At 37.2% G+C, this 144179-nt stretch overlaps 1 pseudogene; it reads right to left on the bottom strand.

Annotated features, from left to right (window-relative positions):
* Nucleotides 1-47137: 47137 nt before the first annotated feature.
* On the bottom strand, nt 47138-103820 carry LOC149220274 (purple acid phosphatase 22-like; annotated as a pseudogene).
* Nucleotides 103821-144179: the final 40359 nt, after the last annotated feature.

Genomic DNA, 144179 nt, shown 5'->3' with positions numbered 1-144179 from the left:
CGAATGACAACTGAAAGGAAACACAAACACTAGCAAATCCTAGTTTTTACCCACTAACCCTACTTTTGCAAGAAAAGAGATGGAAACTACCGAAATGGATGCCATTGACTACTAAAAAGGTAAAATACATGTATTCAAACTACTTCTGAAGGAAAATGAGAAGAAATCCTCTTTTTATACTTTTGAGCATTTTCTTGTAGAATTATTATGCTTGTGTTTTAACTAGTTGTGATTGTGCAGAGGTTTGGTGGCAAAGGGAGATGGAGTTGGCGTTTGTAGGAGGTGAGGAAGGTGCGGAGAGGTCCTAAGAAGTCCCTAGTACCCTTCTGGAGACTTCCATTGCAATCAGACTTCGAAAAATCACTCGCATGAACTTCTAGAAGAGGCTGTAGGGGATCTATAGGATGTTCGACAAGAGGATCTATAGGAGGAGGCCAAAAGTGGTTTTTGGAGGGTTGAAGGTGGAAAACACGATGGGAGAAGAGAAATGAAGGTTGGATGGAGGTGTTAAGGGGTCTACAACTTTGTCAATGAAGATCAGAATGAAGGAGATGGTTGGATTTGTTCAAAGGTCAAGAAAGCAATTTTGCACAAAATGCAGAAATTAGGGCAGTTTGGAGAAGTATGGAAAATGAGTGGGGGAAATCTTGAGAGTTGAACTACAGCAGGATGTTTTATGGAAAAATGAGAAGCTGGAGTGTTCAATAAGTGAGTTGCACACTTACTTCTCAAAACTAACCCAAGCAAGAATTGAAAAACAGAGTTTTGTCTACTTTGACCTAGAATCTGACCTAAAACCAAAGAAACGTTGAACAGAACTTTATGGAAAGAAAAAAATGTGAGAAATCCATGGTAAATGTATAAGAAAGGATCTAAGAATGTGAATCCAAGTGATATCAACATCTCCAACTCGAAATCTCACACTAGCAATTGCATTGGAAAGCAAAAATAGTGTTTTTGGTGGCAGCAATAGTGCCTTGGTCTCATCTCATGGTCCCATGGAGGCAGAAAGGAGATCAATGCCTACTTGGTAGCCTTTTTGGATCTTTCTCTGTTACTATAGCAAAACTATCTAATCAACCTGAAGCAAGAACAATTATTTTCCATCAAAAGCAACTTAATTAACAAACCAAGATTTAACCTAAACAACAAAAATTATCTCATGAATGCAAGAAAAAGCATATAAATACACAAAGGAGGTGTTGGGTACTTGGGTTGGGCCCAAACCCAACAGCTGCAACCCTCTATGAAAAATCAGTGCTAGTTCAAAGCTAGACTTATCTGCATTGATCAAAAAAATAATAGTTACATCACCAAACTGTCTACAAAAAGAGCTCGAAAATGAGCCGAGTACAAGATTGCACTAAAGTGCGAAAATAGACTATCAAATGACTAACCTACTGAGGCTTGAAGCCTTCTTATTTTATACAAGTGAGGACTCCCAACAGTCCTCCTAAAATTTAAGAACTTGGCTACCTAAAAATGAAGATAATAACAACTTCACTAGACTTGCCTGACTACCCCTATCATTGTGGGCCTTTGTACTTTGATCCATTGATGGATAACTTGAGGAAGGGGTCATTAATGAAGGAGACACCCTTGCTATAAGTCCTCACCCATGTTTCCTCGAGTTTGACTGCCAATCTTCTCATAAATGCCTGGTCTTTGTCCAAAAATGTCTAAAAATCTGCAATAAACACTCATTAGAGTATGTCGCAAAGTGACTATCCCCATTCACTTTATTGACATAAATATATTCAAAAACATGCACAAAACTATGGAGAATGGTGGATTAAATGAAAATAATAGGCAGAATGAGCCCATATAGTTACCCACTTCTGGGGCTCATCATCACCCCCTGCTGAATGGGTTGCTCATCCTCTAAGAAACTAATCTCGTTCTTCATCTTTAATGGCTTTAACAACTTCCCTGACATCCCAAGCCTCTGAGGTGATGTCCTCTTCTCTGTCATGAAAACCTACTTTTCTGTCCACTTCCTCCCATTGTTTCTGTTCTTCCTCCTCCTTAACCCCTTCCAACAGTCCTAGCAGTAGTGGAGGATTGTATTTAAGACCAATCCAGTTGGCCTTCAAGTTTTGCATTGATTTTTTATATAAGGGCACCATCCTCATAGCTTCCCTCATTCTAGTTGGGGAGTGATACTCCCTGATCTTTAGGCTATAGGACAATGTATTCCATCTTCTTGTGCAAGCATGAAGGCAGTTATCACCAAATAATCTCTCCATATCTTCAAAGTGAGCAATAGCTTGTGCTTGCCTTTCAACATAGTCAGGGGCAACTTGAGGATTGGTTGCAAGGTGCTGGTGGGCATATATGAGAGCTAATGGATCTGCTGGTTCTGCCCTTACCATGAGGGGTTCACTTAACTCCTTTGTCATGATCTTCTGAATTTCCACTGCTCTCTTTTCTTCATGGCTCAACCAAGAAGCCATAGCCATGAGCTGTAGATCTCCCAATGCAACATTTGGATCCCATAAATTCATATCAGGGAGTGCCATATTGTGTAGGTAAAATTCTGCTAATTTGGCTTTATCCTCTACTGAACTACTATCACATAAATGCATAAACTGATTATAATTTTGGAATGGGATTGTGCCCCTTTGGGCCAATGTTTTAATCTGGAATTGGAGCCATTGGTCTTTGAGATATAGTGCATAAGATCTAGCTATTTGTCTGCATTGCAAGGCCTCCATTGCCTAGCTGGCCATGCAGGCCATTTGCACTTCCTTTTCCTGCAACTGTTGTTTCAAAATCTACACTTCAGTTGTTGCTTGAGACTCTTTTTCTTGCATTTGTTTTGTTAGCATTTCAACATCAGTCTATGGCTCTTCCTCTTGCTGCTCCATTATTTGCTAGGGGACCTTCTTACTGTTGATTTCCTTCCAATATTGGCAACTTGTCTCCCTTTTGAGTTTCTTATTCATGTAACTGCTTTTTCAGTAGTTCATTTTCTTCCTGTAGTTGGGCTCTCCTAATGCTCTTTCAACTTGTCTTCCATGTGCCCTATATCTTCAACTCCTTTAGATTTATCAAAATGCATCCAGGTGTAGGTTCTGACCCTTTCTTTTTCTAATTTAAAGAAAAGAGGCATGGTGAATTTTTGTGGGATGATCTTCCCACCCTCTAGCAGATTGTAATAGGAGCCTAAATTAGGCTGAGGGCTTGGTTCAGGTATTTTTTTGGCCTTGCCTTCCCCTTGTGATTGTTCTATTGGCTTATCTTCTAATTTTTTAGTTTCTTTCAGCTTGACCAGTGTCTCCTGTAGAGAGGATTGTGCCTCCTGTAGAACTGCTTTGGAGTCCATCAATTTAATTCTTTCCTTCCAGGTGGAGGTTTTGGGACTTCCTCTCTCATAGGTGATAGAGATCTTGGAGGGAGATTCTACCTTCTTTTCAGTAGGTGCATCCTCAATGATAATTGGTTCCTTTGATGGTGGCTGGGGCTTGCCCACCTTAATCCTGGTGCTCCTTCTGGCTTTGAAATACATAGAGGTTTGCCTTTTTCTCTTTCCCTTTTGTTTTGCTGGGGTGCTTAATGCAGCAAGCATAGCTACTACTTCCCTTGCCAATGTTTCAGGGGATGTTTCTTCCTGCTATTCTTTTCCTTCATCTCCTACAGTATTTCTTATGTCTGTTCTTTTTGCTTGTGTCTCTACTATCTCTGGTGGTAACTTCTCGTTTTCTTGCTGAGTCCCTGCCTTTCCTGTGGCAGTGTCTTTCTGGGCCTTCTTGGGATTTTTATTCTCAACCTTTGTCCTTTTCCTCTTCTCTGTTTTTGAGGCTATCTTCCTTTCTGCTTTAGGCTCAACAATGGTTTTGTCAAATTTCTCCTCTTCTTTTTGTTTCTCCTCTGTTTTTCCTTCTGTTTGAATGTCTTGTGCTTCCTCATTACTGTTCTTCTCAAGTTCCTCAGTCTGCTCCTCCTCTTCATTTCTAGATGGGCTAATGTCCTCAGTCAAAGTTTTGATGTCATCTTCTCTAGACATATTCCTGAAAATTTCCCAAGCTATGGGGATGGTATATGTGTGTAGGGCATCTTCTACCAATAGTTTGATGAGCCCATGGTGGGCCAGCTGGTTTGGGATCCCTGCATTTAGCTTGGTGCCACATTCTATCAAAGACTGGAGGAGGAAATATGGGAGACTGAGTTTTCTAGCTGGAGGTAGGTCCATCCCATATCTCAATTCATGTAATAACCTAAAGTGATAACCATAAATTATGTTGAACCTCCCTTCACAGGTGATATATTTCATTATCTGGTAGCTGACTTCACTCCATGGAGGAGGTAAGCTTGTCCTTCTGACCCCATTTTTATCCTCTACAGGATGCTCCTGAGGCTGGGAAAATGTCTTCTTAGCATCCCGTCCCAATGTTTTTTCCTCCTTGCTCCAAGGGAGCCCAAGTGGAAGACCTGTGATTCTGTTGATAAAATCATGTGTAAGCTTTAGGGTTAGACCCCTAAAATTGACTGTAGCATGTGTTTTCGAATCAGGTCTTAAGGACATCAAAAATTCTTCAGTCACCTCCTCATCATATCCATGAATTCTCTCAAAGAAGGGCATCCAGTTTGCCTTGGTGAAGAGGGCCACCACCTCGGGGTGCTCATGCAATTTGTTGGAGTTCAAAGGTTCTTTTCTCATGAAACCTCCTGGCATGGTGTTTAGTGGTTTCTAAAAATACTCAGGTGAGGAAGAAGGAAAAACCGAAAACAGAGGGATAGCTGAATTTTGTCTTTCTCTAAAACCAGAGAGGGAATTTTCCCGTATGCTTTCTCTTCACAACATCAATTTGCAATTTTTCCTCTCTTCAAACTGTTTCCAACCTGAATTTGCTTCTCGATTTTTGAAAAGAAATCAATTTTTTGACAGAACAAAGAATAAATAACATGGGTTTCTTTCTTTCAGAGAGTGGACAGTCTTGCAAATTCGTTTTTTTCACACAGGCTTAGTTTCTATGGTTGCATCTCTTTTTTTATAGCAGAATGTGAGGAAGAAAAAGACAGATTTTGGATGCAGAGAAGGAAACGGAGAGACTATGTAGAACTCAGAAAAAAATATACAGGCAGACTTTTAAGCTTCACTTTCCTTTCTTTCAACCCAATACTGTGTTTTTAATCCACCACCTTATACAAATAGGTCATATGCAGAGAGGTTTCCCGAGCCTACCTCGTTTCAAGCTTGAATTTTGACAAAAATCTTGGATTTTCCTTCTGCAGAGCTGCTCTCTGCCCTTCCTGTAGAAATCTTCCTGTAGATAGTGTTCCTGCTCCTGTAGAATGCAGTAGTGCTCCTGTAGAGCCCGATAGGTGGGAGGGTTTTGAAAAACTGGCAAAAAACTAGTGGAAAACGACTCGTTTGCTATTCTGAAGGTGGTAGGTGAGTACTGCAATCGAGAACTTCATGAATGAAGAATGAAACAAAGGGTGGCAGAGGCTTAGACCGCGTTGTACTTAACTAATGGCGTAATCTACGGTGAGGAGATGAGGTGGCTGGATGGGTACGTTATCCCCATCCAAACCGTTGGTCCTACACCAGTGTCATTACTATCCTACATTTCACCTGACCATCATCACCTCCCTTACTCCTGTTATACGCCACCACCACTACTGGTTCCAGATGTTTTCTTCCCGAGTTGACATGCCACACGTGGTAACTGCGTATCTGTTTGGTAGTTTGAATTTGACAAGGATCATTTGAATTCCACAAGGGTGTGTGAACTGAATGAGGGTGGCCAGTTAGCTGGCCACTGATTCCATTTAATTATGACCATTCCCACAGTTCATGCAGTTTTGAAATAATATTCATGCAATCGAGGAATAGGTTTAGGCACTTACCTGCTTAGTCGTTGTTGTGTTATGCATGCTTTGGACTTTGGCACTTCATTTCCTCGTTGCTGTTGCTGCTGGTGCTCTGCATGCTCAGCCTTTGGCTTATGCTAATGATTTCTCGTTCAAGCTCTGCTCCTTGCATGCTTCATACATCCTGCTGCACTGACCCTGTCTCTGGAGTGCGTTTTTTAAGGGGATCAGCTGCTACAGGACCCTTGTAGGATTTCCTGTAGCTATTTCTCCTTCTGAATTGCATGCTAATGCTTCAGCAGGGGCTAGAAGATACTAAAGAAGGTCTCAAATGAAAAGAAATAGCAGCTGGAAGGTGTCAGGTAGGAATAAGTAAGAACACTGATGCTTTATTTGTCATCACTTTTTGGGTTTATAGAATGAAAGAAACAGAATTTTTGTGTTTGTTTATGCAGGGGAAGAAAAAATCGAGTGGAAATGTGGGTGCACGGGGATGAAATGAGAGTTATGCAGATGGATGGTAGCAGGGAGTCTCACAGGCCTTCGAGACAAATTTCCGACCCTTGGATGCTTCTCTAAAATTGATTTTGGCCTTTCTGTAGTTTCTGCAAGATCCTCCTATAGAATACATAGAGTTTCTTGTAGGATGTGAAATTTTCAGAAGAAATGAGACCAAGGCCTAGGAAATGATAACGATGATGGAGGGATGAACTGTGAAGGGTGTATGCGGCTTGGCCATTTTTTCTTCCTGTGTGACCCTCCTACAACCTGCAATTTATTCAAAAGAAGTTAGGTTTTTTCTTTTTCTTTCTTTTTTCTCTCTTTTTCCTTTTTTTTTTTGGAGACAGCAGGGGTGCCTCCAGGAGGTTTTCACCCTCATTGCTTGCCCTGGGTGCCTCCAAGAGGTTTTCACCCAGGGATATTTTATTCCATCTTCTGTTTTTATGTTTTTATGTTTTTCTTTGTTCCTCCGTTTTTTCTCTTTTTTTTTTTTTTTACTTAGGGTGTGGGTGGAGTGGAGACAGGGACCTACTCCACTACCAACACTGATTTACCTAGATTCTCAATGAACTCCTGCTTGGAAAGGGGCTTCCTATAGATATTCAATCTATGCCCATTGACGAGCATGGGGATGGCTTCTTCATCAATGGTCTAGATAAGGACTGAACCATTGTCATTGCATTTTTCTACTGCATATGGTCCTAGCCATCTTGTCCTCAGCTTGCCCTTGAAATATTTGTATCTCGAATCATACAGCAGTGCCCAATCTCCTTGCTGGAATTGTTTTTCTTTGAGGTGTCTGTCATGCCATATTTTTCTTTGAAGTTGGACTACCTCTGAGTGGAGAAGGGCCTGCATTCTCTATTCATCCAATCCATTTAGCTGAAGCAATCTTTCTTTTTGTGCACGGTTGATATCTAGGTCCAGCTGAGCTGCTATCCTTAACATGTTATATTCAGATTCTATGGACAGTAAAGCCTTCTTCCCATAGACTAGCTCATAAGGTGTGAAACTTATGGTGGTTTTCCAAGTAGTGTTATAGGCCCAAGTGGCCTCAACCAAATAGTCTGCAAAGTGTTTTCTGCTGCTGCTCACTACCTTAGTCAAAATCCCTTCCAAAGCTCTGTTAGTGACTTCCACCTGTCCACTTGCTTATGGATGATAAGGGGTGGATGTTCTATGCTTAATCTTGTGATGTGTGAGCAGGTCCTCAATCAGATTGGAGGTGAATTGACTTCCTTGATCTGTGACTAATTCTCTTGGATAGCCAAACTTGTAGAAGATATTTTCCCTCGGAAACTCAACTACTTTTTCTTCTATTGCTACTTTGATTGCCTTTGTTTCTGCCCATTTTGTCAGGTAACCTGTGCACGCAATGATGTAAGACTTATGTTTTGAAAGAGGGTTGATAGGACCCACAAAGTCCATGCCCCACTTCTCAAATGGCTTGAAAGTCACTTGAGGCTACAGGGGCATCTCATCCTTTGGAGTAGGTTTCCCCATCCTTTGAAATCAGTCACATTGGGTGATGTATCTCCTGACATCTTGATGAAGAGTGGGCCAATAGTAACCTGCCTGCAGAATTTTGAAGGCAGTTCTCTTTGCTGCAAAGTGGCCCCCACAGGGCCCATCATGACAAGCTAGGAGGATGTCAAAAACTTCCTCCTCCCCGACACATCGCCTCAAAATCTGATCTGGGCCATGTTTAAAAAGATTTCCCCCAATCCAAGTGAATGGGGCACTTTTCCTCACGACATTGCTCTTCTCTTTTGAGGACAAGTGTGGCAGAAACTGTGCTAAAACCAAATAATTTGCTATATCAGAAAACCATGGGGAGAGTACTGAAATAGCAAATAGATTTTCATCTAGAATTTGTTCATCCACCATTCCTTCTTCACCTGCAGGCAAATCTAGTCTAGATAGAAAATCAGCAACAACATTTTCCTTACCTAGCTTATCAACAATGGTCAAATAAAATTTCTACAATAAAAGTAACCATCTAATGATACGAGCATTTACATCAAGTTTATTCATCAAATACCTAATTGTAGCATGATTAGTGTGTATGAATGTTTGATAGCCATGATGTAGTGTCTGAACTTGTTTAGGGAATGGACTACAACCAGGAGCTCCTTTTTGGTTATAGTGTAGTTTAATTCTACCTTGGACAAGTTTTTACTGACAAAATATATGGCATATGGTATCTTCTCTTCAAATTTCCCTAAGGCTGCTCCTATAACTTTGTTCGAGGCACCTGTGTGAATGTGGAAAGGTAGGGCCCAGTTTGGACCTCTCAAGATTGGGGTAGTTATCAGCTTACCTTTCAAGGCATCCAGAGCATATTGACAGTTGTCAGTCCATATGAACTCAACATCTTTCCCCAAAAGACCAAACAATAAAGAAGCTAGCTTACTGAAATCCTTAAATAATCTTTTATAATACCCTTTTAAGCCTAGAAAACTCTGAACATCTCTTACCTTTTGAGGAGGTGGAACCCTTTGGATGATAGCAACCTTGTTGGGATCCACCTGTAATCCTTGCTGAGAAATTATATGACCTAGCATGGTCCCTTCAGTCATCAGGAATTCACATTTATCAGGACTAAGGGACAGGTTTATTTCAATACACTTGGCTAAAACTTTGCTTAGGTTATTCAAAGCTTCCTGGAAGTTAGAACCATAAGGGGTAAAGTCATCCATATATATTTCCACTGAATCATGAACCAGTTCAGCAAATATACTCAGTACTGCTCTCTGGAAAGTGGCAGGAGCATTGCACAACCCAAAGGGAAGGAACCGATAGGCAAAGGTACCCCATGGACAAGTGAAAGTGGTCTTATCTTGGTCTTTCGGGTTGATTTGGATCTGGTTGTACCCGCTAAACCCATATAGGAAGGAAAAGAACTTCCTCCCTGCCAGGCCATCTCACACTTCATCTATGAAAGGCAAAGGGAAATGGTCCTTCTTGATGGCCTTGTTGAGTTCTCAATAATCTACACAGATTCTCCACTTCCTGTTTTTCTTTGGCACTAGCACCAAAGGAGAAACCCATTCGCTGTCAAAGATGGGGTAGATGAATCCTGCATCCAACAACTTTTGCAGTTCTTCTTTGACAATGTCATTAAGGGCTGGATTCATCCTCCTTTGAGGCTGCCTGACTGGTTTACAATCTTCTTTAATGTAAATGTGATGAGTACAGACTAAAGGGTGGACTCCCTTCATCTCCTTATAGCTCCAAGCAAAAGCATCCAAATGGTTGTTCAATAAGCTACACAGTTCCTTCTCCTGAGAGGTGGATAAGAATGAGTTGATCTTCAAGGTTTTTTCTGGACCAAATTCCACATTCTTAACTTGGAGAGAGGTCAGATCAGCCACACAGAGTTCAACTAAAGCATTGGCTTGGGTTTCTTCCACCAACTCTTCTAATGGCAACACACTGGGGGGTGGATTTTTAATCAAGTTCTCGATAAGATCATCCTCAGTTTGGGGACCCCCCTTAGTAGCTTCCACTGTGCACAATGGTGTGGAGTAGACTTCATCCTCATATTCCTCCTCCAACCAGAGAGGTAATTCATGTTCTAGCAAAGCTTGGGTAGGAGGATATAGGACTAGCTGTTTGGACATATGCCCATTCTTAATGGTCATGCTCCCAGCTCGACAACTGTTGTAAGCATCTGCAGTAGCTAACTAAGGTCTTCCCAGGATGAGAGGATACGCAGTGAGCTTTGCCTTTGGCTGAAGAACCAAGAAGTCAGCAAGGTACTCCTAGGAATCAATGGAGACCATGACATCTTCCACAATCCCCTCAGGGGTCATGGTGGAGCGGTTTGCCAACTGCAGTACTGTTGAGGTCTTTCTTAGGGAACCCTGAAGGTTGATTTTGAGCATAGTGTCCCTAGTCATTATGTTAATGGCAGCTCCTAGATCAATCAAGGTGTGGGGGATTATGGTGCCATTGATGTTGACATTGACTACGTGACTCCCAGTGTCCAAATATTTTAGACAGATTACCTGCCCCAACATCAGGTCGGATAGTTGTCCCATGACATTGATAGTTGGGGCATCTCTCTTGCGCCTGCTTGGGTGCTTGAAGCACTTTTCTTTGATCAACTTGTTGTAGATTTGTACATCTTTTATGGGTTGGAGAACTGGTACTTTTACACATAACTGTTTTATCTCTCCCAGAAGTTCAGCTTCTTCTAGGGTCGGTTATGTGGTTCTAGTTAGTGTCTCAGGAATGGGTGGAATGGTTTTTGGTTCACTTTCCTGTTTTTCTTCCTCACCCTCCTTAGGAGGAGGTTGGCTATCTAGGAGAACCTTCCCATATCATAGGTTGATCTCTTGAATCTCCACAGCATAGGTAGGGAATGTTGTTTCTCCAGTATATACCTGTTGGGCCTATCCGTTATTAGGGTTCGGGTTTGATTGAGCAGGTATTTGGAGCTGTCTTAGAGGAGAAAGAGGTAATGGTTGTGATTGAGCAGGTGGTAGGGGAAAAAGAGTGGGAGGAGAGTTGTATTGGGGCCTCCACCCCTGATGAGGTGCATTCCACTGAGGTTGTGGCTGAGCATAAGAGTGAAACGAATAAGCTGCTGGTTGAGTATGATATTAAGATGGATACAACCAAGGAGGGGGTGTGGACCAGGAAGGATGAGTAGGGGGACCCCAAGAAGGCATCAAAGTGGCTTGATTGGGGTTGTAATGAGTCTGGGATGTCCCTTACGTTCCCTGTCGGTAAGGTTTGGGTCCATGTTCCCTCTTTTGATTCATGAAATAGAGTGGTTTAGTGGCTCCTTCACCCCCTTGGTACATAGATTTGAATCCGGGCAAGGACATTGATTCATAGGATGGTCTTCTTCATAGACAAAACACACTTCTATAGAGTACAATGGACATTCATTCCTAGGATTCATTATAGTGCACCTTGGACAAAAGATGACCAAGGCCCTCTTGGCTTCCTCCTGCTTCCTTTGGATTCGCAAGGTATCCATTTGCATAGCAATAGTTTTCCTCATCTCACTTTTGAAATCTTCCATCTAATTTTCAAGTTCATTTTTAAGGGATGAACTGGATAAGGGGGTACTAGCTAAAGGTTGACTTCCCCTACCTCTCTTTCTGGCTGCCCTAGAATGGTTTCTAAACACAGTCTTTATGTCATCATAAGGTAGTTGGTAGATGTCTCCCGCAACCAGCAAATGGAGGGTATCTAGAAGGTCTTCAGGGACTCCTCTCAGTAGAACCAACTTCAGATATTTGAGGTCAAGTGTGCATATGGCCCTTTTATAACTGAGTTGAAACCTCTCTTCATAGTCTTCTAAAGATTCATCACTTCCCATGGTCATTCGGAAGATTTATTCCTTTGTATCCTTTGACCTACAATAGTCCTGATATTTGTTGTTAAAGGCTTGCTACGTCTGAGCACAAGTTGTGATACTGTTTCTAAGTAACCCCATGAACCAGCGTAATGTTGCATCCTTGAGGGTAGAGGGAAAGAGTTTCAACTTCTACTCATCTTTTGCATAGTCATAGGTTCGACAAAGAACAACAAACTCAAACAAGAAGGTATCAGGGTTTTCAGTAGTCAATCCATGGAAGTGAGGTAAGGCTAAGGGACTTATGTTTTTCATCTTTGTGTCCCGATTGGTCTCTTGGATAGGAAAGACACCTTCTATTCTTTCCCCATTTCCTCTAACATTTCTATTTTTAGCCATGGTATCAGGAGGAATGGTTTCTTGCTCTTCTTTTGTTATAGGATCTTCGTATATCTCTAGAGGTTCACCTATAGGTTCTTTTGGATCACTGCCATCAAAGAAGAGAGAAGGGTGACTTAATGATGTGGTGGGGGTGTTGGGTAGGAATTTTCCTGAATTGTCTCTATTCCTACGAGGCATGAAAGGAAATCTCTTTTTGGGTGATTTTTGTGTTTCTTTTTTTGCTTGTACCTGCAAAAACTAAAATGGATTGAATAGAAAATTGAAACTAACTAAAATAAACCTTGTTGAAATTAAAATTGTAGAATTGAAATAAAAACAGCAAATGACTAATCTAATTTGTTGGAATGGAAATTGCAGAATTGAAATGTAAGCAGGAAACGCCTAATCTACGCTTGCTGAAATGAAATTGCAGCACTAAAATGAAAACAAGAAATGTCTAATCTACTTTTGTAGAATTGAAATTGTAGAGTTGAAATGAAAGAAGGAAATGTCTAATCTACTTTTGCAGAATTGAAATTGTAGAATTGAAATGAAACACTACTCTACTCTTGTTGAAATAAATTATTTAGCAGAATGTTTGCAGTAGAAAATAGAAGAAAAGAAGTAATCACAAAATACTCTGATGCTTCCCTGGTAACAATGCCAAAGAGATGTTAAACTACAGTATTGCAGCAATGATGCTGCAACTCCTGGGCTCCCTACTTTACTTTTATCAACCCGGTAGTTCGTAACAAACTTGGAAGCGACGGTGCTATCTGTACAAGTACTAGCTCTTACTGTAGGCTATCACTTGATCAGCTGGCACAAGTTCGCTAGGAGCTTAAGCCAACTTCTATGAGTTCTCAGAAGAAGCTTTTAACTGTGATGGAAGAAAGCTAACTTTAAAGAGGCTATTCTACTTGCAGAAAGAAAATGAAAACTGAAAGGAAACACAAACCGTATCAAACCCTAGTTTTTACCCACTAACCCTACTTTTGCAAGAAAAGAGATGGAAACTACCTGTTGTCCGGATAAATCGATCTTGTGGACAAGACTGATCTCCCTAGTATGAAAAGATAATCTAGCAACAAACAGACAAACAAACCTATCTTTCTCTAGACATATTCAATTTATAAGTAAATACTACAAAGGTGTTAAGTTCCTAGCTTAGATCGAGTGCTTGTTTGTAATAGTCATCCTCCAGTCGTTTGGAAGAGTTACCTTTGAAGACCTGCAATCACAAACAAGCAAACATTAAATAGCACATGCATAGAAAATATTATGAATCATGTCTATTATGGTGATCACAGAGTCCATAAAATAAACAATGAATTAACAACTTTTTGAGAAAAATAAATATATTTGTATTAACTTTGAATAGTAGAAGAACTTTACAACCTTTTCAGCCTTGATGTTGAACAAGTTCTTCCTGGGGTCCAAAACAGGAATTTCCTTTACTTTGACAAGTTTTTCACTCTTCCAAATGAGATACATAGAGGTATGTAATCTCTCCTCATAAAAACTCAACTAAAGAAGACTAAGTTCTAGCAGCATTTTACCTCAAAAAATACTAAGCTTCTAACTCTCCATTAACCAACTCAATGCTTCTTTTTATAGTGTAGAGGAGGTTACTAGTCCACCTATGAGGGGATAGAATCCTCCTTCAAAGGAAAAAGCTCCTCACATCAAGGGATTAGCTCCTTAAGGTATGGGTTACATGAACCTTAAAAGAGCGAACTTGCCACCTCAAGATTCCTTCCAGAAGCTTCTAGATATAACTAAAAGTGAGTTTTTTCAAAGTATACTTTCGCCTTTTTAACTTTTATAGGGGTCCACACCTTTAACAGAGAGATAGTGTAGTTAGGTGTGCCGAAGACATGACCATTAGGTGCGATACCGCAGGTACGACAAAGAGAAAGTGCAGAACCAGAGTTCTAAAAACTTTTGAGAGCTTTTCTCTTATTTTCCAGACTTGATATGAGGAACTGATGTTTTAGACTTGCAGACGAGGAAAGTAGGAGTGGTAATGAACTCACACAGATAGCAGAATGTCAAGGTGACAATTTTTAGTGCAACGGATTGCCCACTAAAGTGCGAAGTCTGTAGTAGATGAAGATAGAGTCTATCATGTATGAAGAGTGAAGTACTTTATCATTTCAAGGATCATCTTGTGGAAACCCCAGTCAGAACCTGTAAAAACATTCAATGCAATATATATATATATATATATATATATATATATGCAGACATATCATCACTGAGGTAGGCATTCCCATACTCAGATCAAAACGAACAAAAATGTTCTGATACAGGAATGATTTTGTAATACATCAAGAGTATAGACATGTGTAGACACAGTATGGACGCAGCCATCTGTTTATGAATATTCCACTGTATAATGAGTAACAAAATTCCTTGCAACCTCGATGGTAGACACTAGATCCAGGGTCTTGATTTCCACTTCCTGCACTAGTACGATTCTATCCATGTGAATGAATGTGTCAAAGTCGAACATGGTAGAAACCACTTGATTACCAGTCAATGATATTCACTGTTAACAAGTGTGAGAGAAACCACCAGTAATCTCAATGGCTCTCAAAGTACTCAGTACAATCCATGAAATGTGAATAAATGAGCTGAAGTCGAACATGTCATAGAATCATTCGATCGAAGGTCAATGATGCAACTTATCGTCGAAGACGAGAAACTTGCCAATATGGCATGCAGTTTTCAAGGTACTGACGATTTCTAGATCAACTTCCTAGATAATGAGCTGAAGTCGATAGAAAGTAATCTGTCGTAGGCAAGCCCACAACATGAAATCATAAATCAAGTTTTGAAGAAAAATATTGGCAAGGATTGACTCAGGGATGGTCGAAATGGATGACAGATATCTCGCAGATGAATGGTTTGTTTGAACTGTTTTCTTGAACACATAATGACACTGCAGATGGCTTGGTGACAATTGACACAAAGCTAATACCCAGAAACTGGCTGAAGACTTTCAATGTAATTTGATTAACTGTTAGCCAAAGGATTTTCCCAACCCAGGTGAACAAAAAGTGTCGTGTTCAAGACTAGTTAATGGCCTTTTTTCAAAAACAAAGTGTAACAAACATGTTCATTTTTCTCTCTTTTCCCCCACCATTTCTGGCAAGTACCTCTTTATTTTTGACAAGTTTGAGGAGGATAACATTTGCTTGTTTATAAGCTCATCCTTCAGATGAGTCCAACTTAGTTTAAAATTTGAACCCTAAGAAGGAGTGGTTTGTTCCTGTTTAAAATTGAATAGGTCCTTTACTGTTAAATTTTAACGAGTCCAGTATAGGAAAAACTCAGTGTTTTTCAATTTTAGGGAGTCAGAAGAAAAACTTAAGAAAACTCCATGGGGGTACTTTTTCGTAAATTTAGTCCCTCGAGCCCGAAAAAGGATAAAATAATGCAAGAGAGAACTCTATTGACCGTAATTAGTCAACGTATACCTTTTTCATAAATAGTCCATTTCAGTCCATAAAAGGGGTAAACTTATATTGAAGGGACGATTATTCATTTATTTTAATGAGTTCGAACAATCAAGTGCTCGACAATCTTTTCAATTTTCGAGAGTCTGAAAAGGGCTTAAAGAGGAGTCCAACGTTTTGCTTTTTTTGTAAATTTTTGGAAGAGTCCGAAAAAGTGATAAAAGTATTCTCTTTGTTGAAAAATGATCAATTTTCCTGAAAAATCAAATATTCTGCACAAAAAATCGAAACATTACACATACCTGTTTAAGATAAATAAAAATGTTTTTTAAAAATTTACCTTTTTAATGTGAAAAATAAATAAATTAAAAATTCATTTATTCGAAAAAACTTATAAAAAGGGCTTTTCTAACTTCATTTTTACCATTTGAGTTCAAAGTGAGAAGTGAGAGCTTTTGGTTAAAAAAGTTCCTGTGAAGATTCTGGAAAATCCGTCCGTCGAAATCGAAAACCGTTAGCTCCAGGTATTCCACGTCCTCCTTAACTCGCATTTCATCCATTTACATTTTATTTTTAGGATTTAAATTTGGTTTTCAAAGGAAAATAGGTTTAAAAGATCGCTCGCGGGGGTTCGCAGGTGCAAAACGCGGGCACTGCGGACCTTGTCTCTTTTCTATAAAGAAAAAAGTCGTGGGTCCGCACCTATTGCTCATAACCTGTGTGGACGTACACACTATTTGTAAGCAGCGGGTGCAGACCCTGCGCAATGAATCTTAAAACTTAAATTTCTCCATTTTTTCCCAAAATTTTTTGAACAAGCTTTTTCTGATATGTCTTTTTATGCATTGTAGGACATTCAAAATGCTTATTTGGCGAGAACACGAGCACGAGGATGTAGATTATGCCACAATAAATCATATGCCCACATTTCAGGCGTTGAGAGCATGCAGATTGTATAAGTTCTGGGCCGTACAGGGCATGAGGGCCTAAGTAGGCCTCTTGACATGGCTGGTAGACAGATGGAACACACAGGACCAGTGCTTTGTGATTGGTGGCCACCGGCTTGAAATTGAGCTGGAGGACATATACTTTTTGACTGGTTTGTCCAAGAGGGGCGAACAATTATCTCTTTTCAGGACTAGGCCAGGTGGCCAGTCTGTCGCTAGTCTTCGATTGGAGTTTTGCAATGATCAAGCAGACCCCAAGGATAAATGGATTGATATTAAAACTATCATCTGTCCTGAGCTTAAAGTTATTGCATTCACTGTTACCAAACTATGTGGGAGTGCAGCATTGCATGTGGCTACTAGATCCCAGATGCAGATGGTTGTAGACTGTTTTCGAGGCACCATATACAACTAGTGCGAGGCTATGTTGGCAAATGTGAAAGGCCAACTAACCAGAGCAAAGAATGGAAAGCTGAACAACTTTGGATATGGATTTATCGTAGTCACCTTTGCTCTAGAGAGGATCGCTATGCTAGCCCCACAACATATTCCTGTTGATGTTGGTCTTCCTCGAGAGCCTAGAATGGTTCATTGGGTTGCTTTGATGGCTCGTCACGCTGAGGGCATAGAGGTTGTTTGATTTCTGCCTGCATATTTTCATTGGTTGAACAACCAAATTTTTATGATTCAGGACTTTCCACATGCCGGGATGGATTACCACGGTGACTGAGACATGATTCTTCCACTAGGAGAGCAATGGGATGATTTAGGTAAAAGCCATTTTCTAAGTTTTAATTTTTTTATATTTTAAATCGTCCAAAACTGACAATCAAAATTTTAAATGCAGATGAGGGTCCACAACAACCAGCTGCTCTCCAGCCTTATGGGAGGAGACACACAGCTGCAGCAGCACCAGCCCCACAGTGCCAATTAATAGAGATCCTGACCGACTTGGAGCATCATCTAGAGCGCTTGACACTAGATATTCCAGAGACTGATATAGATGATATTCCACTTAGGTTGGCATCTTGGGACCTTTTAGGAGGTTCCTATGTAGGGTGGCCCAAGCAATAGATTCTTATCGTGATCATCACTAGGGATAGGATGATTGATTTTGTAGACTCACAACATTTTTGTCTTTTTGTATTATCATTTTTGCCGATCATAAGGTGTTTTTCAACCTATGATCGAAGACGATGTATGTTTTGAAACACACTTATATGCTATGATATATCATTATTATCGGCTATCTTATGTAACATGTTATTGAATGTTATTAAATTTACTGTTTTGATTATTTCAAATGTCTATTTATCATACTAGAAGCAACTACATCTGCTAATGTACTTAAATGTCTTGGAATATGTTGATATTAAATGTAATCAAATTCACGTTCCAAGAGACGAACTCTCAAAAATAACCTTAATAACACTAGATTTCTAATGGCATAAACCATGTTAAGCTGTAATACAATGAGTTTAGAATCCAACCTAACAATCAAACTCTGAATCCCAAATGAGATGGATTTAGATAATAACTCAATTACTGCACTATACTTTGCAATGTTATTCATTGTTTGACCGAGGCTTACCCCATGCATAGACACTAACTCATCAGAGGGTGAATAGATAACCCAAGCTGCGGAAGAAATGTTCTGTGTACTACAACAAGCACCATCAGCAAAACCAATGTATGTTTTAAGAAACATCGACATTTGCAATATCAAGAGTAAAATCAAGATAAGCAGGAATAGTGATAAGAGCACTCTCTAAACTAGGCACACTTTTCTAATCTAAAACACACCAGCTGTAAAGAAACTAATCTAAAAAAAATCTCCACACAGAATTTAAGCATAATATCTCTTCAGATAAAGTCCATTTCTGGGTTTATCCAAAGAGACATCGTCAAAATCTATCAATTCATAAGCCCCTTTGTCAGCTTTCGCTTAACAATGTAAGGACCATGCCACATAGGTACAAATTTTCCAGCCCCTAGCTTATCGTTCGCTTGATCATATTCTAAAACTAGGTCTCCTTCTGACAAATTACGAGGTGTAACACTTCTGTCGTACTGAGCTTTCATTCGTTTCACACGAGTCTCGTTTTCTATTGTAGCAATGCATCGATTCTCATCTAGCTGAGCTAAGTACAAAAAACGTTTCTCTTCTTCAAAAGTAGCTAGGAGTAATTCTATGGCTAATTGTAATGACATAATTTCACATTCAATAGGTAACACTGCTTCCAAACCATAGACCAGTTGAAAAGGAGTGAAATGAGTTGATGTTTTCACTGAGGTCTGATATGCCCAAAGTGTTTAAAATAGCATGGTATGCCAATTTGACTTATGAATATCAATGATTCTTTTGATCATAGTGACTAAAACTTTATTGATAGATTCAACCAGACCATTAGCCTGCGGGTAATACAGAGTAGAACTATCATGGTGCGGGCCAAGTTTATCTGTCAGTTCAGTCATCATGATATTTCGAAAGTGACTTCCATGATCAGTAATAATAGCTTGAGGAACACCGAATCTAGAAATTATATGATTGAATACGAAATTTGCAGCAGTCTTGCTGTCTACCAAAAATGTAGGCATTGCCTTGGCCCACTTGGTAAAATAATCTACTGCTAAGATAATACACGCATGCCCCCCGGCCGAGTGAGGGTTACATGTAATAAAGTCAATATCCCACTTTTCGAAAGGACCAACAACAATTATAGGGTGAAGAGGAGCGGGTGGAGCACACATTTTACGATTAAAGATCTGACAATTGTGGCCTAACATGATAAGCAATTCGTTTTTCTTTCAATGAAATTCTAGATAAAAAAAGAGTTCGAGAATGCAATTCTTTAAGAAACAATTCTTTCTTTCAACATGGAAATGGAAAGAAAATATTTCTATTTTTTTTAGTAAGAATTCAAAACGAGACAAATAATTAATGCTCACAATAAATCCCTTTCCCTTTTCGAAACTCGAAACTACAAAAAATAAAATAAAATAAAATTAGAAAAAAATAAATAAATAAATAAAAGAAATTGCTTCAAAAGAGATCTACAAGTTCTAGAAAAACACTCAAAACAACAAAAACTAATTTTGAGATCTAAAAACTTTATAAGTCTAATTGAATAAAAGCTTTAATTCTTTTTTGAGGACGTTTTCCTTAGTTGTTCAGTAAACTAAGGATTCATTTTCACAGAATAACAAACCAATCAAAAACATCCAGATATGTTTTCTTTTGTAAAAATGAAATTCAAAACTTATAACAAAGTTTTTTCAAAGATTTGGAATGAGAAAACTAAATCTATTTCTGACAAAGGATAGATTTCACAACCATGTCAGTCTCATCAAGAAGATGAAAAGACACTAGGGTGATCTAAGGTTTCTCAAGCTTCTAGTCTTTGAGTCACTACAGAGACAAAGTGAAAACCACTTCAAGCATGCAAAAGTTCTAGAAAATCATTCAAAACAAAAATACTATCGGAACTCACTCACAAGAGATTTTTGACAGGAAAAATACAGATCTGGGTAGACACTAAAAATCCTAAATCAAACCTAAAATTGACTGGAAGAAGATATCTTAAGTTTTTCAAAAAAAAATTATAGGGTTTGTAGGCTCCAGAAGCAACAGGTGCGGTCCCGCACTGTTTACTGAAGGAAAATACGGAGATGTCTTCACTGTCTTCAAAGACAAAGTGCGTCCCTAAAACTTAAGAGGAAACAAAAATACTTCGAGATTTTGAAAGCTACCCAAGATAGTATAAATCAATAAAAAGCTAGAGAAAAAAAAAAAACAATTTTCTCAAGTCAAAACAAAGGAAAACCAAAAATCAAATACCATCCCTAATGGAGTTGCCAATTTGTTGGCCAGATAAATCGATCTTGCAGACAAGACTGATCTCCCTAGTATTAAAAGATAGTCTAGCAATAAACAGACAAACAAACCTATCTTTCTCTAGACATATGCGATTTATAAGTAAATAATACAAAGGTGTTAAGACCCTACCTTAGATCCAATGCTTGTTCGTAGTAATCATCCTGCAGTCATTCGAAAAAGTTACCTTTGAAGACCTGGAATCACAAACAAGCAAACATTAAATAGCACTTGCATAGAAAATATTATAAATCATGTCTATTATGGTGATCAAGGAATCCATAAAATAAACAATGAATTAACAGCTTATTGAGAAAAACAAATATATTTGTATTAACTTTGAATAGTAGAAGAACTTTACAACCCTTTCAGCCTTGATGTTGAACAAGTTCTTCCTAGGGTCCAAAACAGGAATTTCCTTTACTTTGACAAGTCTTGCACTCTTCCAAATGACATACATAGAGGTATGTAATCTCTCATCATAAAAACTCAACTAAAGAAGACTAAGTTCCAGTAGCATTTTACCTCAGAAAATACTAAGCTTCTAATTCCCCGTTAACCAACTCAATGCTTCTTTTTATAGTGCAGAGGAGGAGGTTACTGGTCCACCTATGAAGGGATAGAATCCTCCTTCAAAGGAATAAGCTCCTCACATCAAGGGATTAGCTCCTTAAGGTATGGGTTACATGAACCTTAAAAGAGTGAACTTGCCACCTCAAGATTCCTTCCAGAAGCTTCTAGAAATAACTAAAAGTGAGTTTTTTCAGAGTATACTTGCGCCTTTTTAACTTTTACAGGGGCCGCACCTTTAACACAAAGATAGTGTGGTCAGGTGCGCCGGAGACATAACCATTAGGTGCGGGAGCGGAGGTAAGACAAAGAGAAAGTGTGGAACCAGAGTTTTAAAAACTTTTGCGAGCTTTTCTCTTATTTTCTAGACTTGATATGAGGAACTAATGCTTTAAACTTGCAGAGGAGGAAAGTATGAGTGGTAATGAACTCACACAGATAGAAAAATGTCAAGGTGATAATTTTTAGTGCAACACTACCGAAATGGATGCCATTGACTACTAAAAAGGTAAAATGCATGTATTCAAGCTACGTATAAAGGAAAATGAGAAGAAACCCTCTTTTTATACTTTTCAGCATTTTCTTGTAGAATTATTATGCTTGTGTTTTAACTAGTTGTGATTGTGCAGAGGTTTGGTGGCAAAGGGAGATAGAGTTAGCATTTGCAGGAGGTGAGAAAGGTGTGGAGAGGTCCTAAGAAGTCCCTATTACCATTTTGGATACTTCCATTGTGATTAGACTTCGATAATTCACTCACATGAACTTCTACAGGAGGCTACAGGGGATCTACACGATGTTCTATAGGAGGAGGCCAAAAGTGGTTTTTGGAATGTTGAAGGTGGAAAAAATGATGGGAGAAGGGAAATGAAGGCTGGATGGAGATGTTAAGGGGTCTAGGACTTTGTCAATGAAGATCAGTAATGAAGGAGATGGTTGGATTTTTTCAAAGGTCAAGAAAGAAATTCTGCACAAAAACACATAAATTAGGGCAGTTTGGAGAAGTATGGCGAACGAGTGGGGGAAATCTTGAGAGATGAACTTGAGAAAGCTGTGTTATGGAAAAGTGATAAGCTGGAGTTTTCTACAAGTGAGCTACACACTTACTTCTCAAAAGTGACCCAAGCAAGAATCGAAAAATAGAGTTTTGTCTACTTTGACCTAAAATCTGACCTAAAACCAAAGAAATGCTGAACAGAACTTTATGGACAGAAAACTATGTGAGAAAGCCATGGTAAATGAACAAGAAAGGATCTAAGCATGTGAATCCAACTGATATCAACTTCTCCAACTCAAAATCTCACACTAGCAATTGCATTGGAAAGCAAAAACAGTGTTTTTGGTGGCAGCAATAGTGCCTTGATCTCAAATCATGGTCCCAAGGAGGGAGAAAGGAGATCAAGGCCTGCTTGGTAGCCTTTTTGGATCTTTTTTTGTTACTGCAGCAAACTATCTAATCAACCTAAAGCAAGAACAATTATTTCCATCAAAACCAACCTAATTAACAAAGAAAGATTTAACCTAAACAACAAAAATGATCTCATGAATGCAAGAAAAGCATATAAATACACAAAGGAGGTGTTGGGCACTTTGGTTAGGCCCAAACCCAAGAGTTGCAGCCCTCTAGGAAAGATCAGTGCTGGTTCAAAGCTAGATTCATCTTCATTGATCAAAAAAATAATAGTTACATCACCAAACTGTCTGCAAAAAGAGCTCGAAAATGAGCTGAGTACAAGACTGCACTAAAGTGCGAAAATAGACTATCAAATGGCTAACCTAATGAGGCTTGAAGCCTTCTTATTTATACAAGTGAGGACTCCCAACATTCCTCCTAAACTTTAGGAACTCGACTGCCTAAAACCAGAGAGAATTTTAGGGGCGAATGTTCGCCCTTTGGCGAAATTAAGGGGTTTTAAATTTTTAGTGGGCGAATATTTTGTATCATAGTACATTTTTACAAATCACCTCAAATAGCCCACCTTATTTTAAGGGAGAGGGTAAAAAAGGTAAATTTAGCCCTTGAAATTAGGAGCTACAACCTTCCATTCGCCCATTTTCAAGAATAGGTTTTATTTAAGTGAATCCATTCGCCCATTTTCAAGAATAGGTTTTATTTAAGTGAATCATATGGGCCAAATACCATATTTATAAAAGAGGTATGGTAAATTAATAAAAATATAAATAAATGAGAAGTATGGTAAATAAATAAAACATTTTTTATATTTACTCCATAAGTCACCTTATATACATGCAAGGGTGTAAACAAATAAAAATATAAGTAAAGTGGAGGTATGGTAAATAAATAAAACGTCTTTTTATACTTACTCAAAAGGTATGGTAAATAAATAAAAATATAAATAAACTAGACGTATGGTAAATAAATAAAACCTCTTTTTATATTTAGTCTATAACCCTCGTTCTATTTATGAAGGCTCAAGAAACAGGTTTTATTTAAGTGAATCCTATGGGCCAAATACCATATTTGTAAAATAGGTATGGTAAATTAATAAAAATTATAAATAAACGAGAGGTATGGTAAACAAATAAAACTTTTTTTAATATTTACACCATAAGTCACCTTATATTTACGAACACTCAAAAAATGAAACTGGACAAATACCATGGTCTAGATTGTTATTAATACCATGCAAAAAAACATTATTAACCCTAATATTAGTATTAATAAAAATAAAAATGGCACATGGTATTGACCCATGGTATTCACCAAAATGGCACATGGTATTGGTCCATGGTATTCACCAAAATGGCACATGGTATTGACCCATGGTATTCACTTGGAATGTAGCCTATTTAAATGGGGGAATTAAACCAGCATAGATCCATCTTTACTCTGGATCTACTAACCCCCGAGAGGTATCAAATATTGTGATATGCAAACTAGCATAGAGTGAAAAAATATTTGATCCCTCTCGGGGGATCAAGAGTAAAAATGGATGTTGTAATTTAATGTATGTTAAACATTTTAGCTTGGTTAAAATAAAAAATAAAATAAAAATCAACTATTAATTTTATTAATTTTTATAAATTACTAATAGTAATTTTTAAGCTCCAGGTTTATGATAACCCATGGTAATACCAAGATCTTACAAGATTTTATAATTGAGTAAAATATTCGCCATGCCTGGTGAGAGATTCGCCAAAAAATTATATATACATATTATATTATTGATAAAATCGCCTTCCATTTTTCCTATATACCCTGGAGATTCGCCCATTTATTATACTTATAAATTTAGGGGGGGTTCTTAAAATTTTCCCTGCCTAAAACTGAAGATAACAACAACTTCACTAGACTTGCTCGACGACCCCTTGGAATCATCATTGTGGGCCTTTGTACTCCGAGCTATTGATGGAGAACTTGAGGAAGGGGTCATTAATGAAGGAGACACCCCTCTTATAAGTCCTCAACCATGTTTTCTCAAGTTTGACTGCCAATCTTCTTATAAATACTTGGTCTTTGTCCAAAAATGTCCAAAAATCTGCAATAAACACTCATTAGACTATGTGGCAAAGTGACTATCCCCATTCACTCTATTGACATAAATATATTCAAAAGCATGCACAAAACTATGGAGAATGGTGGATTGAATGAGAATAATAAGCAGAATAAGCACATATAGTTACCCATTTCTAGGGCTCGTCAAGGACATTGAAGGAATGGCATAAAAACTCAAGTGAAGAGAAGAGCGAAGAAATGAATTATCGACGCATAGGAGTCGTTGGATCTATATGATCAACGGATGCGATTTTCTTGTGATAAGTGACCAGGAATAAGTCGCACATAATGGAATCAAGAAATGAACGGTGGAGATTCAATCCAAGTACTTGCAGAAGGTGAAAGGCGAGAATCGATCTGGACCGTCACATCGACAGATATGATAGATCGACAATGATTAGTAACCGTAGTGGGGTAAGAGAGTGTACGGGTGCCTTAATTGTGGTTGAATGCCTGTAATTGTTATTAATCATCGATCGTAATTCCAAGTTCTTATGTCATAGTCCACTACAGCATTAAACCTGTAATTAACTCGCATGCTAGTTGGAGGACCGTAGACCGTAGGATTTGGGCTTCCATCATCCAATGGATATCGACCATAAAGATGATAGAACGATAATCTTTGAATGGACCCGAAGTTTTATAGAACGAGGACTTATAATTCGTATCGGCTCCGTGAGGCGGTTAAACATCATGCAAGTTTTCGATGCGATATCATTACATATCGTCGAATTAAATGGGTTTTGATCTATGGCACAGAATCACTGATCAACTCTGTTGACCAGAAAGGACATCAACTGTCGGATTAAATTCAAGATCGACAGTGGAGATTGAGTGATAAGACTTTTGCAGAGTGGACCCGAGAAGGTTATAGGTGCGGTTTTATTCCATTTGAAGTCTGATTGTGTTATCGCATATCACATGTGAGAGGCGATGAAGTTACAAGTTGGTACGATGTGAGATTGAGACAACCGTTGATCTGGTGGACGAAATCAATGGTGGAAAGCGTGATCACATCTCGTAGATTGGGAGTTTTGAATGCATATGCTGAAGAGTCTTTGAAACCCATGATTGCAATAAAGGAAGCATCGATTAATGTGTAGAGACCGAGGAAAAGGTGAAGAAATGCGAAAAGGTAAGTTATGTATGCTTTGTGAAAGATCTATATTATACGAAGAATTATAATAGCAATAAAGCACCGATAGAAGGATTATCGGTAAGTCCGTATATAACCAAAGTAAAGAGTGGGAATTGGTTATATGTGCGGCATTAAGGACTAATGAAGATTTATGAGGTTGAACAAAGTCCTAATGAAATGATTGATTAAGGGTAATTTGGGTTAGTTAACAAATCCTTCTACAGAGGTTTGATAAAGGGGGCCTTACTCCTTAAGTAATGAATATTTAACTTGGCAGGGAACTGAAATTCCTGGGGAAAATGAGATATATGCATTTTATATGCATGCGAACTTCTTGAGCATAGTTCCTTGTCTTGTGTCAATCTCGTTAAAAAATGAAACAAGGAGTCTTGAGCATAGTTCCTTGTCTTCTGTCAAGCTCTTTAAAAAATGAAACAAGGGTAGGTTATATAGGTAGATTGTAGAGAGTAGTTATGAGCATAGTTCCTTATCTTGTGTCAAGCTTGTTTAAAAAATGAAACAAGGGTTTTGAGGAAAGTTCCTTTTACTGTGTCAACCTCGTTAAAAAATGAATCAGTGTGAGTGAGGATAGTTCCTTTTACTGTGTCAACCTCGTTAAAAAATGAATTAGTGTGTACGAGGATAGTTTTTTCCTGTATCAACCTCGTTAAAAAATGAAACAGGCTAGTATGAGGATAGTTGTTTTACTGAGTCAACCTCATTAAAAAATGAATCAGGTAGATTTTAGGTTATGTCGGTAGATTGTAGAAAGTAGGGTTTTGAGGATAGTTCCTATTACTGAGTCAACCTCGTTAAAAAATGAATTAGGTATGAGGATAGTTCCTGTTACTGATTCAACCTCGTTAAAAAATGAATCAGGTATGAGGATAGTTCTTTTCTTGTGTCAACCTCCTTAAAAATGAAACAACTCCCTTTTCAAGATAAATATTGAAAGTAAACCTTCATTCCATCCATCTGGTTGAATGCAATGAAGCCTGGGGGGCATGTACCTCGCTTTGCATCATTATACTGGGGGCATGCGAACTTTTGGAGCATAGTTTTTTGTCTTGTGTCAAGCTCGTTAAAAAATGAAACAAGGAGTCTTGAGCATAGTTCCTTGTCTTGTGTCAAGCTCTTTAAAAAATGAAACAAGGGTAGGTTAAGTAGGTAGATTGTAGAGAGTAGTCATGAGCATAGTTCCTTGTCTTGTGTCAAGCTCATTAAAAAATGAATCAAGGATTTTAGAGCATAGTTCCTTTTCTTGTGTCAAGCTCGTTGAAAAATGAATCAAGGTTTTTAGAGTAGAGTTTTTTGTTAGGTAGATTGTAGAGAGTAGTTACGAGCATAGTTCCTTATCTTGTGTCAAGCTCATTTAAAAAATGAAACAAGGATTTTGAGGATAGTTCTTTTCCTGTGTCAACCTCACTAAAAAATGAAACAACTCCCACAAGTCTTTCCAAGATCTTGAAAGTAAAGCTTCATTCCATCCACCTCATTGAATGCAATGAAGCTTGGGGGGCATGTACCTCGTTTTGTGTCATTATGTTGGGGGCATGTGAATTTATAACAAGCATAGTTTTTCGTTTCAAGCTTACGTAAACATGAAACCGAGTTCGAGCATAGTTCTTTTCCTGTGTCAAGCTCGTTAAAAAATGAAACAAATCCTCCTCTACTTGAGTCGAGAGTTTGACTAGATCTCATAAATGTTAAGTTTAGGTTAGTTATTTCAGTGTTTTGCATAATTTTCTTACAGTTTTAGGTTGAGTCTTTCAAATGATCTCGTACATGAACCTTCATTCCATCCAGCTTGTACTTAGTTGAATGAAATGAAGCTGGGGGGAATGCGCTCTAACAGTTATGCTTAGGGGGCATCAAGCACAGTTTTCTCTCTGTTTCAAGCTTGTGTAAAAATGAAACTACTTTGAAGCATAGTTTTTCTCTGCTTCAAGCTTTTGTAAAAATGAAACCTATCTCGAGTCAATTTCAGTTATTTTCAAGACTCGTTAAACTCATGAAAATCCCGAGATTATTTTGCTATCTTTCATTCTCGTAAAAAAAATGAAAATGCCGAGTTCTTTCCGTCTTTTCCTGCTCGTAAATTAAAATGAAAGTCGGCCATATGAGTGCATTTTTATCATTTTTTCGAACTCATTAAAACTTACGAAAAAATGAAAACCATGAGTACATTTTTATCACTTTTTCGAACTCGTTAAAACTTACGAAAAAGTGAAACCTCAGAGTCATCTTTAAGCCCTTTTCTGACTCCTAAAACATGAAAAGATTGCCCAGCGTTTCTTTTACACTCGTTAAAACGAAATTAAAAGGCGGTCCCCTTATAGCCCTTTTCTGACCGTAAAAACAGGAAAAGATTGCCAGATTTTTGTCGTTTCAAATTCGATACTGGAAATAAAACGACGTGTCCTTGATCGCTTTTTACTTTTCAGGTCAAAGACACTAATCATGAAAGTACTCCTTGGTTGCAAGACCAAGCGGTTCTCTCAAGTATTATTTTATACTTTTTCGGGCTTGGGAGACACAAATTTACGAAAAATTTCAACTTGGAGTCTTCTTAAGTTTTTTCAGACTCTCTAAAATTGAAAAACGCCGAGTTTCTCCTATACTGGACTTGTTAAAATTTCACAGTAAAGGACCTGTTCAATTACAAACAGGAACGGACCACTCCTTGTTAGGGTTCGAATCAAAACTAAGTTGGACTCATCCGAAGGATGAGCTTATAATCAAGCATATGTTATCCTCCTCAAGCTTGTAAAAAATAAAGAGGTACTTGCCAGAAATGGTGGGGGAAAAGAGAGAAAAATGAGCCTATTTGTTATCCTTTGTCTCAGAAGAAGCCTTATCACCACTCTTGAACACGACACTTTTCATTCACCTGGGTTGGGAAATCCTTTGCCTCACAGTTGATCAAAGCACATTGAAAGTCTTCAGCCGGGTATTAACTTTGGGTCAAATGTCACCAAGCCATCTGTTGTGTCGTTATGTGTTCAAGAGGTCACTGCAAATAAACCATTCATCTGCAAAATACCCGTCATCCATCTCGACCATCCCTGAGTCAGTCCTTACAGCTACATTTCTTCAGCTTGATCTATGATTTCGTGTTGTGGGCTTGCCTACAACGGGTCGCTTTCTATCGACATCAGCACATTATCTAGAGAGATGACCTAGAAATCGTCAGTACCTTGAAATCTTCATGCATCAATGGCAGGTTTCTCGCCTTTGATGACAGTTTACATCGTTGACTTTCGATCGAAGGATTCCGTGAAATGTTTGACATCAACTCATTCATTCACATCTCATGGATTGTACTGGGTACTTTGAGAACCATTGACATCACTGGTGGTCTCTCTCACACCTGTTAACAGTTTACATCATTGACTGGTAATCAAGTGGTTTCTACCATGTTCGACATCAACTCATTTATTCGCATGGATAGAATTGTACTATCTCGGGAAGTAGAAATGAAGACCCTGGATCTAGTTTCCACCATCCAGGTTGCGAGGAATTTTGTATTCATTATACAGTAGACTAATCATAAACAGATGGCTGCATCCATACTGTGTCTACAAGAGTCTATGATTATGATGTACTGCGAAATCATTCCTGTATCAGAGCAGTAGTTAGTTTGTTAGTTAAAATTTTCAATCTGAGTATGGGAATGCCTACCTCAGTGATGATATGATCTTATATATGTATTCTGTGTTGAATATTTGCAGGTTCTGACTGGGCTCTCCACAAGATAATCCTTGAAATGATAAAGTACTTCACCCTTCCTAGATGATATGAAAAACCTAATCTACTACAGGCTTCGCACTTTAGGGGGAAATCTGTTACACTAAAATTTGTCACCATGACTATTTACAGTTAGTATGGCTCCATCAACTGTCATACTATCGTCCTTGGCAAGTCTTATACCTCTGCTCCTCATGTCAAACTCCAAGAAAGAGAGAAAGTCCTTAAAAAGTCAATTAACTCTGGGTACGCAGTTTCTCTTAGCCTTACCTGCGTGTACGCACCTCAAGTTCACATTCCCTGCGTACTTGTACGCTATGTCTGTAAAGGGGTGTGTGCGTACCCCTGTAAAGGTCAAAAGGCGCAAGTTTTACTTCAAAAAAGTTACTTGTGGTCAATTCTAGAGCATTCTAGAAGTTTGTTTGACGTGTATTGAGCGCCTCCAGATGGTTCATGTATCCCTATGAAAGAGGAACTTATCCCATCAAGAGGGGAGCTATCCCATTCAAAGAGGGGCTTATCCCATTGATGGTGGACCTGATTAACTTCCTCTAAGGCACTATAAATACAGGCATTGGGCTAAAGGGAGGGGAGGTTGAAAGCTGAACATTCCTAAGGGTAGATGCTACTGGAATTAGGACTCCCTTATAGAGCTTGAGAGGAGAGATTCTTATCCTTTCCTAGCCTTATTTGGAAGTGGGTGAGCTGATCAAAGTAAAGGAAAACTCTTGCTGGACCCTAGGAGGGATCTGCACAACACCAAGGCTCAGGTTGTAATGGTTTCTTTTGTTTCCACTTAATGCAAATAAACTCATTTTTCTCAACAGATTGTTATTCATGATTTGTTTCATATACTCCTTGGTCTGTATGATCAATATGTGTTATTTTATAAGTTTATCAGGTGCTATTTAATCTTTTGGCTTGTTAGTGAATGCAGGTTTCGAAGAGAAGGAGGAGCTCATCCGGATCGGCAAGGCTGGACTACTACAAAGCGTTGGACTAAAGGTATGTTATAATCACCTGATTACTTGTATTCTAAATGCATATTTAGAGAAAGGTAGTGTTTATTTGTCTTGTTTGTCACTAGAAAGCCTTAGCTTCTAGGGAGGTCGGTTTTGTCCGCAAAATTGACTCTTTCCGCATGACAAGAAAAAAGTATCCTCGTACACACTGATTCATTTTTTAACGAGGTTGACATAGTAAAAGGAACTTTCCTCACTCACACTGATTCATTTTTTAACGAGGTTGACACAGTAAAAGGAACTTTCCTCAAAACCCTTATTTCATTTTTTAAACGAGCTTGACACAAGATAAGGAACTATGCTCATAACTACTCTCTACAATCTACCTATATAACCTACCCTTGTTTCATTTTTTAAAGAGCTTGACACAAGACAAGGAACTATGCTCAAGACTCCTTGTATAATGATGCAAAGCGAGGTACATGCCCCCCAGGCTTCATTCCATTCAACCAGATGGATGGAATGAAGGTTTACTTTCAATATTTATCTTGAAAAGGGAGTTGTTTCATTTTTAAGGAGGTTGACACAAGAAAAGAACTATCCTCATACCTGATTCATTTTTTAACGAGGTTGACTCAGTAATAGGAACTATCCTCATACTTGATTCATTTTTTAACGAGGTTGACTCAGTAACAGGAACTATCCTCAAAACCCTACTTTCTACAATCTACCGACATAACCTAAAATCTACTTGATTCATTTTTTAATGAGGTTGACTCAGTAAAAGAACTATTCTCATACTAGCCTGTTTCATTTTTTAACGAGGTTGATACAGGAAAAAGATATCCTCGTACACACTGATTCATTTTTTAACGAGGTTGACACAGTAAAAGGAATTTTCCTCAGTCACTCTGATTCATTTTTTAACGAGGTTGACACAGTAAAAGGAACTTTCCTCATAACCCTTGTTTCATTTTTTAAACGAGCTTGACACAAGATAAGGAACTATGCTCATAACTACTCTCTACAATCTACCTATATAACCTACCCTTGTTTCATTTTTTAAAGAGCTTGACACAAGACAAGGAACTATGCTCAAGACTCCTTGTTTCATTTTTTAACGAGCTTGACACAAGACAAGGAACTATGCTCAAGAGGTTCGCATGCATATAAAATGCATATATCTCATTTTCCCTAGGAATTTCAGCTCCCTGCCAAGTTAAATCTTCATTACTTAAGGAGTAAGGCCCCCTTTATCAAACCTCTGTACAATGATTTGTTAACTAACCCAAATTACCCTTAATCAATCCTTTCATTAGGACTTTGTTCAACCTCATAAAGCTTCATTAGTCCTTAATGCCGCACATATAACCAATTCCCACTCTTTACTTTGGTTATATACGGACTTACCGATAATCCTTCTATCGGTGCTTTATTGCTATTATAATTCTTCGTATAATATAGAGCTTTAATGAGGTTGATACAGGAAAAAACTATCCTCGTACACACTGATTCATTTTTTAACGAGGTTGACACAGTAAAAGGAACTTTCCTCAAAGCCCTTGTTTCATTTTTTAAACGAGCTTGACACAAGATAAGGAACTATGCTCATAAGTACTCTCTACAATCTACCTATATAACCTACCCTTGTTTCATTTTTTAAAGAGCTTGACACAAGACAAGGAACTATGCTCAAGACTCCTTGTTTCATTTTTTAACGAGCGTGACACAAGACAAGGAACTATGATCAAGAAGTTCGCATGCCCCCAGCATAACGATGCAAAGCGAGGTACATGCCCCCCAAGCTTCATTGCATTCAACCAGGTGGATGGAATGAAGGTTTACTTTCAAGATTTAACTTGAAAAGGGAGTTGTTTCATTTTTTAAGGAGGTTGACATAAGAAAAGAACTGTCCTCAAACCTGATTCATTTTTTAACGAGGTTGACTCAGTAACAGGAACTATCCTCTGACCAACTGATTCATTTTTTTGCGAGGTTGACACAGGAAAAGAACTGTCCTCATGACAACCTGTTTCATTCTTTAACGAGGTTGATACAGGAACAAAACTATCCTCGTACAGCCTGTTTCATTTTTTAACGAGGTTGATACAGGAAAAAACTATCCTCGCAACATTGATCATGGCTTTCAACTGGAAGAAATACATGTCAATGGACACACCTTGATCATGGCTTCCAAGAGGTCTTCATCAGAAGGAAGAATAGTTCTCTGGAAGGAACACATGTCAAGGGACTCAAAAGGGATAAGAACATCGTGTTCAAGTAATCCCATAGAGTTTTCCATGTCAATTACCGGATCTAAATCAAAGGAAGATGAGCAAACAGTGAGAGGCTCACTTACATCGGTAACTGAAAACATGGGACCAGTTGCCACATAATTAACCCGTGGCAGGGTAGATACCACTTTAGAATCAAGAACATTTAGGGGTGTCATATTATTGGTAGTTGAAACAGGACTAGGGAACGAAAGCTGGTCTACAGTCACAATACTGCCATTGTGAGGGAAAGACATCACACGAAAGAGTGTCGATACGACAACTTTCATTGCATAAACATAGTCTCGTCCAAGGAGTAAATTGAAATCCAAGGGACCTCGAACTACCATAAGATCAATACAGACAGTTTTACCTTCCAAGGTAATAGAAAACTTAGGAAGGATCCCTGAAGGTTCACTAATGGTTCTGTTAAAAGCTTTTAGATTCTGCGTAATAGGCGCAAGCTAAGGGGAACCCAAAGCTTTCCAAACAGTTGAGGATAAAATACTAACGGAAGCACCTTCATCTACCTGAGTACGATGTATGTCCCTACCACCAGCCTTGACAATGATTTGGAAAGGGATGGAGGAAGGAAGACGAGGTTCTGTCAGTCTATTCCAATCAAAGGAAAAGACCTCAGTACTTGGAGGGGGTTCTGTAGAAACAGGCGAAATGCCCCCCGGCATAGAAGAATCTGATGTAACAAGAAGAACCTGAGCGGTATGAAGTTCACTCTCTAAAGGGAAAGTGGGATCGACCGAATGTGAAATTGAATCGACCACTTGATCAACTAATGGATCATCAACCTGAGTGACATGAGTTTCACTCTCCAATGGAAGAGTGTGATCGACTATACTTGAATTTAGATCAATCACTCCGTCAGTTGACGGTAGGTTGGGAGAAAGTTTACGGTAACCAGTTGGAAATTCTTGCTGTGGAACAGTAAGGTTTTCCAACAATTTTTAGGCTTCATCCATGTGAGGGCAAATGTGAGTTTGATGACTCCCTTTGCATAACTTACAAGGAAACCTAACTTTACCCTTTTTCCCAGGAACCTGACGATCACTGGTTGATGGATCAATGGAAAGTTGATGAGATTTTTCTGACCATACTTCCAAGACCTTTGGAATACCAGGACAATTGACAAGGAAGTGGTCACCCTTAGAAAGCCTGCAAGGGTATTTGGGTTTACGATGCATGTCAGAGTTTTCCTCAACACAACTAACACTTACAGTCGTGGTTGGTTGGTTGACTTCTTTCTTATCTTGCTTCTTCTTCTTCTTAGACACCTGGTTACTAGCGTCAAGGCTTTTACCAGGCGAAGAGGAAGAAATGGAGGAAGAAAAATTAGGCGAAGAAGGTAAAGGGTCAACAGAAGGTTGGTGATGTTGAGATGGTGAATTCTGTTGAGGTGAAGCATTCGGTTGAGGTGGAAAAATTGGAGTATTTTGGGCCAACGAAGTTGAAAATAACCATATCGGTAAACCTATTGTAAATCCAGGTAATGACAAAGTAGCCATATAAGGAGGACCAACATTTCCAAAGTAAGGAAAAGTACTAGGATTCTCGTTAGGAGGGATTCCTAAGTTGGTAAATTCCAGAACATTTGCCATTATATTCAACTTCAGTGAATTTTATTAACAATTTAAAACTAAAATTAACAATTCACAATTCACACCTAACAATTAAAATTCACAATGCACACCTATGGTCTCTAAAAGTAAAAACAAACAAATTAACACGCGCTATCAAATCTAGGAGTCAAACCACACACAAACAGTAGCCTTCTGGACCGAAAACACTAGTTGGTGATGAAATCCAACATCGCAGAATTCAGTACAGAAGTGGCGGGTGGAACAGTTACCCCGACAACCTGCTTAATGAATAGACTGGACCAAGTTCCTTCACTTTAACCATCTTGAGTGAAGTGAACCCCCCAGAAAATCCAAGTGAGTCTAGCCGACGTCTGCTTCAGGTATAGTGGGATCTTCCCTCCTCCGTCACCTTGGGTAGAACCCTAAAGATAATGGTCGCTAAGGTCACCAACAGCAACAAATATACCTGGGGGAACAGTCTACGATCTGATAACACGCAAGGACAGAGTAACAATCTCAATCCCCTCGCTGGCTCCTTGACAATAATCAAAGGTTTACCGACAAGTGACCCCAAGCTCCTCAACAATGGTTAATCCGAGGTTTACTGTTTGTAGTACGTGCGTATCTGGCATCGTTCCCAATGAAGGAGGATTGATCCCCTCACTGGTTCGGACACGATCTCGTGCTTCTCCTTTAAGAGGAGCTTTCCCAGAGTATAAATGTAACAGTTGGATTTATCCTACCGCAAGATGAGCTACTTGTTTGGTTTTGTTGCCTTGGAGAGTTAATTACTCTCCTACTCCAAGACACTAGCCTAAGCTATGTTGGTGTATCAGAACCCTAGAAATGTAAAAATTACTAGATGAATTTTAATTAAGCACTGTGTTATTTAGGTTGTTATTACTCAAAGGGGTAAATGGATATGAAACCAATGGTGTTATGACCCGACTCAACTGAATGCAATGATAATGCAATCTTTTCAATTCGATGAATCCTAACTAAAGTAAGGAGAGAGTTTCCATTCACTTCCAACAATGCAAAAAATTGATCACTAAGAGAAAATATAACAAATTCTCTAATGCACTAATTTTATCAAGAAAAACTAATGCAAATCAATTCCAAGCCATTTTTTTATTTCTATTTTTGTGTAAATTCAAATCAAAGAAAACTGATCTAAATCTACGATTGATTTTTCAGAATGTAAACTATGCAATTGGAATCTATGCACAATTCACTTGAAAAGTATGCAAATGTAATCTATTCACATTTTTCATTGATATTCTGAAAATGAGAATTCTAATTATGCAAATGTGATCTATGCAAGAGAATTCTCAAACACAAGATGATTCTAATGTAATCTAAGAACCAATCAAGTGCAGGTCGAGAAAATTGGGCGAGAGTTCCAAAGATCAAAAAATAAAAACACTCAAAGGAATTTTTTTTTGCAAAAACAAAAGCAAAAAGATGCAAAATTGTGAAAAGACTGAGAGAAACCTCCAAGTAATGACCAAAGGAAAACAAATCAAGAATTTCTCAAGAAAGAGACTCAAAACACCCAATTGATGAAAGCTTAAAGTAGGAATGCCGATGAAATTAGCCAAGATGAAAGCTTCTGAAAGGTGAACAGTGGATCTGGGCAGCAAAAACAAGCTATAAACAAAATCTAAGAGCAAAAAAGGAGAAAATTGAAATTTTCTCAATTTTGACAGGGTACGCAGGCAACCTATTTGCACAGGTGCGTGTACGCTCTGTGCACAAAGCTGCAGTGCGTACAGGTACGCACTGTACTTAACACAGAGGCTGCGTACTTCTAGCAAAACCAAGAAAAACTAAAATCTAATTTAACCTTAAGATATCCCACCCAAATGCACAGTCAAACAGCTAAAAACTAGAAAACAAACGACTTTTCTCAGATCAAAGTTTCACACAAAGGAAAAATCATTCACATCAATGGATTCCCCAGCGGAGTCGCCATTTTGTCATGCGGAAAGAGTCAATTTTGCGGACAAAACCGACCTCCCTAGAAGCTAAGGCTTTCTAGTGACAAACAAGACAAATAAACACTACCTTTCTCTAAATATGCATTTAGAATACAAGTAATCAGGTGATTATAACATACCTTTAGTCCAACGCTTTGTAGTAGTCCAGCCTTGCCGATCCGGATGAGCTCCTCCTTCTCTTCGAAACCTGCATTCACTAACAAGCCAAAAGATTAAATAGCACCTGATAAACTTATAAAATAACACATATTGATCATACAGACCAAGGAGTATATGAAACAAATCATGAATAACAATCTGTTGAGAAAAATGAGTTTATTTGCATTAAGTGGAAACAAAAGAAACCATTACAACCTGAGCCTTGGTGTTGTGCAGATCCGTCCTAGGGTCCAGCAAGAGTTTTCCTTTACTTTGATCAGCTCACCCACTTCAAAATAAGGCTAGGAAAGGATAGGAATCTCTCCTCTCAAGCTCTATAAGGGAGTCCTAATTCGAGCAGCATCTACCCTTAGGAATGTTCAGCTTTCAACCTCCCCTCCCTCTGGCACAATGCCTGTATTTATAGTGCTCTAGAGGAACTTAATCAGGTCCACCATCAATGGGATAAGCCCCTCTTTGAATGGGATAGCTCCCCTCTTGATGGGATAAGTTCCTCTTTCATATGGATACATGAACCATCTGGAGGCGCTCAATACACGTCAAACAAACTTCTAGAATGCTCTATAATCGACCACAAGTAACTTTTTTGAAGTAAAACTTGCGCCTTTTGACCTTTACAGGGGTACGCAACCACCCCTTTACAGACAGAGCATACAAGTACGCAGGGAATGTGAACTTGAGGTGCGTACACGCAGGTAAGGCTAAGAGAAACTGCGTACCCAGAGTTAATTGACTTTTTAAGGATTTTCTCTCTTTCTTGGAGTTTGACATGAGGAGCAGAGGTATAAGACTTGCCAAGGAGGATAGTATGACAGTTGATGGAGCCATACTAACTGTAAATAGTCATGGTGACAAATTTTAGTGTAACAAGGATTATCGGTAAGTCCGTATATAACCAAAGTAAAGAGTGGGAATTGGTTATATGTGCGGCATTAAGGACTAATGAAGCTTTATGAGGTTGAACAAAGTCATAATGAAAGGATTGATTAAGGGTAATTTGGGTTAGTTAACAAATCATTCTACAGAGGTTTGATAAAGGGGGCCTTACTCCTTAAGTAATGAAGATTTAACTTGGCAGGGAGCTGAAATTCCTGGGGAAAATGAGATATATGCATTTTATATGCATACTGTGGGATTTTCATGTTTACCCTACATCAAAGTGGTATCAGAGCTAGTTAAAGCTCTTTTAATTAAAGTAGAATTGTGCAGAGTACAAGTGTGATTGCAAAAGAAAGAGGAGATCAGGTTATTTGAATCTGACAAGTAGAAGACATGACATAAGATAAGAGTAAGTGATATTATTAAGAGGAGATTGTAGAAGCATAAGGAAAGAACAGTGATGTTTGTTTTCTTGAGGAAAGTGGAGGTTCACTCAAATTTGAAGAATGGATGGAGACTTCTTGTGAAGCCATGCAAGTATTATTTTATTTAACTCTAGTTTGAGTTTTGCAGGTTTAAGATAGAGTAAAGATTTATAGAAGCAGATAGACAAGGAAAGTTGTATGTGTTCTAAAGAACAAAGTGAATGGAAAGTGGCAGTGAGCCTAAAGTATCCAACAAAAGGATGGACAGAGAAGATAAGAGTGTTCTCAGAAGGAAGCTAAGAAGCAAGATTTTGAAAGCTTGGGAATGATCTTTGATTTGAATAACATTGATATGTGGGTAACAATAGTTAGTGAAGCATCTCAACAAGAATATCACAACCTAAAGAGCAGTGATGAAGGAAGCTAGTAAAGGTTTCTGAGAGAGAGTGGAAGAACCTAGTATTTCATTTGTGTTTGAAATACAAATGGATAGTTGTGTTCTCAAAAGTGCAAGCGAGTTGAAGTCTAGAGCATGGAGTGCTCAGATGGTTCCAGAGGAGAGAACTAGAGAGATGCCAAAAGACTGAGCTCAGGGGGAGGAGCTTAGTGAGGTATCATGCATCAGGGAGGACTTGCTATTGTAGAGACTTGTGCGGCTCATAGTGACTGAAGAACTCATAGAGATGGAAAAGAAGATGACTATTGATTGTCATTGTAGAGGTTCAAGGAAAAGCCACAAAGTGAAGAAAGAGGATGCCAAGACAAATGACAAGAGAATGAGTCAAGAGGAGCTTGATAAGGAAATTGCAGAGATGAAAGAACAACTCAATGTGTTAATGATGATACTTGAGGAAAGCGAGAGATTAGGTTGGGTATTAAAGAAAAAGCCAGTAAATTGGAATAAGCTACAGAGAAGGATACAATAGAGGCAAGTAAAGTGGCTACTGGGAAAACTTAGAGAAGTTGAGTTGGAAATGGAATTTTCCATTTGTAAACCAGAATAGGTTGAAATTCTAGTTGAAGATGAAGAATGGAGATCAGTCAGCTATTGGGATAGTTCAAAGCAGCATATTGAACTGTTGCCAAAGGAAGAAGAGATACTAAGGTCTTATGTTTTTAATTATAATGATTGTTTTGTAAGTACAGTTTTTGCATAGGATTGGTAGCCTTATGAAACTGTCATGAAACTTTATAAAAATTACTAGAGTTTAGAGGAGAACTTGGACCAGCATATTGATGTACTACCAGAGGATGAAGAGTACCTTTCAGAGGATAAGTATTCTAGAGCAGAGTATGATGAAGAATGCCTCTTGAATGAGGAAAATATTGAATTGTTGCAGTAGAAAGAAATTATTGATGAATTGATATTTGGTACTGTTACGAAACAAGGACAATTCCTTGTGGAAAAAAGAGATGAAGATCAGTGTGAAAAGTTGATATGTGAAACGTTAGTTGAGGGTGTTGAGCCGTACATTTTTCAAACTGACAATTTTTGTGTGAATACAGGGATTATAAGTGATGAACAAGAACTTATTTCTAGGGAGATGAATGAGATAGAATTGTCTATAGAAGGTAGTCTGATTGAATCATTGGGAAATAGCGACCACGTAAAGGATGAAGCTGGAAATGAAGAGCATTGTGATAAGACAGTTGCTAAGTGTAAGGAGGAAATTGAATTGTTGGAGAATTTGCTAGGAGAAAATGGAAATAGAAAAGAGGTGGTTACAACAGTACTTAACAGTATTAGAGGGTCTTTAAAGACATGGAGATAGAAGAGTGTTTTGGTTCACAAAACAATAGTTTGTTAGTAGGAACAAGGCATAGAATGAATGAGTGTGATGTTGTGATTGAAGAAATTGAACAGAGGTTATTTGGTGATGAAATGGAAGTTCAGAAGCAACAAGAGGGTAAGGATGTAAGGGTGGCAGTAAGGAACCAGTAACTACAAAGTGAAGGCAACCAGCAGAAAATTAAAGGCAATTTTAAATAAGGGACTATGGTAGCTGAAAACATAGTAAAGGATCATCATTCCATCATGATGATAGGCATAGTGGAGAGAACCAGGGAAGTTGTTTAGGCAGTCAATAAAGAAGAAGGAATAAACTCTCATCAAAGGATCAGTGAATGGGAGACAAAATTGGAGCTACTGGAGAAATGGCTGAAAGCACCAATAGGGAAGAAATAACATGATGAAGATTGCAAAAGATATGTAAGAGAGGAAGAGGAAAGAGTCTAGCAAAGAAGTGAGTTGGACATAGAAATTAAACTGATGATAGATTTGATGAGAAGAGAGTCTCAAAGGGAGAAGACAATAGAAAGAAAGAAAAGCAGCAATAGGAAAAAGGCAGCATCACACTGTGAGAGCATAGCTAGTGGGGCAATGTAGCATAAAGTATGGAGACCTAGAGAACAAAAACAAACAACAGCAACAACCAAGGACAAACTACAGAACAAAATATGGGATCTAGGAGGAGATCGATCAGAAGCACATGATCAGGAGATCATTATTAATTTCAACCTTGAGAGTTTGATGCAGGAGCATTGAATCGAAACTATCATTATATTTTAGCAGACATAGGGGGTCTCCTGTTTCCAAGGAAGTTGGATTCCTATGTATGTAATTATTAATGTTTTGAGTGGTTAAAGTAGGAATTAATTAGATAAGTGTGGGGATATTTGTAAATGGTCTCAAGTGTAGGAGAACATGACTGATTAATGATGATGAGAGAGTTGGAAATCAATTGTAACTCTTATAGGTCTCATGATTCGAGGAACAAGAGAGGATTATTAGGGATAAGTAGGACTTAAAAGTGGATTTAGAATATTTTTAGGAGTTAGTTCAACAAATTAAGGATTTGAACTAGAGTTAGTTCAACAGAACCTTTTTGTATAAAGGTATGCCTACGGGAGTCAGTCAATAGTTAAAAAGTTAGGAAACAGGGTTTGTCTGTAAGTCTATGGGCAGGTAGGAAAAGAAGAGGCAACTGATAAGAAAATCAGGCTAGAGAGAGAGACTCTTGTGTAAATACTTGTTTATTGATACAAACAACTTGATTTGGATTTCATGTGTGTGTATTGGGTAATTAAGATATATATCATGTATGATTTTGAGTTATTCTACATAACTTAGGTTGCAAGTGCAGAATTAGAGGCAGAATACAGAGAGGAGTGACTGAGAGGTGTTATGGCTTTACACCCACCGATAGTACAGGAGGAAGCATATAGGTGCAAGTGGAGCTAAGTTAAGGAAGAAGTTGTGATGCAGAAGAGCTAAAGACCAGAACCCTGTAGTAATTTGAAACCACAAAAGAACATTGAAGGAATGGAATAAAAACCCAAGTGAAGAGAAGAGCGAAGAAGTGAACCATCGACACACATGAGTCGTTATATCTATATGATCAACGGACGAGATTTGTTCGTGATAAGCGGCCAAGATTAAGTCGTAGAGAATGACAAAGATTCAATCTAAGTACTTGCAAAAGGTGAAAGGCAGGAATCAATCTGGACTATCAGATTGATAGATCTGATAGATCAATGGTGATTAGTAACTGCAGCGGGAGTAGAGAGTGTATGGGTGCCTTAATTGTGGTTGAAGGCCCGTAATTGTTATTAACCATTAATCATAAATCCAATTGCTTACTTCATAGTCCACTACGGAATTAAACCTGTAATTAACCTATGTGCTAGTTGGAGGACCGCAAACCATAGGATTTGTTGGCTTTCATTATCCAATGGATATCGGCCATAAAGATGATCGGACGATAATCTCTGAACGGATCTAAATGTTTATAGATCGAGGACTTATAATTTGTATCGGTTCTATGAGGTAGTTAAATGTCATGCAAGTTTATGATGCGATATCATTACAGACTATTGGATCAAATGGGTTTTCATCTATGGTGCAGAATCACTGAGCAACTCTGTTGACTGGAAAAGACATGAACTGTCGAATTAAAGGCAAGATCGACAGTAGAGATTGAGCGATAAGACTTTTGGAGAGTGGACTCGAGAAGGTTATAGGTGCGGTTTTATTCCATTTGAAGTCTTGTTGTGTTATCGCATATTGCATGCGAGAGGCGATGAAGTTACAAGTTGGTACGATGCGAGGTTGCGACAACAGTTGATTTGGTGGATGAAATCAACGGTGGAAAGCATGATCTCATCTCGCAGATTGAGAGTTTTGAATGCATATGCTAAAGAGTCTTTGAAACCTGTGATTGCGATAGTGGAAGCATTGGGTAATGTGTAGAGACCAAGGAAAAGGAAAAGAAACACTAAAAGGTAAGTTATGTACGCTTTGTGAAATATCTCTATTATACAAAGAATTATAATAGAAATAAAGCGTTGATAGAAGGTTTATGGGTAAGTCTGTATATAACCAAAGTAAAGAGTGGGGATTGGTTATATGTGTGGCATTAAGGACTAATGAAGGTTTATGAGGTTGAACAATGTCCCAATGAAAGGATTGATTAAGGGTAATCTAGGTTAGTTAACAAATCATTCCGTAGAGATTGAATAAAGGGGGCCTTAATCCTTAAGTAATGAAGATTTGACTTGGCAAAGAGCTGAAATTCCTGGGGAAAATGAGATATATGCATTTTATATGCATACTGTGGGATTTGTAGGTTTACCCTATGTCACTATTATCCAACAAGATGGGATAAACGAAACAAGGGATGAATGGAAGAATGACGAAAAATTTTGGGCACTCATTTAAATTTGCAACAAGATCCTAGTACATCTGATACATTTAGCTAGAAAAATGATTCGTTATGGTATGAAGATCGGTTATACTTATGTAAGAATTCCCAACTCAAACAAAATATTCTTAGGGAATTACACACCTCTCCCTTAGCAGGGCACTCAGGATTTCTAAAAACTTACCACAGGGTTAATAAGTAATTTTTTTGGGATGGCCTTAAACTGGATATTCAAAAGTTTGTGGTGGAATAATTTGTTTGCCAACAAAATAAAGTTGAAACAATTAAGACCGCGGGTCTATTACAACCTTTATCCATTCCAAGCCAACGTTGGGAGGAGGTTTCAATGGATTTTATCACAGGTTTACCCAAGTTCGAAGGAAAGAGTGTTATCATGGTGGTAGTGCATTATCTCATCCATTTAAAGTGAGTACAATTTCTATTTCATTTATGGAAACAATTCAAAATCTACATGGAAATCCAAAGATTATTGTAAGGGATAGAGATCCCATTTTCACTGGAAAAATTTGGACATAATTATTTTCTTGTCTAAGTAATCAGTTAGCTCATAGAACATCTTATCAACCTCAATCTGATGGGCAAACTGAGATAGTAAACAAATGTTTGGAAGGATATCTTCATTGCTTTGTATCTGATAAAGAGACACAATAGGTCAAATGGTTTCCTTTGGCTGAATGGTGGTATAACACTTCCTTCCATACTGCAACAAAAATGACCCATTTATGGCACTTTATGGATATCATCCGCCATCCATCACATCATATCTAAGAGAAAATTATAAGGTTCAAGCAGTGGAAGATCACATCAAGCATCAACAACAAGTTCTTCAACTCTTAAAGGATAACCTCACCTTGGCACAAAATAGAATGAAATAGTAGGCAGATGAACATCGCAGAGAAAGAAGTTTTAATGTAGGTGATTGGGTATTCCTACGGCTACAACCATATAAACAAATGTCGCTCAAGCAAGCTAAGAAGGATAATAAATTATCACCAAAGTATTATGGTTCGTACAAGGTGTTGCAAAAGATAGGTACTGTGGCATATAAATTGTAGCTTCCTACAGCTTCTCGAGTGCACCCAGTTTTCCATATTTCATGCTTAAAGAAGGTTATAGGTGACAAGCTCCCAATTCAAACAATATTGCCAGAACTTGATGAGGAAGGAAAAGTCATATTGTAACCTGAAGCAGTCAAAGAATAAATAACTCGATAGCTACAAAATCGATCAATATCAGAGTATCTCATCAAGTGGAAGAACTTAACCGCTGAAGATTCCACATGGGAGGATGAGAATTTTATACAGAAGCATTCAGAATTACTCAAGCATTGAGGAAAACACTTTTTTGAAGGGGAGGGGCATGTTAAGTTCCTATAATACTAGTGATTCCCCCATTACTATTGTCATTGTATCCCTTATTGTTATTTTTGTGCCCCTATTATCCCCATATTATTATTATTGTTCCCCATAAAAACCAACTATTGTTATTTTTGTGCCCTCATATTATTATTGTTAGGTCAGCTTGGGTTATATTGTGACCCCTTAGTCTCCTATATATAGAAAGGAGGTTTTTTCATTTGTATCATCCAAAAAATTGTTCATTTTTGTAATGTAAAGGAGGTTTCCCCCTTGAAGAGGCTGATTGATAAGGCGTTGATCTTTTTCTTCTATCTTTTTGTGAGTTGGTTCCATAACAAAGAGTGTTGACTCTCAAACATAGTCAGCCACATTAATAAGCGAGTGTGTTTTAAACCATATTAGTATTAATATTATTAAACATTTTAATTAACATTGACTGTGGGTGAGCATGGTTCAACCATGCATGAATGTGGCTTGTTTAACCATTGGTGAACATGACTATGTTTAATAATTGTTTGAATATGGTTGAGCACTTTGAATATAGTTTTCCATGTTCACTATGTTTAAACATCGATTACTATGAATGACTATGATTAACGATTGTATCGCTATGGTTAACCATTGTTTGACTATGGTTGATCACGATTGACTATGGTTGAACATGGTTTGACTATGATTGGCCAACGTTTGATCATGGTTTGACTGTGTTCAACCACAGTTGAATATGATTGACTATAATTGACCATGATTTCAATACGGTTTGACCATGGTTGACCATATTTTGACGATGGTTTGTATATTGTTGATCATGATTTGATTATAATTCCCATTGCAATGGTGGTTGTTGATAGTGATCGTTAACCCTAGCTATCCACTTTAGGCCTCCGTGGTTAACAGTTGGCAATAGATTTTGAAACTAAAAAGTGTTGTAGGTTCACACAAACTGGAAACCATTAAAAGCTATAGTGGAAACATATTATTATTAAAATTTTTTCAACATTAATGTGAATGTTGTTGTTTTTTTATTACTATAATTAATTTTATAACATAAAAAAATAAAGTTTCTATTAAAACCTTATTCCCGAATGCAACCAATGCACGGGAAATATGGTACAATATTTCTTCTTGCAGAGGATTCTCCTAGGAGAGACTAACAAGAGAAACAAGAAGACTAAACTAAAAAGTAATTGCTACAAAAGGCTGGCATACATAGACATTACAAAATTCGCCAAGTAGAAAAACACATTTACAATAAGAGATCATCATAGATAAGGAGAGAGAATTCTACCGGAGTCTTGTAGAGATCAAACTACCATTTAGCAATGTGGCAGCTAGATGTTGTACTTGTGGAATTCTAGTTTTCATTTGTCTTAATCAACAACTTCAAGTCGTCCAGGTACCTATGCAGTGGATCAAATTCATTGTCTTGGTGAGATAGTTTTTCTTTAAGGGATTGGATCTCCTCCACCAGAGAGATGGAGATTGTCATGGTGAATTTTCCATTTTATATCCAGATTCTCTAGTTGTAAATCTCCAATTTGTTGGGAGCACCTTATACAGACATTAATGCCCCCTCAAACTTCAAAATTTCCATTCCTAATTGACATGGTTTAGTTAAAAAAAGAAGATTAAAGATGTCGAAAAGGACAAGGCTGAGGAAAGAAAAAAGTCTGATAAAAAAGTTATCTAAGTGAATTTTATAAAACTTAAAATTATAGAAACCTAGAATTATAAAATCTTAATATTATAAAACTTAAAATTATTATATATAATATTTTAAAACCTTAAACAAAAATAGAAAACCTGAAATTATAAGAATATAATATTAAGGTGACCATCTCAGGGTAATGGAGGGTAATGCTATGCAGCAAGTTACTAGCGTGAAACTAAACGAAGTGATCCACATGTTAGTGTGACTGAATAAAACATTTCTTTAACTATAGACAGTTGCACGGAGGAATGTGAATGAAAGAGCACAAAGATATTATGTAATGGAATACCCGTGAATCACTCCAAGGCATGCCATGTTTCAATGCAGCGGAATCTAGTTTTTATTAATTTTTATATGTGGTTAATTGCAAGTGGTAGAACAAATTTTTAATCATATTATTTAAATTTTTAATTTAAATATAGTTTAAATATAAAATTTAGATATTAAAAAAATTAAAACTTTATTTAAATTTAAGAAAAAATGTGAAAATATATTAACATCTGAAATCTTTGATTTAAAAAAAAAGAAAATCATTTTCAATCCTGCAATTGGAATCATACTAACATTAGCGATCACCCAACTATGTTTGTCCCAAAAATAATCATTTTCAATCATACGGTTGGAATCATACTATCTTAGCCATAACCTAACTGTGATGGTCCAAAAATTCTGAGTGGAACTCCCTTAGTTCGTTCCATACTATGCCCATGGCATGACTCTCCATTATAGCCTTCCTTCATGGAGCCCAATAGAACAAACTTAAGAAGACCTAATTGACAACACCTAATCCCAAAATTTCATTCCAAATTTTCGTATTCACCAGTTCAACCATACACCAAATCCATGGAATTTCTTTGGTTCCTCCGCGCCCTTGGATTCACATGACTCGCTAAACTTGTGTGCTCTGGCTTGGACCAAATTATGTCGTGTCTCAATATAGATTATGCACACCTTCCATGCCTTGCACTTTCATAAAATATGAAATGTTGAGATATGACTTGTTGCCATAAATACGTGTGCAGAGGGTCATGCCATTACATGTTTGGAATGAATTGACTTTTCCACTTATATGTGTGCATTTCTATTTCCAATTATCCATGTAGAAAAGTTGGAATTTCAAAACATATTCATTTAGACTCACTTATCATACTTTTCATATTTCTCTTACCAGTTTCAAATTTCTTATTTTTTTAATTATATATATTTACCGGTTTCAAATTTCTTTTTTTTTAATTATATATTTTACAGACAAATCACCATATAATGAGCGATTTTCTCGTCAAATTCCATCCTAATCATGCCAACCTTCCTTAATCGTACATACAACCATTTGCCAATGCAATCTTCATTCCGCATGACCTATCAACTGGTACAATGGGTGTATGCACCTGTAAGCATTTTACCGACCTCATTTGACCCCTCATACATGTGTGTTGTGCCCATGCACTTTGCGAAAAAAAGCAGCATCCAAAAGCATCCCATAACTAAACTACTCTGGTTACATTTAAGAGAAAGACACACATTTATTACCTATTTTATTACATATTTTCACATGAGGATAGCAAGAACAGGGTTAAAACACCCTTGGAGCTGGCCCCAAAAAGGAAAACAGATAAGAGATTCCTTATTATAAGTCTTCGATAAAACGATCTATTCATACATAGATATAAATAGATTCCTTCACAAAATTTCCAAAACGTTTATCTCGTCTCAAATGCTGTATTTTCGAGATCAACTTTCCTCTCATTTTCTATTGCATTCCTTTAAGAAGATGAACACCAAATATCTGCTTCTCAACAATGGTTAGAAACACTAGCAAGGCTATTAATCCAAACCTCATTGGCAACAACTGGCTGGTCATCCTGGTTACTGTGCCATGCCCAATGTGCATGCATTGCGTTGTCTATCACAAATTCACCGTGTCCAAAATTTACTTCACGAAATAATGACAAAGGAGATTCCGGATCCAAGTAACTGTTCTCATTTCACAAGAATAATTAATTAGTTTCTTCCCTCAGCGATTATTCTTTTCCTATTCAATTGAAAAGCTAGGCCGATAATTAATTATTGATTTTGCCAAGCTCTATATACTTCCAATTCAATGTTAATCTAAATTAAAAAGCGAATACTCTGGAGCAAGGCCTTCCCGATTCCCTCTGTCTCCTATAGTGATATGCACAAATCCACATGGGTTGGCTTGGTTACCAAATACCCGCGTCTGAAACATCCAACTCATTGTTAGCATATGATCAGACAATTAGGGTATCATAAAACTAAATACTTGTGGAGGAAATTGGAAGGAATTTGTGATGGTGGCATACAAAGCGTTCATAAGCATCAACAGGCCAGCGAAAACAATGCGGACTTTTGCGTCATGAAGTAGTTGTTCAAGTGCATCCTTCATGTCACCACCCTCGCCTTGATGATCGGTATTTTGTTATACCAGGGTGCATGGATCAGAGCGAAAGTGTTCACTCACCATATGTCATTCTAATTTAAGAAGAAGAAAAAAAAAAATTCACCCAAAAAAATTGTGGTTAGACCAGTTTTCAACTGATACAAAATATTATTCAAAATTGGACCATAAAACTTATCAAAACTAAACTCCCACCTCTAACTAATAAACAACATTCTATAGACATGTTACTTTAGAATGAATCTAAAAACGAGATCCACACCAGCAGGAGGGTGTGGTCTGCTATATTTATTAGCATTCAATGCGAAAAATTGCCGGCTAGTTATATAATTGAGTGTTTATATGGTAATTAGGCTGATAGACGTCCCTCCTATTGGAATTGAATTGGGCACTTTAATCATTTTTTTAATTTTTTATATAATTGAGTGTTTATATGGTAATTAGGCCGATAGGTGTCGGGGCACTTTAATAATTTTTTTAATTAAAAAAATGATCAAACTGTTTAAATTTAAAAATGCCAGTATATTCTTGTCGTTGCCATAATATCAATGGATTGAATTCATAGATGCGAGTATATTCCTGTCGTTGCCACAATATCAATGGACTGAATTCACACCACTAACTTCCTTGCATATCTAAATCGCATAATTAAACCTTGTTTAAATTAAGTTCTTACAAAGCTTCATTAAAAATTTACCATGCCATTTGTTAATTGACACCTATTAGGATTAACCATAATGGGAATACTACAAAATGTAACACACACCTTACACATACACTTGGCATAGTAGTGGAAAGGTGTATTTCCAAATAAAATAATCATCCATTTGAAACCATTGGTAACATGTGTCCAATTCTAAATAACAGGTGTCTATAAGTTAATAATGAATTTAGGAAGGTAAACTACCTTTTCGCTTAACAAGATGTTTAATGATTCTTTAAATTGCCTTGTAAAATAACCTATTATACATCTAGTTAGAAAGGAGAAATTTTCCTTAATCTCTTTCATATTAAGCTAGAAAACATATGTTATCATTTAATCTTTAATTTTATCCCTAGCAATAAACTTTGTGAATGTAACTATATTCACATTCTTTTAGGATGAAAAGTTACAATGCCAATTAATTTGTATTTTTTTTTAAGAAAGATTATTTCCAATATGATTAATTTTTTTGGCATTCACACAGTTTATGAATCTCCTCATTTCAATTGACATTTAATAATTTCTTTTGTGTTGATTTATATTTTTGATTGTACCAACTATTACAAGCTATCTTATTGTATATTTTTGTACCTATCTTGAAAGCATTCTTTCTTTATCCATATCAAAAGATTTCATAAAATTGCATATATTTACACATAGGTAAATTTCACTATTTTTCCATAATTTACTTTATATATAATGTTTTTAGTAACTATTTTTTGTTTCATCTATGTTTAAAAGGAAAAATTTAACATTTAAAGAAATTTGAAAAGCTTATCCCTAATTATTAAATTCACCATTTAATTAAATATTCTCTTATATTATTTTCCAATAAATATAATCATTTTATACTATATACAAATAGTCTAGAATCCCTCATTACTAAATTCACCATTTAATTAAATATTATCTTATATTATTTTCCAATAAATATAATCACTTTATACTATATACAAATAGTCGAGAAAGCTTTAGATAAACAATAATTAGATACACTATTAAAACACTCCAAATATTAATTTATAGCAATTACTCTTTCTCTCTCCATGGGAATCTGCATAGTTCATTAGACTTATTCTGAATCGTTCTTGTGAAAATAATCTGTAGATTTGGAGCATATAAATTATGTAATTATAAAATTACTTCAAATATAATATAAAATATAATTAGATATTGAGATAAACTAATGATGAAATATTGTGAATATGTAGATATTGGAATAAAATAATGAAGAAATGTGTTGAATATGCAAATGTAGATATTGATATATAATGAGATGTCAATATATCATAATTTAATAATTATGAAGTTTTTAAGTTGTTAGAAATTTAACTTAAAGGAAGGACAAATTAAACTTTTAAATTAATTTTTGAGTTTATGGATGAACTAATATATTAATAAAAAATGATAAGGGATTTTTATTTAGGGTAAGACTAAAATAAAGAAAACGTTAAAGTTAATAGTGTGTATATTTGTAATTATTTAAAAAATTTCACTGATAAGAGCGATACTGTGTATATTATTATTTATTTAAAAATTTTGAGTGATAAGAGGGATAGTGATAGTGATGAAAGATTTTTCTACCAATTTAAAATTTAGATATGAAAGTATTGTATATGTTTTTTATTGGATTTAGCTATCACTGAATAAGATGATCATCTGTTTCAAACCATTGGTGATTTTTATCCAATTCGAAAAAATAGTTTTTAGGAGTTTCATTAAATTGTACATCAATTTTGCCATTTCTCGCTATTAATAATAACTCCAAAGAACAGGTGTATGTAGTTTCATTAACTTGTCCATCAATTTATGTTAGGTCCCTATACTACTAGTGTAACCCCTTATTTTTATATGTCAAACCCCCTTATTATATTGTTGTGCCCATGTAGTGTCCATATTGTTATTATTGTGACCCATAGAAGCCCACTAATGTTAATTTTGTGCCCTTACATTATTATTGTTATGTCGGCTCTGATTACATTATGACCCTTTAGACTCCTATATATAGAAAGGAGGTCGTGTCATTTGTATCATCCAAGAATTGTTCATTTGTGTAATGTAAATGAGGTTTCCCCCTCGAAAAGGATGAATTTTAAGGTGTTTATATTTCTTTACTATCTTTTTGTGAACTGGTTTCCTAACATTTGGTATCAAAGCTTCGGATTCCAGGGTTTTGCTACTCCAAACAGGTCATCGTGGAATTTTATCTATATCTCTTTTTCTGCAATATTTCGAAAGGTAAAAAAAAAAACTCGTTTGAGCCGAAATCGTTCTGAACCTCAGGTATGAATTTTAGATCTTGTCTCGCTATATTTTCAGAGATATGATTTGAGGAAGTTAGGGTTTTTGCAAACTCTAGAATTCCATCTCAAATAGGTCATCATGGAATTTTTGCTATAATTTGTTTTCTACAAAAGTTAAGATTCTGAAATTAAAACCCATTTGAGCCGAAATAGTGTCGAAGCTTGGGCCCGAATTTCAGATCTTGTTTCGCTATATTGTCGGAGATACAATCCAAGACATTTAGGGTTTCTGCAGGATCCCAAATTACATCCCAAATTGGTGACCTGGGGAAAATAATGATAACTTTTTCTCTAAGCATCAGATTTAAATTTAGTAAGAAGCTACAAAAAGAGGATAGATGGTAATTTTCTGTTTATTGTTTTCAAGTTCGAAGGTCAAAACAGTGAGATGTGGCACTTCGTACAAGTTCGCTCTACTAAAAAAGTATATAAGAAGGTCATCTTTGGAGATTTGGCATAACCCTTTTTTGGAGAATCCAATTTTGATGAGACTGGTGGCATTGGAAAGAGGACGCAGGGGGCTACTGTATCTCATAATTTCAGAGCTTACAGATCTGAAATTACATAGTTACAGTCGTTTCAAAATCGATCTCCTAAAATCAAGAAGAGGCAATATGAGGAAGTTCGATGACAAGGATCCGATAAATTGGATACTACAGATGGAACATTATTTTGATCTAAATAATGTACAGCTATTACAAAAGGTACATATTGCATCTTTATATTTAGAATCGAATCAATTTTTATGGTATAAATAGCTTTGTTCTCGTAAACCACTTGTGACTTGGTTAATTTTCACAGAGGAAATGATAGCACATTATGAGGATACAAAGAGAAACACCTTATTTAGCCAATTGATAAATCTCAAACAAAAGAGTTCAATGGCAGAGCACTTTGAGGACTTCCAAAAATTGAATATAAGGGTAAATGATATTCCAGAGAAGAAATGGATTGATGTCTTCATAGGGACTTTAAAGGATACCATTCAACATGAGGTTCATCTTTGGGAACCGGATTCATTGGAGAAGGCACTCACATTGGCAACAAAAATTAAAAGTAGAATTATGGAAACAAGTAATCCTACCACTCACAGCTATAAATATGGAAGTGTTTTTTCTCTTAGCCTTCCACAGCCTACAAGGTTTACACCACAACAATTGGAAGAAAAAAGAGAAAAAGGGCTTTGTTACATTTGTGATAGCAAATATACTAAAGGTCATACGTGTGCTGAGAAGAAATTATTTTACATAGATTGTGAAGAGGAGGAAGAAAGGATCAAAAAACATCAAAAGAATAGGATATACACTAGGAAAAAAGCCCAGAGAAAGAAAAAATGAATCCCATCATATCTTGTAAAGAATTCGCAAGAATTACCACTCCTCAAACTCTCAAGATAGAAGGACATATCGAGAAGAAAAAGGTTCAAGAAATGAAAGATCACATCGAGCATTAAGAAATGAGTCTGACCATATATTGTAATGCATTGGAAGGAATTACCACTCCTCAAACTATTAAGATAGAGGGACATATCAAGAAGAAAAAGGAAATAGTGTTGATTGATTCAAGAAGTACCCATAATTTTATTCATTGTAAGATAGCAAAGCAATTGAATTACTTCCTATATCCAGCATGAGAGTTTCAAGTCATGGTTGCAAATGGAAGAACCATAATTTGCTTTTGAAAGTGCCATAATATCAAGCTATCCATGGGAGAATATGTTTTGAATAGTCCAATGCTTTCCATTCCAATGGGTAGTTCTGATGTTGTATGAGGAGTCCAATGGCTACGATCTTTTGGTACGCTAACTTTTAATTTTCAAGAGCTCTTCTTGAAAATAAAATTATAAGGAAAAGAAGTTTAATTAAGGGGTATCACAGAGAAACCGGGAAACGTAATCATATCTAACGGCATGAAAATCTTCTAAAGGAAGAAAAACATGGCGTAAGTGCACAATTATGTTCACTAGATGTTCCCACGTCGAAATCATCTATTTCACCAAATCTTCAAAAATCTTGGACAATCATTCCAAGGTATTTGAGACTCCTAAAGGCCTCCCAGCTATTTGTGATCATGATCATGCTATTCATTTTCTAGGAAATGTTCCTCCAAACATCAGGCCTTACAGATATCCCTTTGCACAAAAGAGTGAAATTGAACGTATGGTTGCAGAAATGCTAGAGACTGGTATAATTCAACCAAGTCAAGTTATTTCTCTGCTCCAGTAGTATAGGTGCACAAGAAGGATGGATCAGGGTGCATGTGTTTGGATTAGAGAGAGCTAAACAAGCTCACAATTAAAGATAAATTTCTCGTTCCTCTCATTGACAAATTATTGGATGAATTACATGGAGAAATTTACTTCAACAAGTTGGACCTTCATGTAGGATATCATCAAATCAGAATGAAGACTGAAGACATTCTAAAAACAACAATTAGAAATCATGAGGGTCATTATGAATTTTTGGTCATGCCTTTTGGCCTTACAAATGCACCTTCTACATTCCAAGATTTGATGAATTACATTTTTAAACCATTCCTTAGAAAATTTGTGTTAGTATTTTTTGATGATATACTAAACTACAACAAGCCTTGGAAGGATCATGCTCAACATGTTGATAGAGTGCTCAGAATATTGGACGAGAAACAATTATATGCAAAAGCCTCCAAATATTTCTTTGGAGTACAAGAGGTGGAATACTTGGGTCATATTGTATCTCATGAAGGTGTTAAGATACACACTCAACAACAAAATGTTATCCAACTCTTAAAGGATACCTCACTTTGGCATGGAATCGAATGAAACAACAAGAATCAACATTGCAGTGAAAGAAGTTTTGGTATAGGTGACTACGTATTTTTACAAATACAACCATACAAACAAATGTCCCTCAAGCAAGCTAAGAAGGATAATAAATTATCAGCAAAGTACTATTGTCCTTACAAGGCACTACAAAAGATTAGTACTATGGAATACAAATTGGAGCTTCTTGCATCTTCCCAAGTTCCCCCATTTTTCCATGTTTCGTGCTTAAAGAAGTTTATAAGTGACAAGCTCCTAGTTCGAACAATATTGTTTGAACTTTATGAGGAAGGAAAAATCATATTGGAACCTAAAGCAGTCATGGAAACAAGAACCTGACAGCTATGAAATCGATCAATTTCAGAGTATCTCATCAAGTGGAAGAACTTACCCGCTGAAGATTCCACATGGGAGGACGAGAATTTTATAAAGAAGCATATATAACTACTCAAGCATTGAGGACAACACTTTTTGAAGGAGAGGGGCATGTTAGGTTCCTATACTACTAGTGTAACCCCTTATTTTTATTAGTGCAACCCCCTTATTATATTTTTGTTCCCATGTAGTGCCCATATTGTTATTATTTTGCCCCATAGAAGCCCACTATTGTTATTGTTGTTCCCATACATTATTATTGTTATGTCGGCTTTGATTACATTATGACCCCTTAGACTCATATATATAGAAAGGAGGTCTTGTCATTTGTATCAGCCAAGAATTGTTCATTTTTGTAATGTAAAGGAGGTTTCCCCCTTGAAGAGGTTGAACTATAAGGCATTTATATTTCTTTTATATCTTTTTTTGAGATTGTTTCATAAAAATTTCACCATCCATTCTCTTAATAAATAGAATAACGCTGCCACTCCATCTCGGATTGTAACCTTGAGGAATAATAGAATAACTCCGCCACTCCATCTGGGATTACAACGTGGAGGAATAATAGAAACTTGAGTGTTTCAAATTGTCATTAAATATTTATTGTACCTATTATTCATTACCATTCCATCTATTATAAGCAAAGGCTTCGTGGATGCATGCATTTCTTAGCACTTGGGTTGTTGGAATTGTTGAAGGATTACTATTGCTAGAAGGATTACTGGAATGATTTGAAGGGGCTTCTCTCGGCTTCTATCTGCTAAGAAAGGTGCACAATATTTCATAACCTTCCTTTTCTCTAACTAGTTTTTTTCAGGGTTTCCTTCAAGATGCATTGGAGGAACCCTTTTGGTTGAAAATGGTAATGGTAGTAGCAAGAATTAAAATTCATTTATCATGAGCTGCACAAGTAGATGGTGATAGGGGGATGTGGGGAAGAACCATAGTTTTCTTTTAGAATAAGTTTATTGTATTTTCTTTTTGTTAAAAAAAAATTAAACAAACAGAGTTGGCGGTGCCTCAAATCACCCCCTTTACATTTTGAAATTTATAATTGAGCACGTCTATGGAGCCTAAGAGGCGTACACAGTCGAGCCACCATTTTTTTCTCTACGGCCTCCATAAACCCTAGCGCCTCCTACATTCTAAGTGTGGCTCCATGGCCAAATGGATCCAGGTTCAAACTCGGCACAACCTAGTGGCTGTACAGTTGAGCCTTTCCCCTTACCTTCTCTGCAGCACCCTCATCTTCCATCGGCTACCTCCTCGACCAGATTTCAACCCTGTTTGAATCATTGTGATCGTCATCCACATTCTCACACAGCTGGCACACAGTCCTTCTAGGCCTCCTCCTATATATTCCAAAGCTACGTGGCATATTCTTAAAACATCTGCTGAGTCACTTTGCAAGAAGATATTGACCTTCAAACCCTTTGCCTCTCTTTCTAGCTGTAGCCATTTTGTTTGTGCTGCCTGATATTCTTTGCACCTATTGAGTTACTCTTTCCTTGGAAACAAAGGGAAATTGGCTACATACATGCCCCAGGATTTCATTTTATTTATTTATTTTTCCTTTTAAATAAGGTGGGTTTGATATCACTATGTTGAATTTGCATAAATTTGGAGCATTCTGTAAAAACAAAATTGAGATCACTAGTGAACTAAAATCAATTACAGATTTTAGTTTGAATCATGTTTTAAAAATTATTAGTTTAAACTTTAAATCCATATCAAAGGATTTCATAAAATTGCATATATTTACACATAGGTAAATAACACTATTTTTCCATAATTTACTTTATATATAATGTTTTTAGTAACTATTTTTGTTTCATCTATTTTTAAAAGGAAAAATTTAACATTTAAAGAAATTTGAAAAGCTTATCCCTAATTATTAAATTCACTGTTTAATTAAATATTCTCTTATATGATTTTCCAATAAATATAATCACTTTATACTATATACAAATAGTCCAGAATCCCTCATTACTAAATTCACCATTTAATTAAATATTTTCTTATATTATTTTCCAATAAATATAATCACTTTATACTATATACAAATAGTCCAAAAAGCTTTAGCTAAACAATAATTAAACACACTACTAAAACACTCCAAATATTAATTTATAGCAATTACTCTTTCTCTCTCCATGGGAATGTGCATAGTTCATTAGACTTATTTTGGTTCTTGTGAAAATAGTTTGTAGATTTGGAACATATAAATTATAATATAAAATATAATTAGATATTAAGATAAACTAATGATGAAATATTGTGAATATGTAGATATTGGAATAAAATAATGAAGAAATGTGTTGAATATGCATATGTAGATATTGATATATAATATCATAATTTAATGATTATGAAGTTTTTAAGTTGTTAGAAAATTTAATTTACAGGAAGGACAAATTAATTTTTTAAAATTAATTTTTGAGTTTATGGCTGAGCTAATATATTAATAAAAAATGATAAGGGATTTTTATTTAGGGTAACATTAAAAGAAAACAAAGGTTTAAGGTAATAGTGTGTATATTTTTAATTATTTAAAAAATTTCAGTGATAAGAGGGATAATGTGTATATTATTAATTATTTAAAAATTTTGAGTGATAAGAGGGATAGTGATAATGATAGTGATAGTGATGAAAGATTTTTTTACCAATTTAAAATTTAGATATGAAAGTATAGTATATGTTTTTTTTGGATTTAATTATCATGAATTTAATTTTTCTATTATTAACAGTCATATTCATCTTGGAGAAAAAAAATTGGAGGATTATTAGTTACTTGGAAATGTATTAATAGCTCTTTTCCAAAAGAATAATAGCATTGGGGCCAACACAACCTACATCTTCCAGACATTCTTCTAGCTTATCAATGTATATGCCAAAAAAAAAGGTATAAGGGACACCCTTACTTGACTCCTATATAGCATTTAATTTCTTCCAACCAACCCTTAGTAGTTCTAAGTTTAACATCAACTCTCAATTCAGAAAAAAACATTATCTCTTTGAGCTTCTTGGATAGCTTTATCTTAAAACCTATGCAAAAAAATCAAAATCAGGTATATAAAAGATAATTAAACAATAGTTCACCTATCTAATTATAAATAATGTATTTGAAATTTTAAATAACATTATTGCAAAATTATAAACTTTGAAAAAAGAATGTCATCAATTTATTTGTAAATTATAATTATTATGATTAAATATATACCATTTAAACCTAAAATTTTCCCACCAAAAGAATTATGTTTGAGATTTCTTATGCAACCATGGCATCACTCTACATGGACCAATGAAGAAAAGGGATGGATTTCGTATTTTAAAAGGTCAAAGTTCTTTAAAGGGAGCATTGTATGAAATTGAGAACTACACTAAATATCATAATTATTTTAACAATCATTGTAATGTTATAATTGTTCATATTTTCTTAGGAATCTAATAATTGTTCATATTTTGAATAATTGTGTATTTGAAACCATTCAAAGACAATATTAAAACAATCACAAAATGTGTTCAATAAATATTTTAAAGCTAATTTTAAAATTTATTCCATAGAATTAAGGAGTGTTAGTGTTGGCTTGAGGGGACAAGACCCGGGTTCAGCGTCAATTAGCCAAACAAATCCCTACACTAATGGCCCTTTCGGCATCAGCCCGTAGAGTGCGGACCAAAGTCTCACCCGAAGCAGTATGGGAGGATGCTAGAACCAAGTTTCTACACCCTGAGATGGTTGTGATGTCGTTTGATTCCCTCTATCCTTGCCTTCATGGAGGTTGCTTCGCTCTAGGGATTGCATGGAGAGCCCTTTGTTTTGTCCTTAAATACCTCTGCAAAATGGTATGATCGACCTTCACGTAGTCCTAGCCTACTGCTCAGGTACTTTCGTGTTGCTATGGCAGCATGCCGTGTAGATTTCCCAATTACTCTAAGTGACTAGCTTATCTTATCAAATAATTATAGTTAGCACTCCGTAAATAGATAATCGTAATTGCATTCAATTATTCAACGTAGTTGCATTCATTCGCGCATCACATAAGCATAATAAAGGAAATTCATACATAACATATCAAGATGCAATAATAAAACAAAGACACAGAAATTGAAAAATATCTTTCTTTATTAATATCTTCCAAGTGTTTACAAAATTTGTCCACTCTGCAAACATAGCTGCAAGGGTTCACGCACTCTACTGCAAACTTCTACCCTAGGGCCCTACGCACTCAGCTGCAGACCCTTTACCTATGCTACAATCCAAGACTTAGACTTCTTACTTCAGAGATATGACTCTCTTATATTATTCATCATTCCATGTCTCTAAAACTACTTAGAGCTTATCTCTTTTTATACAATCCCATGGTCCGCGGATCATGGGTGGAACTCTTACAGTCGAATTTTCCTTACAAAACTAAGAGTGGACTACTTTTTATGACACATAACACCTTCACACTCTGTGACCACCAAATGCGGATACTTTAGCATTTTATTACAAAATTTAACTCAAACATGGGCTTTTAGCCCCAAAACTACCCTTGGGGGGCCCACTCCCAACAGGCCCCCAACACAAACATCGTGACTCGCCCTCAAGTCACTCGGTAGGCGCAGAGATCTTTATACGAAGCTCTTCCAGCTTGACCTATATGACCACTACCTTGACCATGCACTGAGCTGCCGCCTGCTTCGCATCTTCCACTGTCTTCTCGGTCACTGCTCCTACACTATCAGCCTGAAGCGTTTGTTGTGTAACTTGTAGAGTTTCAAATTTTCCTTCAATATTTCCTGTGACTATGCAAGCCTCCTCCAGCCAGGGCATTAGTCACACCTTCAACACTGCTTCCTTGTGCAGCGCTGCATCCACCTATTCCTTCAGCTGCTTGGACTCCCCTATGTCAGCACGACAATTCACACTGTGCCCTTAACTTCATCGTAGCGCTATTGTAGCTCGCACACTTCCATCTTTAGCCTCTATATATTTGGGTCCTCCTACAAGCTTGTCAGGACCTCAAATGATTGCCTGAACAACTGCGTGTAGTCTGCTACTGCACTTTCCACCACCACGATTACGTCTATGACAACGGTCACTCGTTGTTCCTCTACTTCTAGCAGTGTGGAGGGTTGGGCCCTCAATTGTAGCTTAGAAATTTGCAAGTTCAACTCCAACTGAACCAGTGCCATATCAGTTTGAGTGTCGCGAACCACTGTGGCCAATTTGCGGATGCAGAACTCGATTGGCTCTTCCTCCATAATGGCCAACTCTGGGACCATTCTACATGCCTCCTCAATGACGTGCATAATCTTCTTTCTCTGATTGGTTGCCTTGGTCTAAGAATTGATGGAAAAATTTCCCTATAGGGCCGATTGTTCGTTGTTGATCCGCTGTTCGCTGATCACCTGGAGGGCATAGTGCTCTCAGGCCTTCATTTCTGTAATTATTCCATCCTGCAAGAGGTGGAGTGCTTCGCACAAAAGAGTTGCAAAGTTCAACCCAACTCCCTTCAAGGCACTGACAGTGGGCCTGTTAACCTCATTTTCCACGATCAATGTGCCATTTGGTAGCATTATCGCACTGGAAGCTTTCGTGCGTAGCATATCAACTGCCTCTGAAGTGTCGATGGCCAAGCTGGTAGACAGTGTACCAGCTTGCATTGCATGGGTCTATAACTCCTACAAGTCGGTCTGGATACCCCCTAGTATGATCTGCTATTGCCATTCAAATTGCTGCAAGGCCTCCGTGGTGACATCTCTGACTATGTCACCGATATCATGTAAGTCACCCTTCGTCAATGTGATAGGGTCCAGCGAGGTCTTGGTCACCTTGGATTTCTTTCTAGACCCTCCCTTCTCCAGCTCTCTTGGGCACTTAATATGAGTGGACGTCTCTTGAGGGTTCGTGTCATGCTATTCTACGTCTTCCTCTTCTGTCTTAAGTGAAGGCGACCTCGCGACTTTATCAGAGCCCTACTCTGTGTCACCTGTATGTTTACCTGCCTGCTTTTCTACCTATTCCGCTTGGGCCTTCTTAGTGGCCTCCTTTTTCCTCTTCTCGACTAGCTGTGTTATCTTCAGCTTGGCCTCCTCCTTCTTCTTTTGCATGACGAACTTGCTTCTACCCACCACCAAGTCCGTGGTAGTGTGCCACTCCATCAGCCATGATCAAGCACCACATCGATGGCATCATCAATGGCCAGATACGGTAAGTTGTACCACTTTTGCATAGGGTCATTCGATGCCCTGATGGAGGCTCAATGGAAATTGTCTTTGAACTCGGCATAGATCTGTAGGTTATCATACACCGTGGGTGACAATCGTGGCTTATGATTGATGGCCATCTTGATATTCATCTCCATCAAAATCCAGAAGATCTTTTTGTCCTGAAGTCGTTGAGCATCCTTGGTGGCTCACAGAGAAGCATACTTCGTTGTTGCAAGGAGGCCTAGTGCGACTGAAGGGAACTAGCTATCCTTTGGTAGCTCCTAGGCTACCAACACAATCGACAGCAAGAGCCATGCATAGTGGAATGTCTTGCTTTGCTCTTGTGCTTCACGACAGTTCAGCAGGAACTCTCTGCGAAGGTAGTCTGACCAGTTAAACTAGACTCCTTCCGCACACTGTTGTGCGAGCGCGATGATAGGCACCAGCACCTCGTCAATGTGACACTTCCGCATCACCTTCCTTGCAAGGATCTACATTGCTACCTTCATAGCAAGGTCATAGATGCTAGAGATTGTGCACCCGCGTGACTTCTTCACCAACTTGAATTGTTCTTCATTGACTCTGCTAGAGCCTACTCACCACCCTTGCCGTCGAAGATTAGCCCTGGATTCTCACATAAGCATAATAAAGGAAATTCATACATAACATATCAAGATGCAATAATAGAACAAAGACACAAAAATTGCAGAATAAATTTCCTTATTAATATCTTCCAAGGATTTATAAACTCTGCCCACCCTGCGCACATAGCTGCAGGGGTCTGTGCACTCTATTATGGACTTCTACCCTAGGCCTCTGCACACTCAGCTGCAGAGCCTCTACCTACACTACAACACAAGATTTAGACTTCTTACTTCAGAGCTATGACTCTCTTACATTATTCATAATTCCATGTCTCTAAAACTACTTAGAGCTTAGCTCTTTTTATACAATCCCATGGTCTGTGGACCACAGGTATAACTCTTACAACCGACTTTTCTTTACAAAAATAAGGGCAGACTACCCTTTATGACATATAACACATTCGTGCTCCGTGACCACATAATGTGGAGACTTGACCATTTTATTACAAAATTTAACTCAAACATGGGATTTTAACCCCAAAATTGCCCTTGGGGGATCTTGCTCCCAACAGTTACACTGAAAAGGAATTGCAAGAAAAGCACTTCAAGCAAAGCATTGCATTGGGATGATATATTAATGAAGGGATAGTATATTAAAGCAGTGTGTTCTAGTGAATATATAAGATAACAATATCTTGAAGAGAATATTTGGTGATTACATCATAATAAAGTGGGTTGAAAACCATAGAAAGGTAGCATTAAGAAGTCATTTGAAGGGAAACATTAAAACCAATACAAAGGCTAACATCTAATTAAAGTGTGCTTATAGATTATATCCAAATACATTTTGTTGTTGCATTTAATTGTAGTGGATTGGAGGAATATATCAAATTTGGTGGATGGATATTAAAGTGTGCTTATAGATTATATCCAAACACATTTTGTTGTTGCATTTAATTGTAATGGATTGGAGGAATATATCAAATTTGGTGGATGGATATGAAAGGAGTGCATGGACAAATATATTAAATGTGTTGTGAATTGGGAAATTTAACATAAGTAGCATTAAATTTCCTAATATTTATTCATTTAACCTCCATATACCACATAATCATATTCATGTAGATATTAATGTAGTCCATTACAATGATTAAGTTGTGGTATTAATGCATTACATTACAAGGATTATCTTATGATATAACAATCTATTGTTTTATTAATAAATAAGTAAAATGATTTTAGATTAATTTTAAATATGAAAAAAATTAATATAAGAATGTGTTGTTTTAGAAATTTAATAATATAATTTTAATTTGATATTTATGGATTCATTATGATTGACTCAACAAAAAATTGTAAAGTTCCAACTAAAACTTCCAATTCATCTAGGTTTCAGACAACCCATTAAAAATATTTATAAATATATAAAATAAAGATAATAATACAGTTTTAAGATTAAGATCAACCTATATATCATTATTTTTTTAAGACAATAAAGACACATAGAATTAATTGTTTGGGAAACACATTTTCTTAATGGTTAATAACATTTAAATTACAATTATTATGATTATTGTATGATTAAAAATTACATTATTAAATAGGAAACACTATCTTAATAAAAATTAAGAAATTCAAATAAATAAATAAAATTATAAATATATAAAATTATGTTGAAAAATCTCACAAACTTAAAATAGGCTACATTTTTTATTATTCAAATTTCCCAATATTTATTAATTTAACCTCCATATACCCCATAATCATAATCCTGTGCATAACGAAATCCAAGTTTCGTGCTAATTGATAAAGTCAAATCTTATGTGTGTGTGTGGTTGCTCGAGTGAGGAGATTTTGTTGGATTGAATAAAAGGGTGTGAGGTATAACTATGAATATTTACATGTGTATTGTTGAATAAAAATTTCATTGACTAATAAACAAATATAGATTTTAAATGTAATTGGTTGTTATTAATATTATATGTATTTGGATAATGTATATGCGTAATATGGGTTTTAAATGCAATTGGTTGTTATTAATATGATAGGAATTTGGATAATGTATATGTGTTTAGCTTGAATGTATTAATTTAAATAATTTAATATATTTAATATGTTATTGAGAATTGTTTAAACATTTTTTTTTTAACTTTTTTGAAAAAAATAGAATTATATAATTATATAAGAGAATAATGAAAAAACTCTTCTCATTATACTACGTAAATATTATAATATGTTAGCAAAATAAGATATGGATCTTATAAAATTACATTATAAAAAGTTATATTAAATCTCTTGGTGTAACTTTTTTTTTTAATTGTTGCATAAATTATAATTACAAAAAAAACATTGTATAATAAAAATATGTATAAGAATAGATTAAATAAATAAATAAATAAATAAATTCAATTTTTTTTAATAAAGTTTAAATACCTTACTTAATATATGTTTAAATTCATGTGTTGTTAGATTTTTCTATTATGTATAATGTGGCAAAGACTTTTTGGAATTACAAGTAAATTTGAGTTGTAAACTCTTCACAATCAAAGTATATGCACTCAAAGACCCATTTTAAACAATAAAAATTAAGATTGAGTCGACAAAAAATTGTCAAATTCCAACCAAAAATTCCTAAACCTCTAGGTTTTAGACAACCCATTAAAAATATTTATAAATAAATAAAATAAAAATAATAATTCAGTTTTAAGATTAAGATCAACATATATCATTATTTTTTAAAAACATTGGAGACATATATAATTAATTGTTTTAGAAACACATTTTTTTAATGGTTAAGAACATTTAAATTATAATTATTATGATTACTGTATGATTAAAAATTACATTACTAAATAAGAAATACTAACTTAATAAATATTAAGAAGTTCAAATAATTAAAAAAAAGTTATAAATATATAAAATTATGTTGAAAAATCTCACAAACTTAAAACATACTACATTTTCATATTTGAATTTCTTAATATTTATTAATTTAACCTCCATATACCACATAATCATAATCATGTAGATATTAATATAGTACACTAGAATGATTAAGTTGTGATATTAATGCAGTCCATTAGAAGGACTATCGTATGATATTAACAATCTATTGTTTTATTAATAAATAAGTAAAATGATTTTAGATTAATTCTAAATATGAAAAAAATTAATATGTAATAATATGTTGTCTTAGAAATTTAGTAATATAATTTTAATTTTATATTTTTGGATTCATTATGATTGAGTCAACAAAAAATTGTCAAATTTCAGCCAAAAATTATTTAGGTGGCTATTACACCTTAAAGACTACTCCTTATTTAGGTGGTTATTACACCTAATCACAATTGACAATAGTTCATTATGATTCACATTACATACATAATTAAAACATATAACTAAAATAAATTCACTATTATACAAAACAAGTAGCCATGTGATCTTGAATCTAGAAAAAAACCAAGTTGTTCCCCAACTATTTTTTATTAGTTAATATTTCACTCTTACATGACCATTAACATCTTTTATCCTTAACACAATGGAAAATTGTGTAGTCCAGAAAAAAGATAACGTGGTGTTTTCTAGACAATTTTTTATTGGCATTATGAATTAGGTGTTGTCCTTCATGGCAACCTACCTAATGAGTTGTTCTTATTTGATATTATAAATATATTTGTAGAAACATTATAGCATCAATATTAAACATAGACCTTAATATAAACATAATTATAGGTTTACTAACATTAATAATTTTGGATTATAGATATTAGGTTTAAAAAATTGTCGAATTGTGTTCGATGTCATAATAATGTTATGGTCGCTCATTTGACTTTATACAATGTGTATATGTGAAGTTTTTTGGTATGTGTAAATGGTAAATTAGGTATTTATGTTAATTTTAATTTTGTTCAACATTAAATTGTTTTTTTATATCAAATGTGTTTTCTTTTTACTGTTAAGTGATTTCATTGTTTGATCATGGATCCAGCTATTTGGAGTTGTCTTCCATTCGAAGTTCTTGAATTTTTTTTTCCTGTGGCTCCCTTTATAGGTTGTGATAAAGTTTCACACTATTTGTAAGAAATGGAAGAATGTTTTGCAAAACCCTTCTTTCTTGTTACGTTGCAAGAATGTCTATATGAACAAATTTGTATTTCTCATTCCTTTCCTCAATAAAGACAATTGTTTTGCTTCTCAATACCTTAATCAAAATGGGCACGTATCTGAGTTTCATTTGTGATTCATAGATTCAAGATACAGAGTAGAGTTTATTGTTGGACTCAATGGTGGTTTTATCCTTACCAACATAATTCTCCCATATACAAAACTATCTTGTAACGAGTCCATTTATAAAGGAATTTAAAAACATAGGGCCAATACGAATTGGAGACTGCGGATTCTTTTCATTATTGGAAAATGTAAGTAGTAGAAAATATTACTAGGTTGTTCTAAAACATATGTATGATAGGATGTAGTCTTAGTTTTTTGTTTGCAGTAGTCTTAATAGGGTATGAAAAAGGGCTATTGTTCCATTTGGTGGCACTTCACCCCCTAATAATGTAGTGTTTTATAAAACAAAATTGTTTTGGTTGTATCTGGACAAGGAGTATGAAGATTATCCTCAGTACAGGTATACAATCTACTGGTTTGATGTAATAAAAAATGAATGGGTTTTTTCATTTGTTCCAATCAGTGACATACGGTGTATGTCATTAGAAATATACATGAATCAGTTGATATGCCTTGTCAATGATGGCTCCACTTTTGTATGGTCAATTGAAGAATTAGATCATTTCTAATTTTGCCAACCATGTGTTGAACGAAGAATTGACTACCTTGAAGATGATTGGGGTTTTAGATGGAAGTTTTTGGTAGAAAGTTCTGCAGATATAAATAGCAAATGTCTTGTTTATCTTCCATTTCGAATAGTCCATGGTTTGGTTCTTATGTGCAACTGCAGTAAAGTTTCTTTCCTATTATATGACATGATGACTCTCATATTTTTTCCGATGGATATTGATAATTCAACTAATGAAAAGATGTCTGGGTTTTGGTATCCAACGTTGCAGGATTGCAATGATTTGATTGAGTATGGAATTTTTTTTTTCAATTGCTCCCCGTATGGATTCCGTTGATGAGGTTCCACCATTGGATATGGATATGGATTTGTAGGACATTAGTATTCTTTGGAGTTCCTATAAATATTTCCATTTTATATACTCTCTATGGTTGTGGAAAATATTTCCATTTTTGTCTCTATATTTCTTTTAGAAAAAAGAAATGAAGTAAGATGAGTCTAAGAGATTGAGTCGAAGTGTAAAGTGTGTCTTTGGGTCTAGAGTAGGAGAAGGGTCTACAGTTGAGTGCGTAGAGGCCTAGTAGTCCACAGCTAGGTGCACAGAAGGACGAGTATGTAACCATTGGAAGAATCAATAAAGAGAAGTTTACCATATTCCTATGTATATGTTCCTGTTTAATGTATTATTGGGTATAAATTTCAAGTGGACTGTTTATTTGATGCACGAACTTATATGTGTGTGCTATATAAATAAATATAACACAAGGCTTCTATTTATGTGAAGATAACTATCTGGTGTAGGAAGATAGGTAATATCTCAGGTGTGACTTAGGGAAATAGTGCAGAGTGCTGCTCTAGCAGCACGAAAGCCACACAACCCCTAGGGTTGGCTGAAGGCAAGTATATCAAGGTGTGAAGGCCACATATGTACGTGAAGAAACATGCACGCAGGGACAAGCAGTTGGACTGAATCAAACCCTCAGACATCTCAAGGGTGCGGAAACCTGGTTCCAGCACACCCCCATACTACTTCAGGTGAGACCTCAATCTGTGCTCCACGGACTATTGCCGAAAGGGCTAGTAGTACAGGGATTTGTTTAGCTAATTAACTATGAACCTGGGTAAGGCCCCAACAAGCCAAAAAATGGTTCCATTGCCGGCACTAGGATCTGCATAGAGATGTCTGATGTCATATCACTGGAATTCGACAAAGGAAGGAATTGAATATTGGTTGGATAGGAAGATTCACGATTTAGCGTGCGCAGGAGAATAGGAAATTAAGACTATCAAAGGAAGAGTAGTTAGAATGTACTTATACATAGAGATCCACGAAATTTTCTTCGCATCTTTCCCTACTGAGCTATACGAGTGGATCACAAAGCTATAAGATAGCCAATGAAGGTGTAAGCTCGACATACCTATTGTGTGGACTCTAGAATTGATGCGCAGATTGGAAGCATCGGAGGATAATATCACACATACTGTTGATCACTGGCTTGATCGAATTATAAGAGGATTCATCACGGAGTTCGCAGTAGATACTTCAATCAGCTATAGCGAGGTAGAATGATGCTTCCTCAAAGGGTCGCGAGGTAAGCACGTTAAATATTTGAACACTTGGATTAAAATGCTACTATGTGAAAAACAGGTTATGCAAATAAATTGATGTTTGGGGCTACGCAATGTGGGAGAATCTACAGACACGAAGGTAGTACACAACTAGAAAATAACCCCCTGATTTCACCTCCGCGAGGGGGCGAGGAAGAGCTCGTGAAGGTCTCACTAAGAAGTGCGATCAATTTGATAATGCAGAGAATTCCGCACATACCACCCCCACCCACACCGTCGCTAGTTTCACCACCTTCACCCCCATCTTTGCCCATACCACCTCCGCCACCATCACGAATCAGTATGGCAAGCGCGATAAAGGGCCAATGTTCAAGGGAGTAGGGAATGAAGATCTGGACCAGTTTTGGTCCGTAATAAAAGTTGTATGGGAAGCCCAAGGAGTCATGGATGACAATATAAAGAAAGCAACATTGGTAAGTGCTCTAGAGGATCGTGCACTGACCTGGTACATTAAGCATTCCAATGACAATCCAAATGCAGCGATCATAGATATTCAAACTGCGCTAAACAAAAAATTTAGCAGGCCGAAGTTAGAGGCGTAGTTGATCATTGGGTTCAAGGAAATCACAATGCTACCAGGCGAGACCCCTTGGGAGTTTGATCAGAGATTGAATTGCATAATTCTCAAAGATAACATGAAGTTGACGGATGGACAATTCCGTCAATGGTTTGTAGCATCGTTAACTCCGCATCTAAGGAACGCGTGGTCACAACAAAGGATAACAACTCAGGAGAGGCCTTGGAGGTCGTAATGAGATTGCACAAGACTCCGATACAGGATCCCAACCTAGGATTTCAGTAGATTCACACGCAATTGAAAAACTTGTGCCTTGAGATGCAGAGTTTGAAACAAGACAAGATAGCTCGCCCAAAAGTGTGTGATGAGGTATGGTGCGTAAAGTGCAAGGGTCAGGGACATGACAAGAACCACTGCCCAGTGTTCATGAATTACCTCGCAGGAGGAGGACCAATGCCATTGAGACAGGAGGCACAATCAGGATCGAGTGTGATGCCTACATTATGGTGCATGATTTGTCAGATAGGAGGAAAGCATGCTACAAATAACTACCATTTATTACAAATGTACACGTAGAATTCACAGCAGTTGTTCTGTAAATTCTATAGAACAGTGGGACATGATGAGCACACTTGTAGAAGTTATGAGATAATGATGGACCAGACTCCTACCTACAGAGTTCAGGCCAAAATGCGGGCCCCTTCCTAGAACGCAGGGATGGTGTGAACCAGATTTCAGGGAAGCGGATGAGGCCAAGGTGGAGGATGACTTGGAAAAGGTCGCAAACAACTGATATGTTACAATTGAAGAGGGCTAGGACATTATGCATGCGATTCTATGAATCCAACATGACTATCATGCTTGTATTGTAGATTATTCGATCATGAGATGAAGTGTTGTCCCACACTAATAGCGAGGTTGTGCGATAAAGGAGCACTCCAACCTCCACCAACTCAGAACCTGCAAATGATGAGGTCTGAGCTGCGCGAGGAGGACCCTAATGTAAATATTGTCCTCCGAAGTGGAATTACGACACGAGATGACAAAGGCAAGTAGCCCAAATAAAGTACTTGGGTTCGCAAGGCTCCAACGAAGGAACTAGATTTTGATTTGGAGCACGCTAAGGAGACCTTCATGGAAGCCAAGAAGAGCTTTGTTCATGCCTCCACTTCAAGAAGTAAAGATAGACCGGAGCCGGAAATGGACCCATCGATGCTAACAACATTCCTAGAAACATGCATGAAGCTACTACGTGACAGCGAGGCTATAAAGGGGCAACAAGAACTCATAAATAGATGCACTGGGACTGTGCCAAGAGAACCCTGTGTAGTCTATAAGCTCGGAAAGCACATGACGTGAATGGGAAGGAAGATGAGATTGACCGTACAAATTGGGGAATATGAGATGGATCAAGTGATTTTGGATCTAGGATCGCACGCAAACATCTTTCCAAAGCAGACATGGGAGTGCAGGGGAAGGCCTACGCTACAATGGTCTCCTATCCAAATTCTAATGGCGAACTAGCAAAAGATCCTGCCTATGCGGAGATTGCAGGGAATCACAGTAGATGTCAAAGGAGCAAGTGCGCTAGCACATTTCAAAGTGATAGAGATTGTTGATGACAACAATCCCTACCCCACGCTATTACGAATAGATTAGGCCACTGACATTAATGGGGTGATAAATTTGAAGAAGCGCAAGATGATTTTTGAGAAAAAGTCTCTGTGTGTAGTTGTACCTTTGGACCCTATAGAAGGATCGTGCTACACGGAGCCAGTGTGTGACTATGACAATGATGATGACTTGGACTGCATCTACAAGATAACTGCACGAGATCAAGACTAGGTGAATCTGACCATGGATGGATGAATCTCATGGGAGCGTAAAAGCTCCTGCACATCATATTCGGACGAGGAAATAGAACGATGGCAGAACCGGTTACACGACGTAACCACACTCGACTGTAACGTGATGACGAGATTGTTGTGCTACATATCAACGGAGGTAAGGGATCTACCTATGTATGATGGGTTACGTGAGGTAGATGATTTCCTAAACAGATTTGAAAGTGAGGTGTTGGAACAGCAGTGTTTTGAAACTTTGAAATGGGTAGTGTGCGCTACACCCGCAAGGTGGTGGGGTATGCACCAAAGAAGCTTTGAGGACTGGCACGAATGCAAGAGGATGATGCACATCCGATTTGGGAAGCCTCAGATGCGATTAAAATACTAGTATGATAGACGAGATGATCCACGTGCGCACCTCGCAAAATGGACAAAGATCTATGGGGAAGAGCCACAACCTGAGTGGGTGCACCTGTTCTATCATACCTTGGATATTATACAAATGAGCTCGTATATAGAGATGTAGCTCCACCATGGAACAAATGAATGGATATCTTGTGCGAAGGATTCCTATTAACCTTCAAGTTTGAGGATTGTTGGCGGGATACTGTTGATGATGCGATACAAGTAGTAAAAGCAGCTATCTTTAAAATACCCCAGGAGCTGATAGAAGTGATTCATCCTAAATGGGCAACCCAGCTGAGCTGTGCGCTTGAGTCTTACAACGTGAATACTGAAGAAAACGACGAAGATCTGTGGAGAGTTAACATTCTAGAAACGGAAGGCTATCGTTAGGTTCAAGGGCCATTGATTGAAGACCCTGACATAACCGCGTTGGTAAAGACAAAGCAAGTGAGCATTGGTACGAAAGCCAAACCTAAGTATGCAATGCTCGGTGACTACTGGGATAACGCGATGGTGGATAAGGTCACTGAGTTACTTCGCGAGTACTAGGACTTATTCCCGACCAAGATCACAGATCTAAAAGGAATCGTTGGTGATTTAGGGATGATGAAGATCACCTTAAAACTAGAGGTCTTATTGCTTGAATCCAAAATTCAAGGAAAAGGTCCGCTTAGAACTAGACAAAATGCTCGCAACTAGAATCATTGAGCCAGTGGAAGAATCCAATTGGGTAAGCCCTATGGTAGTACAATAAAATAAGCAGAAGGGTGAGATAAGAATATGTGTCGACCTCAAGAAATTGAATGATGCATGTGTGCACGACCCATTCCCAACTCTGTTCACAGATGAAGTATTGGAAAATTTTGGCGGACAAGAAGCATATTCTTTTACTGATAGGTTCTCAGGATACTACCAGATCAAAATCACGCTGGAAGATAGGAGCAAGACCACCTTCATGACTAGGTGGGGTTTCTTTCAATAATCGTTATGCCATTTGGGTTGAAGAACACGTGAGCCATCTTTTCGCACATAGTTGTTGTAGCATTCAAAGAATATATCCACAAATTCCTAGAGGTTTATCTAGATGATTGGACTATATTTGGATTGGTTAAGCACCATGTAGCGAGCTTTCGCTTGATGTTGGATACTTGCCAATGACACCAAATTGCGCTGAACCTCAAGAAATGCATGTTCCTCTTTCCCTTTGGGAACTTGTTGAGACATGTGGTCTGCAAATAAGGACTGATGGTAGACCCTATGAATATTGCAGTGATTCTGAATTTGGAACCACCGCGAAGTGTTAAACAGTTTCGCGCTACCCTGGGACGTATGGGGTACTACAGGAAGTTCATCAAAAGCTATTCCCAGATCACCGTGCCAATGGAGAAACTGTTGAAAAAGGATGTCACGTTCTGCTGGAATGATGATTGCATGAAGAGCCTAGATGTACTAAAAAAGAAACTGACCTTCGCATCAATCTTGGTCTTCCAAAAGTGGGATGTGGAGTTTCATGTCCATGTTGACGCGTATTGTATAGTGCTGGGAGTGGTACTAACACAGGAGGGTGGAGAGGGCTTGTATCACCCTATGGCATTCGCGAGTCACAGGTTCTCTAAAGCAGAAAAGAAATATTCCACAATCGAACACGAGGGGTTGGCTATGGTGTACGTGCTCCAAAAATACCAGCACTATTTTCTAGGGGGACACTTCAAGATGTATACAGACCATTTTGTACTAAACTACTTGGTCAATAAGCCTATGTTGGGGGCCGCATATGCAAGCGGCTCTTATTGTTCCAAGAATATGAGTTTGAGGTCATTGTGAATCTTGGACGCTTGAACGTAGGACTAGATCACTTGTCGCGAATTGAGACAGGCGAGGAACCTACTAATTTGGAGGAAGGATTACCTAATGCACAAATATTTGCTATGCATGTAGCAGACAACCACTTTGAAGATATAATCCACTTTATCACAATGGGGACTGTGCCAAAATAATACTATGTCCAATAGAAGAAGGAACTAGTGGTGCGCACAGCTAATTTTTCTGTCATCGCGGGGCACCTATATAAGATGGGAAATGATGAGATACTGTGAAGGTATGTACCTGAATTCGAACGAAGTCGGATCCTCATGGAAGCACAAGGGGGCATTGCAAGAGGACAATATGTAGGACGAGCGACCACACAAAAAATTCTCTGCGCAGGGTTGTGGTGGCCAATCCTTCATTAAAATTCAAAAGCACACTATAAGGCATGTGATATATGTCAAAGAATAGGTAAACCATCGCGGAGGGACGAGATGCCTTTGAATCCACAAATGATGTTGTATCCCTTCAAAAAGTGGGTAGTTGACTTTGTATGACCTATCAAAACCTCAGGGAAAGTCGAGCACGAGATACATTGTCACCGCGACAGAGTACCTAACTCGTTGGGCAAAAGCGCAGCTAGTCAAAGACTGCACAGCTGCCAAGGCTGCAAAGTTTTTGTTTGAACATGTGTTGACTCGATTTGGATGTCTAAAAATCTTGATGAATGATCGCAGTACACATTTCTTGAATGAAACCATCAGCACGCTAACAGAAGAGTTTCAGGTGTATCATTAGAAAAGCACACCGTATCACCCACAAGCTAATGGGACAATAGAAGAATTTCACAAAATACTAGAGACTGTGCTGACCAAAGTATGCAACGCATAGTGGAGTGATTGGGACCTGTGCATACATGTAGTACTATGGGCTTATAGGACAATGTGCAAGAAACTGATGGGACATACACTTTCACAGTTGGTTTATGGTGTGGAAGTTGTCATGCCAATGGAGCATATTGTGCCTAGTCTACGCATAACAGCGCTCATAGGTATGACGAACCGTGAAGCTTTGAAAGAGCAGCTCGTGCAGTTGGTAGAACTTGAAGAGGAACGGTGCATGACCGGCCTCCATCAGTAGGTACAAAGGTAGTGCGAGAAGGCCTGACATCATCACCAAATTAAGTTGCGCACCTTCAAGGTAAATGATTTAGTGTTATTGTATGACAGTAAGTTTTATAAATTCCTAGGAAAGTTTAGAATGCATTTGCTGGGACCATACGTTGTTTAGGAGGTCATAGACGGAGGTACGATACAACTGGTAAAGCTAAATGGAGACCCTTTCCCATGCAAAGTGAATGGCACCTGACTGAAGCCCTACACGGGTGGCCCGACTATCTAATTAGCTAGTAGACACACACTCTTCACACTCCAAGTAGCCAGACGAAGGCACGGGACTATAAACAAAAGTAGGGGATGCAGGAACAGGTCCAAGGAAGTAGTTCCGACACCGTCGTCTTGGAACAACGCATACAGGAAATCCAGCAGGCAGCCACTCAGTGTGTTGTCGACCTTGCAACGGTTTAGACAGAGTTGAAGGGACTCCACGTGAAGATCTCCGCGTCGACAGAGTGACTCGAGGGCGAGTCACGATGTTTGTGTTGGGGGCCTGTTGGGCATGGAATCTCCCTAAGGCATGTTTTGGGGCTTAAAGCCCAAGTTTTGACCAAGTCCTTTGTAAAGGCTCCATAATTTGTGGACGCGGAGCGCGAAATCACAGTAGAGTCACATGGTTGCTTGCCCTTGTTTTTGTAATGTAATGTCAGCTTGAAAGATCCACCCATGGTCCGTGAACCATGGGATTGTATAAATAGAGCAAGGCTCTAAGTATAGAAGGAAAAAAGAAGAAAAAAAGAATAGAAGCGGGATGAGTTTAAGAGATTGAGTCGAAGTGTAAAGTGTGCTTTAGGTCGTAGAGTAGGAGAAGGCTCTGTAGTTGAGTGCACAGAGGCCTAGTAGTCTGCAGCTAAGTGTGTGGACCCCTGCAACTGAGTGCGTGGACCCCTGCAGTTGAGGGCGTAGGGCAGGACGAGTCTGTAGCCATTGGAATAATCAATAAAGGTATTTTACCATATTTATGTGTATATGTTCCTGTTTAATGTATTATTGGGTATAAATTGCAAGTGTATTGTTTATTTGCTATGTGAACTTATATGTGTGTGTTGTATAAATAAATATATCACAAGGCTTATATTTACACGAAGATAACTAATTGGTGTAGGAAGATAGGTAAGATCTCAGGTGTGACTTAGGGAAATAGTGCAGAGTGCTACTCCAGCAGCGCGGAAGCCCCACATCCCCTAAGGCTACGCGATGGCAAGTATATCAAGGTGCGAAGTCTAGGGAAGTATGTGAAGCAACTTGCACACAAGAACGAGCAGTTGGACTGAATCAAACCCTCATACATCTCAAGGGAGTGGAAACCTGGTTCCATCACCCCCCCCATACTATTTCGGGTCAGACCTTAGTCCGCACTCCACAGACTCTTGCTGAAAGGGCCAGTAGTACAGGGATTTGTTTGGCTAATTAACTCCGAACTTGCGTCAGGCCCTAATAAGCCAACACCAATTCATATAATTATTAGAGTATTGTGTCGCAATAGTATGGGTCTCATTTTGCTTCTAATATGATACATGGAAATTTAGACTTTTTTGTTTAAGCCATTTGGAAGAATTCATTTATGTTTTTTTCCATTTTGAATTTTTGTTTTTTGTTTTTAGCCATTTGGAAAATGGCTTATACATTTTGATAATTGTATATGGTTGGAAAAAAATAGCATATACAATTTTTATGTTTTTTTATGATTTCCAAAAAAAAACTTGTGCCTTTTTCATTATTTTTTATTTGTTTATATTAGGTATTAGATATTAGATATTTTTTATGTTCCATGTTTATGATTCCATAATAAATATTTTGTTATTCATTGTAGACATGTCATATGAAGGCACAAGCAAGTGTACAAGAAAATGAAATTTGTCACCAAAATCACGTGAGACATCTAATGAAAGTTGTCAGTATCAACAAAATAAGGATGCCATAAATGAGAATAGGAGAGCTACATATCATAGAAAAACGAGTGAAGCCACTCTTGAAAATGATTTTATAATTCCTCGTAAGTATTGTACTATGGATGATAGAATGGAAAGAACATTTCATGTTGATAGTTCATTATCAAGATATGCTCCTCGTCAACATAATCTTATTGTTCGATGCTCTCCTGAAAATCTTCATAACATTGGGGAAACATCTTACAATCGAGAAGAATTCCATCTCGATAATGTGGATGAAAATGTCCACCCTAACCCTTCTGTGTGTCCAATTTCATGTTTCGATGGCCAAAGGTTGTGACACATCCATGGTGGAGGTAATGATGACATTGTTTGTGATGATTTGGATGATAGTTTACTTGGCCATTTTTTTTATAATTTGGAGACAGTTTCTCGAAACATTGGATCTTCAAATCTCACTTTTCAAAGAAATGTGGTCCCACCAAGGGAATCAGTCATCCCTGATAGCATTTCATGTGGAATAATGGAGGTAACACAATGATATTTTGATTTTTGCTACAATAGTGGTGGTTTTATTACATTCCTATATTTACAAAGTTTTGTTTACTAAACTTAAAATTTATTTTATTCTCTTGGAATAGAATATAACTCGTTTTAATAGAGGTCTAGAAATTAATTCCCCAAGTGTTCCATCTATCAATCTAAGAAGTAAAGATGAAGCATGTCATAACCTTCCTATGCATTCTCCTCGACGATCAAATTTCCAGACTAATGTAAATTTTCAATGTTTTTTATTTGCTTTTCATTTTTTAAATTTCTAGTTGGTTGGACATTTAATTTTATGGCATATTTTATTTTCGAACAGGACACAACTCATTTCAATAGAGGCATACAAATTAACTTCATAGGTGTTCCATCTACTAATGTTAGAAGTGAAGAGGAACCATCTCATAGCCTTCATCCACATCACCAAACAAATGTAAATGTTGAGTGCATTTGATATTTTTCTCATTTTTTCATTTATAGTTGCTTGGACATTATATTTTGTAACCTTTTATGGAGAAACCATGATTTCATCTCATTATGTTGGAGAATTGGAATCCAAAACATAAAATTGTAAAACTAATGTAGTTGTTTAATGTATTTGATTTCTTATCCATTTTTGAATCTTTCTTTGGTTGATATTTAGTTTTATAACGTATTTTATTGTTTTGAAACAAGAAACAACTCATTTGAATAGAGGCATAGAAAATACATCCCAAAATGTTCCATCCATTGAAGTTATAAGCCAAGAGCAACCATCTCATAACCCTCATCCACATCTAGACACAAATGTAAATTTTGAATGCATTTGATTATTTTTCAGTTTTTTCATTTATAATTAGTTGGAAATTAAATTTTAAAGTCTTTTATGACAAAGATACCTTTACATCCTCTCAGTTTTGTGAAATGCACACCATAATTTGGAAAGACCTTCTCATAGATCCATTCCACATGCTTCAAATTTGCGAAGGGATTCTCATGTTCCTGAAGATGAAGTACATGTTAGAAGAAATTTTACTCTTCCAAATGGTTTTCAACATGGTTCGACTAGTAGAGACCATATTCATTTTGATGAAAACATGATTGTAGTGCATAAAACATTTCGAGAAAAGATAGATATATTGTCAGTTGTCCAAATGTGCCACATTTCCCAAGAATCATATCCCGGAATCAAAGTTTTGAGACATTTTGAAGGACCTGTTTGTAGATGATGTAAGAGTGAAAGAGGAGCTCATATTTTTTGTCAATATAATAACATGGATCCTGGTGAGAAAACTCATATTTTAAGAGTTCTTACTCAAGTTGAAGAAATTATAATAGCATGTGTAAATCCTATTTTGCAAGTGACACATGCTCGAGGTGGGAAATATTAGTATAGTGGTCATACAATTAGCTTTCCTCAATATATTTCTACAATTGTACAAAGTCTTCCCCGACATGTTTAAGATATTGACTTTATAATTATGAGGAGACATGCCATTCAGTCTAAATATTATGAATTTTATGTCAAAAGATCTCGAGTGATGGCTGAATTGCTTTTCAAAATCCAACATGATCAATATTATCGAGGTGTTGTAATTGACTGATTCAATGAATTCTCTGCCTAAAATATCAACAGATGTCTCCTCCAGGCTTAAATTTATTAATTTTGATATTGAAGAATTTGAGATCAATGAAACTAATAAAGAAGGGTTGTATGTTGAGCATTTTCCCTCTCTTCCTTCTTTTTTTGTTGCTCGCCTACCAAACGAACGAAGAGAAGTGGAAGAAATTAGAGAATTTCTTGATAATGTTGATTCTTCAAATGTTCAAGACATGGATTGGCACCGTATTGGAACCTCTCCATTGAATGAATATAATACAGAGGGATTATTAGCTATAGCATTCCCAACATTGTTCCCCACTGGTGATGTTGACTGGTTGCAACCATGAATTTGTAGTGTTGAACTTCGTGAGTATGCACTGCATCTTCTTAGGTACTATGATCAGAGATTTGGAAGCCATCCTCACTTTTGATATTACCTTTTAAACATGATAATGTGACATCAGAGCCAAGAAATTGCTGCAATTTTTGCAAAGAAACATTTACATGATAACTCACCTACAACAATTGAAGAGTTGCGTCACCAACTATCTGATTTACCAAATAATAAGTTGGTTGAGCATCTTATGTGGTTTGGTTCTTCTCTGAGAGGTACAAGGGCATACTGGACTAAGTGTCAAGCTGAATTGACTAACATGATGACTTAGTTAGGATGTCCATCTTTACTTGTTACTTTGAGTGTAGCTGACACAAAGTGGCGAGAGTTGCATAACCTCATGCCCATACATTCACATTATCATTCTTTAAATGAGTATCACATGAAAATTGAGAATGCTATCGAGTACCCTCATATTGTTGCCACATTTATGCACCATAGATCCAATATTTTTCGAGAGGAAGTTATCCAAAAATATCTTAAAGCTAAATACTTCTGGTACAGGTTTGTGTTGTTGAATTTTTTTTCTATACTTTGTCAACTTTTATTATCATTCTATTTATATTGTTTTTAGTAACTATATCTTCATTTTTTTTAGATATGAGTGGCAACATAGAGGTTCAACACATATCCATGGTTTTCTATGGTTATAAGGTGCTCCTGACATGGAAATAATTGATTGGTCAAATGGTTCTGATGTACAACTTGCAAAGATATTCTTTGACAAATATGTAACTGTGTGGAATCCACATGACATACATCGTCGCAACATAATGTTTCCACGAAGCCTCAATGATGACCCTTTCCTATTGAATACTGGTAAGATTTTCTCTTGTAATCCTCATAATGATTACGAATAATTGTCAAATTGTGTCCAAAGGCACACAAAGTGTACTGTAGATTCTTGTTTACACAAAAAGGGCACTATTCTGACATGTCGGTACAATGCTCCATGGGATCTTTATGATGAATCAAGATTGTTCATAGATGATCAAGGAAGAAAAAATATGAGCCAACAAGAAATGATGACAGGCTTAATGTGCATAACATTGAACTTCTAACAATGTGGAGTGCAAATGTTGATTTCCAGCCAATCCTTTCTCGCTATGTTCTCCTGAAATGTATTGCTAAGTATGCATCAAAAGTAGAAAAAAGGTCTGAAAGCTATCATCATATGTTAACTAGAACTTAAAATTATGTTGGCTCTGAGGATCATGCTTTATGTGCATATACAAGGTTTCTTGTAGAAACGATTGTTGACCGTGACATTGGAGCACAAGAAATGTGCCATATGTTTCTTAAGCTACCACTTGTTGTTTGTAGTCAGAAATTTGTTTCCTTAAATGTTGGAAGAAAGGTTTTTAGGAAAATCTCAAGGTATGGCTTGTGGTGTTCACCTGAGAATACTTATGTTCAACATTATCAGAAGAGACCTTTTTTACTTGAACATCTATCTTTGATAGAAACAATAAGATCCTGTACATTTGATAGCAAGCGTAGACAAGATCCATGGAAGCCTAGAGATGCTCATGCTATTTTTTTGGTTTGGCCATGGTTTTATTCTATTCCTGGTGAGGCTTTGGAGGAATTTGAAATCCTTTTTTGGACATACTCAATCTTGTACAAGCCATTTCATGACATTCCTGTAGAAATTGGCCTTTGAGTTGAAATTATTATTGAAAATTGGAGGAATTTTCGATATCGAGCATGGAATGTTGATTGAAATCTCTTAATTATAGACAATACTATAGATGAAGAAGATGGTGATTTTTCTAACCAAGAAATGAATCTTGAATATGATTTTCAAGAATGGAAGATTTTCGCTCGCTTCGTTACACCAAATGATGTGAATGTTTCTAATCTTCACACCCTTGGTCAAAGGGACTTTGATATATCCTTTGACTGGGAAGGTACAACTATTTCTGATGATGTTGTAGAAGAAGCTATTAATTTTATGAGGAATGAAAAATCAAGGGGTGATATTGTTGACCTTTTGAAACATAACATTTTCATCTCTAGATTGTTTGTCGAAAAAATAATGACTTGCTTTTGAAATTTTTTTAAGGTACTTTACTGAATATGAGATTTGTGAAGCTCTTCTTAGGATTGTTCAAGGCACGGCAGGAACTGGGAAGTCTTTCCTTATCCATTGCATTTTTGAAGATCTTTCTATTTCGTCAAGTAATGGAAGAAGCATGTTGCTTCTTCTTGCTCCAACAGGAATAGTTGCTTTTAATATACATGCAAAAACAATACACTCAGCTCTAAAAATTCCAATTAAAGATGTGCAACCCTATAGGTGTAGTCATTTGCAATATTCCAAGAATGTTAGATATATATTCATTGATGAAATGTGATTTCTAGGATCAATGTTGTTTATGCATATAGATTCTCGATTACGAGAAGCATTTCTAGAGAAAAAGAATTATCCTTTTGGTGGTAGATCCATCATCCTTGTGGGTGACCTTGGCCAACTACCTCCTGTGAGAGATAAGCCTTTGTATGCAATTAATACAATAGGGAAAGTCTTATGGAACAAATTCAACATTGTTGTCACTCTTGACACAGTCTTTTGCCAACAAGGGAATACTTAGAAACAATCTTATTTTCGTAGAGTCCTCAATAACATAAGAAATGTATAATATGTTCTTGAAGATTTGGAGTTTCTTATGCCACATGCTGATATGAGGTTTCATCCTAGAGAAAGAGATTTATTTAATGCAGCAATTCGCATGTTTCCAACAAATAATTTGGTCTCCTTCCATAATAGGCATATGTTATAATCATTAAGTCCCTAAATTGCACGATGTGTTGTTGAGCATTCAAGGCATTCAAAAATAATTGGTGTTGATGATGATCAATTGGACCGTGAAGTTTTGTTGTGTCGTGGTGAGCGTGTTATGTTGACATGCAATTTATGGGTTGAAGTTGCCTTGGTGAATGGTGCACTTGGTTATGTTAAGGATATATTTTATATCCCTACCTCTAAGCCACCTCAACTTCCAATGTTCACAACTGTTGTTTTTGATAATTATGTTGGTGTTCCATTTGATGCAGCAATCCAAACGTTGTCCCTATCACACCAATGATAAGAGGAAATCAAAAACAAATTCCTTTGAATATGGCATGGGATCTTACAATCCACAAGTCACAAGGATTGACTTTAGAACGAGCATCAGTTGATATCGGGAATAAAGAGCAGCAAGGCCTTACCTTATATCAAAAGTGAAATAAATAGATGGTTTACGCATTGCACCACCTTTCTCTTTTCAACATTATGCTAAGATGAAATATAGCACATATGTTACAATTAGAAAGAAAGAAGAGGATCGATTAAAGTCCATATCACTATGACATATAACTAATAACATTGTGACCTTCTTTATAGTATGTTTTTTGAATTTCTTTTATTTTCCTCTTGATTTACTTTTAATATAATAATCATTTTCATATATTTATGAGATTAATAAATTCATCATATTCATCATATTCATAGTAATATTTGAGAAATTTGTTTACATCGTTTTTCATGTTGTTCAATTTACTTATTTCTTTTTAAGTGCCTATTGTTCTTTTCTTTGCAATAGACCATTCAGACATAAACAATGAGCTACATGAACCAATCCTTCAAAATTATTTTTATAACTGGTTCGTATTGATATTAATATTGTGGATTCACATTAAATCATGAAATGCAAAAATGGAGGTTTTGAATATTGGCCACGGTTTTATTCTGTTTCCATGGATTTTTCTATTTTATTGAGAAATGAGGCTTATATTTGTAGAAATTCTTATATCATTTGGTTCATGTAACACAAGATTGTTTTTTTTCATCTCACATTATAACATTAAGTTTTTTAACATAAATACAAATAGGGTGTTATTTTTATGTATATACACACACACATATATATATATGTGTGTGTGTGTGTGTTCTTATTTATTTGTGCATGTCTTTATTGATTTTTTTTTTTTTTCTTTCAAATGCAGATATGGACAATAATGATGCCATCTATTATTTTAGAATAGTGCGCAATATTGTTGGACCTATTAGTTTTCTTTCCTATCTTTGGAACAAGTTAGATAGAAAACATGGGTTCCATCCTGCTTTTATTGATGCTCATATTTGTGAGCTAGATGAAACAAAAGCACATGTAAAATACTTTCTACATGTGCACCAGAGGGATTTTGGGAGGAGAACAAGAAGGAATTGGTTGGAAATCATTAAGTATCACGATCATTACTATGTTGATTTGAATTGGTGCTACTTTTTTCATCGGTCTAGGTGTGTTTTTGAAGAGGCCACTCCATAGATGACTTTTGATGGAATATTTCAAGTTCAATTTTGTAGTGGAATTATTTGATGTAAAGAAAACAAAAAATATATGTTAAGACTCAATGTTCTTTCTGTGGTTGTAATCTTGGTGAAATTGAATTTTTTTTCTCGTTATTGTTTTTATGTAGAAAAATGTATATCTCTGGTCTTAAAATATCCTATTCTGTTGTTCTTCTTTAAATCCAATGTGCGAAATTTAGATGTGTTTTATGCATTTATGTTCCTTTACTCAAATGGTGGTGTCACTATTTTATTTTTTTCTCTTGCATTTTTTATTGTTGTGGTCTTTTGTGTGGATCCCTTCACTTTGTTCATGTCTTTCATAAATGAAAATATTGTTTACCTTTATAATATTATTGTTGGGCTTTCATGTTCTCACTGTTTATACCAATATTCTTGAGATTTATACTATTGATACATTCATATATGATATCAATGTATTTATGGCTTAAAATTGATTTATTGTTTATAATGTACTAATATAAATTTGTTATTATTAATGTGATGATGATTTATCATGTTTTTATGCTTTATGGTTTACAATGTGGTTCTTATATTGGTTGTGGTTTATGTTTTTTATTATTATTTTGTGTTATAGAATTATTTACGTTTATAATATTGATGCCATGGATTTAGGGCTTAGGGGTTTTAAAATATTTAATATGACATATATTCTCTCATTTTCAAAACCAGTCATCATGAGCATTGTCAAACATTGTGTTATAACGTAGATTGTCTTTATATGAAAACCATAATCAACTATCATGAATCATGGTCAACCATGGTCCAATGCCGCATTGTAACAAATATTGTCTCAATATGAAAATCAACAATGGTTAAGGATGGTCATTGATATTTATTTTTTGATTTATAATATTTATTGTGGGGTTTAAACAACTTGAATTTATAAAATTAATCCATTGGGGTTAAAATATCAATCCTTTCCTTTTTATTATTGATCCCTTGCATTTTTTAATCCCTCAGGTTTATTAGTTCCATGGGTTTATAAAATTAATAGTCCCGGTTTACTAATCCCTTGAGTTTAAAATATTAATCCGTAGGGTTTATTAATCTCTTCAGTTGTTATGTTGGTTTGTTGGGTTTATTAATTCCTCAAGTTTATTGATCCTTTGTGTTTATAATATTATCCTGTTGGGGTTACTATTTCCCTTCGGTTTACTACTTCCTTGGGTTTATAATATTAAATTATTAGGTTTATTTGTTCTTTAAGTTTTTAATATTAATAATTCCTTGGGATTATCATTTATTCTCTTTGGTTTATTAAAACCCAATAAATTTATCAACCCAATGGGTTGATCAATCTATTGGGTTTAAAATATTTATTCCTATGTTTTATTCATCCCTTATGTTTTTAATATTGATCCCTTGCCATTTTTCATCCCTTGGGTTTTTAATATTTTTTCCTTGGGCTAATTAATTCCTTAGGTTTATAATATCAAATGCTTGGGTTTCTTCACTCTTCAAGTCTTAAATATTAATAATTCCTTTGGTTTATCATTTAATCCTTTGGTTTTATTAATCTTGTGACCCTAAAGTATTAAATCTTGGGGTTTATTAATCATTTCAGTTTTTAGTATTAGCTCATTGGGTTTATTGATTCCTTGGGTATATTGATCCCTTGCATTTATTAATAATTTGTTTTTATAATATTAATACCTTGGGTTTGTAATATTAATAATCCCTTCATTTTATAATACCCCAATATTAAGGGTTAAATATTTGTCTAGCTATTTATGATTACGTCAATATCACAATAGATTAATCTAATATGGAAATAAAACATGGCCAACCATGTTTATTTTAGGGTTTATAATAGTCATGTTAGGGTTTATATGCGTTGGGTTTATAGTTTTTTATCCCTTAGGTTTATTATTCCCTTGGGTTTATAATATCAACCCTTTCAGTTTATTGATCCAAGGGTTCATATTCCTAGGGTTTAATATTATTCAACAATGGTCAACAATAAACAACCATGTTCAACAATGATTAACCATTTTCCAACATCAATCACTTGGGTTCATTATTCCTCGGCCAACGATGGTTTATTATGATGTCAACGATGGTCAACCATGGTCCAACATGGAATTATGATAAGGATTGTCTCAATATGAAAAACAATGATGGTGAGTCATGTTTATTTTAGTGTTTATAATATTTTTCTTAAGTTCTATATACGTTGGATTTATAATATTAGTCCCTTGGGTTTAATATTATTCCCTTGGGTTCATAATCCCTTGGGGTTATAGTGTTAATCCCTTGGGTTTATTATTCCTTTGTGTTTATAACATCAATCCCTTGGCTTTATTATTCCCTTAGGTTTACAATATAAATCATGGTAAACCATTATCAATCATATCCAACAATGGCCAACCATAGTTGAATGTCGCATTGTTACAACAATTGTCTAACCATGAAAATAAACCATGTTTATTTTAGTGTTTGTAATATGTATATTGGGGTTTACCACTATTGGGTTTATAATTTTAGTATCTTGGGTTTAATATTATTCCCTTGGGTTTATTATTAGGTTGGTTTTATAATATCAATCATGGTCAGCTTTATTAATCTCTTGTGTTTGTAATATCGATCCCTTGCGCTTTTTGATCCCTTAGGTTTTTAATATTTATCCCTTGGGTTCACTAATTCGTTGGGTTTTTAATATTAAATGGTTGGGTTTATTAGTTCCTTTGGTTTGTAGTATTAATAATCCCTTTGGTTTATTAATCCCTTGAGTTTAAAATTTTAATTCTTAGGGTTTATTAATTCAACCATGTTTATTTTAGTATTTTTAATATTTATCTTAGGGTTTGTATACCATGGGTTTATATTATTAGTCCCTTTTGTTTAATATTATTCCCTTAGGTTCATAATCCCTTGGGGTTTTAGTATTAATCCCTTGGGTTTATTGTTCCTTTGTGTTTATAATATCAATCACTTGGGTTTATTATTCCCGAGTCAAACATGGTTTATTATGATGTCGACCATGGTCCAACATGGAATTGTGATAAGGATTGTCTCAATATGAAAATCAACGATGGTCAATAATGTTTATTTTAATGTTTATAATATTTATCTTAGGGTTTATATACATTGGGTTTATAATATTAGTCCCTTGGGTTTAATATTATTCCCTTGGGTTCATAATCCCTTGGGGTTTTAGTATTAATCCCTTCGGTTTATTATTCCTTTGGGTTTCTCATATTAATCCCTTGGGTTTATTATTCCCTTAGGTTTATAATATCAATCATGGTCCACCATTGTCAATCATAGCCAACAATGGTCAACCATGGTTGAATGTCAAATTGTGACAAGGATTGTCTCATGTAAGAGCCCTATCCTAGGGCCTGCTAACAGATCTAATTTCTTTTGAAATTAAATGCGACAAGAGGCAATAACTTACCCACTTACATGACTTTTAAACAAATAAAATTTTATCATTTACATTATAATAAACATATATTAAGGTGAATATTTCATTCTAATAAACTTTAAAAGAGTAGTCTATGGAGGAATACCTATATCGATGGCTCATGGAGATACCTTTGTTCTGCTGCTCCTACTGAATGATCCTCTTGATGAACCCAACTAGATTTACCTCCCAGCCAACTAGGAAATAATCCCTAGCCCAAGAAAACTTCACAAGTTCCCTAGCCCTCCTAGCCCAATTCCAACCAGATGTAGTGTGTGTGTCCAGGATGAAAGATCCAGACCAAGATAGCAATACTTCCCTCCTCTCAACAACCTAAGAAACCTCCACAGGTTCCTAAGGTCTCCAAAAACACAACAAGTCCAAACAATCACAACCAACCCCAAAATCATAAGCAAGACCCCACATCCCCCTTTCTCCCTTCCCCCTTCCCTTTTTATACCCTCCTTCCCTTCTCCATCTCAACCACCTCTCATTAATGTCATTAACTTCTCATCCATCCTTACAGTTGACTTCTCTTCTCCTAGGTAAAGCTAGGAGTACATTTGGAAATGTGACATGAATATAAAATTGAGAATTTAATGGGAAATGACCGTGTCTTCTCCCAAGTAAATCTAAAAAGTACGGTTGGGCATGTGAGATGAATATATATATATATATATATATATATATATATATATATATATATATATATATATATAGTGATAATTAAATGGAGAGTACTATGCCTTCTCCCAAGTAAATGTGAGGGTAGATTAGGGAATGTGAGATATAATTACATGGAAAGGACCATGTCTTCACCCTAGTAAATGTGAGTGTACATTGGGGAATGTGAAATGAATATATATATTGATAATGAGTTGGAGAGTACGATGTCTTCTCCCAAGTAAAAGTGAGGGTACATTGGGGAATGTGAAATGAATATATATATTGATAATGAGTTGGAGAGGACCATGTCTTCTCCCAAGTAAATGTGAGGGTACATTGGGGAATGTGAGATGAATACATATATTATTTGAAATAATGGAAGGAGACCATATCCTACCTAATATTCAATTTGAGAAGGTAACTGGGGAATTTGAATAATGGAAACCATGAATTTTATATTAGACCAATATTTCTTAATATTTTTAGATGATGTAAACATTAACAAAATTTGTAAGATAACATTTAAGTGGGGCATTACATACACCCCTCCTTCAGAAAACTTCGTCCCGAAGTTAGAATGGAAAGATGTAAGGAGTTTGAAAGCATAGCAAACCAGAGAGAGTTATAGCAATAAAATTTGATAAGTCAGACAATGACATTACTTCCCATCAAGAGTCTCCAACTGATCTATATCCTCCTATCCATCCTGACCTACTTCCGTTCCCACCCTATCCATCCTCTGCTACTTTATTAGTGGCAACAACCATACCAGCCACTGATAAAACTGACATGGTGGAAGCATCAAATACATTGACCTAACTTCTCCAACAGGAAACTGACAATCATCATCACATGTCTAGCAGAGCGTGTCCACTATTGTCCTCCCACGATTCCAAGTTTCAGAGGATACATGGTGGGAAATGCCTCCACCCCTCCTGCAGAACTAGGGTCAATACCCTAATACGAACCACACTACAGAGCTAGTTGGACTCATCATCGAATAATCCGGTCAGGTCGTCTTGCCACATGTCGTTTGCATTTTACTCATGTCATAAGAGTGCATATCAAGTAGATACCAAGTGTAGTAAAATAATGTAAATTATACCTTCCTCATGAGATGTCTCGTCCTTCCCTCTTGGCTATCATATAGTTCTTTTTCCCCTACGGGTTAGCTCTCATTCATGCATTTATATAACAACAAGACATATAATCATCACATTATTAAGTCTAGTATCCATGTGTCAATCTGGGAATTCTCACTAAGTCATTCATTTAAATAAATCATATCCACTTGAGCTATATATAAACCAAAATAATTCTGATAAGTTATGCACTAGATAATCCATCACTAAGTGAGTCATACATGTAGTCCATACATCAACCATTTCTATCATCAATATCAAATTTATCAACTGAGTCATATGAGTAGTTTTATGTGTCAAACCAAATGCATCAATATTAAATAATGTTCATAAATAAATAACATGGAAATAGAATCTTAACATAGGTAGCTATCTAAGTCAAAATAGGCATCACAGATGCTCAAAAAGTGATGGGTAGTCATGACACATAGTCTCTGCATCCTCCCAGGTAGTAGATCCTGGGCTATAATTGTCCCACTGGACCTTAACTTGGTCTACCATGCGACGTCTGAGCTGTTGAACCCTATGGTCCAATATGCATAATGGTTCTACCATTACAGTTCCCATGTCTGAGACCTGCAAGTCCTACCAATCCAGTTTGTGAGATTCATTAGAAACATAATTTCGTAAAATAGATACATGAAAAACATCATGAGTTTTATACAAATGGGGCGGGAGTACAAGATGATAGGCAACTGGTCGAATCTTCTGTTTGATCCTAAAAAGTCCTACCAACCGAGGTGACAATTTTGTCCCCTTCCCAAACCAGATGGTGCTTTTCTTGGGCTAGATACAAATAAAAACTTGGTCCCCTACTTCATAACTGTGATCAATCCTATGTGAATTAGAATAACTCTTCTGTCTATCCTGTGCTTCCTTTAACCTTTGCCGAATCTACATTACCTGTTCCTCCATTTCTTGAACTAATTCTGGGCCAACTATCACTTGGTCCTCCAACTTTTCCCAACTCAACGACGTCCTGCAAGGCCTTCCATATAGAGCTTGATAAGGAGGCATCCTAATCGAACTGTGATAACTGTTATTATGGGCAAAATCTACCAATGGTAAGTACCTTTCCCACTGAGTCTGATTATCCATGACGTACATCCTAAGCGTGTCCTCTAGAACCTAATTTACTCTTTCACTCTGCCCATCTGTTTCTAGATGATATGCAGTGCTCAGGTTTAACTGAGTTCCTATAGCTAACTACAAACTTCTCTAAAACCTAGATGTAAATCGGGAGTCTCTATCAGAAATGATCTTTGTGGGCAATCCATGCAGTCAGATAACTTCATTGACAAACACTCGCGCCACATCCGTAACAACGTAAGTGTTCCTTACTGGGATGAAATGGGCACTTTTGGTCAATTTATCAACTATAACCAATATAGCATTGTGCCTATGGGAAGTGAGTGGAATACCCACCACAAAATCCATGGAAATTACTTCCCATTTAGATGTAGGGATGTCATGAGGTTGTAGGAGTCCGGCTAGATGGCGATGATCAACCTTCACTCGCTGATATTCCAGACATTTGACGACAAATTGGACTATGTCATGCTTCATGCCTACCCAAAAGAAGAGTTTCCTTGTGTCTGCGTACATCTTATTTACCCCAGGATGTGCACAATAAAGTGCTCTATGAGACTCTTCAAGGATGGTTTCTCTTATACCCCCCCCTTAGGTACATACATTCTCCCTTGGAATCTCAATAGCCCATCTGGTTCAACGACATATCCTTCAAACTTTGGTTCTATCTGTTTCCCATTTTGGATAGTTGAGATGACTTTTAGATACCAACTATCTTCAAAGAGTTTTTCCAATATCCTCTCCCTTAAATTTACCTTTATGACTACTAGGGAGAAGGTTCGTGGCCTCCTGCTTAGTGCATCCGCAACTACATTCTCCTTTCCTTTGATGTATGAGATTTCATAATCATACTCACTCATGAATTCGCTCCATCGCCTTTGTCTGGCGTTCAAATCCCTTTGAGTGAAGAGATGTTTCAGGCTTTGATGATCTGTTCTTAACTTAAATCTTCTCCCAATGAGGTAGTGTCTCCATAACTTCAAGGCTAACATTATTACTGCCAATTCTAAGTTGTAGGTAGCATATAAATCTTCATGCTTCTTCAATTTTCTAGAAGCATAAGCTATTACCCTGCCTTCTTGCATCAATACCGCACCTAATCCTTGCATCAAAGAATCGGTGTAGACAGTGAAGTCTTTTCTCATGTGTGGTACTTGAAGGATCGGTGCACTAGTTAGTAACCTCTTCAGCTCTATGAATGCAGTGTGACATTCAGTTGCCCATTCATACCTAACCCCCTTTCACTGTAATGTGGTGATGGGTTTTGCAATCCCTGAAAACCATTCTACAAACCTGCGATAATACCGAGCTAGCCCCATAAAACTACGTACCTCATTGGAATTTTTTGGTACTGGCCTATCCATTTTGACTTTCACCTTTTCCGGGTCAACTAAAATCCCTTCTCCTGAAATGATGTGCCCAAGGTAATGGACTTTCTTCTGAAAGAAGGAACACTTTGACAATTTCCCATACAATTGATTTTCCCTTAAACAAGTCAATACTACTCTTAGGTGCTTTTCATGCTCCTTTTCATTCTTGGAATATATAAGAATGTCATCAAGGAAGTCTTGCACGAATTGGTCCAAATACTTCCTGAACACACCATTCATAAGGCTCATGAATACTGCTGGTGCATTGGTTAGACCGAATGGAACAACTATGAACTCATAGTGCCCAAACCAAGTTTGAAATGCAATTTTTGAGATGTCCTCCTCCTTTATCCTCAATTGGTGGTACCTAGATCGTAGATCGATTTTTCAGAAGACCATTTCCCCCTTCATTTGATCAAATAAGTCATCTATTTGAGGTATTGGGTACCTATTCTTTATCATGCCTCTGTTTAAGTCTCTATAATCTATGCATAGCTGCAAGGAACCATCCTTCTTCTTACCAAAAATTATTGGTGCACCCCAAGGGGAATACTAGGTCTGATCAATCCCAAGTCTAAGAGCTCCTTTAACTACATCTGCAACTCACAAAGCTCTGGAGTTGTCATCCTATAGGGTGTCTTATATATTGGTTATGTACCTGGTTTCAGATCAATGGTGAAATCAATCTCCCTTACAGGAGGTAATCCATGCAATTCCTCTGGAAAAACATCCTTGAATTTTGCCAAAACTGGATGTTGATCTAAGGAAGGTCATTTCTAGTCACTTACAGTCTTGACGAAATATAGTTTGCAACCTTGACTAAGACAACGTTTTTCCTTCATCATGGATATGAATCATAGGGATACTCCCCTCTTGATTCCACAAATCTCAATTGGCCTACCTTCATCATCTAAAAAGATCACCTTCTTCTTGAAACAGTCTACCAAAGCTAGATGAACTTCTAGCCATTCCATTCTAATAATTACATCATACATCCCCAATGTTGTGACGTATGCCTTAAACTTATTCATACACACCCCGAGGTTTACCTGACATTGATCAAAACTAGGCCCTACTGCTTTTTTTATTCCAGAAGCCATCTCAACTTGTTTAAATTCATTGTGCTCATAGGCTACCAACCCACAGTTTTCTAATGCAACTGGTGAAATGAAACTACCTATAGCACCAGAGTCAAACAAAATCTTAACTTTTACTTTGTTTATCATACCTGAGGTTTCTACCACGGCTGACTAGTGTTCAACTTGCTGATTTTCAACTGCTGCACAGATTTGGTGTTGGCTACCTGCTCTCCCCATTGGTTTTTTTTTCCTCTCTTCTGTTGTTACCGGTTCGAAACTCAGGGTAGTCCCACTGGTAATGATCTCCTCCGGATCCCCAACAAGTGATGCATGGTGGATCTTGAACCGAATGTTGTGGAGTTCTTTGGAAAGAGTTTCTTCCCTTGGAACCCCTACCCCCACTTGTTGTTCCTCACCTATGAATTTGATTTTTACGTACCCTTGAAGCCATGGGTGAAGCTACACTAGAAACCATTGAAATTCCTACTGTCAGTGTTCTAGGTATAACCCTGTTTCCATATGGTGGTGGCCTCCGACTTCCTTCCCTTGGGAAGGTACGAGGGGCCTTCCCCATAAACCCTGTTTGACGTGGAAAGATGGCTTTTCCTTCACCCTTTAAGTCTAGGTGTTCTTCGACATAACGAGCCTATTCTATAGCTTCTGCAACTGAGGATGGTTTCCACATCCGCACCATTACCCTAATCTTAGGTCTCAATCCATACATAAAACGATCTGCTTAGCCCTAGTCAGTATCCATGTAGGAGACATACTTGACCAATTCCATAAATTGAATTTCATATTCTTCTACAGTACGACCTCCCTATATCAGGGCATGGAAGGCTCCTACCTATTGTTCTTCATAATACGCTAGCAGGTACTTCTTCCTAGACCTCTCCTCAAACAATTCCCAAGTAACCATGTCTGGAGTGAAGTGTAGTTAATGCTCCAAGTTACCCCACCAATTCAGAGCACTATCTCTAAGTTGGAATATTTCTATTTTGGCTTTGGAATTGTAATTGTAATCCCTTAGTTTGAAACACCTTCCCATCCCCTCTAATCAGGCTTCTGCACGCTCACTGGCACGCCTTCCTGCAAATTTTGGGAGTTTAATATTCTGGAGCTCCCTAGTAATGTCGTCAATTGGAGGTCTTCTATCATAATCTATAGATCCCTCGGGGTTCCCTAACCCTGAGGAAGGGTGTTCCCCTTCCATTTCATTTGTTTGGCGCCCTCTTAAGGTTTCATTAATTGCTTCTAGGGAACGTAGGATGAGAGTCAATTCTAGTGAAGGTAATGGGTTATTTTAACGAGGTCCATTTGAAGACTCTCCAGGCCCTTGGTTCCTTCGCGTCCTCACCATTTTGATTTGTTCAAAATCTGCACGATATCTAAGACTTATTAGCACTATTCCTAGCATTTTCTTCCACACTCTATATAGTCCATAGAGAACCCTAGGCAATAGATCAATTCAAGTTATGCCACTATGTATGTGATCACTGTAGCTCACCTATGACTCACTATTTTCGAGCCAAAGATTTTGATAAGAACAATGAACCATTTATACCGTAATGTGACTTGTTACCATGTATAACCTTAGTGTGTGAAGTTGTGGATGTTATGATATAAGTTGTCCATAATATTTATCTAATATTTGATATACATGCCTTGTACATTAATGTTTTCTATGTTTCATTTCCATTTTATCTTAATTGAGTTGATATAGGCTAATATGAACAAACACACAAACAACAAAAGAAACATGGGCATGACATTGCCGTGCCAATTTTTATATGATGTAAGGTTCAGTTCTACATAATGGCTTCATGAAAATCCTTATATTTAATAGCTCAAATTTTATTTTTTTATTTTTTTCTTACATGATTAACATTAATATTAAAGGAACATTACTTCCTATCTTAACTCCTAATAAATAATTAATATTGATAACAATATAGGAAAAAATATTACTTTGATTTTTCTTTTTCTTTTTTTGGCTGAGTTTACAAAAAGAGGTGACAAAATTAAAACATTGAAGCAACAAATCACCAGAAATAAATATTTATAGCCTCTTCTAAACACTCTTAAGCCCTTACTAAATTGGTCATGTGCCAGATAAAGCTTATAGGTATAAACTGCTCATTTATCCTCATTGTGCCAAAATATAGCAAAATGCTAATTAATTTCAAATGCTATGAAATTCAATCATCTAAAAAAAATTAAAACATTAGCAAATTTGGCATTGCTAAAATTCCCTTGATGCACAACCATGGGCTAAAAGCTCAAAACCTCTGCCAATGGAGTTCCTTTACAAGGATCGTACATCTCAAATAGTTTTTGAAGCTCGATCAATCGCTAGAGGGAATACCTAACTTAATTAGAACCTATGGCTAAAGGTAATGGTGCAGTTTCTTGTTTTGAAAATGTTGTCAATAGCAAAGGAGAGTATGATTTCCATAATCATTCAAGCTCTCAATTTTCTTCATCTGCTAGTTTATCTCATAGAAGCACAAGTTCTCATGCAGCTCATAATAATAGATGGATTGCATTTGCTTCAAAATAAGTTTACTAATTTTTGGTTGACTTGATTGTTGCTGCTTCGTAATTCATATATTAGGCTGTTGCAGGACTTTATGGTTAGTCTCGTCTTATTTTCTTCTAGTATTGTGGGTGAGGCAAAAAGAAATTGTTTGTTAATTTTCCAAAATGATTCAAAATGAACTAGCCATACACTGTAACTTGCTTGTTTATACAAATTCCCTTTCATCTCAAATCACTCTTCCTTTGTTTCTATTCACATCCCGATTTCGTCTGCTCTTTTAAACTTTTACACTATACCACACATCCAAACAAATTAATTTATATAACATACTTTGTGAACCATCTATCTGTGTCCAAATATGTCTCACCAATAAAATGTCCATATACTTGGAATATAAAGAAATCCATAAGGACAATAATTTTGACAAAGTGACCCATGGCACACCTAGTTGATGTGGATCCGGTGGCATCCTATTTTTTCTTTTTAATTAGAACCATTTCATCACAAACAAAGCAGTATTTAGTCAATACTAAAAAAAAAACAAATCAGATTTATGTGCTTTGTGGTTGTTGTTAAAAACAACACCAGACAGGGGTATAACTAATATGCAAATTTGAGAGGTTCAAAGCTGATAGAGTATGTTTGAAGAGGTTTCCTTACAAGTTTCAACATGTACTTAGAGAGCCCAATGAGAAATCTGGATATGCTTTCAAAAGAAGCATTGGAAATGGATGAATGCCTGATGGTGCTATATATAAAAAATGATGGTGCTTAAAAAAAATGATAGTTGCCCTCTTCCTGAAGTCATGCCACTCTATTGAGAAGGAGTAGAATGAAAGAAGCCTGTACTGCCCTTTTTGCTTAATAGCTTATTGCTAGATGGTATGACTAACAAGTTTTCACAAGAGTAGCTGTAAATAAAACAGAATTAAGGATGAGTGTTTTTCAAACCTCCAGGAACAAAACCAAGTAACAAAAAAGGCTTGGAATTGTTTATACAAGAAAGTTGCAAAAGTTTTTGCTGTAATATTGGAACATAGATGTAAATTATATGTTAGCTACTATATTTGAAACAAAGGAAAGGAACAGTGGCTAAGGGGCAACAGATGATAGAGAATTGGTTCAGAGATCTTCTAAAAAAATAAAAATAAGATATATATATATATATATATATATATATATATATATATATATATATATATATATATATATATATATATATATATATATATATATATATATTCCTCAAAAAAACAAAGGATAGTTGGTCACAAACAACAGAAACAATAGAGCAGGAGATTACATTCAAGTTAAAGGATCAAGGATTGTATTAAGGGACCTCAATCTGCTCCTGAATGCATGAAGAAAATAAGTGGCACTCTAATTCTGGACCTTAGAAGATAAACAGTTGAATATTTTGTCAGCCAGGCGCTTGGTGGATATGAAGCTGAGAAGGTTGAATTACTCGTAGACTCTAATAAAACAACAACGTGAAGAAATCTGACAAACTCTCATACACATCTGTTCAAGGACACTATAGAGAATCCTCAAAACATGGGTGTGGGTCATTCTTTGGACAGCTAGATAATGTGCCCAAATGGGGGACATGGATGTTAATGTTGCAGGTTAAGAAGCAGGTTAACAAACAATGCAACTCAGAGTCCTGTGGGGAATCCTTATTGTAGGTAAATGGAGGAAAACAAAGGGAACATAGATTGCTCTGTTCAACCCCTATCTCTCAGATAGTAAAATTGGTCTGGTTCCTCTATCCTGAAACAAGACAAGCGGTGGAAAGAGAAAAACCCTCACACAAAGATAATAAGGAAGAACGACAATTCAAGTAATGTCCACGAGAGAATGGGCCTCTTTTCAAAGATGTAACGGATGAACTACACACCAAAATTAAGAAAAACCAATGAAAGGAACAGTGTCAGAACTTGTCAATGATGCAATAGAGGAACCACTCCCAAACTATGTGAAACCACAAAAAAAAAACGAACAATATCAGAAGAAGCTTCTAATAATGAAGAATTGGTTTGGTTCAGGGGTCTTTTGAAATAAAAGATTTAAAACTGAAAGGAAAATTGGTACCAAAACAAGAAGAGAACATGAAGTACCAATAAAAGGCTTTGAGAACTCAGACAGTGATCCCTCAGACCTTCTGGAATGAAAATAAATCACGTAAGAAATAATGATTCTCTTTTGAGACTATAGTGGTTTTGATGGTAGAATAAAATAGAAAAGTCGTAAGACTTGCTTATAGAAGAAAAACCTACCTGAGTTTTTAGTTGCAACAGTAGAACATAGATTTAAATTATCTTTTAAATACTTTATTTAACATTAAGGAAATAACTTGGCAGTTCAGAAGTCAACGGATACAAGTGACAAGAGACTAGCATGTTCTGGAAGACATCTGCAAAAAAAAATGTCGTGACCATGGGACTTAAGAATGATAGAGAGCAAATATGGTACCGAGATGCCTGAAAGTGTGTTTCTTTTAGGCAAACTAAATCTGTTTTTTTTTTCCCATATTTGGATGTTTTGGGGAAGATTATTGAAATTTTGTTGATGTGATACTTTGGGATTCTGACAATGTTAGGCCATGAAGCCTGCTTAAACAAGAGAGCTTGTTGATATAGATTGTCTTGTTGCTGGTTATATTTAGTGAATCTGCTTAACAGTGCAGTAGGTGAGTCCTATGGGATACAGGGCTGCTGGATTCATGTTTGAAGGGATTTTCTCCTGTAAGAGGATACATGACAAGTTCTACGGGTTCAACAGTGTGAAAATCCTAAAATCACACCCCATAAACAAGCTTAGCATTAATTTTTGTACAGTCAACAAAGGTCCTAATAAATCTAAGATAAACTCATCCCACTGTGTTCTCACATTCATGCTCTCATTTAGGAATTTCTCCAAAACGTTGAGGATTAGAGAAGCAAATACACAGTCGATCTCCACAACAGCAGACCGACATATGATGCCAAGCTATTTTCATATGCCAATTTCAAATGACATAAAATTTGAAATTACAGCTCTATGGTGGTATACCAAAACAAATCAGGGTTATGTTGCATTAACTCCAAGAAAATGTTATGTTAGCAATCCTTTGTATCATCCAGAAGATGATGATGCGTTTATATGTGCGTAAGGGGATTGTTTCCAGGATACAGCCAAGCTTTGCGCTGCCTCCAATTTTACCCGGATAATCTCCCAATCAGACTCTAACCACCTGATAGAATAAGGACATCTGACTAGGGATAACCAACCATGGATAACCAAGGATGTATAACGAATAAAAATCTAGAACTTAAGGGACAAATGGAGCACTAGTGATTGATCTAGAGGATATGGACTAGGCTGGACTCCAACCTCCATGAGGCAGAGTTCAAACAGCACAAAGACTCTTATTAGAGACATCAGACCCGATATAAATGCCCTGAAGGGAGAAAAAAAAGAAGAAATTATAAAATTGCTAAGTTCCTTGATGATTTTTGTGTTGCGGTAAAGATGCTGGATGAAAGCAAAAAACAGGCAGACGGTGAATTTCAGAGTGAAGTTGAACTAATGAGCAAAATCAGGCATCCAAACCTCGTGTCTTTGCTGGGTTTCTGTGTCCATGGGAAGACAAGGCTGCTAGAATATGAGCTTATGCAAAACGGTTCTTTGGAAGCACACTTACACGGTCCATCTCATGGATCTGCACTTACATGGCATCTGTAAGGCGATTTAAGATCTGAAAATAGGTGCAAGGTGGGCTTTGGATGGCAAATTTGAAGAATCTATACATTATGATTATGAGTCCTTACGAGGGTTACAAGCTCTTTATAATGAAATTTGGGGTTTAGTGGGCTTTGGGTCCAAATTTTGAACCAAAGCTCTAATACCATGTGTAAGAGCCCTATTCTAGGGTCTCCTAACAGATCTAATTTCTTCTAAAATTAAATGTGATAAGAGGTGATAACTTACCTACTTACACGAATTTCAAACAAATAAAATTTTATCATTTACATTATAATCAACATAAATTAAGGTGAATATTTCATTCTAATAAACTTTACAAGAGTAGTATATGGAGGAATACCTGTACCGGTGGATGATGGAGATACCTTTGTCCTGCTACTCCTGTTGAATGCTCCTCTTGACGGACCTAACTAGATTTACCTCCCAACCAACTAGGAAATAATCCCTAGCCCAGGAAACCTCCACAGGTTCCCTAGACCTCTGAGCCCAAGTCCAACCAGATGTAGTGTGTGTGTCCAAGATGAAAGATCCAGACCAAGATAAAAATACTTCCCTCCTCTCAACAACCTAAGAAACCTCCATAGGTTCCTTAGGTCTCCAAAAACACAACAAGTCCAAACAATCACAACCAACCCCACAATCATAAGCAAGACCCCACATCCCCATTTCTCCCTTCCCCCTTCCCTTTTATACCCTCCTTCCCTTCTCCATCTCAACCACCTATCATTAATGTCATTAACTTCTCATCCATCCTTACAGTTGACTTCTCTTCTCCCAAGTAAAGCTGAGAGTATATTTGGAAATGTGAGATGAAGATATATATATATATATATATATATATATATATATATATATATATATATTGATAATTAAACGGAGAAGACTATGTCTTCTCCCAAGTAAATGTGAGGGTACATTGGGGAATGTGAAATGAATATATATATTGATAATGAGTTGGAGAGGACCATGTCTTCTCCCAAGTAAATGTGAGGGTACATTGGGGAATGTGAAGTGAATATATATATTGATAATTAGTTGGAAAGCACGATGTCTTCTCCCAAGTAAATGTGAGGGTACAATGGGGAATATGAGATGAATACATATATTATTTGAAATAATGGAAGGAGACCATATCCTACCTAATATTCAATTTGAGAAGGTGAGTGGGGAATTTGAATAATGGAAATCATGAATTTTATATTAGACCAATATTTCTTAATATTTTCAGATAATGTAAACATTAACAAAATTTGCAGGATAAGATTTAAGTGGGGCATTACCTCTCACATGAAAATAAAGCATGTTTATTTTAGGGTTTTTAATATCTATATTTGGGTTTACCAATGTTATGTTTATAATATTAGTCTCATGGATTTAATATTATTCCCTTGGGTTTATATTCTCTTGGGGTTTTAATATTAATCGCCTGGGTTTATAATATCAATCCCTTGGGTTTATTATTCCCTTAGGTTTATAATATCAATCATGGTCAACCATTTTCAATCATAGACAACCATTGTCAACCATGGTTGAATGTTGCATTTTGACAATGATTATCTCACCATGAAAATAAACCATGTTTATTTTAGTGTTTGTAGTATTTATATTTGGGTTTACCAATGTTGGGTTTATAATAGTTGGCCGTTGGGTTTAATATTATTCCCTTGGGTTCATAATTCCTTGGGGTTTTAGTATTAATCCCTTTTGTTTATTGTTCCTTTCAGTTTATAATTTCAATTAATTAGGTTTATTATTCCCTTAGGTTTATAACATCAATGATGGTCAACCATTCTCAATTATAGCCATCCATGGTCAACTATGGTTGAATGTCACATTGTGACAAGGATTGTCTCACCATGAAAATAAACCTTATTTATTTTAGTGTTTGTAATACTTATATCTCGGTTTACCAATGTTGGGTTTTTTATATTAGTCCCTTGCATTTATTAATATCAATCATGGTCAACCATAATCAACCACGGTCAACTATGGCCAACCATGGTTCGATCTCACATTATGAAAAAAATTATCTCCACTTAGGGTTTATATACCTTGGGTTTATAATATTAGTCCCTTGGCTTTAATATTATTCCCTTAGGTTCATAATCCATTGGGGCTTTAGTATTAATCCCTTGGGTTTATTGTTCCTTGCGTTTATAATATTAATAATCCCTTTGTTTTATTAATCCCTTGAGTTTAATATATTAATTGTTAGGGTTTATTAATTCAACAATGTTTATCTTAGTATTTTTAATATTTATCTTAGGGTTTTTATACCTTGGGTTTATAATATTAGTCCCTTTTGTTTAATATTATTCCCTCAGGTTCATAATCCCTTGGGATTTTAGTATTAATCCCTTGGGTTTATTGTTCTTTGGGTTTATAATATCAATTGCTTGGGTTTATTATTCCCCATTTAACCATGGTGTATTATGATGTCAACCATGGTCAAAAATCGAATTATGATAAGGATTGTCTCAACATGAAAATCAATGATGGCCAATCATGTTTATTTTAGTGTTTATAATATTTATCTTAGGGTTTATATATGTTGGGTTTATAATATTAGTCCCTTGGGTTTAATTTTATTCCCTTGGGTTCGTAATCCCTTAGGGTTTTGGTATTAATCTGTCGGGTTTATTATTTCTTTGGGTTTCTGATATCAATCCCTTGGGTTTATTATTTCCTTAGGTTTATAATATCGATCATGGTCAACCATTGTCAATCATATCCAACCATGGTCAACCATGGTTGAATGTCACATTGTGACAAGGATTGTCTCACCATGAAAATAAACCATGTTTATTTTAGTGTTTGTAATATTTATATTTGGGTTTACGAATGTTGGTTTTGGGTGTATTATTCCCTTAGGTTTATAATATCAATCATGGTCAACCATTGTCAATCATAGCCAACCATGGTCAACCATCTTTGAATGTCGCATTGTGACAAGGATTGTCTCACCATCAAAATAAACCATGTTTATTTTAGTGTTTATAGTATTTATATTTGGGTTTACCAATGTTGGGTTTATAATATTAGTCCCATGGGTTTAATATTATTCCTTTGGGTTCATAATCCCTTGGGGTTTTAGTATTAATCCCTTAGTTTTATTATTGGTTTATAACATCAATTCCTTCGGTTTATTATTCCCTTAGGTTTATAATATCAATGATGATCAACCATTGTCAATCATAGCCAACCATGGTTGAATGTCGCATTTTGACAAAGATTGTCTCACCATGAAAATAAACCATGTTTATTTTAGTGTTTGTAATATTTATATTTGGGTTTACCAATGTTGGGTTTCTAATATTAGTCCCTTGGGTTTAATATTATTCCCTTGGGTTCATAATCCCTTGGGTTTATGTTTCCCTTGGGTTCATAATATCAATCCCTTGGGTTTATTAATAACTTGGTTTATAATATCAATCATGGTCAACCATAACCAACTATGGTCAACTATGGTCAATCATGGTCTGATCTCACATTATGAAACAAATTGTCTCCAGTTAGGGTTTATATACCTTCGTTTTTTAATATTAGTTCCTTGAGTTCAATATTATTCCCTTAGGTTCATAATCCCTGGGGGTTTTAGTATTAATCCCTTGGTTTTATTATTCCTTTGGGTTTATAATATCAATCACTTGGGTTTATTATTCCGCAATCAACCATAGTCAACCATGGTCCAACATGGAATTGTGATAACAATTGTCTCAATACAAAAATCAATGATGGTCAATCATGTTTATTTTAGTATTTATAATATTTATCTTAGGGTTTATATACGTTGGGTTTATAATATTACTTCATTGAGTTTAATATTATTCCCTAAGGTTCATAATCCCTTGGTGTTTTAGTATTAATTCCTTGAGAATATTATTCCTTTGGGTTTATAATATTAATCACTTGGGTTTTGTTATTCCCTTAGGTTTATAATATCAATCATGGTCAACCATTGACAATCATAGCCAACCATGGTTAGCAATGTTTGAATGTCACATTGTGACAAGGATTGTCTCACCATGAAAATAAACCATGTTTATTTTAGTCTTTCTAATTTTTATATTAGGGTTTACCAATGTTGGTTTATAATATTAGTCCCTTGTGTTTAATATTATTTCCTTGGGTTCATAATCCCTTGGGGTTTTAGTATTAATCCTTAGGGTTTATTATTAACTTGGGTTTATAATATTAATCATGGTGAGCTTTATTAATCTCTTCTGTTTGTAATATCAATCCCTTGCGCTTCTTGATCCCTTAGGTTTTTAATATTTATCCATTGGGTTCACTAATTCCTTGTGTTTATAATATTAAACGGTTGGGTTTATTAGTTCCTTGGATTTATAATATTAGTCCCTTTTGTTTAATATTATTCCTTTTGGTTCATAATCCTTTGGGAGTTTAGTATTAATCCCTTGGGTAATAATATATAATGTTATTATTATAATAATATTATAATAAATATATTATGTTATTATAATAATAATAGAGTATAATTGTTATTATTATTATTACTACAATAATATAATATATTTATTATATTATTATTATTATTCCGTAATCACCCATGGTTTATTATGAAGTCAACCATAGTCAACTATGGTCCAACATGGAATTGTGATAACCATTGTCTCAATATGAAAATCAATCATGGTCAATCATGGTTATTTTAGTGTTTATAATATTTATCTTAGGGTTTATATACATTGGTTTTATAATATTAGTCCCTTGGGTTTAATATTTTTTCCTTGGATTCATAATCCCTTGGGGTTTTAGTCTTAATCCTTCGGGTTTATTATTAACTTGGGTTTATAATATCAATCATGGTGAGGTTTGTTAATCTTTTGTGTTTGTAATATCGATCCCTTCTGCTTCTTGATCCCTTAGGTTTTTAATATCTATCCCATGGGTTCACTGATTTGGGGGTTTATAATATTAAATGGTTGGGTTTATTAGTTCCTTGGGTTTGTAATATTAGTCCCTTTTGTTTAATATTATTCCCTCTAGTTCATAATCTCTTGGGAGTTTAGTACTAATCCTTACGTAATAATATATATTATTATTATTATTATTATTATTATATAATATATTTATTATATTATTATCATAATAATAATACTATTATATTACTATTACCATACTAAAATTTTAAAGGATTATGAACCGGGGAATAGTATTAAACAAAAGAGACTAATATTATAAATCCAATGTATACAAATCCTAAGATAAATATTAAAAATACTAAAATAAACATGGTTGAATTAATAAAGCCTAAGAATTATAATATAATAATAATAATTATTATTATTATTATTAATTGATATTATTATGAGTTTGTATTATTATAATAATATTAATACAATAATATAAATATATAAATATATAGTTGTTATTATGAGTTAATATTATTATTATAATAATAATTCAATATAATTGTGATTATTGTTATTAATATTATTTTTATAGGAATAGAATAATATAATTATTATTATTATTATTATGATAGCTATTATAGTATTATTATAATAATACAATATAATTGTTATTATTATTTTTATATTATTATTATAATAACCATATAATAATTTATATAAATATTTATATTATTGTTATTATTTATATAGTTATAATAATCATAAATAATTGTGGTTTGAAAAAATATTTATAATAATTATTAATATGGTTGTAGCAATTATATTAGAAAATGTGATTGTATAAATGTTTTATGTAAGTGTATATCAACCACACTGATAAATATAATTATATAATAAATATATGCTATAATATTAGCTTATCAAAATTATAAAAATTTCAATTAACAATTAGATAAAATCGGCTCCCTACCTGAAGCCATTTGTATTGGTCGGAATCTGTCCCAAAGTCTGCGTAGGAGCCCAGCATCAATATATGTGCCCCTGCAACCTCAAAGGAATAAAAGAGGTTTGAAGGGGAACCACTTTCTTGATATGGCATTTTCCAGCGTGCATTGTAGGCTTTGAATGGTGTGCTAACGAGTAAGGGGATCTTCTCTATCTCATGATTTCCTTGCGTTACCATCCATGGTCTCGACCCCGCCAGCGGTTCTACAAGCCTGCCGAAGGAGGCCCAGAGAGATGGCGAGTAATTCATTTGCTGCACATGCAAAAGCTGCACATGAAAGATTCCCCGGCAAAAGCTGCACATCGTAATTCATTTGCTGCACATGCTGCAGGGTGAAAATCGTCCATCCCGTCTGTCCCAGGTGGCCTGTATAACAAACCCATTAGGTAGAATGTGTTAGTGTACATGTATATAAATATAGCATAAAGTTTTGTTAACGACATGAACATAAAATTTTGTTAGCTTATATGTGGCTATATGTATATTAAAATAATATAAAAAAATATTTAGTTTTGTTTAGTTTTATATAACTTTAGTGCTTTCATATAGTCTATATGCATATTAATATTGTATAAAATAATTTTTACCATACAAATAATTAAACTTAATATTATTTATCATTGATTCTATCATCACTATAAAATATACCTAATTCATTCTCTCTTCCAATTTTTACAAGTTTATGAAATTATTCTCTGCCTAAATCTTTACATGCGCAAACCCTAACAAAGTGGCATAGGTTAAAACTCACCCGCCAACTGCAAACGCTATAGGAACGTAGGCTGGCGGTGTTTTGAAGGAATACTCTGGTCATTTCGTCCGCAGCTATAATAATAGACAGTACCAGGGTTAAGCGGTCCAATTACAACATGGTGGACGTTTCCAGATTCGTAGAACAGATAACGATAATGAGTATTTTCCCCTTTTGAATAAGATACGTATTTTTCACTGAACTATTGAGCTTACAGCGTCATCGCTTGTCATCCAAGAGATTCTCATATGATTACTCCCTGAAAGAGAAATATGAACCTGCAAAACAAAGGCAAAACTATAAATGTTTTCTTAGTACCTGCAAGTAATGTTTTTGATATTGATCAAATCATACCTGTTGAGGATCTGATGAGGACCTCCTGTCGAGAGGAAGTGATAATGTTGATCGAGGAGGAGGCCGCACATATGATCCATATACATGCGATATAACGATCAGAATACAGAGTAAACGAAAATCCATTGTATTTGAGCTTTGAAGAAAGCAAAGAAGAGAGCAAACTTTTGCCCAAAACAAAGGCAGTGCAATATCGGTTATGTAATTCGATGCGATATTTATTGATTGACACAAAGGAAAGGCGAAGTCTGACCGAGTTCATGTCTTATAATTGAATTATTGCGTTGACTTTTTTCAATGTGAACCTGGACGACCATTGGCTACCTATCTCAATAACATAGAATTAAATTATTACATTGACTTACTTCAATGTTAATAGCATCCATGATTAACCAATTAACTAAAGTAGTGTAAAAAAATTACAAATTACTTTGGAAAATACTGGAAATTTTTGTAAGATTATGATAAAATTTAGCAGAAAATTTTGCAAATCTAGATTATGGCTGTTAAATTTCAAGATTTTGGGTGTTCTAGGGGTTATCTATTTCCACCACAAAAAAGACTTGGACCACTCCAACACTTGGATTTTTTGAAATTTTTTTACCAGATTCTAAAAAAAACTAGTAACAATTTCTACCATAAAAAAGCTCCAACCATTCTAACATTCAGATTTTTTGAAAAAAAATTAGTCATAAAACTGCTAACTAGCAAAAGCTGTTAAAAAAAATATGTTAAAATTCTAAAGATTTATATTATATTTATAACTAACTATTAAAATTTTAAAAACTGATTCATTTTATATAATTTAATTCATTTTAATTTTTTCAACATATTTAAAATTGTTAATTTTGATTTACTTATTATCAATTTTAATTTTAAAAGAAAATATTTTTAATAATAATAATATTATTATTATTATTAATTTCCTTTATTTCAGTCAAACTAACCCTTATCATTTTTTAGCTGTTATTTTTTAGCGGTTGAGTCATGGATTCTCTTCCCTGTTTATTTAATATGCTAAATGAGATCTGCTCATTCAACTTGTCCTTATGATGAACCTGAAACACATCGACATAAGTTTTTCTATGTAATTTTCGCCAAAGATTCTTCATAAAAATAAAGATTTATATTGTTATGTTAACTTATTCTTTCAAAAATTATATTGAAAGATTACAAATTTACCTGATATAAATACAAAGTGCAAATCTCAACCTAGTTCTAACGTTTTCGTTGGACTTAAAATAATTTATAACTAATATGATTACAAGGTTCAATTTTCAACCTAGTTGGACTTAAAGATTTCGAGCATTAAATGTGATTCATACTCTCCAAATTTGTATGTTTTAATTTACATCAAAAATCTTTACCTAGGATATTTATAACCAATGTTAAGAAATTGATTAAAATAAACCATTTAAATAAATTTATGAAAAGTACATTGATTAGTAAAATTAATTGCAATAATCAATTGTATTTATGTTTTTGGAAAAATGAATAAAGAATTTTTTTGAGTTATATATGACTTTTCGACCTATCAATCATCATTGTTTTACCCAGAATAGTTATCTTAGGATTAGTCAGAAATTCATTGCATCTGAATTGCAAAACAGAGAACATCCTTTTAGCCAAAACAAAGGTGGCGGTGATCGGTTATGTCATTCGATGCGATATTTATTTATCTGACAGAATAGAAAGGCGAAGTCTGAGCGAGTTGGGCAGTGGAAATATTATTCTCACGGTGACGGATATGTTAGAATCTCAGTGTAACGCATGTGTAGAATATATTTTCAACGCCGGTAGCATGTCTAATATTATACTATCTTGAGTTTTCCGCTTTTGGTGATTACCTATCTCAATACCGGTCTATTATTACACTATCCTGAATTTTTCACCAATTTTCAACCTAGTAAGAACGTTTTCTATGTTCAACAATAAATGCCATTCTATACACTTCAAAATTGGATGGGTTAATTTATATCAAAAAAATTATCTACAATATTTATATAAGAAATTGATTAAAATCAGTTTAGATCTATCTTAAGTCCAGATCTATCAAGCACTGAGAAGCATCAAATCTCTCGAGGAGCAAATCTCTTTTTTAATGTAATACTTGAGGAAAGGTTTGCATATCTAGAGATTTGATCCCTCGCGACCCTTGATAGATCTAGAGTTACGATAGTTGTAGGCGGGTTTAAGGTGTGTGTCACAACATCATTTGTAGAACATATGATTAATGTAATGATTTTAAATATGTTAAATATATAAAGCATTAATTTGATGAGTTTCTTATATTCTACATCTCGTGAACATGGGACATATATTTGTATTAAAAACCTCAACTCTAACATATGACTATTCAAACACATGATGGTGAGCACCAATATTGTAGCAATAATGCTGCAGCTTCTGCATTGCTTATTTTACTCTTATCAACCCAGTAGTTCGTAACAAACTTGGAAGCACCGGTGCTGTATGCACAAGTACTAGTTTTTACTCAAGGTTGTCACTTGGTAAGCTGGCACAAGATCACTAGGAGCTCAATCCAACTTATATGGATTTCAGAAGAAGCTCTATATGCGATGAAAGAAAAAAAGGATAGATGTTATTCTAGTTGCAAAAAGGAGAAAGACTGAAATGTAAAGCAAAACTAGTGAACCCTAATTAGCCAACTAATTCTACTTTTGCAGAAAGCGCTATGAAAACCATGAAAGGAATGCCATTACCTACTCAAGAAAGTAAACAACAACTAACTAAACTATTTCTGGAAGTAAATGAGCAAAAAACATATTTTTGGATTTTATGTATTTTTATGTAAATTTGACATGCATGTAATTTATTGTTTGTGAATGTGGCAGTGAATAGGTGGTGTTGGAATGTGGTTTTGGGGCTTGAGAGAATGTAGGATGGTGTGGATGGGTCCTAGGAGGTCTCAGGTGGTGGCCTTCTAGAGGCTTTTCCCATACTTGGCCTTCAAGAGAAAGCCTACAGGAAAATCTACAGGAGGACACAGGAAATCTACAAGAGGAAAAACAACGTTCCACAAGAGGCCTACAAGAGGAGGCCAAAAGCAGTTTTTACTATTTTGAGAGCGTGAGATTGGGTGGAAAAGGTGGACGAAGATTGGAATGAGGTGTTAGAGCACATATGGTCTACCAAGAATCATCAGGAGAATGAGATGATTGGATTTTCTCAAGGAGAGAGGAAGAAATTCTATGGAAAATGCACGAAACTAAGGTAAAATTGAGGGGAGACTTGGGCAATCTGTAGGGCATGGATAAGATGGAGGATGGGATCATTGATAGGCTGGCCTACTACTAGAAGAGATATGCTGCACAGAAACTGGTAGTCAACCAATAAGATCAAACAAGCAATGAAATGAGTGCATCTAGAAAAACAGAGTTTTGCATCAACCTAGTCTAAACTATGATCCATGAAAGTAAAAGCTGAGGAATGCTGCAAGAAAGGAAAAAATGAAAGAATACTAATGCAAATAAAGAAGTAAGAAGGATGAAGAAGATCTGAAGCAAAACAAAACTAGACTATTAACCAACTAAAAAGCTAAAAACACTAGAAGTCCTATAAATGAGGAAAATCTATGTTTTTTGGGCAGCAAGAGGGTCTTTGCCTCAAATCATGGTCCCAAAGGGAGGAAGAGAGGCCAAGGCACTGTTACTAGCATTTTGAATCTTTTCTTTATCACTGCTTAACCTGCTATAGAAAGCACAAATGGAAGCAAACCACTGAATCATCGAAAACAACCTATTCTTGACCATAAAAAAAATTCATCTAACAGCAACCTAATCTACAAACTGAAATAAAACATACAAATACAAGTAAATAGGAGCTTAGCTGCTTGGATTGGGACCTAACTGTTGTAGGGAAAAGTATCCGACTCGGATGACCCTATCCCACTCTAAGGGTGATAGTACCTCAGCAACAACTGTAAAGAAAACTACTTAAGGTTTACTTCTTTATGAAAGCAAGAGAGAATGAAGGAATGCACTAACCGTTGCCTTGCGCTTAATGTCGAATCCAAATTCTTCTCTTTGCTGCTTGCTCCTAGCTCCTTGCTCTTTTGCTGGCCCAGCTACAATGAGATCCTGCAAAATAACAAAGAAGGAAACTACAAGAAGCATGCAATCATAACTGATTCAAGGATTAGCATAAATCAAATATACAATCATCACAATACATCATTGAAACAAATGTATATAGAAGAACCTCAATAGCTTTTATTAATGGAAGAAGTAAAGTTCTGAGAAGGTTACAACCATTGAAGGCCCCAATCCAGCAACACCTCCCAGCAGAAAGAATTTCTCCTCTTCACCTCCTTCAAGCAATCACCCAATAGTTCTATAGTGAAACCAACAACATATCATTTCTTTGCACAAAATTCCAGCCTCCTGAGCTCATAGGAGAGAGCTCAATATATAGATGAATTGAGAAAGGATGAGTCAGCTTGCAACTGGTGTGTAGCTGCCTTGTGTCCTCTCTCTCTTCAGTTGATCTTCAGTTCTTGAGTCCACTTGGAGAACCTTGCTTCCACTTGGAGAAACAGAGCCTCTGACTCATCACAAGGCGAAATCCCTGATCCAAGTGTCATTTTTGGAAGATTCCAGAGTAATGACTCAGTGTGCCACTTGTCCCATCTCGCTCAGCGCAGGTGGCCTTTGTTCTACCTGCTTTGCAACGTAGGTACACCATGGAGGAGTTGAGTTTCAGCGCAGAAGCCTAGTGGAGCACCTGCTTTGATTTCAGGATTGCTTGTTTTTGAGTGTTTTCAGGTGGAGAACTGATCTGAGAGCTGTTGGTTTGCTGACCTTGTTCCTCTAGGGGTAGGAACATCATGTTTAGGGACTTTGGATCCCTTGGATTATTGACAATTCATGCCTGATGCTGTAAGGCACAAAATTGTCTATAACAGATGCCCCCTAAAGTATGAGGTCGTTTATCGGGTGAAATGCTTTATTAGGAGGATCCGAAGTTCATTCAATCTGCTGAGAAGTGTCCTGTAATAAGTTACAATACAATACATTATTTTTCATTCTTTTTCATGATCTAGCTGAGACGGGCATTCCCATGCTCAGCTTTATAAATTCATTTTGGTACATAGCACAGACGATCGTCTGATGATAGACTGATAATTCTCTGCTGAAATTATCATCCTTTGAGAAGGATGATCATCTGCTGCAATGATGTACATATCAAATGTCTTTATATCCTGAATATATATCGCAACCCGGATGGATGAAACTAGATCCGGGGTCTTCAATCTCTTCCGATCTTCACTCGATGTACAAGTCGATCCATGTGAGAATTTCTTGAAGTCGAACATGGAAAGACATCGCTTGATTACCGGTCAATGATGTAAACCGTTAACAAGCGCGAGAGGAATCACCGATAAGGATGATGACCCTCAAGGTACGACAGTACAATTCACATGGTGGGAATAAAGGACTTGGCGTCGACCACCATGCAAAATCTTCTGGTCGAAGGTCATTGATGTATACCTGTCGCCGGAAGTGAGAAACTTGCCATTGAGGCATGCAAGCTTCAAAGTACTGAAGGGGTTGTTCCTAGATCGACTCCTTGGATAATGAGCTAATGTCGACAAGGAGCGATCCGTCAAAGGAGGGCCTTAATGAATCCCACATCAGTGACACGGAACGGAGCTAGTGATTGTGATGAGGTGAAAACAAACTGTGATGTATGATTCAGGGTGGCGGTCATGAAATGGATGAAGGACAATGTATGGCAGTGGATGGGACACGGTTGACTCTTTGCAGAACAACATCTCTTGAACATATAACGACACTGATGTGATGGATCGGTAGCATTACCCCAAATGTGGATGGTGTGGCGAGGACCATGGTGATGAGACCGGTGAATGAAACAACCCAACCCGATGTGATACGAAGGACAAAGTGTCATGTTCAAGAGCGACTTGCTACCATTAAAGCTGTGAGGTTCTCCCAATTTTTCCCCAGTCATTGCTGACCAGTACCTCTTTATTTTTGTCAAGCTTGAGGAGGATAACATATGCTTGTTCTATAACCTGCCCTTCGGGCAAGCCCATCGCTATGTTTTAACGAGCCTAGCGATAGGGAAACTCGTTCTCATCTAAAGACAAGTTTGTCACTATTTAATGAATTTAACGAGTCTAACGACAAGGATAACTCGGTCCTTTTCATTTTTAGAGAGTCTGAAAAGGTACATAAAGTCAACTCCAGAATTCCTTTTTCGTCATCTAATCCCTTAAGTCCGAAAAAGTATAAAACAATACAGAAGGGATGAATTTTCGATTGCTTTAACGAGCCGAACAAAACGAGTGCTCGATCTTTTTGTGCAATAATCCCTCAGGTCCAAAAAGATTAAAATCTAGAGGAGGGATAGCTCTTCCGGTCGTTTAACGAGCTGGAAGGCCAAAACTCGGCAAACTTTTCATATTTTACGAGTCAGGAGAAAAGAGCTCAAAGAAGACTCGTCTTTTGAGGAACGAGTGATAAACAGGGATAGCAGCAGATTCCAGGTACAGGTTGGAATTTTCCAATCACGGCAGTGTCACAAGGATGGCTAAGTGAAATCACTCTTCGCAGCTGTTCCTCAAAATGGGTAAACAAACATATGGAGATGAACGATTGGCCAAATGAACGGATGGAGGTGAGACTGCAAGAACACGACCAAGGGCTTTAATATGGCTGTCAAAGGTTACATTTACCAAGGTTATTTACCGGTTCATTTTTTATGGGTGAGCTTGAACTCTAGGGGAAGATTGCTCACAACTTATGTTTATTTTTTAACGAGCATGAACTATGTGCTAAAACTGCTCGGATCTTGCGTTTATTTTTTAACGAGCATGAACTGTATGCTAAAACTGCTCGATTATACCAGTCTTAATACAAGGAACGCCTCAGGTGAGGTAGTCATATTTAAGGAGCTATACCTCACTAGTTACTCCAATTTGGCAAGTTTTAACTTTTGCCCCACATCCTTTCTTTATGCAAGCTGGAGACGGCTAATCCTACGAGTTTAACGGGTTAGACCTACAGGTTTAAAGGGAGGACCTAAAAATTTAAAAAATAAATAGTCGTCCCGTGCTTGCACTCCAAAAGGTTCGCATGCCCCCAGGTATAAAGTATAATTTCAAGGCTACCCCTCCTCTGTCCCACCTCTATTTTTCTACTTGTCGTCTTGCTATATTTTTAACGATACTTGTCTTCTCGTTATTTTTCGGTGCCGACGGTACTTGTCTTCCCATCAGTTCACTTTTTGATTTTTGCAAGATCGCAACAGATAAAACATTGGCGTTACGGAGGGAGGTTTGCCTCTTACTTATTATCCGAAAAATGGTTTTGTTCGCTGCCGCAAACTAAACTCTTTTTTCCGGCGATGTCTATTACTAGGTTACTAAAGATGGTGACCACTTGTTGCAGCAATTTCATCTCTTTCTTTGGAGGCTGCCCCTACTTATCCTTCAAAACATATGTTTTAATGGGTGAGGCTTGCCTTCAAAGATGGTGGCTACTTGCCGCCACAAATGGATCTCCTCCCTCGACGTCCTACTTACCTAGACAAGGGGAGCGAGAAGCTGATTATCTCACTCACATAACTTTGACAAAAGAACTTTATCCTAGAACAACCCTCTCTTCCATGCCGGACGGGGTACGGACTAGTCATATTCTTCTGCGGAAATTAACTTTATACCCAAGGTTTTCTCTGCCCAAGGCAGGCCAGGGTGCATGCCCCCTGGGTCCCAGTTCTTTCTTCCGAATCACTCGCATTCATCGGGAAGTAGAACCGGGGGTGGAGGCATTCCTTGAGTGAATAAACCGTTAAGGGATGGTATTTGACTATTTGCGATGCGTGATCCTGGAAATGAAATTTGGTCTACGAGCTTGACCATTCTTCCTTCGTGCGGAAAACACATAACTCCGAAGAGTGAGGACACTATCGCCTCCATGAAATATATATAGTCTCGTCCAAGGAGTAAGTTATACACCAAGGGTCCCTGGACGACCATGACGTTCATATGAACTGTCTTCTCCTTCAATGTAACGGGAACATTGGGGAGAATCCCTAACGGGCGACTGGTTCCTTTATCAAAACCTGATAGATTTCTCATCTCAGGTAAAAGCGCCGGGGAACCCAGTGCTTTCCAAGCAATAGAGGAAAGGATACTCACAGATGCCCCTTCATCAATGATAGTTCCAGCCATCACCATTCTGTAGATTTGGACGATGATTCTGAATGGGATACTGGCTGGTAACTGGGGTCTGCCTAGTTGATTCCAATCAAAGGACACAACCAGGTTGCTTGGTGGTGGGACCGAATACACGGGCGGATACGACTCTGACGATGTTCCTTTCTGCGATAAAGGAATGGGCGCGTTGCCCTGATGCTCATCAGAGTCTGTGTTGATGAAAAGAATCTGGATGGTGTCATCCTTGTCCTCTTCAGTGAGGGTGTCATTTGAAGATGAATCTTCAACGACGGCGTCATTTGAGGATGAAACCTCTGAAGGAAGAACCGGGTCAACTGCCGTTTCGACCTTTAGACTTTCGTCTGGTCTGGATTCAGTAGGTTCATTCTCAATGACCGACACTTCAGCTGACCACTTGATCGGGCCAGCTGGATTTTCAACTATCGAGGGACTTGGCACGAGTTTTTGGTATCCAGGAGGAAGTCGTAACGGTGAAACCGGACGATCTTCCAAAACTCTCTTCGCCTCATCTAAGAATGGACAACGGTGGATGGCGTGATCGCCTTCACATAGTCTGCAGGGTGATCTTGGTCTCCCTCTTTGTCCTTCACTCTCGCTAGTTGACGGAATGCAATCAACATGTCTATCAGAGGTTGATGCTACCGGATTGTGCAACCTGGGGGACCAGTCCCTTAGTATCCGGGGAATACAAGGACAGTCACGGTGGAAGTGGGTCCCTTTGCAAATGACACATGGCGATTTAGGCCCGGTCGGTGCAGTGTGTGGATTTTTGTCAGATGTCTTTTGCTTGCCCCCAGTCGCCTTCGCCTTAGGCTCCTTCTGCTTCTTTTCTTTCTTCTTCTTCTCCTTCTTCTCCATGGGAGGCTGACTTTTGCCGGCTCTACCTTGCGAAGATGAAGGATCAGAGGAAGAATTGTAAGAAGTGGAAGGCTGGTGGGTAGCTCTAGACTGGCCTGACTGTTGATTCGACTGCTCAGGATTAGTGGTGATCTGAACTACATTAGTTGAAAAGAGCCATACAGGTAGGCCAATTGTCAATCCTGGAAATGACAATGTGGCCATATGAGGCGCACCAACATCTCCCCAAGAGGAGAAGGGATTGGGACTTCCACTAAGGTGACTTCCTCGGTTGGTGGGCTCCATACTTTTCAACTGAAAGATCAACGTGGGAATAACAGGTGATTATGTTCCGATTAAAATAAATTTTATTAACGACGCTTTAGACACAACTTTGCTTTTTCATGTTTTAAGAGTCGAGAAAAAGCTAAAGATGACTCTAGTCTCCTTCGATGTTTTAACGAGCCCGAAGTGACAAATGCTCGGATGGACTTTTTCAGTTATAGAGTTTGAAAAAGGCCAAAAGAAACTACTCTGGAGTTCTAGGCAGAGGGTGTGCCAAACTTTTCGCGAAACCACAGAATACGTTTTACGGTACGGGTGGTCGATCTTCGTGAATGCTTTGTTCACTGCATCGCGATCAGTAGGGCGGCCGACACGGCTTCCTATGGATAAAGGCTTTGTTCCTATAGGGGTCTCCCAATATATACGCGACGGTACGTGGGAGCACAAGTCCGTATTAGTGCCACCGACTCTCAGGAGGAATCACCCACCTTCGTAGAGATCGACAGTCACTATGTTTAACGACGCCGGAACACGTCTCTACCTAGACCTCTATGTGTTTGCGTTATGTTACAAAGCGTTGTTATGTAAATTGAATTTATTTTAATGTTGATCTTGTTTAGCAGTTTGCCTTTAAGGATCACCACGAGATGTATGTAGAAAATTCCTGAATGCAGTCTAAGATGAGAAGCAAACTTTTCAATCTTTCAACTTTGAAAATCTTAACTACTGAGGGAAAAGAAAGACAAATCTTTTCACACAGATCATAGAGCACACACTAATGCAATTTTCCTAAATCAGCATGCAAACAGTCAAATGCAAAATGCACAATGCATGTATTTTCTTTTCCCTTTCTTAATGTTGATGTATTACAAAAAGAAAGTTGTTATATAACTTTGATTTCGATTTCAAGCGAAAGTAAACAAGCTAGTCCAAAATCAAAAGACACCTTAAGATTTACTTGTTTAAACACTGGAAATGCATGAAATCAAACCATAATGACGAAAGTAAAAAGACTAATCAGCTATGGACAACAAACAAGCTAACTCTTTAGACCAGCAAAATGCCTAACACAGGTTCAGATCTAAGAGGCCAAAGCAAGACTAGTTCACTTTCGTTATGGGAAATTGTAAATGATGTAAGAAATACAAAAGAACAAGTACAATTTCGTTATATAACAGAGGCGGAATGATGGCAAGTAAGGTTGGTTTCAGAACAGGTACAAGACTTGTAACTGGCTGCAAAATCTATAGTGAAAACAGGCAAGAAAAAGGGAGGAAACCCCAAATGCCCAAGACAAAATTGGGCCAACGCAGGTGCTGCATAGCCAGTCTGGCTCTCAGCGCAGGTAGCCCCTTCAGGACCTGCGTTGCAAAGCAGGTAGCCTGTGTACTACCTGCTTTGGAAAACAAAAGTTGCGTTTTCTCAATTTCTGGTTCACAATTTTCTCAAAAATTCACAGTTTTTGCTCAAATCAGAAGCTATCAGTCAAGCACACACTAAGGGATGACAAGGAAGATGAAAATCTATCACTAAGAGCTTACAAGGATCCTTGTAGATCAGCTCTTCAAATCATGAACATGCTCAGAAATGAGTTAGAGTAGCTTCCCTCTACTTCGCTTTTGATATAGTCAAAAGCTTTTCGATTTGGTACTCTTTTGTTCAGGAAATGAATAGCAAAATACTACAAACAATCAAACAGATCAGATTCCCCAGCGGAGTCGCCAATTTGTTCTAGGGAAAAGTATCTGACTCGGATGACCCTATCCCACTCTAAGGGTGATAGTACCTCAGCAACAACTGTAAAGAAAACTACTTAAGGTTTACTTCTTTATGAAAGCAAGAGAGAATGAAGGAATGCACTAACCGTTGCCTTGCGCTTAATGTCAAATCCAAACTCTTCTCTTTGCTGCTTGCTCCCAGCTCCTTGCTCTTTTGCTGGCCCAGCTACAATGAGATCCTGCAAAATAACAAAGAAGGAAACTACAAGAAGCATGCAATCATAACTGATTCAAGGATTAGCATAAATCAAATATACAATCATCACAATACATCATTGAAACAAATGTATATAGAAGAACCTCAATAGCTTTTAATAATGGAAGAAGTAAAGTTCTGAGAAGGTTACAACCATTGAAGACCCCAATCCAGCAACACCTCCCAGCAGAAAGAATTTCTCCTCTTCACCTCCTTCAAGCAATCACCCAATAGTTCTATAGTGAAACCAACAGCATATCATTACTTTGCACAAAATTCCAGCCTCCTGAGCTCATAGGAGAGAGCTCAATATATAGATGAATTGAGAAAGGATGAGTCAGCTTGCAACTGGTGTGTAGCTGCCTTGTGTCCTCTCTCTCTTCATTTGATCTTCAGTTCTTGAGTCCACTTGGAGAACCTTGCTTCCACTTGGAGAAACAGAGCCTCTGACTCATCACAAGGGGAAATCCCTGATCCAAGTGTCATTTTTGGAAGATTCCAGAGCAATGACTCAGTGTGCCACTTGTCCCATCTCGCTCAGCGTAGGTGGCCTTTGTTCTACCTGCTTTGCAACACAGGTACACCATGGAGGAGTTGAGTTTCAGCGCAGAAGCCTAGTGGAGCACCTGCTTTGATTTCAGGATTGCTTGTTTTTGAGTGTTTTCAGGTGGAGAACTGATCTGAGAGCTGTTGGTTTGCTGACCTTGTTCCTCGAGGGGTAGGAACATCATGTTTAGGGACTTTGGATCCCTTGGATTATTGACAATTCATGCCTGATGCTGTAAGGCACAAAATTGTCTATAACACTAACCCAAGAGCTTCAGCTCTCTGAAGTAACTCAATGCTAGCTCAAAAAGTATTCCATATTTATTTCCAAAATAATAACAAGATTACGTGAAACTGTCAAAATAATAAGCTCGAAGTTGAACATAGTTTACATAAGCAAAAATACAACAAAAATTCAACCCTAGTGAGGCCCTAAGCCTCTCTACTTATACAAATGAAACTACCAACATCGTCCTTAAAATCAGGGAGGCTTGGCTACCAAAACTTGAGATAATCATCAGTCATCTTTCACTTGCTCGGCTGCCTTCTAGTGCATGCTTTGGCTGCTTGTACTCCGAGCTGAATGAAGAGGAATTCTAAGTGAGGAGTAATAAATGAGGGGGATTCCCTCCTATAAGTCCTTTCCTCTGTCCACTTCGAGTTATTGCTGCCATTTTTCCACTGGATCCTTGACTTTGACTTCGAAAATCATCAATAATCTACATTAAATACACATTAGACCACATGGCACAATAACTAACTCAACTCACTCTATAAGCATAAATATAATCAGAAAATCATGTAATAAGCTAAGAGAATGGTTGGTTTGACTAGGTTAGGAGGTAAAATGAGCCCATATAATTACCCATTTATGAGGCTCATCATCACTCCTCACTGAAAGTGTTGCTCACCCTCTGAGCAACTTAGTCAATCTCTTCATCTTTTATGGCCTTGGTGGCCTCCCTAGCATCCCAAGCTTCTGATGTGATCTACTCTTCTTTGCCATAGAATCCTACCTTCTTGTCTATCTCCTTCCATTGTTCCTCCTCTTCTTCTTCTCTTCTACCATCTAGCATGCCTCACAGTAGTGGGGGACTTAGTTTGAGGCCAATCCAGTTGACCTTCTGCCTCTACATGGAGTGCTTGTACATTGGCACTCTTTTCAATGCCTCCTTAAACTTCATGGGGGAATGATATTCCCTGATCTGCAAACTATGTGGTAAGGTGTTCCATCTCCTCATGCATGCATGCACACATTCATCCCCAAGTAGCCTTTGCATATCCTAAAAATGTGCAATGGATTGTGCCTGATTGGTGAGGTATCTAGGGGCAATCTGAGGGTCATTGGCAAGGAGGTTGTGTGTGTTGATGAGTGCCATAGGATCTGATGGCTTAGCTATTATCATTAGTGGCTCATTCTGCTCCTTTATCATCAATATTTTTATTTTTGTTGCCCTCAATTCTTCATGGTTCATCCATGAGCCGATGACCATTAATTGCAGGTCCCCTAGCTTGGCATTGGGGTCCCACACATTCATGTCTATGAGGGCCATGTTATGTAGGTAGAATTCTGCCATCTTTGCTTTATCCTCTGAGGTGCTTTGGTCACACAAATCCATAAACTGCCTGTAATCTTGGAAAGGCATTGTGCCTCTTTGTGCCAAAGTCTTTATCTAGAATTGAAGCCATTGGTCCTTTAGATAGAGGCCATAGGATTTGGCTGGTGTTCTGCATTGCAATGCCTCCATGGATAAGCTAGCCATGTATGCCAGCTAAGTCTCTTTCTCTTGCAGCTGCCTCCTTAGTAATTCATTTTCAGTTTCAAGTCATAAACCCTCTTGTCATACTGTCTATACTCTTTTGGAAAACCAAATATGGAGGTGGAGACAAAGAATTTTGAGAAAAATACAGAAATAGATGATACTATTTTTTTAAATAAGAAGATTTTTTATTTTTTTATTTTATTTTTTTATTTTATTTTTTTTATTTTATGCATTTTTTTCTCTCCCAAAGACTTATTTCCTCCTCAAATTGAGACCACTTCTTTCATATATTGATATTCAACAGGGGCATACATGAACCCTACCTCTTCAAACTGAAAATCGTGCTAAAAATCATGTTTTCTCCCTTTAAAATGACTCACTACCCCTCCTGTAGAATCTTGTTATCCCTCCTGTAGATTTTCTGTAGGTGCTCCTATAGAAAACGCTGACAGCAAGAATATGGGAGAAATCGATGAAAGATGGTGGTTACGAGGTTGTGGGAGCACAAGGAGACTGCTGTAGCTGAGTTACGAGGAGAGAATGAAGGAAAAGGTGGTGAGAATGCTAGTGGAGAAGTACTTATTACCCCTTATGGATATTTTTGGTGATGAGTGTTGAGCTGACAAGGTATACATTGGCCATATTTGGACCATTAGTCCCCACCTGCTTGGTCATCATGGCCCTTCCTCATTGTTGCATCGGAGTTTACACTTCCTCCACTACTTGTTATTGGCATCTTATGCTGGAGTTGACTGTGTGCACATGTGGGTGACATCTCAGATGAGTGGAGTCAACTAGATGAAGGTGGCCAAGTTAACTAGCCCTCTTCCCCTCGTTCAATCTCAACCATATCATTGCCTTTTCATGACTCCTAATTACACAAATGCAAACATAGGAGTGACTTAGTTACTTACCTGTGATCTGAAAGTATTTGCTGCTATCGACTGTGAGGTGTTGTGGCTTTCTCTACTGCATGCCTTCATTTTCCTTCATGCATGTTGTCTCTACTTGCTGATGTGTTGTTGTGTGTTGTTGCAGGTTCTTTTGATGGAGCTGAGCTACATGTGTTGTCCCTCACTGCTGGTGCTGGACTTCTATGGGATCAATTGCGACAGGAATTCCTATAGGAGCTCTTGTTTTGTCCATATCTCCCAAACAGTAGACTGGATTGACCTGAAACTTTCTAGTCATGTTTTCATCATCATTATGCACCTCCCCATAAAAAAAAAATTGGTCAATGGATGCACGGATCTCGAGAAAAACTAAAAATGGCTTATGGTGATGGAGACCGATTTCTTAGAAACCGTGCATTGGAATTTGTTGAAATTGCTTGGGAATGTTACTATCATCCACATGCATCTCCCCATGAAACATTGTTTTAAATGGATGCATGAATATAGAGAAAATGCAAAAATGGTTGAAGGTGATGGAGGCCAATTTCTTGGTAACCGTGCACTAGAATTTGTTCAAATTCCTTGAGCATGTTACCATCATCCATATACATCTCCCCATGAAACAGTTTTTTAAATGGATGCACGATTTTCAAGTTAGGGAAAAAACAAATTTATGCTCTATGTATTTTTGTATCCTATAGTAAAACAGAGCATCCCATAGTTTTCTTATTTTTTTATTAGGACAACAAGGAAAATGAGTGGTAAAAGCTCAAGAATGATGGGGAGACAGTGAGAATAGATGATGATGATGGATTGACATTGCCTTGGCCTTGTTGGAGCATTTGAGTGAAGTAAGAGAAAGTCAAAACTTGACTTCTTTTGACTAGGCTTGACAAATTTTCCTTTTGGTACCAACTTGTTCTTTTTTCTTATAGATGTTGGAGAGTACATGCATGCATGGAGTAAGGATTTTTATTTTTCTCTCTTTTTTCTAGGCGTACTAGCCGCCTCAATGAGGTTTTCAACTAGTAGGTCTTCCTAGGCACCTCAAAGGAGGTTTTCACTTAGGATCTTTTTTCTCTTTTTTATTTCCAATCCATTGACCACCTCATGGAGGTTTTCAATCAATAAGCCAATCCAAGGCGCCTCCAAGGAGGTTTTCACCTTAGATTTTTATTTTTTCTCTTATTTTTCAATTTTTTTTCCTACCCTACCCTACTTGAAAAACAAAATCACTTTCAAGTACTCGAATACTTCCAATGGAGCCATGTGCACATCAAGATGATAGACAGAATGATGTGGAGGCATGAAACGTATGCTTTGACATGTACCTAGATTTCAGAGACCAAATGATTTGATTTTGAAGGGATCAAGCATAGTTGAGGAAGAGAGTGATGCTGTAACTTAGTGACTGTCTGGAACCATATTTCAATATAATTGTCATGTCCTTGGTCCTTTTTCTGATCTGGATCATTCTTCATGTCTTGTTCTACCATGACCTTCACATCTTCCTCTTTTTGCTGATTTTTCTCTTAAATACATGGAGGATTTGATGGTAACCATGAGGGAGCTCTCTCAATCTCTGATTTTGATGTCTTTTCTTCATCAAGTGCAGCCCATGGTTCTTTGATCTTCTCTTTTGAATCTTCTTCTTCTGGATGTGGTCCTTCAATGATATCAATATAATCTCTTTTTTGCAATACTCTTCCTGAGCTATGGTGAATACCATTGAGCTCAAGAGGAGTTGTTTGAAAGTGTTGTACCTTAGCATTGTAAATGGTTTGAACTACTCCAATGTGTGGGTTTGGAAATGGTGATACAGGTAGTTAAGTGGCAGTGTATATTTGAGATGGATGTGGATGGGGTTGTGGTTGGGAAGGTGGTGGAGGCAGAAGAGCGAGAATAGAGTTGTATTGGGGCCTCCACCCCTCATGAGATGCATTCCACTGAGGTTGTGGCTAAGCATAGGATTGAAATGAATGGGTGGTTGTTTGGGCATGATATTGAGATGTGAAGGGCCAAGGAGGAGGCGTGGACTAGGAAGGATGAGCAGGGGGGCCCCAAGAAGGTATGGAGGTGACTTGGTTGGGGTTGTAATATACCTGAGATATCCCTTGCATCCCATGCTGGTATGGTCTAGGTCCATGCGGCCTCCTTTGGTTTATGTAATAGATCTGTTTAGTGACTCCTCTAGCCCCTTGGTATACAACTTTAAGTCCGAGCAAGGAAGGGCGCTTATCTGTAGAATGATCTTCTTTGCAAACTGAACAAACCCCTATAGAGTTCAATGGGCATTCATTCTTAGGATGCCCCTTAGTGCATCTAGGGAAAAAAATGGCCAAAGCCCTCTCTGCTTCCTCTTGTTTTATTTTGATATGTAAGGTATCCATTTGCATGGTAAGAATCTGCAACGTCTCACTCTTGAAGTCTTTCAGCGTGTTTCCAATGTCACCTTTAATGGATGAATTGGAAGAAGAGGTACTACTCCCAACATTTCTATTTTTAGCCATTGGCTCTAGAGGAATGTTTTCTTCTTCTTCTTCCCCTATAGGTTCTTCAAATATGTCTTGATGTTCACCTAAGGGTTCTTCTTGATCGCAGCCATCGAAGAAGAGAGAAGGTTGGTTGTGTGAAGCAGTGGGGGTGTTAGGCAAACATTTTCCCGAGTTATCTCTATTCCTACGAGGCATTAATGGAAATCTTTTTTGGTTGGTTTTTGTTCTTTTTTCCCACATTGATAGTACCTGCAAAACTGAAATTGATTGAATAAAACAAATTGCAACTAACTGAAATGAACTTACTGAAATGAAATTTGCTGAATTGAAGAGGAAAGCAGGGAAATGCAGAACTAAAGGAAAATGAATGACTAGTCTACTCTTACTAAAATGAAATTTACTGAATTGAAAAGGAAAGCAAGGAAATGCATAAATAAACTATTCCTGAAATAAACTATTAGCAAAATGCTACAATAGAAAATAGAAAAAAGCAGTAATCACAGAATACTCTGATGCTTCCCCAGCAACGGTGCCAAAAAGTGGTGAGCACCAGTATTGCAGCAATAATGTTGCAACTTCTGGGTTGCCTACTTTACTCTTATCAACCCTGTAATTCGTAACAAACTTGGAAGCATCGGTTCTGTATGCACAAGTACTAGTTCTTACTGCAGGTTGTCATTTGGGCAGTCGGTGCAAGATCACTAGGAGCTCAAGCCAACTACTATGGATTTCAGAAGAAGCTCTATATGTGATGAAAGGAAAAAAGGATAGATGCTATTCTAGCTGCAGAAAGGAGAAAGATTGAAATGTAAAGCAAAACTAGTGAACCCTAATTAACCAACTAATTCTATTTTTTTTTTTTTTTTTTTTCTTTTTTGAATTAGTCACCGGAGAATCCACAGTAAGAACTTTTTACTGCCAATGTTTCGAATCCCAACCGGGATCCATCATCAGGACAACTAGAATGTTTGATAGAAGAAGAGCAGATTTTAGGGTTTAAACAGAAATGAGGAGAGAAAGGAGGGAAGGTCGGCTCTCATTTTTGAGAAGTCGGCTGCCTCTGATCTAATTAATTAATTAATTATTATTATTATTTTATTTATTTATTTATTAATTTTTTTTATTTTTTTTAATAATTGAAATGGTTATTATTACTTTAATCTTTATTAATATAATAATTAGTAATAAGTAATATTAATTAATATATATTATTAATGAAATAATTATAATTATTTTTATTATCAATTATTATTATTAAAACAATAATTAGTAATTAGAACTATTAATTATCAAAATTAAGGATTATTATTATTTTAATTATTGTTATTAATATAATAATTAGTAGTTAGTAATATTAATTATAATATATATTAATACTAAAATTAACTGAAATGATTATAATTATTTAATTATTATTAATATAATTATTCGTAATAAATATAATGATCAAAATTAATGATGATGATGATTATTATTATTATTATTATAATAAAGAGAAATAATTATTAATAGAAATATTATGTTATTAATAATAATTATTAATTCATTTAATAAAAATAATAATAAGAATTAATAATATTAAATAATGCTTAAATAAAAATTATTAATCCTGGCATATAGAAATTAGAATTTGATATTTAATATTTATTATAATATATTATTTATTTTATTTTTATTTTTTATTTATATTATTTTTTAGAACAATGATAATTATATTCTTAATTAGAATAATTATAAAATTAAAAATGGTTAAATTTTATAATTATTTTGAAAGAATAAATATTTAATGTTAATTATTATTATATTAAAATAGATAAAATTAATAAGGGTGATTAAATTAAAAACTTAATTAATTAATATTGCAAATGTTTAATTGAGAGTTATTATTATTATTATTATACTGTTATTGGGTTAATTTTTCTGATTAGGGGAAACCAGCTTCCACTAATCTCCATACCATTGTCTCTGTTGAGATTATGCGGGTGTTTGATAATTTCAAGAGCTTCTCTGATCTTTCGCTTATGGTGTTGCTCTTCCTTAGCGATAATGGAGGCGTTTTCCAAGAGGACATGGTGCTTAGTTTTTGATGAATGTTCTACGAGGGCGGAAGAACGAGACCTTTCATTTTTAATATCAGCTCCATGTTCCTTGAGTCTGGTCTGTAGGGAGCGCCCTGTTTCACCAATGTAGCTTTTCCCACATGAGCAATCAATTTTATAGACCCCTTTAAGTTGTTGTTTATCAATATTATCCTTAACTGATCTCATACTTTGCCTAATTGTTCCAGGGGCTGAGAATTGCGTGCTTATGTTATTCCTTCTTAGGACTTTCGCAATCTTATCTGTAACTCCATGAATGTAAGGGAGAAAAACCCTACCACCCTCAGGTTGATCTCGGGTTTTAGGTTCATGAGATAACATCCTTTTCTCGGCTTTCTGAATTGCTCTTTTAATCTCATTTTCTTTGTAGCCTAAACCTTTAAAGGTTGAGACTAAATGCTTCTTTTCTTCCTCCAGATGATCAGCGTCAGAAATTCGAAGGGCCCTGATGGCAAGAGTGTTTAGAACACCAAGTTTCTGGGCTGGATGATGGTGGGAGTCAGCGTGGAGGTAGTTCTCTGTATGGGTAGACTTTCTGAAGACTTTGTGCCCTATGGAGCCATCATCTTTTCTCATGATGAGGATGTCTAAAAAAGGGATGCTCATGTTTTCTTCAAGTTCCATAGTGAATTTTATTTCTGGGGAGATGGAATTTAGGTGAATAAAGAACTTGTCAAGCTCTGCTTTACCATGAGTCCATTTTATATTAGTATCATCGACGAATCTCTTCCACCATGCTGGTTTCAAAGGGTAAGAATCTAGGGCCTTCTTTTCAAAATATTCCATGTATAGGTTGGCCACGATCGGTGAAAGGGGGGATCCCATTGCCACACCGGATGTTTGCTCATAATATTTTCCTTGGAAGGTGAACACTGTTGATCGCAAGCAGATTTCGGCCAATCTTGCAGTCCCTGGATCAGTAACCTCTTTTATAACTTGAATGGCTTCTTCAAGAGGAATCTTGGTGAATAGGGACACTACGTCAAAGCTAACAAGGAGGTCCTCACGCTCTAGTTTCTCATTCTTAATGAGATTCACAAAGTCATGGGAGTCCTTGATGAAAGAATCAGTGTTCCCGACAAGGGGCCTGAGGATTCTTGCAACATGTTTAGCAAGCTCATAGGTTGGGGAACCAATTGTATTGACAATTGGTCTGAGAGGGACTCCTTCTTTATGGATCTTGGGTAGCCCATAAATCCTATGGATGCATTCACTAGAGGGAATTAATCTCTTTTTTAATTTATCATCAAGGTTGGATTCCAAAATAACCTTTTTCACTTCTTTCATAATCCTGGGGATCGGGTTTTTGCTCAGCTTCTTATAACTACCACAATTGAGGTGTTCATTCATTTTGCATATATAATCTTCTTTATCCAAGATCACTGCTGCTCCTCCTTTATCTGCCTTGAGAACCACAATTTTTTCATTGTTACGCAGGGATTTTCTCAATAGGAAGGTTTTTTGGAGTAACAACAAATCCAAGACCTTTTCGGAGGACATTAATGACCTCGGGTTCTAAACCTTGGGAAGACAAATTTACGACTTTTCTTTTTAGTCTTGTTTCGGATGTGTTGACCGAAGAATTGCTGTTAATTCTGTTTTCAATAGGGCTATTTGTATTATAATAGCGATCCATACCATCCATCGCAACATGAGAGCTTCTGCCCACCGATTCGAAGTCGACTTGATTATTGATTACAATCGGGTGCTGAAAGGCCGCATTGCTTACAGAGTCAAACTGAATGGGCTCAATTAAATCACGTTCCATGGCAGTGTCGTTCTTGTCCTCAACAGCTACAGGCGAGTATCTATCCAACGAGTCGAAGTCAACGTGCTCCAACTGAAGGGGCGCATTGTTAACCGGGTTACTTAGACCGTTTTCCTGCGCAGCTTCCAAGTTAAATTCCATACATTTCTGCGCAGGCAACCCAGCGTTTTGTCCAAGATCCTGAGTATTATCCGTTCCGTTTTCCTGCGCAGCTTCCAAGTTAAATTCCATACATTTCTGCGCAGGCAACCCAGCGTTTTGTCCAAGATCCTGAGTATTATCCGTTCCGACAATTGATAACTGAAAGGGTGCCATTAAATTTTGATCCTTATTCGTGTATCCAGCCGCAACATGAAAGTTTCTGCCCACCGAATCGTTTACAACCGGGTGCTCAACGTGCTCCAACTGAAGGGGCGCATTGTTATTACTTAGATTTTTCGGGCTTAGACAGTTTTCATGCGCATTTTTCAGGTTATATTCCCTACGTTTCTGCGCAGGCAACACCGCATTATGTCCAAGATCCTGTGTATTATCCGCTTCGACAATTGATTTAGTTCCAATAATCTCTGTTCTGTCTGCGTTATTTTTGATTTTTACACTGACCCGGTTCATTAGATCAGGTAAGTCCGAAGGCTTGATGTTGCTGTCACAGTTACCCTCGATCCGCGTTTCAATGGCACCGTGACTGTTGGTCGAGCCTGAATCAAATCTTCTTGATACAACTGCGCTTGCTGAATAAATGCCCATTTTCTTATCATTATACTGCGATTTTTGTAGCAAGTTGGACAATTTCCTGTGTTGACGTTTTTCAGTGATCTGACCTTCATTAATGCTTTTCAGAGCGGCCCTAGCATCTATCACGGACCAGAGATTCTTGCTAATGATGCTGGATAGCCTTAAGTGAGCTGAGAGCGCGGAGCGACCAAGATTATCCAGAGAAGCTCTAACCCTTTTAATTTCTGTCCTTATTAGAGACATGCTGAGATGAAAAAATGCCTTGTTATTATATCTTTTATGCAATCTATGATTAATCTGAGCAAATGGGGGAATAAGATTATTGTCACGACAGTTCTTAAGAAAATGCAGGTCAACAGCTGTTCTTGCTATCTTAGCTCTAGTTTTTTCGAGTAAAATGATTTCACTCCAGGTATCCCCTGCATATAAGGAAATGATTCTGGATTTAAGACCTCTGTGGTACATTATTTTTGAATTAGTCACCAGAGAATCCACAGTAAGAACTTTTTACTGCCAACGTTTCAAATCCCAACCGGGATCCATCATCAGGACAACTAGAATGCTTGATAGAAGAAGAGCAGATTTTAGGGTTTAAATAGAAATGAGGAGAGAAAGGAGGGAAGGTCGGCTCTCAATTTTTGAGAAGTCGGCTGCCTCTGATTTAATTAATTAATTAAGTATTATTATTATTTTATTTATTTATTTATTAATTTTTTTTTTTTTTTTATTAATTCTACTTTTGCATAAAGCACTATGAAAAACATGAAAGGAATGCCATTACCTACTCAAGGAAGTAAAAGACATCTAACTAAGCTATTTCTGGAAGTAAGTGAGCAAAAAACATATTTTTTGATTTTATGTATATTTATGTGAATTTGACATGCATGTAATTTATTATTTGTGAATGTGGCAGTGAATAGGTGGCATTGGAGTGTGGTTTTGGGGCTTGAGAGGATGTAGCATGGTGTTGATGGGTCCTAGGAGATCTCAGGTGGCTTTTTGGAGGCTTTTCCCATACTCGGCCTTTAAAAAAAAGCCTACAGGAAAATCTATAGGAGGACACAGGAAATCTACAGGAGGAAAAACAACGTTCTACAAGAGGCCTACAGGAGGAGGCTGAGAGAAGTTTTTACTATTTTGAGGGTGTGAGAGTGGGTGGAAAAGGTGGATGAAAGTTGGAATGAGGTGTTAGGGCACCTAAGATCTACCAAGAATTATCAGGCGAGAGAAAGATGATTGGATTTGCTCAAGGAGAGAGGAAGAAATTCTATGGAAAATGCATAAAACTAAGGCAGAATTGAGGGGACACCTGGGCGACCTGTAGGGCATGGATCAGATGGAGAATGGGATGGCTGATAGGCTGGCCTATTGCTAGAAGAGATCTACTGCAAAGGAACTGGCAGTCAACCAATAAGATCAAACAAGCAATGAAATGCGTGCATCTAGAAAAATAGAGTTTTGCATCAATCTAGTCTAAACTATGATTCATGAAAGTAAATGCTGAGGAATGCTACAAGAAAAGAAACCATGAAAGAAGACTATTGAAAATAAATAAGTGAGCAGGATGAAGAAGATATGAAGCAAAACAAAACTAGACTATTAACCTACTAAAATGCTGCAAACACTAGAAGTCCTATGAATGAGGAAAATTTGTGTTTTTGGGGTAGCAAGAGGGTTTTGCCTCAAATCATGGTCCCAAAGGGAGGAGGAGAGGCCAAGGCACTATTTCTATCCTTTTGAATCTTTTCTTTGTCACTGCTTAACCTGCTATAAAAAGCATAAATGGAAGCAAACTATTGAATCATCAAAAGCAACCTATTCTTGACCATAAAAGAAATTCATCTAATAGCAACCTAATCTACAAACTGAAATAAAACATACAAATACAAGTAAAGAGGAGCTTGGCTACTTGGATTGGGCACTAACTCAAGAGCTTTAGCCCTCTGAGATAACTAAGTGCTAGCTCAAAAAGGATTCCATCTTTAGTTCCAAAACAATAACAAGATTACATGAAACATTCAAAATAATAAGCTCGAACTTGAGGAGAGTTTACATAAGCAAAAGTACAACAAAAATTGAACAAAAATCCGACCCTAGTGAGGCCCTAGGCCTCTCTACTTATAAAAATGAAGCTACCAACAACTTCTTTAAAATCAGGGAGGCTTGGCTCCCAAAACTCGAGATAATCATCAGTCATCTTCCACTTGTTTGGTTACCTTCTAGTGCATGATTCGACTGCTTGTACACCAAGCTAAATGAAGGCAAATTCGAAGTGAGGAGTAATAAATGAGGGGAATTCCCTCCTATAAGTCCTCTCCCCTATCTACTTCAAGCTATTGCTGCCATTTTTCCACTGGATCCTTGACTTTGACTTCGAAAATCATCAATAATCTGCATTAAATACACATTAGACCACATGGCACAATAACTAACTGAACTCACTCTTTTAGCATAAATATAATCGGAAAATCATGTAATAAACTAAGAGAATGGTTGGTTTGACTAGGTTAGGAGGTAAAATGAGCACATATAATTACCCATTTATAAGGCTGATCACATGACACATGTGAACTTGAGCCAATCAATAAATCATATCATAAGTTTTCAATGTGGAATATTCATATCAATGAGTTACTAGTTGAGCTTGGGAATAGATATATTTTAAATATATTTTTTCATAGGATTTTCTTCATGTTGTGCTATACTTGAGTTGGTTTGATATTTTTTTGTCTATATGCTCTTGGTTATTCAAATTTTCATTTTATTAGTTATTTATGCTCTTTAGTTGTCATTTCCTCAATTTTTTTTGTTGATTTCCGCTTTGTTGTGCATTTTCTTGCATTATTTTCTCTTAACAGTCTTTATTTTCCATTTGTTGTGTCCATATTTGTCATTAATTTTTTCTTTCACCTATTCTTGTTGTTTTCCATTTATTATTTGTTGTGACTGTCTTTATTGACCTTCTCTTTGCTTCTCCCTTTGTTGTTGAAACTTCTCAATTATCATTTATTGTGTCTTCATTTATCAACTTGCTCTTTGTTATCCATTTCTATTTAAAATGGATTTGAGATGATGATTAAGATGAAATTATGTTCTTTGTTGCTCATTTTTGTTTAATATGGATCTAGATTTATGGTTACTATAACAAAAAAAATCAACGCATGCCACCAATAATTACATTGTACATACACCTAAATCAATGGACACAATTAGTAGATTTACTTTGAAATCAATGCACATCAACTATATATTTTCATTATATCAGAAAGTAACATTTATGCTGAAATCAATGCATCTAGTCAAGCAATCAAATAGAATTAAAAATTAACATGAGCACTAAAATTCATCTTTTGTTGTCATTTCTTTTGCCTTTCTCTACTCACTTTCTCTTTGTTGTTCATTTCTATTTAAAATGGATTTACGCTGACAATTAAGATCAATTTGGGCTCTTTATTTTTCATTTCTATTTAATATGGATCTAGGTTGACACTTATTATAACATGGGAGTTAATCCATGCCATAAATACTTACATCATACATACTATATGTTATCACCTAGATTGACCTCAAGCTGAAGGGAGGCAATTCTAGGGTAACCACAAACTAAGCTTAACCTAGTAGCTAACCCTACGAGGTCGGGAGAGGGCTCTCTCCTTATGAATCTCAATAAATATTACTAGATCAGGAACAAGATTTTATGCTAGGTATAGTAGCTCAAGGGTTTTGATTGATTTTGTTGGTGTTTTTTGCCAGATCAGAAGGAGCTGGGCAATTTGGGTCTGGGAAACTAAATCAAAATTGCAGGGAATTCTATGGGGAAAGGTAGCTATGACCCTCATCACCTTAAAGCTTTATGGGGTGAAAGGCTAGACTGGTGAAGAGCTAAGAAGGGCCTAAGAAAGTCAAGAATCCTTCCTAAACAGCTGAAAACATAAACTACTGGTATTTTCCCAAGGCAGAGCATTAAAACCTAATGTATTCCACATATCTGACTTGAAAAAAACCAATCAGAATAGATTACATGAAAGAGGCATACATAAATAACATGAGAACAAATTAACAGAAGAAGAAACACATGCTAAAGGCCATACCACAGGAATCTCGTAAAAATAGCTGCAACTTTATTAGTTTTCTGCCAAAACTACTATAAAATGATGAGTGTTCAGTACATGAGCATCCAGATGAATCCAACCCTTGTAAATGAGAAAGAAAATATATAATATAGACATTTCAATCCCTCATCCTAACCATTAGGGGTTGAAACCATGAGAAGATGAGTTGTTTCAACCATTTCCAAACAAGGACCAGGAATATAGGCAGTCAAACAACTTGCCTCTAAAAGTAGGGAAACTGATTCATTTGCCTCAAAACCACCTCTAACTAATGAATCTGCCCTGTAACACTATTTTAACATTACATTTACATGCCATGTAATAAATTACATCAATGAAATCATTCATGAGGAGAGAGAAATCAAATTCATAGTCAAAACAGGCAAATTTTTATTTTTTGAGCAAAATGGTCAAAAGCGCAATGCCACTAGCCAGAAGCGTAGCACCACTTTCAGGTCACTTTTGGAGGCCTTCCCGGCATTCAAATTGAGCCCATGATAGCTCATTGGAAAGGTATTCAATTATAGTCTCTAAAACACCTACAAGTTTTGGATTTGGAGGTCATTTGCTCCCTCAAAACTTGAATCGCCCAAGACTACTTATGTGTGTCCAAAAAGAGGTAGAAAGGTCATTTTTTTGGTATTTTTTGGACCTTTTGGTGAACCAGATCTGCTCCTAAACTAACGAAAATTGCTAGGGTGCATTGTCACACGGAATCTGTCAAGGGTGCGGACACGACTGACCTTCCTAGAAGTCTAAGACATTCTAATGACAAACAAGACAAAAAGGAGTGATCTTTCTCTAAATACACCTTTTACAACATGAAAACTACAAGTGTTTAGGCTTACCTTATTCCAAAACGTTGTTGTTGAAGTCCGTTCTTGACGATCCGGATGAGCTCCTCCTTCAAGTCAATTCCTGCAACCACAAACAATCAAACAATTACCAAGCACTTGCATTTCATATAATAAAACATATATTCAACATGCAGACCAAGGAACACATGAAATAACTCATTAACACAAGCTATTGAGAAAAATAAACCAGTTTGTATTAATAACGAAACAAAGAAACTCTTACAACCTGGCCTTGGTGTTGTGCAAGTTCCTCCCAGGGTCCATCAAGGGTTTTCCTCTACTTTGACAAAGCTCACCCTCTCCCAAGTAGAATCAAGTGAAGACAATCTCTCCTCACAAAGGCTCTAATGGAAGACCTAAATCCTGCAGCATTTACCCAAAGAAAATGTATAGCTCCAACCTCCTCTCCTTTTGGCTCAATGCCTTTATTTATAGTGCTGTAAAGAGGTTATTCAGGTCCACTATCAATGGGATCATCCCCCTCTATGGGTGGGATAGCTCCCTTATTGATGGGATAAGTTCCCCCTTAATAGAGATACATGAACCAACTGGAGGCGCATCCATTTCATCAAACCGACCTCTAGAATGTTCTAGAAGTAACCACAAGTAACTTTTTCAAGATAAAACTCGCGCATTTCGCCTTTTACAGAGGGACGCACCTGTCCCTTAACATACAGAGCGTCCATGGACGCAGATTTTGTGAACATGGTCAGCGTCCCCGCAGGTAAGGCTAGAGAGAACCTGCGACCCCAGAGATAAACATGATTTTTACAAGACTTTCTCTCTTCTTTGAGTTTGAGATGGATAACAGAGGCATGAGACTTGCCTAAGAGGGTAGCATGACTGTTGATTTGAGCCATACTAACTGTAAGTAGTCAAGGTGACATTTTTTAGTGTAACAGATTGCCCCCTAAAGTGCGAAGCCTGGAATAGAATAGGGTTTTGTAATTCTAGGAAGGGTGAAGCGCTTTATCATTTCAAGGATTGCCTTGTGGATGGCCTGGTTGGAACCTGCAATTTTCAACACAAAATACATGGATAAGATTATATCATCACTGAGGTAGGCATTCCCATACTCAGATTCAAAACTTTAACTAATGGACTAACTATTCTGATACAGGAATGATCTTGCAGTACATTATTTTTATAGACTTTTGTAGACACAGTATGGACGCAGCCATCTGTTTATGATAAGTCTACATAGACAATGAATACAAAACTCCTCGCAGCCTGGATGGTAGAAACTAGATCCAGGGTCTTCACTTCTACTTCCCGAATTGGTACGATTCTAGCCATGTGATTAAATGATTCGATGTCGAACATGGTAGAAACCACTTGATTACCAGTCAATGATGTAAACTGTTAACAAGCGTGAGAGAAACCACCAGTAATGTCAATGGTCCTCAAAGTACCAAGCACAACCCGTGAAATGTGAATAGATGTTTTGATGTCGAACACTTCACGGAATCCTCTGATCGAAAGTCAATGATGTAAACTGACGTCAAAGGCGAGAAACCTGCCATTGATGCATGCAGACTTCAAGGTACTGTCGATTCCTAAGTCATCTTTCTAGATAATGTGTCGATGTCGATAGAAAGCGACCCGTTGCAGGCAAGCCCGCAACACGAAATCATTGTTCAAGTTGAAGAAATGTTGCTGTAAGGACTGACTCAGGGATGGTCAAATGGATGACAAGTATTTTGCAGATGAAAGTTTTGCTTGCAGACCTCTTGAACACATAACGACACAACAGATGGTTTGGTGACGAATAACTCAAAGTTGATCCCTGAACCCGGTTAAAGATTTTCAAAGTGATTTAGTCAACTGTGAGGTAAAAGATTTCCCAACCCAGGTGAATGGAAAGTGTCGTGTTCAAGAGCGGTAATAAAGTTTCTTCTGAGACAAAAGGTGACAAATAGGTTCATTCTTCTCTTTTTTCCCCCACCATTTCTGGCAAGTACCTCTTTATTTTTAACAAGCTTGAGGAGGATAACATATGCTTGATTATAAGCTCATCCTTCGGACGAGTCCAACCTAGTTTAAATTCGAACCCTAGGAAGGAGTGGTTCGTTCCTGTTTGTAATTGAACAGGTCCTTTACTGTAAAAGTTTAACGAGCCCAGTATAGGAGAAACTCGGCGTTTTTCATTTTTAGAGAGTCTGAAAAACTTAAGGAAACTCCACGTTGAACTTTTTCGTATATTTGTGTCCCTCAAGCCCGAAAAAGTATAAAATAATACCTGGGGGAACCGCTTGATCTTGCGACCAAGGGGTACTTTCATAATAGTGTCGTTGACCTGAAAAGTAAAAAGCGATCAAAGACACGTCGTTTTATTTCCTTATCGAGTTTGAAACGACAAAAACCCGGCAATCTTTTCCTGATTTTGCGGTCAGAAAAGAGCTAAAAGGGGACCGTCTTTTAATTCCGTTTTAACGAGTGAAAAAGAAACACTCGGCGATCTTTTCATGTTTTAGGAGTCAGAAAAGGGCTTAAAAGATGACTCTGAAATTTTGTTTGTGAAAAATTACAATTTCCCTCGAAATCCCTTTGTCCTGCAAAAAAGCGACACATTACTCATACCTGTTTAAAATAGGCAAAAATACATTCAAAAACATCTTTTCATGGTAAAAAATGAACTAATTCATCCAAAAAAACTATAAAAAGACCTTTTACCATGTCATTTTTACCGTTTCACTGTTGAGGTTGAAAAAGGAGCTTTTGACAAGAAACTTCCCGTGGTTGCTGCGGAAAATCTGACCGTCGGAATCGAACGCCGCTTCACCGAGGTATTTTACACATCCCACTCTTCATTTTTATCCGTTTAGTTTTTTGTTTTTGGTCTCTGTTTCATTTTTTGGGGGGGTTTTGGGTTCAAAATGCGCCCCTCGGCGGACGCAGGTGCCCTTCGGGTGACCTGCGTCCCCCGACTTTTTCTCACACGGGAAAAAGGTCGGGGGACGCAGTCCGCCTTCAGGCGAGCTGCGTCCGGACGCCCTGTGCTACAAAGCCGGGGTGCGTCTTCCGCAAAGGGCGCATTTCAAAACCCTAACTCTCTCAAAAAACCACCAAATTTGCTCAAATTAATTTCTAATTGACTCTTTTGATGTGCAGGACCTAAAACATGTTAGACTGGAGAGAGAGAGAGCACGTAGAGGACGATGAAGCTGCGATTAACCACCAACCCTCTCTGGATGCCTTAAGAACATGTGGATTGTACAAATATTGGACCATACCGGGCATGAGGGGCCAGGTAAGATTTTTGGAATGGCTGGTTGAGCGATGGAACGTTCAAGATCAATGTTTTTACATTGGAGGGCACCAGCTCGAGATAGAGCCCTCGGATGTATACTTTCTCACTGGCTTGCCAAACAGAGGTGAGCAACTCAACCTTGCGGGGACCAGGCCGGGTGGCCAATCCCTTGATGATCTCCGCGAGGAGTGGTGCAGACCAGGGACTCGCCATAAAAAAGGCGTGGAGATAAAGCACATCGCTCTGGCGGAACTTAGAGTTATTGCATTTACGGTCACCAGGATTTGTGGCGCGGCCGCCTTGCACATTGCCTCCGGATCCCAAATGCGGATGGCAGTTGACTGTTACCAAGGCACCATCTTCAACTGGTGCGAAGCTGTGTCGGCTCATATGAAGAGCCAACTAACCAAGGCAAAGAACGGACGACTAAAAACTTTTGGATATGGGCCTCTAGTCGTGAGCTTTGCCTTGGAGAGAGTTCCTATGCTGATCCCTCAGCAACTCACTGTTGATGACTTGGGTCCTCGGGAGCCAAAGCTTGTTCGATGGGTTGCGGTGATGGCCCGGCATCCTGACGAGGGTGCTGCAGTGGTTCGATTCTCAGACAGTTACTTCAACTGGCTAGAGGGCCAGCTTTTTGTGATACAAGACTTTCCATATGCCGGAATGGATTTCAGAGGTGATCCGGACATGGTTCTTCCACAGGGAGAACAATGGGATGACAGAGGTACTTTCATTTTCACAAGTTTTCTAATTATGTATTTTTTATTTTTCATATATATCGTCTCAAAGTAACAGTAAAATTTTAAAAATGCAGATGTTGGACCACAGCGTCCAGCCAATCTCCGGCCTTACGACAGACGACATCCAGCTGCACCGGCACCGGCCCTACAGGATGCGACAGCAGAAGTACTAGCTGATTTGGAGCATGATCTAGAGCGTCTCACGGCAGATATACCTGAGACTACTATGGATGATATTCCTATGAGGCTTCAGCGCTTCGTAGTCGCGGTCCCTGGACCGTTTAGGAGATTTTTGCGTAAGGTAGCCCGCGCAGTGGTGTCGTACAGAGAGCACCACCAGTGATTGACTAGTCACTTTTGTAGTCACATGTGACATTTTTGACTTTTTGTACTATCATTTTGCCGATCATAAGGTGTGTTAAACCTATGATCGAAGACGATGTATATTTTTTGGACACACTTCTATCTATATCTATATATCACTATTACCGGCTTATCTTGTTTAACATGTATGATGAAATGTCTTTAAATTTACTTGCATGATTATTATAAATGTCTGTCCAACACTCGAGAAGCAATTGCATCTGCTAATGTATTCAAAGACCTTGGAATATGTTGATATTCAATGTAATCAAATTCACGTTCCAAGAGACGCACTCTCAAAAACAACCTTAATAACACAGGATTTCTAATGGCATAAACTCTATTAAGCTGTAATACAACAAGTTCAGAATCTAACCTCACTATCAAACGTCGAATTCCAAATGAAATAGATTCGGATAATAATTCAACCACTGCACTGTATTCTGCAATGTTATTCGTTGTTTGACCGAGGCTTACCCCATGCATAGAAACTAACTCGTCAGAGGGTGAATAGATAACCCAAGCTGCGGAAGAGATATTCCGTGTACTACGACAAGCACCATCAGCAAATCCAATGTATGTTTGGAGAGGCGTCGACATCTACAATATCAAGAGTAAAACCAAGATGAGCCAAAATAATGACGAAAAACCACACTTGCTAAGCTAAGCACACTGACTAAACTAACACACTTGCTAGCTAGAAAGGAAATCTAACCTATCTAAAAATTTCTCCATCCATCATTTTAAGCATAATACCTCTTTAGGTAAAGTCCATTTCTGGGTTTGCCCAAAGAGTCCCCATCAAAATCAACTAACTCATAAGCCCCTTTTGCTAGCTTTCGCTTTACAATGTAGGGCCCATGCCACATGGGAACGAATTTTCCAGCACCTAGCTTATCGTTCGCTTGATCATATAATAGTACTAGGTCTCCTTCCGAAAAACTTCGAGGGGTTACATTTTTATCGTACTGAGCTTTCATTCGTTTCGCGTGAGTCTCGATAGCTAAAGTAGCGTCACGTCGAGTCTCATCTAATTTAGCCAAGTATAACAACCGTTTCTCCTCTTCGGAAGTAGCTGGAAGTAATTCGACAGCCATTTGAAGTGATGGGATTTCGCACTCAATAGGTAACACAGCTTCTAAGCCATAAACTAGCTGAAAAGGGGTGAAACCTGTTGAATTTTTCACTGAAGTTCGATATGCCCATAGCGCCGAAAATAACATGTTATGCCAATTCGTTCGATGGATACCAATGATCCGTCGAATCATGACGACTAGAACTTTGTTGATTGACTCAACCAAACCGTTGGCTTGCGGATAATAAGGTGTAGAGCTATCGTGGCGCAAACCAAGCTGGCTTGTAAGCTCAGTCATCATGACATTTCGAAAATGGCTTCCATGGTCCGTAATGATTGCTTGTGGGACACCAAACCTAGTTATGATATGATTGAATACGAAAAGTGCAGCTGTCTTGCCGCTTGCGTCGAATGTAGGCATCGCCTCGGCCCACTTAGTAAAATAATCAACCGCAAGGATGATATACGCATGCCCCCCGGCCGAGTGAGGGTTACAAGTAATAAAGTCAATGCCCCATTTGGCGAATGGACCAGCGGCAATTATAGGGTGGAGAGGAGCAGGTGGAGCGCGCATCTTGCGATCAAACACTTGACAGTTGTGGCATTTTCTGACGGCAAGGATACAATCTTTAAACATAGACGGCCAGAAATAGCCAGCGCGCAACACCTTCTGAGCTGTGGCATACCCAGACATATGACCGCCACATGCTCCAGAGTGACAATCATTCAAAACTCTCTCAGCCTCATCGTGAGTTAAACAACGTCGAAAAACTAAGTCTGCCCCCAGGCGATAAAGTGTATCTCCAATAATTCTGTATTGCTGGGATTGAAACCGAATTTTTCGACGGTTTTCCTTGGAAGCTTCAGGCCGAAAGGTTTGGGTTTGGAGATAGATGATTATATCCCCATACCACGGATCTACAGTGCTAATAAGAAACAAAGATTCGTCCGCAATGGACTCCTCTGCCACAGTCTCTGTGTCAGCACTCGGGAAATCACACATCAATTCCGCGAAGACTAAAGATTTCTTAGACTTGGACTTCTCAAACTCCAAGTCGAACTCTTGCAGGATGACGATCCATTTAGAGTACTTGCCCCCTAGCAGTTGTTTTGTCAAGATATAAATCATAGGGTTGCAATCCGAAATAACAGTAGTTTTGCGGAGAAGAATGTAGTGACGAAAACGCTGGACAGCTTGAACGGCTGCCAGGGCCAATTTCTCCACATGTGAATATTTTAACTCAGTTGGATTTAAGGTTCTGCTAAGGTAATATATCACATGCTCTGCCTTGAATTCATCTTCTTGAACTAACACCATTCCAATGGTGGAATGCGAAGCTGCGAGGTATAAGAAGTAGTCCTGGTTGTAGTTGGGAGGATGCAATAACGGTGCATGGGTCAACGCGTGTTTTAATGCATCAAAAGATTGTTGAGCAATCTCGTCCCAAAAGAATTGTACGTTCTGTTTCAACAACCGTGTAAAACCTTTAGTGACCTCGGCGTAGTTAGGGATGAATCGGCGTAAAAAGTTCGCTTTCCCTTGCAAACTTTGGAGTTGGCGCAAACTCGAAGGAGGAGGCAATTGGATGATAGCCTCGACTTTCGAGGGATCGACGCGAATGCCGGTTTTGGAAACAACAAATCCCAGCAATCGACCTGTTTCTATACAGAAAACACACTTGTGGGGATTCAACCGAATTCGATAATGCCTACACCTCATAAAGATTGCTCGTAAATGGACAAGGTGATCAGCTCGGTGTAAAGAATGAGCAGGCAAATCATCGAGATAGGGTTGCACAATGTGCTTGATGTCATGAAATGCATAAGACATGGCCCGTTGAAAAGTAGCACCGGCATTCTTAAGGCCAAAAGGTAATTTGCAATAAGCAAATGTCCCCCATGGACAAATGAATGCCGTTTTTGGTTGATCGGCAGGTAGAATATTGATTTGATTATAACCTGAGAAACCATCCATGAAGGAAAACATCTCACTTCCGGCACAATCATCAATAATTTGATCGATATAAGGCGTAGGATAGTTGTCTTTTGGACAAGCTCGATTGATATCCCTATAATCGATACAGATTCTTATTGTTCCTTGTTTTTTATTGACGGGAACAATATTCGATACCCAATCCGTTAACGGGATCGGATAAATGAAACCTGCTTTCAACAGCTTTTCGACTTCGGCTTTGATTGCAGCTGCTTTTCGAGGGTGAATCTGACGCAACCGTTGCCGAATGGGTTTAGCATCCGGGTAGGTTTTGATTTCATGAACAACAATGGCAGGATCAATTCCGGCATTTCTTCGTAAGACCAGGCAAACACGTCGCGGAATTCTTGGAATAGGGCCTTGTAAGTTTGGATTTCTTCTTCAGTACATGCGGCACCTATATGAATGTTCTCCTCGATTCCGGGCTTCACTGAAATATCAATGGGAATAGTACGAGAAATATTCCCTAAATTCAGCTCTGAATCAGAATGTTTCGTTGGATCCTGAGCGTCTTTGACATATTCAGCGGTAAAGATAGATGAAAAATCATTTTCAAATGCATCATCCTTAGGTAAAAACGAAGATCTGTGATGGAGATCTTCCCATGGTAGATCATCTACACTTAGGATTTCGCGAAGTTGTTCGTCAGATGACACTTCTTCGGGAAACGTTATCCGTTCTAAGGGTGAGGTGAAAAGTGACTCTTCACTGACCACATTCATTTGGTCGGTTGAATGAAAGTCGGTAAAAGACATAAGAGCTTCATAAGCAATCTCATACGGACTCAACGGCATAACATCACCGAGTGAGTCTAGCTCAGAGTCAGAGGGAACATACCAAGGATCATCATAAATAATGTTTTCTGACGTGATCATATGAATTGTTGCAAACGAAGGGTCTGCATTGAGTGGAGGGAGAGGAAAAGTTCCCAGTAAACCGGAATCCTTAACTAAACCTACACCAATGTCCCTATAAGGGATTGTCGTTTTACCAACATGCTGGATAGTTTCTAAAGAGGTTGGGTCGGATGAAAAGTATGTCAGCTGATCAATAGTCACGATCTTACCGTTATGTGGAAACTTAATGACTCTGAAGACCGATGAAACGACCGCTGTCATAGCATATGACCAACTTCGACCCAAAAGAAGGTTGTAGTCTAGAGGGGCATCAACCACTTCCACATCCAGACTAACGGTTTTACCTTCGACCCCTATAGGCAATTCTTGTAGAATACCAAACGGACGGAACCCACGGCCATCAAAGGCCTTAAGGATGGTGGGGGATTGGTTCAACGAAGGAGAACCAAGCGATCTCCAACATTGAATCGACATAATACACGTAGAAGCTCCCTCATCAATCACAGTCCGATGAATAGGCCTGTTTTTGACTATCACTGGAATTTGGAAAGCCATTTGATGGGGGAGACGCGGTGTACTACTTTCTAGATCAAAGATCATTAGGTTCGGGTCCTGAACATCGACAGCTCCAATAGCCGACAAAAGCAATTTTCGTTGCGCTGGACATGATTGCAGCACTTCGAGTGCCGACATTGCTGAAGGTGAAACAGCTAAGTCTTCAACAATGTTGTAATTCTGGGCTGCTCTCGCATGTGGATTGAAAGCAGACCTTCGAAGTACACCCTTGGCGGGCGGCTTAATCACTAAGTCTGGGTTAGGTTTTTCGATCTGTAGTGGATCGGAACCAGGAGCTGAGGTTGATGGGTTAGAGTGAGAAGATTCTGCTTCTTTACCATCAACAGGAGCCTTACTACCATAATCTTGCGATCGAGTCGCAATCCTGACATGAGACATCATCAAAATGGGTTCTTCACTGGCATTCGAAGAAGAACCTATCATCTTATTTTCCTGCTCGGGAAATGGATTTTTTAACACAGCAGGAGTCGGAGAACCTTTGACTATTTTCACTACCTCGGCCCGATGAGGGCAGTCTCTCGTAAAATGATCTTCTTCACAAATAAGACAAGGATAACGAGGTTTGCGCTTTTCGTCATTGGTTTCCGACTTTTCCGTTTTCTCCTTTGGAGCCTTGTCTGCTTTAGCCTTCTTCTTTCCTTTCTTCTTTCCACCGTTTTTGGATTTGGCCGTAGATGACTCTACAGCGTGAATGTCGGCGGTAAGTTCAGGAGGAGAAGACTCTCCTGTCGGAGAATCAGGCAAAGTGATAATTGGAGTATTGGAGGTCTTGGAAGACTTCTTCTTACTCTTCGTAGTCACGATACCGATCATACCATCAGCGGCATGAGATCCCGAAGGAGCAGCAGCGATTTGGTTTGACTTTGGAAGATCCGGAATTTTCTCGTGTAACGTACCCGACTGAGTGTAAACTAAGTCAAGGTATTGTGCCTGAGCAATGACTTGCTCCTCAGTAACTACGCCGGCCTTAGCTACATCTTCAGTAATTCTTGGTAATAATGATTTTACAAACCATTCAGCTAAAATTTGGTCCGGGATAAAAACTTTCACTAATCTTCTTCGACGTCTCCACTCATGGATGTGATCAGAAATGTACGTGGATGTCGATTGTTTTAGCGAAGTTAATAATTCTGTACCATTATCGTATCTGACTGGTAACTGAAAATGAGTTAAGAATGAAGTAGCTAACTGGCTAAAGTTGTAAAAAGAAGCCCGTGGCAACTCAATGTACCACTTGGCTGCGAGACCAATGAGTGTACGCTGGAAAAGACGTAAGCGGATAGAATCATCTGAGATGGAATTTGATGCACACCAGAGGTGGTAAGTCATCACGTGATTAGACGGATCCTCTCCAGACTTACCTTCGAACTTGGGTATATCGCTGGGCAACTTATTTGGCATTGGCGGCCAGAACGGAAGATATTGAATTGGATCGTTCGTTAGGCGCGTCAAGTCGGGTAAATCTAAAGTCGCAATAAACGGTAACTGCCGGTTAGGATCTCTAAAACTCTGAGTCACAATACCAGCCCCAGGAGGAGGATATCCAGGATAACTAGGAACAGGAGTCGCATTTGGGATATTATATCCTCCTGGAAAACCAGGATTAACCGGACCGTACTGGGGTTGCTGAGGTGGTTGATAAGTGTACCCAGGATACGGTTGATACTGGTAAACCGGTTGTTGGGCAGCTTGCCCAGGTTGATACTGTCCCTGGTACGGAGGTTGAACAAATTGAGGTTGAGTAGTAACAACCGTACTTGTACCAGGTTGGCCTGCAGGCATCTGGACTGTGGTTTGAACCGTGGGTCCAGACAACGGTACAGATGTCTGAGGAGCGGTTACAGGGACAGTAGAAACCGGAGCTGCCGATACTCCAGAAGTAAGCATGGTAGATGAAGCGGTAGTTGCTGCAGCCGTGTGAGGAGGAGTACTCGGTGCAATTGGCGGCTGAGTAACTACAGAAGTTACAGGGGTCTGAACACTTGACTGGACAGGTTGCGGTTGCTGGGGTGGACCAGGAACTGCAGGTTGTCCTGCTTGAGGTACCGACTGTATACTTGGTTGCGACATCTGTTGACCCTGTGACGGATCCCATGTTAACATTCCAGGGTATTGACTCGTAACAGGTTGAGGATACTGAGATCCATAGCCGTATTGAGGATAGGGTTGATAACTGTAAGGTGTAGTCCCATATGATTGCCCTTGAGGTGGTTGATAACCTTGACCAGGGTATTGACCCGTAGGTTGATAACCTTGAGGTAAATACGAATACTGGGGTTGACCTTGACCTTGAGGTTGGTATCCTTGAGGTTGATACCCTTGGGGTTGATACCCTTGGGGTTGCCATCCTTGAGGTTGCCATCCTTGAGGTTGCCATCCTTGAGGTTGATACTGATACTGAGGTTGACTTTGGGGTACATATTGAGGCTGGGGTTGATACCCTTGGGGTTGATACCCTTGAGGTTGCCCCCCAGTCACAAATGAAGTACCTTGAGGTTGCCCCCCAGGCATTAACGAAGGTTGCCCCCCAGGCGGTAATTGGCCACCTTGAGGTTGGTTAATGGGAGTTGAACCTGACATCATATAAACTTCACCTATACTCAATGGTACATTACCACTGTTTCCAACTAATAACCCATGATCAACAGGTTGAGGAGATGCTCCCGCAAAGGTACCAGAAAGTGATTGATACCCAGTAGGAACAGAAGGACCGCCATGTAAAAATGATTCAGGACTTTGTGAAAACACAGATGACTGACCAGACATATTTACAGGAGAATGAATTCCTCTAGGTGGAACCGGAGTACGAGGTGTAGAAAAACCTACTGAGTTGTCTAAAAAATTGGTTAATGCAAGGTACCAAGATTCACTTCTAGGAGGACTGTAAAAGATGGATTCACGCTCCCTTAGATCAAGGGTAATTAGATCTTCAGAATCAGAAACGCCTATTTCTTCCTCTGGAACAAGTTCTTCTATAGCAATTAATCCAACAGGAAGATTTTCGGTGATAATTCTTTCTATTCTTGGTGAATCAGGAACACTAGGAGTTGGAGTAACAGGTTCTGAAATTTCAGGTTCTTCGCCTGTTTCACTGGCAGATGAAAAACTACCAGCAAGCTCGGAAACTGTAACAGCTTCGGGATTGTAACCTGTTTCTAATCTTTGGTAATCTGGATGGACTACCAAGGAAGATTCTCCTTCTTCAGGTGAACCTACTCTACTGCCACTAGGAGGAGTTACAAGGACCTTTAACCCTTCTAAATGACCCGGAATGTCTTCAGGAGATTCACCCCGCGATTTACGGAGTTTTCTTAACAAATCTATTCCGGTAACAATCTCAGGAGACTTGCCCCGAAGTCTACGGGACTGTCTCGGTAATTCCGCCACAATTAAAGATTTTAACTACAACACACGAAATCAAAGTAAAAAATTTCAAATCAAACCACCTAAAGTCTTCTAAAGAACCAATCAAATTTGAAGCACACGCCTAAATAATCTAGAGCGTCAAACCACACACAAACAGTAGTCTTCCGGACCAAAAGCGCTAGTTGGTGATTAGGCCCAACCTCGCAGGATTCAGTACAGAAATAGTGGGTGGAACAGTTACCCCGGCAACCTGCTTAATGAATAGACTGGACCAAGTTCCTCCACTTTAACCGTCTCGAAGTGAAGCGAACCCCCCAGAAAATCCAAGTGAGTATAACCGACGTCTGCTCCAGGTACAGTGGGACCTTCCCTCCACCGTCACCTTGGGTAGAATCCTAGATATTATGGCCACTAAGGTTACCAATCACAACAATTACACCTGGGGGAACAGTCTAAACTCCGACAGCACGCAAGGGCAGAGTAGCAAGCTCCAATCCCCTTACCGGCTCCTTGACAACAATCCAAGGTTTACCGATAAGTGACCCCTGGCTCCTCGACAATGGTTAATCCGAGGTTTACCGTTTGTAATACGTACTGCCTGGCGTCGTTCCCAACGAGGGAGGAATGATCCCCTCACTGGTTCGGACACGAGCTCGTGTTTCTCCTTTAAGAGGAGCTTTCCCAGAATGTAACTGAAACAATTGGATTTGTTCTACTCAAGATAGACTATCTGTTTGGTTTTGTAGTCTTGGAGAGTTAAGTACTCACCTACTCCAAGACCCTAGCCTAAGCTATGTTGGTGCTTCAGAGCCCTAGAAAAATAAAGATTACTAGATTGATTTTAATTTAAGCGTTACTTTTAAGGTTGTTTCTTAAGTCAAAAGGTGATGGAAGTGAAACTAGTGGTGTGTTGACTCGACTCGAAACCACTACAAAATGCACCTAAAATGATTTATCCACTACTTTACTTTTTCGATGAATTGCTTAACTAAAAAGTTGAGAGAATGCAATCTTTATAAAAGCAACTTCTTAATTGAAGACAATCAAAGAAACAATTCGTTTTTCTTTTCCAAGCATAAAAACATAACTTCTCTTTACATGCACGAAAAAACTCTTTTCTTCTTTTGAAAACAAAAAGCTACTTGAAACAAGACTTTTTAAGAAGATGTTTTTGTATTTTTCTTTTAATAAAGCAAATAAATCTAATATAACCAAAAATCAATCTTAACAACTCTTAAAATCTATGAAAATGCACTCATAAGCAAACTAAAGGCAAATTTACTCTAAGCAATCTTAACGAGGCCAAAACTAACAATGATTATTTCTAAGGTGTTTTACTTGATCACAATCAAATCAAGGACTAGCTTATTGCAGAATCAAAAACTAGCCAAAACAAAACTCTAATCTTTTTGTTCTTTTTGTAAAATGGAAATCAATACTTTATAAACAAGCAATGCGAAATTTGACCCAAAACAACTCAAATGACAAGTTGCTCAAACAAGGAGACTTTACGACAGGCTCAACTTCTAAGAAGGTTGACTAACCAGAGATATCTAAGGCTGGACAACTTTCTACTATCAAAGTCACTACAAAGCCTTTCCAAAAATCAAACCCTAGGTCTAAACTTCGTTGAAAACCACTAAAACACTCAAAGCTCACAAAACTAGTTCAGGTGAG

The sequence above is a fragment of the Pinus tabuliformis genome, chromosome Q (genome assembly GCF_031772625.1).
Source record: "Pinus tabuliformis cultivar Carrire ecotype Pingquan chromosome Q, CPIR1, whole genome shotgun sequence".
In the NCBI taxonomy this organism is placed as follows: Eukaryota; Viridiplantae; Streptophyta; class Pinopsida; order Pinales; family Pinaceae; genus Pinus; species Pinus tabuliformis.
This window is presented reverse-complemented; position numbering and strand designations above follow the sequence as displayed.